Raw genomic sequence first — 142,839 nt, 5'->3', positions numbered from 1 at the left:
GGAATCTTTGGTTTGTCTGAGAATTTCTAGCACGACTTCTGATGCTCCTTGGTTGGGGTCTGAGCAGATTATTTGTTGCGATTGCAAATGTAATAAAATGGTGATCCGATAGTCCAGGATTATGAGGAAAAACATTAAGAACCACAACATTTATTCCACGGGACAAAACTAGGTCCAGAGTTTGACTGTGGCAGTGATTGGATCCGGAGACATGTTGGACAAAACCCACTGAGTCGATGATGGCTCCGAAAGCCTTTTGTAGTGGGTCTGTGGACTTTTCCATGTGAATATTAAAGTCACCAAAAATTAGAATATTATCTGCTATGACTACAAGGTCCGATAGGAATTCAGGGAACTGTATATGGCCCAGGAGGCCTGTAAACAGTAGCTATAAAAATGGTTTGAGTAGGCTGCATAGATTTCATGACTAGAATCTCAAAAGACCAAAACGTCAGGGCTTTTTGTGTAAATTGAAATTTGCTATTGTAAATGTTAGCAACACCTCCGCCTTTGCGGGATGCGCGGGGGGATATGGTCACTAGGGTAACCAGGAGGTGAGGCCTCATTTAACACAGTAAATTCATCAGGCTTAAGCCATATTTCAGTCTGGAAAATCACATCAAGATTATGATCAGTGATTAGTTAATTGACTATAACTGCCATTGAAGTGAGGGATCTAACATTAAGTAGCCCTATTTTGAGATGTGAGGTATCACAATCTCTTTCAATAATGGCAGGAATGGAGGGGGTCTTTATTCTAGTGAGATTGCTAAGGCGAACACCGCCATGTTTTTTTTTGTCCAACCTAGGTCGAGGCACAGACACGGTCTCAATGGGGGTAGCTGAGCGGACTACACTGACTGTGCTAGTGGCAGACTCCACTAAGCTGGCAGGCTGGCTAACAGCCTGCTGCCTAGCCTGCACCCTATTTTATTGTGGAGTTAGGGGAGTTAGAGCCCTGTCTATGTTCGTAGATAAGATGAGAGCACCCCTCCAGCTAGGATGGTCCTGTTTGTGAGTGAGTCCCAGAAAGAGGGCCAATTATCTACAAATTCTATCTTTTGGGAGGGGCAGAAAACAGTTTTAGCCCAGCAATTGAGTTGTGAGACTCAGTCATAGAGCTCATCACTCCCCCTAACTGGGAGAGGGCCAGAGACAATTACTCGATGCCGACATCTTTCTAGCGGATTTACACGCTGAAGCTATGTTGCGCCTGGTGACCTCTGACTGTTTCATCCTAACATCGTTGGTGCCGACGTGGATAACAATATCTCTATACTCTCTACACTCGCCAGTTTTAGCTTTAGCCAGCACCATCTTCAGATTAGCCTTGACGTCGGTAGCCCTGCCCCCTGGTAAACAGTGTATGATCGCTGGATGATTCGTTTTAAGTCTAATACTGCGGCTAATGGAGTCGCCAATGACTAGGGTTTTCAATTTGTCAGAGCTAATGGTGGGAGGCTTCGGCGTCTCAGACCCCGTAATGGGAGGAATAGAGACCAGAGAAGGCTTGGCCTCTGACTCCGACTCACTGCTTAATGGGGAGAACCGGTTGAAAGTTTCTGTCGGCTGAATGAGTGACACAGGTTGAGAATTCCTACAGCATTTCCCTCCAGAAGCCATGAGGAAGTTGTCTGGCTGCGGGGTCCATGCGAGGGATTTATACTACTTTCTGTACTTACTGGTGGCTCAGACACTGTTTCATTCTTTCCTACACTGAAATTACCCTTGCCTAACGATTGCGTCTGAAGCTGGGCTTGCAGCACAGCTATCCTCGCCGTAAAGGCGATCGTTCTCCTGTATATTATAAGTACAGCGACTGCAATTAGAAGGCATCATGTTAATGTTACTACTTCGCTTCGGCTGTTGGAGGTCCTGATGAACCATGTCCAGATAAAGTGTCGGTCATGAAAAAGTTGAATGTAAAAGCAAAGTAACGTATGGGGCTCACAATGCAAATAGTCCAGGTAGCCATTTGAAAACCTGTTCAGGAGTCTTGGGGGTAAAAACTTTTTGTCCTAGACTTAGCACTCCAGTACTGCTTGCCATGTGGTAGTAGAGAGAACAGTCTATGACTGGGGTGGCTGGGGTCTTGGACAATTTTTAGGGTCTTCCTCTGACACCGCCTGGTGTAGAGATCCTGGATGGCAGGCAGCTTAGCCCCAGTGATGTACTGGGCCGTACGCACTACCCTTTGTAGTGCCTTGCGGCCAGAGGCCAAGCAATTGCCGTACCAGGCAGTGATGCAATTCCTCTGTCAAATACGGTTACCTGCAAGGAAACACGTGCCGTCATCATTGCTTTGCAGAAAAAGGGCTTCACAGGCAAGGATATTGCTGCCAGTAAGATTGCACCTAAATCAACCCTTTATCGGATCATCAAGAACATCAAGGAGAGCGGTTCAATTGTTGTGAAGAAGGTTTCAGGGCGCCCAAGAAAGTCCAGCAAGCGCCAAGACAGTCTCCTAAAGTTGATTCAGCTGCGGGATCGGGGCACCACCAGTACAGAGCTTGCTCAGGAATGGCAGCAGGCAGGTGTGAGTGCATCTGCACGCAGTGAGGCGAAGACTTTTGGAGGATGGCCTGGTGTCAAGAAGGGCAGCAAAGAAGCCACTTCTCTCCAGGAAAAACATCAGGGACAGACTGATATTCTGCAAAAAGTTACAGGGATTGGACTGCTGAGGACTGGGGTAAAGTCATTTTCTCTGATGAATCCCCTTTCCAATTGTTTGGGGCTTCCGGAAAAAAGCTTGTCCGGAGAAGACAAGGTGAGCGCTACCATCAGTCCTGTGTCATGCCAACAGTAAAGCATCCTGAGACCATTCATGTGTGGGGTTGCTTCTCAGCCAAGGGAGTGGGCTCAATCACAATTTTGCCTAAGAACACAGCCATGAATAAAGAATGGTACCAACACATCCTCCGAGAGCAACTTCTCCCAACCATCCAGGAACAGTTTGGTGACGAACAATGCATTTTCCAGCATGATGGAGCACCTTGTCATAAGGCAAACGGGATAACTAAGTGACTCAGGGAACAAAACATCAATACATGGCCAGGAAACTCCCCAGACCTTAATCCCATTGAGAACTTGTGGTCAATCCTTAAGAGGCGGGTGAACAAACAAAAACCCACAAATTCTGACAAACTCCAAGCATTGATTATGCAACAATGGGCTGCCATCAGTCAGGATGTGGCCCAGTAGTTAATTGACAGCATGCCAGGGCGGATTGCAAAGGTCTTGAAAAAGACTCTTTGCATCAACTTCATGTAATTGTCAATAAAAGCCTTTGACTCTTATAAAATGCTTGTAATTATACTTCAGTATTCCATAGTAACATCTGACAAAAATATCTAAAGACACTGAGGCAGCAGACTTAAATAAATATTTGTGTCATTCTCAAAACTTTTGGCCATGACTGTAGTTTACAGTTGAAGTCGGAAGTTTACATACACTTAGGTTGGAGTCTTTAAAACTTGTTTTTCAACCACTCCACAGATTTCTTGTTAACAAACTATAGTTTTTTGCAAGTCGGTAAGGACATCTACTTTGTGCATGACACAATACATTTTTCCAACAATTGTTTACACTTAGAATTCACTGTATCACAATTCCAGTGGGCCAGAAGATTACATACACTAAATTGACTGTGCCTTTAAACAGCTTGGAAAATTCCAGAAATGATTTCACGGCTTTAGAAGCTTCTGATTGGCTAATTGACATAATTTGAGTCAATTAGAGGTATACCTGATGGATGTATTTCAAGGCCTACCTTCAAACTCAGTGCCTCTTTGCTTGACATCATGGGAAAATTAAAAGAAATCAGCCAAGACCTCAAAAAAGAAGGAGCAAGGAGGCCTACAAATCTGACTCAGTTACAGCAGCTCTGTCAGGAGGAATGGGCCAAAATTCACCCAATTTATTGTGGGAAGCTTGTGGAAGGCTACCCGAAACGTTTGACCCAAGTTAAACAATTTAAAGGCAATGCTACCAAATACTAATTGAGTGTATGTTAACTTCTGACCCACTGGGAATGAGATGAAAGAAATAAAACCTGAAATAAATCATTCTCTCGACTATTATTCTGACATTTCACATTCTTAAAATAAAGTGGTGATCCTAACTGACCTAAGACAGGGAATTTTTACTGTGATTAAATGTCAGGAATTGTGAAAAAAATGAGTTTAAATGTATTTGGCTAAGGTGTATGTAAACTTCAGACTTCAACTGTATATTTACAGTGTTGTAACAATGTGCACATGGTTAAAGTACCAAAGGGAAAATAAATCAACATAAATATGGGTTGTATTTACAATGGTGTTTGTTCTTCACTGGTTGCCCTTTTCTTGTGGCAACAAGTCACAACAAATCTTGCTCCTGTGATGGCACAATGTTATATTTCACCCAGTAGATGGGAGTTTATCAAAATCAGGTTTGTTTTCAAATTCTTTGTGGATCTGTGTAACCTGAGGGACATATGCATTTCTAATATGGTCATACATTTGTCAGGAGGTCAGGAAGTGCAGCTCGGTTTCCACCTCATTTTGTGGGCAGTGTGCACATAGCCTGTCATCTCTTGAGAGCCAGGTCTGCCTACAACGGTCTTTCTCAATAGCAAGGCTTTGCTCACTGAGTCTGTACATAGTCAAAGCTTTCCTTAATTTTGGGTCAGTCACAGTGGTCAGGTGTTCTTCCACTGTGTACTCTCTGTTTAGGGCCAAATAGCATTCTAGTTTGCTCAGTTTTGTGGTTAATTCTTTCCAACATGTGAAGTAATTATCTCTCTCTCACTCTCTCTCTACTCAATTCAAATTGCTTTATTTCTAATGACGTAACAATGAACATATTGCCAAAGCGTACTTTGGAAATTAAGTGATTAATTTACAGTATTAACTTCATTAAAAATAATTAACGGGACAATCAGTAAGAACAGCAATAATAACCATTCAATGGACAATAACAATGGAACAGAGGACAGGTTGGTTTGTCTGTCAGAAACCTTATTTTATGGTGTGCTGCCAACCCACAGCTCTGTACGTCCTCCCCCAACAGCACGGGTAGCCTCTTTTCATCAGAGAGTTCTTTGGAACCTTGAATAATGGCTTCAAATTTGGGGAAAGGACAGTGTCTATGTTTTTATGGTGGTTATACAGCCTTTCCTCTACAGGGAGCCAGGTTTTCCTGTGTCTACCCTTCTCAATGGCCACCTTTCTCCTCTCTCTCTCTCTCTCTCTCCCTGCATATTCTCTGGCCTCTCACTACGCTATGCAACAAAGAGCCTTTTCATCACCAATTTCCCTTCCCTTTCTCATTCCTCCATGATTACACTTTAGATTTGGTGGCCTTAAAAACACGTGAGCCCTTTTTGGAATATAGGACATGAAACAACCTCCTACTACAAAAGTAGTAAGACCTAACAAAGACCTATTAAAGTACCACAAAAGGATAGGCCTATTCTTTACATAATTCAACCCTTTCCTAGCCTCCCCCATATTCTAGCCTACATGGGTACACAACGTGCATGAGGAAGAACTAATCTGTTTGTGTATCCTACCATGATAGCATGTCTAGTGACACCATGATACATACTGTTGGCGTGGGATGAAGGCCCATTGTTTTTTTATTAGTCTCTCTGGGGGGGGGGGGGGGGGGAATTAAATTGTGGCCTTCAGTTAACTTACCCAAGAGCTGCTCTCTGAATACTAAAGCTACTGAGCACAGAACGTTGGCCAACTATTGGTCAGTCAGGCCCTGGCTAATTGGATTACAGCAAGTGCAGAATGTCTAGCAGTTGTGTACAGTACGTATGCATCAGGATTCAGGTGGCTAGACATTCACAGATACTTTAGTCAAGATATGGTTAGTGAGTTGTGGGTCCATTACTTGATAGACTCCATTCTAACGGGTCAGAGAAAGCTTGAACTGCGGAATTAGAGTTTTATTTGGCTGTTTACTGTGTCAATCTACATCCCCTCTCTCTCACCCTCTCCCTTTCTCTCCCTCCCTTCTTCTCTGGGACATTAGGGATAAGAACAGAATAGGATAGATGGGTCGTTCCACCAATTCGGTGTCTTTTGAGATGCTAACTTGGTCAACAACAACAACAAATGTTTGATTTCACCTCATTTTAACATTCTGTCATAAAGAGCATAGGTTCAACTTCCTCAAATAAAAAATGACTATAGTAAGTGCATGTGGCAAATAAAGTGAAAGAGTTGACCATAACACGGTTGACAATTTCATCTTAAAATCAGCCATAAATCCCCTTGTGACAGTGAGAATGGAAGTGGCAATTGAATGCAAGCTTCGCAAAAAAAAATGATATTGTAAAAAACATTCTAGCTTGTTCAGGTAACAGGGTTGACCTTAAAATAAGGGACAATATATTTTTTTCTCCTTAAAACAAATCACTAATAACATTAAATGAATAATCATATTCAGGGCTTTACAACGATGGTAAAACTTGGAGAAATGTTGAGGTTCAGTGGATTAAAATCTTCCAAGAAGGACATTTCAAAATCTAGAATTTTGGCACTTTAAAGTCTTGATTCATGTTAAAAATCTGATTCCTTAAATCCTCCATGTGGTCTATAAAGGGCACTTCAGTGAATATAACGGGCTTTGAAAAATTAACATTGGTGCACAATTGCTACCTAAAATATCAAAGGGACTCAAAAGCCCCTCATTTTGTGGAACGACCCAGATGAATATTTTTGAATCCTATACAGTTTCTCCCATCTCATGTAATAGAATGCAAAAAACACACAAAAAGGCTGGTTTATTTAAGACTGTCTCAGTGTGAGATATATTTTGGCTTCACGCCTCTATGCAGCAGGCTTCTTCTGTAAATCGGCTTTCTGTGGCCATGACAGTCATTAGCCTTGGCCTTGGCAGTAATCCTCTGGTTTTCTGTCTCTAATAGAAGCAGAGAAGGTTGGCCCGGCACCACTCACTGCACTGTTCCGTAGCCCACCAGGGAGGGGAGGCACAGGCAGGCTGAGCCCGTACAAGGACTGATGCATGTTATTTAGTTCTTTCTTCATTTTTTTTTTCTTATTATTTCTTTTTTTTATATACATAGTTCTGTTCTTTCTTTTCTTACACACTGCTACTGTCTTGAAACGGTGTCTCTCTAATTCTCCATGGCATTCCATGCATGTTCTGTTTGCATGCCCACCTGTCCGTCTCTCTGTCAGGCAGTCTGCTTGTCTTTTATTTGTTCACTTTCTTTTATCCAGATCACCTCTATTCCCTCTATCTCCTGGCTCTCTTTGTACCTCTCCTCTCTCTTGGCGAACTCCCTTAATCGCCTTCAGTTCAGCACCACTGTGAAAAATGTCTGCATCTGTAAATAATTATTTGTCAGACTTTGAATGCCTTCGCCCAGGTTTTGTACAACAGCTTCCAGTCGGGTACAGGACATACAGAGAAAATCACACCCGCGCGTGCACACACCTGCAGACGTAAAGGTGAAGGTGAAGATGAGAGCGAGAGATGCAATCACAAACGAAAGAGCTCTAGCCATAGAGAGAGAAGACAAGAGTTCACCTCTCGCCCTGTGTGCCTCAGACGCCCCACAGTCAAGGCCCATAATTAATCAATCAATTAAAAACCCACATGGAGCCACACTCCCGTAATCAATCAATCCCAGCCTCCACGGAGGCCCTAGTGAAGGCACACCCTCAGATCTATAAGCTTCAACCCCATGTGGACCAGGCAACTCGGAGAGAAAGGGGGCTGAGACTGAGTTGTACCACCACAGAGAGAGAGAGGGAGAGAGGGAGAGAGAGGCAGAGACAGTGAGGCTGACTATCTCACCACAGACTAGAGCAGAGGCCCCACTGGCCTCCATCAGCCCCAGTCAGAGCCTGAATATTCATGTGGAGGATTCGGGTGGCGTGGAGGTACTCAGTTATTCATTATCCCTCTGCAAAAAGAAATACACCGTGATCCCAATGCGATGGAATATTAATAGCTGCCATTAATAAAATATCCCCCCTCCTTGCTTAAAGCCTTGTCGCAAAGTTTTTGGGCAGTCTCATTTTTCCAGGACCGGGTTCTCAGGGTGGGACCCATGAAAGGGATGAAGAAGAATTGTGTTAAGGTACAACTGTAGACTAAAGTCCCCAAACCATATGCCACCATCACCAGATCCATTGGGACTGAGAAGGTACACTCATTGCTCGATTGACCAATGTGTGAAAAGGAGGAGAGGAGAAACAGAAATAGTCCTATACTCAGAGAGGATTAATGTTTAATTCTGAGCTGCCTGAAAGTATTCTGACATTTCATCATTGTTTTAAGAGCTGAATACATGGCACCCTGTCTAGGGTAAAAACTGGCCCTGGATCTATGTTCATTACCCAATAACCCCATCCCTCGCTATTGCAGTAACGAACAATAAAGTCCTTAGCTTAACCATCATATTAACGTGAATCCTTATCAATGCCCTCACTAAGACAAGCAACACTTTGACTCTAGTTTATCCATAACCAAAGCCATAACCCTAACAGTGACCCATAACCTTAACTGTAATCAATATTTTAGTTTCATCCTCATATCATACTGACCTTGACGCCAATCCCAACCCTAAGTTAAACTGGATCTTGAGGCTCTAACCTCCACAGCAATACATGCAGAAGTAGAACAGCGACGGTAGACTGCGCACGGAGGCCTGAGAGACAACAACAAAAAACATGTCCTTCGCATGGCTTCCACCCCATGGAGGGAAAGGTCAGAGAAAACAGAGTGAATAAACAAACAATGAAAAAGCACTAGCACACCACCATGTCACGGACCAGGAGTCTATTAGATCCCTGACAATACCCAGTGGGTCAGGAGTGGGGAGAGCACTGTGCCTGTGGTGAGTAAGTGAGATGGAGAGGAGCTAAAGAGAAAGGGAGATGGTGAGAGAAATCTTGAGAGAGAGAGAGAGGTCAACTAGCTGTCACCCCTGTCAAACACTTCCTGTCGGAGCCCAGACGCGGCAGGGTGGCGGCAGTAGCGGCGGCTGCTTTCGGGGGCGAGGTGACAGGTGAAGAGTGGCTAGTCTTCCTGGCGTTACAGCCTCTGTCACAACACATCCCAGAGTTCCAGGCAGAGACTACAGGACACCGCTGGGCCAGCTGGGACCTTTGGGACTCTCTGCATCTGCTGCTGTTCAGGGAGAAAAACCACAGCAGTCACAGGCCCAGGAACCACTATTCTGAGGCACAGCCTCAGGGACTACTATTCTGAGGCACAGCCTCAGGGACCTCTATTCTGAGGCACAGCCTCAGGGACCTCTATTCTGAGGCACAGCCTCAGGGACCTCTATTCTGAGGCACAGCCTCAGGGACCTCTATTCTGAGGCACAGTCTCAGGGACTACAAGGAACACTAGACATGTGGGTGTTTCTTTTTGTGATCCTTTTGGAGCACATTACTTACGTATATATATTCTGCTTGATTACTCATTTTTAAAGATTTTTAAATATAAAACGACAGGTAATTGCACTCCTGTGTATTTGGTGGTGAGTTGAGGTGAGGAGGGTTGTGTGGCTTTAACTTGGTGTCTGTGATGCAGGAGTGAGCAGCATTATTATCAGGAACAGGCCTCACCTGCCTGCAGGCAGCAGCAGTAGCTAGAGTGAGGGGTGCGACCAACTCCATCGCACTGCAGCCAACTCTGGATCAGAGGGAGAGAATGGAGGGAAAAACAGACGCAGATGGGGATTTGAAGTATAGAGAGTTGAGAGAAATGGCTCTGTGTCGGAGGAACATGAAGAAACCGTGGAGGAAAGAGCTCGAGCATGACCGTTGGAGTTCAGGAGGCCAGAGACCGATACAGACCAGCGATCTGTGACGGAGCTGGCTTTCTCAGAGCTAAGGCCGGAGCAGAGCCATGGTAATACACTAAGCAACGCCAACCGACTCATTGAAACAGGATCAGTTTCTCTGGCCCCAAGGGGGGGTCCACTGAAGGAGGAAGCATCACCACGCCTGCATCCAGTATCCCCACCTCGCTCAGGAGGTAAGAGCATAGAGAGAGATTAGGGATTGAGTCGAGCTTTGGTTGGTTTGTTGTTGTTTAAATGTTTTGCCATCAGCCAACTGAGGTTCCAGGCAGGCAGGGTATAGCTAGCTCTCAGAGGTAGTTCCAGCTCCTCTCATCCTTAACCCCCCCCCCCCCCCCCCCCCCCCCCTGGGGACTGGGAGCGGGGGAAAGCACAAGGATATCTACAAAGAATGGTCTGGAATTCCTGGGCTTATTTCCACTCAGAACATGGGCATGTAGGATATGGCAATGAGGAAGGATGGAAGAGGTTTGAGGGTTGACTTAAGAACTGGTGGTTTGGAAGACAAGAATCTGAATTGGGACCGTTGTACTAAATCAGCACTATAGAAAAAGAATGGTTATCACAACGTGCAGATTCTCTCTCTGACTTTCAGTCTCTCAGTTCCTTCCCATTCCTAGAGGACTTAATGTCCATGGACCATGCTTGCTTGCGACTTCACTTCCATTCTCTAAACTGACTGACAAAGGCTCTGAAAGCCTAAAGATTGAAACTTTTAAAAGGAGAAACCCAATTGAGTAGCACTCTCTCTCTCTGCCTATATCCCTCATTCTGTTTCTACAAAGCGCTTGAGTTGTCACCAGTCTCCCGGGCCTCTTTAATAAAACGCTACAAACTAAAAATGTCTCGCTTTTGTGTCGCCGACTGTGAATGGTTTAAAACCATAGGGATTCTGGTGTAATCCTGTAGACACAAACTTAACCCAATGTTAAGGTATTCTGCCTTATCATTCTGCAGCCAAGTGAGGGAACCTATAGAAGATAAACTAAGTAGCATGAATAAGCAATGGTAACCGAAAGAACCATAGCACATCTTGTCTTTTTCAGCGGGCAAACCTCATACATGTGGGAGTGGGAGACCCATGTTTTTCAGTGAACCCCTATTTATGACACGAATCCTAAAAATAGAGTGAAATTTGGGTTACTTCCACTGAGGAGTCCTCTCAAATATGGATGGATCAAGGGAATTAGTATGCTGTCGCATTTTAGGCTTGTTTCAAGTGAACAAGTTGTGCAGGAATTCCAGAGGAAACTCAAGCAACTTCTGACATCAGGGAAGATCTCGGATTCATGTCAACCTTGTCTCCGCAATCTGAACAATTCCAAGAACACATTTTACAGTAATTCCAAATTCTGGCTCCTGACCCCTCACATATTGAGGAATGGTCAAATACCTTTATTGGTTGAACCTCAAAATAAAAACTGAGCAAAATGCCTCTTAGTGGGTCTCAGATATACTGTTTTTTATTTTTATTATTCGTATTTATTTTTTTACCCCCTTTTTCAATCTTGTCTCATCACTGCAACTCGCCAACAGGCTCGGGAGAGGTGAAGGTAGAGTCACGTGTCCTCCGGAAACCTCTAAACCGCGCTCCTTAACACCCGCTCGCTTAACCCGGAAGCCTACTGCACCAATATGTCGGAGGAAACACCGCTCTATTGACGACTGAAGTCAGCCTGCAAATGCCCGACCCGCCACAAGGAGTCGCTAGAGTGCGATGAGCCAAGTAAAGCCCCCCCCGGCCAATACTCCCCTTACCCGGACAACGCTGAGCCAATTGTGCGCCACCCTATAGGACTCCCGGTCATGGCAAGTTGTGACACAGCTTTGGGTGGAACCTGGGTCTGTAGCCCCCCCCGCCTCAAGCAATGTGATGCAGTGCCTTAGACCGCTGCACCACTCGGGAGGCCTCCTCTTGTTGTTTTATTTTAAACGTATCTTTTAGCAGACAGCTGCCTGAGACAAGATGCTTCTTCCACTGGAGACCCTGCTCCTTTCGCTCACTCGCCGGCTTGTTGCCATGGAAAAGTCCATATATGGGGGCAGATTACAGTTCAATGAGGGAGCAGAGACTTTGGAGGGTCTGGAGGGAGGCAGCAGGTTTCCGAGGCTCCTCCTGTCAAACCGTCAATCTCTTTTGATACACGAACACGGAAAAAGAGAGAGGCGCTAGAGAGAAATAAAAAATAAAATGAGAGTAGGGAGTTACGTAAAGTGGGGGAGATGTGGAAAAGAATGACTCCGTCAAGTGATAAACAGATGTACTATCTCGATGAAGAAAAGCTAAATCAAGCTACTTTTTAAGCTCTCTGACTATGCTGGTGATCCTTCTACATTTTGGAAAACATTAAATACACTGAAGTGTACAAATTCCTCTTCTTCCCGGCCTAAGCAAGTACTTTCTGACTCTGGCATCATAACTGGGAAGAGTGTGATAAGTGATGCTTTTAATCATAATTTTATCTCAGCAGGCTTTTTATTTGAGAGAACTTGTAGTTTAATTGACCCCGGTGAGTCAATCGACTGCTTCCCTCAGCCAGCCTCTAACTGACTCGACGATTAACCCATCAACTTCTAGTGAAACTTTGTTTTCATTTCAACAATCTACTGTCTGTGATGAGCTAGATATCTTGCTTAAGATTGATGTAAAATAAAAAAATCCACTGGGGGCGATTCAGAAAGCTGATTGAGGACCGTATTACTGATTAACGTGATGTTCTGGAGCCTCTGGGGGCGGTTCAGAAAGCTGATTGAGGACCGTATTACTGATGAACGTGATGTTCTGGAGCCTCTGGGGCGATTCAGAAAGCTGATTGAGGACCGTATTACTGATTAACGTGATGTTCTGGAGCCTCTGGGGGCGGTTCAGAAAGCTGATTGAGGACCGTATTACTGATGAATGTGATGTTCTGGAGCCTCTGGGGCGATTCAGAAAGCTGATTGAGGACCGTATTACTGATGAATGTGATGTTCTGGAGCCTCTGGGGGCGGTTCAGAAAGCTGATTGAGGACCGTATTACTGATGAACGTGGTGTTCTGGAGCCTCTGGGGGCGGTTCAGAAAGCTGATTGAGGACCGTATTACTGATGAACGTGGTGTTCTGGAGCCTCTGGGGGCGGTTCAGAAAGCTGATTGAGGACCGTATTACTGATGAAGGTGTTTGGTTTTTATGACTGTGTTTTTCTTTCTGTTTGCATTTTGTATTTATATTTTAGATGTGTGTATTTTCTGTCATTTATGTCATTCAGGGCTCTGTAAAAGTAGCGCTAGGTCTCAGTATGACTCCCTGATAAAATAAAGGTTAAACAAAAATGAAAAGTGTCAGCTTGTAGTAAGGGTGGATGGGAGATGGATGTTTATTTTTTTTTTGTAGAGGTGAATGCCCTAAGTTGAATCTTGCACTTGTACATTACATTAAGTTGAGATATCAAATTAAATAAATTGTGCAGAAAAAAAGTTTGATTAATTCAATGTATTATATCATCAAGGGTGTCAGCTTTTCAGGGCAGAAATGAATGAATGACTGACATACATCAGCATTTGCCATAATCACGTGTCTTCCTGTGCTGTGCTCCGATACAGTGTATAGCACCAACAACCCTGTGGGGAGGGCTCTGTGATTAACTGTGCTGGACAGTCACTCTGGGCAGATCAAAACTGGGGCTCTTTCATACCAAACAGCCGTCCACCCAACCATCCAACAAATCAAAATGCAATTTAAAAAAGAAACAGGACAGAAAATATGATGCATCCTGTTCCTCTTTTAAGGTCATCAAATTTAGCACTTCCAATTGAGTAGTTCCCATCCCATCCCCTTCTTCCAAGAAATTGGGAAACACAAAAACACAAATTTCCACTATGAAGGTTGCCGGAAAACCAAACATAGGAAAAGTAGGAGAGATGAAAAATGCAAACAAACAGATGTGGATAAATAAGTAAATACTTACGAGCTTGAAGGTTGTCGACAGATCAGCAGGGGAAATTGTGCTGACACCTCCACCTCGTGTGATGTGAGAAGTTGATCCACTCTCTTCCATTCTCGTTTCATTGGGGGGCCTTGATGTGGCACTGTCAGGAGAGAGGCCCCCTCTCTGAGGTGCCTGACTAAAACGCCTGTCTGAAAACCAATCTCTTTTCATTTCTCTGCCTGATGCTGCTGCTGATGAGGGACTTTATTGCCTGTCTGTGACAAACACATCCAGGGCAGTGTTGAGTCAGTGTGAAGCAAACACAATTGAATGGCAGCCATTTTGTCAAATTGGATCCTATTTCCAAAGAAAACAAATAGATGCAAATAAAGGGCCAAATCCTAACTCGAGATACACAAGCTTAACTTTTCACTTGTGTCTTCCATTGACATCAATTCATGAGAAGTCAGAGTTAAGCATGTGCATCTCAAGTTAGGATCCAGCCCAAAGGCTTTAAAGTTAGGACAGAGAGTGGGTGTAAAAGGAAGGATTATTAGATTAGTATTTTTTCAAACCTATATCAGGCATTTACAGTGGCACTGTGACAGCCTAGCCTAGAACCCATCGGGATAGATCACAAGTACAGCATCTGATTTCATCCTTCTCTCATTGTTAAGTAGTAAAAAATGAATTGGTGACTTGCTGTTTCTACCACATAGCAGTCAGAACAGAGGCATTACCCATCAGAGGAAGAGGTCGAAGGGGACAGGCTGTAGAAAAAACATGGCTGACGGATGATGACATCAGAAGAGTGAGGGTGTTTATGAGCAGCATGGAGAGATGAATCCTTTCAGGACGCTGACTGCAGAGAAACAGGCAGGGTTACTGTGGAGACATTTTGGATCCTGCCCTCCCAGCCCCTCTCCCTCTACCAGGACAGCAGTCGCCGTGATTGTCATCATCCCAAGCCCTCTCTGATTACAGCACGTCTGCCTTCCCGCCCATCCGCTATCTGTCTTCTATCAAACCCTGAACAGTAACAGAGCTGTCTGACACATGCCCTCGCCACTCAGAGGAGCCAGACAGAGAAGGATTGTTTTAGGGAGGGGCAGGAGATGTCACCATCAGAGAGGGTGGAGAGAAAGAGGGTGTTAATTCATCAGAGAGGCTGGAGAGATAGAGGGTATAAATTCATCAGAGAGACTGGCGATATAGAGGGTGTTAATTCATCAGAGGCTGGAGAGATAGAGGGTGTTAATTCATCAGAGAGGCTGGATATATAGATGGTGTTAATTCATCAGAGAGGCTGGAGATATAGAGGGTATAAATTCATCAGAGAGACTGGCGATATAGAGGGTGTTAATTAATCAGAGGCTGGAGAGATAGAGGGTGTTAATTCATCAGAGAGGCTGGATATATAGATGGTGTTAATTCATCAGAGGCTGGAGATATAGAGGGTGTTAATTCATCAGAGGAGCTGGAGAGATAGAGGGTGATAATTCATCAGAGGCTGGAGATATAGAGGGTGTTAATTCATCAGAGATGCTTGAGATATAGAGGGTGTTAATTCAGCAGAGAGACTGCAGAGAAAGAGGGTGTTAATTCAGCAGAGAGACGGAAGATAGAGAGAGTGTTAATTCATCAGAAGCTGGAGAGATAGATGGTGTTAATTCATCAGAGAGGCTGGAGAGATAGAGGGTGTTAATTCATTAGAGGCTGGAGAGATAGAAGGTGTTAATTCATCAGAGGCTGGAGAGATAGAGGGTGTTAATTCATCAGAGAGGCTGGAGAGATAGATGGTGTTAATTCATCAGAGGCTGGAGAGATAGAAGGTGTTAATTCATCAGAGGCTGGAGAGATAGATGGTGTTAATTCATCAGAAGCTGGAGAGATAGATGGTGTTAATTCATCAGAGAGGCTGGAGAGATAGAGGGTGTTAATTCATTAGAGGCTGGAGAGATAGAGGGTGTTAATTCATTAGAGGCTTGAGAGATAGATGGTGTTAATTCATCAGAGAGGCTGGAGAGATAGATGGTGTTAATTCATCAGAGAGGCTGGAGAGATAGAGGGTGTTAATTCATTAGAGGCTGGAGAGATAGATGGTGTTAATTCATCAGAGAGGCTGGAGAGATAGATTGTGTTAATTCATCTGAAGGCTGTGCCTTGATTTGTCACCATCACCGACAGTATACCCTGACCTGTCCTCCAAAACTGAGGTACACTGGTATATGTTTTGAAGCAGAATAGCCCATAAATACAACAAAAATCTTCTATATGTCCTCTCACTATCTGCCTGCCCCTCTCTCTCTCTCTCTCTCTCTACTGTCTAGTATAAGTTTGAGAGCTCCCAAGTGGGGACAGGGAGGGTTAGAGGCAAGATGGAGAGAGTGTGTGATGAAAGAGCGAGGAAGAAAAGAGATGATATGAAAAATAAAATATCACATTCAACTTTCAGGGGACTCCGAAGCAGTGGCCAGCAGGCCCAATGTTCTATCTGAGAACATAACGGAGTGCAACACTGGCCTCCACGGAGTAGCAGACTCAGAGGGCAAGTTCAACAGCATGGCTAAATCCCATAAGACACTCCCGCAAAACTCCTCTCTCTTCTCTTCTCCCTGGCCAGTCCAGCCAACAGGCGAGGCTGAGCTATTGACAGAAATAAAGTGTGCATTAGAAACCAGCCACTATCTCTTCCTGGCTTTCACCGTGGTTCTTCATCTTTTTGTGAAGAAAAGGTCAGTCGGTAGCTCCCTCTTCTAAAGACTAAAGGCTGGTAGAGAATGGTATGGTGACTGACGAGAAAGGGTGAGAGAGAAGCCATTTCAGAGATGCACTGCATTCTGTGTCGAATATAACCTTAACTGGCATCGACCAATGGGAAATCAATGGGCTGACTGATGCTGTGAGTGCCATCCAAAATGCACCTATATTGTCTCTCACACAGGCCAACTAACCCGCACAGCCGTACACACAAACAAACAATACAACTGGGTGCGTTTAGTTTTATTGCTAGATTGCCACTGTTTGTTTCTCCAACTAACCCACGGGACCTGTTACTGGGAGTTGAAATGATGCTATCAAGTCTGAAGGTGAAATGTGAATGGGAAGTTCAAGAAGTTACATCTTTTGACTTCAAATGAAATCCCAAGTTCAAGAACATTGGGAAACGGCGGCACTCCGAAAAGTTTTTTAAAAAATACAAAAAGACATCCTTGCTTCATCGGAGCATCAAGAGACGTGCCAAAACCATAGTGGTTTTATATGCAGGTGCCTAGGTGAAAATTACAATTGCCCCCACCTGTGTGAGGGTGGTACATAGTGGTAATAAAACCATTAGTGAACCAACGATTGCTCAAATACATACACAGATCCACAGAATAAACTCAATAAATAACATTTAGGCATCATGAAATGCTGGCTCGCTGCATTACTTCCTATTGCACAGTAAAGCCTACAAAATAGATACCTTGCAAGCACCCTCAATCTTTCATTCATTTAATCAGCCAGTTGACCACATCCTTGATATAGCCATGTCAATGGACGAGAAAGTGGAAGAAAAGAACATGACAATAGGTTAACAGCTCACATGGATATGAATACTGCACCACATTTATAAACAGCTCAACAACGTCCCACTGTGTCACTGTGACGTCAAGGATTGGCTGAGTTTGGGTCAGCCGATAACGTCACAAATGACCTGACAGGGGCTCGTAGAGTGATGTGACTCATGTCCCTCCAACCCCCTTTCTGATGTTAACACAATCCACCCCTACGCCTCTCTAACACCCCTCCATCCCCAGGGCAGACCACACTGTCAACAGGGTCCTCCTCCACACAGGAACCGAGAGAGGGAAAAATAGTCCCTTAAAATATTACCATTATAGATACAGACATGAGGGATAGACTGAAGAGGGGGGGGGGGGGGGGGGGTGTTGGAGAGAAGAGGAGGAGCACAACCAGAAAGAGACAGGATGAGAGAGACCCCTTAATAAAGAATCATTTCTCAGATCTCCAACATGCTCTAAATGCCGGACGAATTCCACTGTGAATGAAGTTAGGCCTTAATTTAGACCCAAATTAAACCCAGAAACACTGTATGTTATAGAATTGAGCCCACCGGGGTTATCAGAGAGAGGAGTGGGAGCCCCTGTGGAACACTCTGTAATAACCTGGTGGAAAATAAAAACCTGTGCCTTTTTCCATGCACCAAATTCTCTTCCCCCCCCCCCCCCCCCTCCCACTTCAGAGTGCAGGTGGATCAGTGGAAGAACATAGCAATCGGCTATTACACGACGGAGGCAGGCAGGCAGGCAGGCCAGGGAGGCAGGCCAGAGAGTGAGAGGGGAGCAGGGGGTAAATCAAGATGCATCCCTGGGCTGATAGAGGCAGAATGGAACAGATAGAGTACATGGAGGAAGGTCTGCATCCATTATGGCTCAGAGCCACAGAGAGAGAGAGACAACAAGGAGCGCCAGGTCAGCCTGGTGGTTGGTGTTCTGCATCTTCCTCATACACTGTACGGCCGATTGAGGCCATCTGATCTGACAGAAACTAGCACCTATAGTATTTCCTTGAGAGAGGAAACAGGGACACACACTTCAGTCACACTGACATACACGGACTACACACAACAATGCTTTTAAAATAACATGTATATGTACATTTGCATTATACACACACACGCACACACACACACAGACAACAATTCAACAAGGCATCAGGAAAAGCCTGACATCATAGTTAGAGAATGTTCTGACGTGGCAGTGGCACTTCTTTCTTGTTGCTGGGAGGTAGCACTTCTCTGCTCTTGTTTTTAACCAGAGCAAAAACTGATAGCACAGCAACTGTGTGGTAAGGGCCCAGTGCAGCAGTAAAGTCACAGGACCAGTAAAGTCACAGGACCAGTAATGTCACGGGACCAGTAAAGTCACAGGGCCAGTAAAGTCACAGGACCAGTAATGTCACGGGACCAGTAAAGTCCCAGGACCAGTAAAGTCCCAGGACCAGTAAAGTCACAGGACCAGTAAAGTCACAGGACCAGAAAAAGCAACAAAACCAGTAATGTCAGAGGACCAGTAATGTCAAGGGACCAGTAAAGCCAGAGGACCAGTAATGACAGGGGACCAGTAATGTCAGGGGACCAGTAAAGTCACTGGACCAGTACTGTCAGGGGACCAGTAATGTTAGAGGACCAGTAATGTCAGGGGACCAGGAATGTCAGGGGACCACTAATGTTAGAGGACCAGTAAAGTCAGGGGACCAGTAATGTCAGGGGACCAGTAATGTCAGGGGACCAGTAATGTCAGAGGACCAGTAATTTCAGAGGACCAGTAAAGTCACAGAACCAGTAAAGTCAGGGGACCAGTAATGTCAGGGGAACAGTAATGTCAGAGGACCAGTAATGTCCGAGGACCAGTAATGTCAGAGGACCAGTAATGTCAGAAGACCAGTATTGTCAGGGGACCAGTAATGTCAGGGGACCAGTAAAGTCACAGGACCAGTAATGTCAGGGGACCAGTAAAGTCAGAGGACCATTAATGTCAGGGGACCAGTAAAATCACAGGACCAGTAAAGTCAGTGGACCAGTAAAGTCACCGGACCAGTAAAGTCAGTGGACCAGTAAAGTCACAGGTCCTGTACTGTCAGGGGACCAGTAAAGTCAGGGGACCAGTAAAGTCACAGGTCCAATAATGTCAGGGGACCAGTAAAGTCAGAGGACCAGTAAAGTCACAGGACCAGCAAAGTCAGGGGACCAGTAATGTCAGGGGACCAGGATTGTCAGAGGACCAGTAATGTTAGCGGACCAGGAAAGTCAGGGGACCAGTAATGTCAGGGGACCAGTAATGTCAGAGGACCAGTAATTTCAGAGGACCAGTAATTTCAGAGGACCAGTAAAGTAACAGAACCAGTAAAGTCAGGGGACAAGGAATGTCAGGGGAACAGTAATGTCAGAGGACCAGTAATGTCCGAGGACCAGTAATGTCAGAGGACCAGTAATGTCAGAAGACCAGTAGTGTCAGGGGACCAGTAATGTCAGAAGACCAGTAAAGTAAAAGGACCAGTAATGTCAGGGGACCAGTAATGTTAGAGGACCAGTAAAGTCACAGAACCAGTAAAGTCAGGGGACCAGTAAAGTCAGCGGACCAGTGAAGTCAGGGGACCAGTAAAGTCAGAGGACCAGTAATGTCAGAAGACCAGTGTTGTCAGGGGACCAGTAATGTCAGAAGACCAGTAAAGTCACAGAACCAGTAAAGTCAGGGGACCAGTAAAGTCAGAGGACCAGTAATGTCAGGGGACCAGTAATGTCAGAGGACCAGTAAAGTCACAGGACCAGTAATGTCAGGGGACCAGTAAAGTCAGAAGACCATTAATGTCAGGGGACCAGTAAAATCACAGGACCAGTAAAGTCAGTGGACCAGTAAAGTCACCGGACCAGTAAAGTCAGAGGACCATTAATGTCAGGGGACCAGTAAAGTCACAGGACCAGTAAAGTCACAGGACCAGTAAAGTCACAGGACCAGTAATGTCAGAGGACCAGTAATGTCAGAGGACCAGTAAAGTCAGAGGACCAGTAATGTAAGGGGACCAGTAAAGTCAGAGGACCAGTCATGTCAGAGGACCAGTAAAGTCAGAGGACCAGTAATGTCAGAGGACCAGTAAAGTCAGAGGACCAGTAATGTCAGAGGATCAGTAAAGTCAGGGGACCAGTAAAGTCAGGGGACCAGTAATGTCACAGGACCAGTAAAGTCAGAGGACCAGTAATGTCAGAGGACCAGTAAAATCACACGACCAGTAAAGTCAGAGGACCAGTAAAGTCACAGGACCAGCAAAGTCAGGGGACCAGTAATGTCAGGGGACCAGTAATGTCAGAGGACCAGTAAAGTCAGAGGACCAGTAATGTAAGGGGACCAGTAAAGTCAGAGGACCAGTCATGTCAGAGGACCAGTAAAGTCAGAGGACCAGTAATGTCAGAGGACCAGTAAAGTCAGAGGACCAGTAATGTCAGAGGATCAGTAAAGTTAGGGGACCAGTAAAGTCAGGGGACCAGTAATGTCACAGGACCAGTAAAGTCAGAGGACCAGTAATGTCAGAGGACCAGTAAAATCACACGACCAGTAAAGTCAGAGGACCAGTAAAGTCACAGTGCCAGAAAAAGCAACAGAACCAGTAATGTCAGGGGACCAGTAATGTCAAGGGACCAGTAAAGCCAGAGGACCAGTAATGACAGGGGACCAGTAATGTCAGGGGACCAGTAAAGGCACAGGACCAGTAATGTCAGGGTACCAGTAAAGTCACAGGACCAGTAATATCAGGGGACCAGTAAAATCACAGGACCAGAAAAGCCAGAGGACCAGTAATGTCAGGGGACCAGTAGAGTCAGGGGACAAGTAAAGCCACAGGACCAGCAAAGCCACATGACCAGTAATGTCAGAGGACCAGTAAAGTCACAAGACCAGTAAAGCCACAGGACCAGTAATGTCAGGGGACCAGTAAAGTCACAGGACCAGTAATGTCAGAGGACCAGTAAAGTCACAGGACCAGTAAGGTCAGGGGACCAGTAAAGTCGTAGGACCAGTAATGTCAGAGGACCAGTAATGTTAGAGGACCAGTAAAGTCACAGGACCAGTAAAGTCACAGAACCAGTAAAGTCAGATGACCAGTAAAGTCACAGGACCAGTAAAGTCACTGGACCAGTAATGTCAGAGGACCAGTAATGTCAGGGGACCAGTAATGTCAGAGGAAGAGTAATGTCAGGGGACCAGTAATGTCAGGGGACCAGGAATGTCATAGGACCAGTAATGTTAGAGGACCAGTAAAGTCACTGGACCAGTAATGTCAGGGGACCAGTAATGTTAGAGGACCAGTAATGTCAGGGGACCAGGAATGTCAGAGGACCAGTAATGTTAGAGGACCAGTAAAGTCAGGGGACCAGTGATGTCAGGGGACCAGGAATGTCAGAGGACCAGTAATGTTAGGGGATCAGTAAAGTCACTGGACCAGTACTGTCAGGGGACCAGTAATGTTAGAGGACCAGTAATGTCAGGGGACCAGGAATGTCAGAGGACCACTAATGTTAGAGGACAAGTAAAGTCAGAGGACCAGTAATGTAAGGGGACCAGTAAAGTCAGAGGACCAGTCATGTCAGAGGACCAGTAAAGTCAGAGGACCAGTAATGTCAGAGGACCAGTAAAGTCAGAGGACCAGTAATGTCAGAGGATCAGTAAAGTCAGGGGACCAGTAAAGTCAGGGGACCAGTAATGTCACAGGACCAGTAAAGTCAGAGGACCAGTAATGTCAGAGGACCAGTAAAATCACACGACCAGTAAAGTCAGAGGACCAGTAAAGTCACAGGACCAGCAAAGTCAGGGGACCAGTAATGTCAGGGGACCAGTAATGTCAGAGGACCAGTAAAGTCAGAGGACCAGTAATGTAAGGGGACCAGTAAAGTCAGAGGACCAGTCATGTCAGAGGACCAGTAAAGTCAGAGGACCAGTAATGTCAGAGGACCAGTAAAGTCAGAGGACCAGTAATGTCAGAGGATCAGTAAAGTCAGGGGACCAGTAAAGTCAGGGGACCAGTAATGTCACAGGACCAGTAAAGTCAGAGGACCAGTAATGTCAGAGGACCAGTAAAATCACACGACCAGTAAAGTCAGAGGACCAGTAAAGTCACAGGACCAGAAAAAGCAACAGAACCAGTAATGTCAGGGGACCAGTAATGTCAAGGGACCAGTAAAGCCAGAGGACCAGTAATGACAGGGGACCAGTAATGTCAGGGGACCAGTAAAGGCACAGGACCAGTAATGTCAGGGTACCAGTAAAGTCACAGGACCAGTAATATCAGGGGACCAGTAAAATCACAGGACCAGAAAAGCCAGAGGACCAGTAATGTCAGGGGACCAGTAGAGTCAGGGGACAAGTAAAGCCACAGGACCAGCAAAGCCACATGACCAGTAATGTCAGAGGACCAGTAAAGTCACAAGACCAGTAAAGCCACAGGACCAGTAATGTCAGGGGACCAGTAAAGTCACAGGACCAGTAATGTCAGAGGACCAGTAAAGTCACAGGACCAGTAAGGTCAGGGGACCAGTAAAGTCGTAGGACCAGTAATGTCAGAGGACCAGTAATGTTAGAGGACCAGTAAAGTCACAGGACCAGTAAAGTCACAGAACCAGTAAAGTCAGATGACCAGTAAAGTCACAGGACCAGTAAAGTCACTGGACCAGTAATGTCAGAGGACCAGTAATGTCAGGGGACCAGTAATGTCAGAGGAAGAGTAATGTCAGGGGACCAGTAATGTCAGGGGACCAGGAATGTCATAGGACCAGTAATGTTAGAGGACCAGTAAAGTCACTGGACCAGTAATGTCAGGGGACCAGTAATGTTAGAGGACCAGTAATGTCAGGGGACCAGGAATGTCAGAGGACCACTAATGTTAGAGGACCAGAAAAGTCAGGGGACCAGTAATGTCAGGGGACCAGTAATGTCAGGGGACCAGTAATGTCAGAGGACCAGTAATGTCAGAGGAACAGTATTGTCAGGGGACCAGTAATGTCCGAGGACCAGTAATGTCAGAGGACCAGTAATGTCAGAAGACCAGTATTGTCAGGGGACCAGTAATGTCAGGGGACCAGTAATGTCAGAGGACCAGTAATTTCAGAGGACCAGTAAAGTCACAGGACCAGTAATGTCAGGGGACCAGTAAAGTCAGAGGATCAGTTTAGTCAGGGGACCAGGAATGTCAGGGGAACAGTAATGTCAGAGGACCAGTAATGTCCGAGGACCAGTAATGTCAGAGGACCAGTAATGTCAGTGGACCAGTATTGTCAGGGGACCAGTAATGTCAGAAGACCAGTAAAGTCACAGGACCAGTAATGTCAGGGGACCAGTAATGTTAGAGGACCAGTAAAATCACAGGACCAGTAATGTCAGGGGACCAGTAAAGTCAGGGGACCAGTAAAATCACAGGGCCAGTAAAGTCAGTGGACCAGTAAAGTCACCGGACCAGTAAAGTCAGTGGACCAGTAAAGTCACAGGTTTAGTACTGTCAGAGGACCAGTGATGTCAGGGGAACAGTAAAGTCACAGGTCCAGTAAAGTCAGAGGACCATTAATGTCAGGGGACCAGTAAAATAACAGGACCAGTAAAGTCAGTGGACCAGTAAAGTCACCGGACCAGTAAAGTCAGTGGACCAGTAAAGTCACAGGACCAGTAAAGTCAGAGGACCAGTAATGTCAGAGGATCAGTAAAGTCAGGGGACCAGTAAAGTCAGGGGACCAGTAATGTCACAGGACCAGTAATGTCACAGGACCAGTAAAGTCAGAGGACCAGTAATGTCAAAGGACCAGTAAAGTCAGAGGACCATTAATGTCAGGGGACCAGTAAAATCACAGGACCAGTAAAGTCAGTGGACCAGTAAAGTCACCGGACCAGTAAAGTCAGTGGACCAGTAAAGTCACAGGTCTAGTACTGTCAGAGGACCAGTGATGTCAGGGGAACAGTAAAGTCACAGGTCCAGTAATGTCAGGGGACCAGTAAAGTCAGGGGACCAGTAAAGTCAGGGGACCAGTAATGTCACAGGACCAGTAATGTCACAGGACCAGTAAAGTCAGAGGACCAGTAATGTCACAGGACCAGTAAAGTCAGAGGACCAGTAATGTCACAGGACCAGTAAAGTCAGAGGACCAGTAATGTCAGAGGACCAGTAAAATCACACGACCAGTAAAGTCAGAGGACCAGTAAAGTCAAAGGACCAGTAATGTCAGGGGATCAGTAATGTCAGGGCCAGTAAAGTGAGAGGACCAGTAACGTCAGAGGACCAGTGAAGTCAGAGGACCAGTAAAGTCAGAGGACCAGTAAAATCACAGGACCAGTAAAGTCAGAGGACCAGTAAAGTCAGAGGACCAGTAAAGTCAGAGGACCAGTAATGTCAGAGGATCAGTAAAGTCAGGGGACCAGTAAAGTCAGGGGACCAGTAATGTCACAGGACCAGTAATGTCACAGGACCAGTAAAGTCAGAGGACCAGTAATGTCACAGGACCAGTAAAGTCAGAGGACCAGTAATGTCACAGGACCAGTAAAGTCAGAGGACCAGTAATGTCAGAGGACCAGTAAAATCACACGACCAGTAAAGTCAGAGGACCAGTAAAGTCAAAGGACCAGTAATGTCAGGGGATCAGTAATGTCAGGGCCAGTAAAGTGAGAGGACCAGTAACGTCAGAGGACCAGTGAAGTCAGAGGACCAGTAAAGTCAGAGGACCAGTCATGTCAGAGGACCAGTAAAGTCAGAGGACCAGTAATGTCAGAGGACCAGTAAAGTCAGAGGACCAGTAATGTCAGAGGATCAGTAAAGTCAGGGGACCAGTAAAGTCAGGGGACCAGTAATGTCACAGGACCAGTAATGTCACAGGACCAGTAAAGTCAGAGGACCAGTAATGTCACAGGACCAGTAAAGTCAGAGGACCAGTAATGTCACAGGACCAGTAAAGTCAGAGGACCAGTAATGTCAGAGGACCAGTAAAATCACACGACCAGTAAAGTCAGAGGACCAGTAAAGTCAAAGGACCAGTAATGTCAGGGGATCAGTAATGTCAGGGCCAGTAAAGTGAGAGGACCAGTAACGTCAGAGGACCAGTGAAGTCAGAGGACCAGTAAAGTCAGAGGACCAGTAAAATCACAGGACCAGTAAAGTCAGAGGACCAGTAAAGTCAGAGGACCAGTAAAGTCACAGGACCAGTAAAGTCACAGGACCAGTAAAGTCACAGGACCAGTAAAGTCAGAGGACCAGTAAAGTCACAAGACCAGTAAAGTCACAGGACCAGTAAAGTCACAGGACCAATAAAGTCAGAGGACCAGTAATGTCAGAGGACCAGTAAAGTCACAGGACCAGTAAAGTCACAGGACCAGTAAAGTCAGGGGACCAGTAAAGTCACAGGACCAGAAAAGTCACAGGACCAGTAATGTCACAGGACCAGTAAAGTCACAGGACCAGTAATGTCAGGGGACCAGTAAATTCAGAGGACCAGTAATTTAGAGGACCAGTAAAGTCAGGGGACCAGTATTGTCAGGGGACCAGTAATGTCAGGGGACCAGTAATGTCAGAGGACCAGTAATGTTAGAGGACCAGTAAAGTCAGGGGACCAGTAATGTCAGTGGATCAGTAATGTTAGAGGACCAGTAAAGTCACAGTACCAGTAAAGTCACAGGACCAGTAAAGTCACAGGACCAATAAAGTCAGAGGACCAGTAATGTCAGAGGACCAGTAAAGTCACAGGACCAGTAAAGTCACAGGACCAATAAAGTCAGAGGACCAGTAATGTCAGAGGACCAGTAAAGTCACAGGACCAGTAAAGTCACAGGGCCAGTAAAGTCAGAGGACCAGTAAAGTCACAGGACCAGAAAAGTCACAGGACCAGTAATGTCAGGGGACCAGTAAAATCACAGGGCCAGTAAAGTCAGTGGACCAGTAAAGTCACCGGACCAGTAAAGTCAGTGGACCAGTAAAGTCACAGGTTTAGTACTGTCAGAGGACCAGTGATGTCAGGGGACCAGTAAAGTCACAGGTCCAGTAATGTCAGGGGACCAGTAAAGTCACAGGCCCAGTAAAGTCACAGGACCAGTAAAGTCACAGGACCAGTAATGTCAGAGGACCAGTAAAGTCAGAGGACCAGTAATGTCAGGGGACCAGTAAAGTCAGAGGACCAGTCATGTCAGAGGACCAGTAAAGTCAGAGGACCAGTAATGTCAGAGGACCAGTAAAGTCAGAGGACCAGTAATGTCAGAGGATCAGTAAAGTCAGGGGACCAGTAAAGTCAGGGGACCAGTAATGTCACAGGACCAGTAATGTCACAGGACCAGTAAAGTCAGAGGACCAGTAATGTCAAAGGACCAGTAAAGTCAGAGGACCAGTAATGTCAGAGGACCAGTAATGTCAGGGGACCAGTAAAGTCAGAGGACCATTAATGTCAGGGGACCAGTAAAATCACAGGACCAGTAAAGTCAGTGGACCAGTAAAGTCACCGGACCAGTAAAGTCAGTGGACCAGTAAAGTCACAGGTCTAGTACTGTCAGAGGACCAGTGATGTCAGGGGACCAGTAAAGTCACAGGTCCAGTAATGTCAGGGGACCTGTAAAGTCACAGGACCAGTAAAGTCACAGGACCAGTAAAGTCACAGGACCAGTAATGTCAGAGGACCAGTAAAGTCAGAGGACCAGTAATGTCAGGGGACCAGTAAAGTCAGAGGACCAGTCATGTCAGAGGACCAGTAAAGTCAGAGGACCAGTAATGTCAGAGGACCAGTAAAGTCAGAGGACCAGTAATGTCAGAGGATCAGTAAAGTCAGGGGACCAGTAAAGTCAGGGGACCAGTAATGTCACAGGACCAGTAAAGTCAGAGGACCAGTAATGTCAGAGGACCAGTAAAATCACACGACCAGTAAAGTCAGAGGACCAGTAAAGTCACAGGACCAGAAAAAGCAACAGAACCAGTAATGTCAGGGGACCAGTAATGTCAAGGGACCAGTAAAGCCAGAGGACCAGTAATGACAGGGGACCAGTAATGTCAGAGGACCAGTAAAGTCAGAGGACCAGTAATGTCAGAGGACCAGTAAAGTCAGGGGACCAGTAAAGTCAGGGGACCAGTAATGTCACAGGACCAGTAATGTCACAGGACCAGTAAAGTCAGAGGACCAGTAATGTCACAGGACCAGTAAAGTCAGAGGACCAGTAATGTCAGAGGACCAGTAATGTCAGGGGACCAGTAAAGTCAGAGGACCATTAATGTCAGGGGACCAGTAAAATAACAGGACCAGTAAAGTCAGTGGACCAGTAAAGTCACCGGACCAGTAAAGTCAGTGGACCAGTAAAGTCACAGGTCTAGTACTGTCAGAGGACCAGTGATGTCAGGGGACCAGTAAAGTCACAGGTCCAGTAATGTCAGGGGACCAGTAAAGTCACAGGACCAGTAAAGTCACAGGACCAGTAAAGTCACAGGACCAGTAATGTCAGAGGACCAGTAAAGTCAGAGGACCAGTAATGTCAGGGGACCAGTAAAGTCAGAGGACCAGTCATGTCAGAGGACCAGTAAAGTCAGAGGACCAGTAATGTCAGAGGACCAGTAAAGTCAGAGGACCAGTAATGTCAGAGGATCAGTAAAGTCAGGGGACCAGTAAAGTCAGGGGACCAGTAATGTCACAGGACCAGTAATGTCACAGGACCAGTAAAGTCAGAGGACCAGTAATGTCACAGGACCAGTAAAGTCAGAGGACCAGTAATGTCACAGGACCAGTAAAGTCAGAGGACCAGTAATGTCAGAGGACCAGTAAAATCACACGACCAGTAAAGTCAGAGGACCAGTAAAGTCAAAGGACCAGTAATGTCAGGGGATCAGTAATGTCAGGGCCAGTAAAGTGAGAGGACCAGTAACGTCAGAGGACCAGTGAAGTCAGAGGACCAGTAAAGTCAGAGGACCAGTAAAGTCAGAGGACCAGTAAAGTCACAGGACCAGTAAAGTCACAGGACCAGTAAAGTCAGAGGACCAGTAAAGTCACAAGACCAGTAAAGTCACAGGACCAGTAAAGTCACAGGACCAATAAAGTCAGAGGACCAGTAATGTCAGAGGACCAGTAAAGTCACAGGACCAGTAAAGTCACAGGACCAGTAAAGTCAGGGGACCAGTAAAGTCACAGGACCAGAAAAGTCACAGGACCAGTAATGTCACAGGACCAGTAAAGTCACAGGACCAGTAATGTCAGGGGACCAGTAAATTCAGAGGACCAGTAATGTTAGAGGACCAGTAAATTCAGAGGACCAGTAATGTTAGAGGACCAGTAAAGTCAGGGGACCAGTATTGTCAGGGGACCAGTAATGTCAGGGGACCAGTAATGTCAGAGGACCAGTAATGTTAGAGGACCAGTAAAGTCAGGGGACCAGTAATGTCAGTGGATCAGTAATGTTAGAGGACCAGTAAAGTCACAGGACCAGTAAAGTCACAGGACCAGTAAAGTCACAGGACCAATAAAGTCAGAGGACCAGTAATGTCAGAGGACCAGTAAAGTCACAGGACCAGTAAAGTCACAGGACCAATAAAGTCAGAGGACCAGTAATGTCAGAGGACCAGTAAAGTCACAGGACCAGTAAAGTCACAGGGCCAGTAAAGTCAGAGGACCAGTAAAGTCACAGGACCAGAAAAGTCACAGGACCAGTAATGTCAGGGGACCAGTAAAGTCAGAGGACCAGTAATGTTAGAGGACCAGTAAAGTCAGGGGACCAGTAATGTCAGGGGACCAGTAATGTCAGGGGACCAGTAATGTCAGAGGACCAGTAATGTTAGAGGACCAATAAAGTCAGGGGACCAGTAATGTCAGGGGACCAGTAATGTTAGAGGACCAGTAAAGTCAGGGGACCAGTAATGTCAGGGGACCAGTAAAGTCAGGGGACCAGTAAAGTCACAGGACCAGTAAAGTCACAGGACCAGTAAAGTCACAGGACCAGTAAAGTCACAGGACCATTAAAGTCAGAGGACCACTCCAATCCACAACTGCAACATTCTTAAATGGAGTGTGCCATTCCCTGAGCAATGGCGACGGCAATGTCGCACTGTCATCTGAGCAGGACCAATTATCACACAGGCATTCTTAATAGCGCTATAGATTCACCTGCAGAGGATCAAGACGCCAACAGATTAAAAAGACAACGATAGGCAGTGGAAGATAAATGGCTTCCGAACGCCAGGCAATCATGCATAAATTACTAGGATGTGCTTACGTACAATAACCAGCCTCTTTTCATTTCTAAATGATCACTCACTCTGGGTGCTGTCGTGTAGGAAGGAGGGTGGAGGGGAGGAAGTGATGTGGGCAAAGAGAGGAGATGAGGAGAGGGTCGCTGCTGTCTACTCAATCACATCAGCGTCAAGGGTATTGCCCTGACGGTGTCCCACCCCGGCCCACTCCCAATTCCCCCAGCAGCCACACAAATCTCCTGACACCAGAGGACCCTGCCTACACAGCACCACCCACTGTAGCCCTCTGGGGACATCTCTCTCTCTCGATCTCTTGCCATTGGTCTGTTTGCGTTGGTGAGTCATCACAACAAATGATTATTCAGGAATTAGCCGGTCTGTGACGGTAAAAGCCAGCGTTAAGACTTGAACACATCACAGGTCAAAAGGAACACATGACCTATAAGCTTACAGTAAACATAGAGCAGCTTTCAGTTGGTGCTAAAGACCAGAGAGCGATTACAGATCAAATACCTCAAATACATGATACATGATTCTCTTCATTGTAATAAAGACTATTGTTTTAACAATTTGATTCTCTTCATTGTAATAAAGACTATTGTTTTTAACAATTTGATTCTCTTCATTGTAATAAAGACTATTGTTTTAACAATTTGATTCTCTTCATTGTGATGAGGACTATTGTTTTAACAATTTGATTCTCTTCGTTGTAATAAAGACTATTGTTTTAACAATTTGATTCACTTCATTGTAATAAAGACTATTGTTTTAACAATTTGATTCTCTTCATTGTGATAAGGACTATTGTTTTAACAATTTGATTCTCTTCATTGTGATAAGGACTATTGTTTTAACAATTTCTCCGACACAAATTATGATTATGAACACTAAATCCAAACCCTAACCATTCATTACCTAAGTACCCTTAACACCTACATTCTCTGTGCCCTCTGCAGTGACCCCAGGGTGAGTGTGTGTGGTGGTGGTGTGCCTGTGATGTTCAACCTTGTTCCCTCACTGTGCTGGTCAGTAATTATTCTGACTGGTTATTCTGGAGGGGCCATGCTGTTTGTCCACACGGCTCAGTTCTCAGGGTCATAGGTGCCATAGTGTGAAACATGCAGAGTTTAGCTTACTTCCTCTTCTGCTACTACAGGGTTATGAATGGATATTGTATTGAATTGGCAACCCTGTCTCTACTCTGCTGTAAGAATTGACAAGACCTGTAAAAGTCTGAGTGAACCTTTCTTTGACCTCGGGGACTGGTATCCCCATTCAAATAATAATAACAATTTGCTCTCAACACACCCAATCTTCCACCATCTTCCTCCTCCTGGAACAGACACACATCCTCTGAAAACATCCATTTGTTATTACGTAAGATAAATGAGTGGATCTCTATGCTTCTCCCCCCGTCTATACCCTTCTGCACCCTCACCCCATCTTCCTCCTATGACCTCTGCCCTCTGACCTGTGCTACTCTCAGTGCTACTCTCAGTGTTACTCTCTGCCATCTGACCTGTGCTACTCTCAGTGCTACTCTCTGCCATCTGTGACAGCCCGGTTGGGCAGTAGACCTGGCAGGGGCTCATCAGCCCACCCATGACCTGTACCATTGGGCCTCCCAAGGGGGCCATTTATGGCGGCTGGCTAGCATGACATGCCAAGCTGTTGAAGAATGCCAAGGCTTGGGCCAAGTATGAAAATTAGTCTCTCCCCACAGCTCCTGCTCTCCGCTTCATCAGCATCCAATAAGTTCCTCACAGGCTACTGCGATGTCTCGTTCCCCTGATACCCCTCAAAGAAACGCATGCGGGGCTAGTGTTATAGTAGTGCTATGCTATAGCCGCATCAGGGGTTTAGGACACAACATAAAACAGACATGCCTCAGTTCCCCCTCTCGCCCAATGGTACATTCACTACGGCGTCACAAACAATTAGAATCAGAAACACACACTCCCATACTCAAATAGGTACACACACACAGACACACACGTACGGAGCACACACACACGCAACACACACACACACACCTCACTGCTGAATTAATCTGAATTTAAGGAACTCATAGGACACTCCTCTGAGACTCATTAGAGAGCAGAGAATCAGGAGAAATATAGGTGAATGGGCACAAAAAAAACACACTGGTTAATATTTACCATGGCACTTCGTCACCATCATACACGGTGGGGCGAGGATTAAAATGATACTCTTTTCTTAAGTGCTGAGAGAGGAGAAAGAGAGAGAGAGAGAGAGAGAGAGAGAGAGAGAGAGAGAGAGAGAGAGAGAGAGAGAGATGGGGAGGGGGAAGGGGAGGAGGCGATAAAGTGGTCCAATAGTGAAATGCATCCTTTAAAAGCTGCTGTGATCTCCTCCCCTTTATCCAGAAGGTACATAAACGTCCTCTCACTGTCAACTACATTTATTTTCAGCAAACTTAACATGTGTAAATATTTGTATGAACATAAGATTCAACAACTGAGACATAAACTGAACAAGTTCCACAGACATGTGACTAACAGAAATGGAATAATGTGTCCCTGAACAAAGGGGGGGCAAAATCAAAAGTAACAGTCAGTATCTGGTGTGGCCACTAGCTGCATTAAGTACTGCAGTGCATCTCCTCCTCATGGACTGCACCATATTTGACAGTTATTGCTGTGAGATGATACCCCACTCTTCCACCTAGGCACCTGCAAGTTCCCGGACATTTCTGGGGGGAATGGTCCTAGCTCTCACCCTCCGATCCAACAGGTCCAAGACGTGCTCAATGGGATTGGGATCCGGGCTCTTCGCTGGCCATGGCAGAACACTGACATTCCTGTCTTGCAGGAAATCACACACAGAACGAGCAGTATGGCTGGTGGCATTGTCATGCTAGAGGGTCATGTCGGGATGAGCCTGCAGGAAGGGTACCACATGAGGGAGGCTGATGTCTTCCTTCTAACGGACAGCGCTGAGATTGCCTGCAATGACAACAAGCTCAGTCCGATGATTTTGTGACACACTGCTCCAGACCATGACAGACCCTCCACCTCCAAATCGATCCCTCTCCAGAGCACAGGCCTCGGTGTAACGCTCATTCCTTCGATGATAAACGTGAATCCGAATATCACCCCTGGTGAGACAAAACCGTGACTCATCAGTGAAGAGCACTTTTGCCAGTCCTGTCTGATCCAGCGACGGTGGGTTTATGCCCATAGGCAACGTTGTTGTCGGTGATGTCTGGTGAGGACCTGCCTTACAACAGGCCTACAAGCCCTCAGTCCAACCTCTCTCAGCCTATTGAGGACAGTCTGAGCACTGATGGAGGGATTGTGCATTCCTGGTGTAACTCGGGAAGTTGTTATTGCCATCCTGTACCTGTCCCGCAGGTGTGATGTTCGGATGTACCGATCCTGTGCAGGTGTTGTTACACGTGATTCGCCACTGCGAGGACGATCAGCTGTCCATCCTGTCTCCCTGTAGTGCTGTCTTAGGTGTCTCACAGTACGGACATTGCAATTTATTGCCCTGGCCACATCTGCAGTCCTCATGCCTCCTTGCAGCATGCCTAAGGCACTTTCACGCAGATGAGCAGGGACCCTGTGCATCTTTCTTTTGGTGTTTTTCAGAGTGAGTAGACAGGCCTCTTTAGTGTCCTAAGTTTTCATAACTGTGACTTTAATTGCCTACCTACCTACCTACTTTAATAAGCTGTTAGTGTCTTAATGACCGTTCCACAGGTGCATGTTCATTAATTGTTTATGGTTCATTGAACAAGCATGGGAAACAGTGTTAAAACCCTTTACAATGAAGATCTGTAAAGTCATTTTAATTTTTATGAGTTATCTTTGAAAGACAGGGTCCTGAAAAAGGGACTTTTCTTTTTTTGCTGAGTTTACACTTGTGGTTGTTTGTGTGCTATAACTGAAGACAAGGTCAAGAGAGATTGAGACGCTATGGAACAGTGTGTATGTTTGAGAGAGAAGGAGACATGACAACGTGGCTGGCATGACAACAGACTGGCACTGTCTCGGTCTCATCTTTGCCAGAGAGGCCCAGAGTCGGCCCAGAGTCGGCCCAGAGTCGGCCCATGCCGCTCTCCACATGTCCACATAGCACACACACACACACACACACACACACACACACACACACACACACACACACACACACACACACACACACACACACACACACACACACACACACACACACACACACACACACACACACACACTCACACACACACACACACACACATTTAAGCTCTCTCTCTCTCTCTCTCTCAATCACCAGTCTCCCTCCACCCATATTTTGAGTGCAGGGAAACAGAGTATGGAGAGATAGTTGGTTGTGCAGATGGGGTTTGTCTAGTGCATGCTGCGTAGGGCCCATGTCTTGGGGGTTGGAAAGGGCAGGCCTCGTCACTAAATAGCAGGTGGCACAGAGAGAGAGAGAAAGAGAGGAGGACAGTCACTATGCCAGAACAGCCTCAGCCTTAGGGACAGGGCAGAAAGAGCAGGGAGCTCACACACAAAAACACTCCTCTTCCTCTCAACTCAAAATACACACTTACATAGAGAGAGAGAGAGAGAGAGAGAGAGAGAGAGAGAGAGAGAGAGGCAGAGGGAGGGAGAGAGGAGACGGAGAGAGGGAGAGAGAGAGAGAGAGAGGAGAGACGGAGAGACGGAGAGAGAGAGAGAGAGAGAGAGAGAGAGAGAGAGAGAGAGAGAGAGAGGGGGAGAGAGAGAGAGAGAGGCAGAGGGAGGGAGAGAGGAGACGGAGAGAGGGAGAGCGAGAGGGAGAGAGATCATCTGGTCCTGCCACAGTCAACAAGCCTGAGCGAAAAGGAGAGCCCAAGGTCTGTCTTACTGTAGTTTAGCAGCATACGAAGGCCCAGCCAAGTCCAAGCAATAGTTAATTCATCAGGTCTGCATTCCAACTGTATCATACACAACCTCCTTCTGATGCACTGTATGGCAATGGATGACCTTGGTCCAGTCTCCAACTACACCCAGCATGGCCAAAATACCTTGCCTAAAGTCCAAGCTTGGCATAGTGTTATCAGCGGCATGGCTAACGCAAGCTAGCCTAAAGCTCGCCACAGCATGGCTAATCCAGCAGACCTGCACACCAAGCGTCTCATGGAGAAGCGGCTAAAGCCTAACCTGAGAGTCTTAAGCCTGTCCCCAGGGTAGACAATGCACCATGCTCTCCACGCACACCACCACACAGGCCTAGAATGTGCTATGCAGATGAAAGTAAAGGAAGTCAAAGGGATCTAGGGACCCATGCAGAGGACACACTGCAGTACTGTAGGCTATTTGGGAAAAAAAGAGCAATCAATTTGCACTCCTACTGTATGGATATAAATGCTCTTTTCACTCCCATCATTTTTCTTTTTCATTTTTGTCTAAGATCTCTTGGCTGGCCACACAATGCGGACACAGAGTGGAGCTCGATGTGGTAGAGGGGGATGGTGTGTGAAGGGTGGAGAGGGAATAGGAGGGGTAGAGAGAGGAGGCCCTGGTACCCTTGTTGAGAGAATGTCCAGAGGAGCTGAATCGATAAATGTGTATGGAGAACGTACGGCCTTGTTTCACACAGACAAATGACAAGGAAGTGAGAGGAGAGAAGGGGGCAACAATTCACTTTTTTATTTTTTTTATTTAACCTTTATTTAACTAGGCAAGTCAGTTAAGAACAAATTCGTATTTACAATGACGGCCAAACCCGGACGATACTGGGCCAATTGTACGCTGCCCTATGGGACACCCAATCACGGCCAGATATGATGCAGTCTGGATTGCAGTGACGCCTCTTGCACTGAAATGCAGTGGCTTTAGACCGCTGCGCCATTCGGGAGCCCTTGTTCCACACTCTGTCCACGCCCCCCCCCCCCCCCCCCCCCCCTCTCAGTCAGGCGCGCTGCAGGCACTAAAGGGCAGGGGGGATTCCGCTTCGAAAGGGTGAGCTTGTTAGTACAACATCGGAGGAGGCAGCGTCGAAAGGGACTGGTCAGTTTAGCCTTGCTTTTCACACACGCACAAAACAAAGGCCTACACACACACACACACACACACACACACACACACACACACACACACACACACACAAACACACACACACACACACACCTCTCATACATACACCTCACAAAGACACACACACACAAACACACACACACACACACACCTCTCATACATACACCATCACTCTCTCCGTTAACCCCAGGTCTCCACTTGGTTTCAGCAACGTCGATACAACTCTAGAAGTTAACGTCGTAGGCAACGCCACTTACTCTCCTGCCGTTGTCCTTCTCCCCCCGCCCTCCCTCCTACCCTCCACCCCACCCTCCCTCCTGCCCTCCACCCCTCCATCCCATACAAAGAGCCTTTCACTGCTACTAGCTTGCGAGATGGCGAGATGGAGTGGGCTGGGGGAAGGGGAGAAGAAAAGAAAACAAAAGCGATTGATATAAACGATCTGCCGGCCGCGAGAGCCCCCTGGGCAGGGGCAGAAGGAGGTCCGCTCGATACCAATTGATCGTGGGAGGCCCAGGCATTCGTCTTAATTCTGACTAATTAGGACGCAGCTGACTGAGTGGGGGGGGGGGGGGGTAGAGGGGAGAGGTGTTAACGCTGGTGGGTGGTGTGTGTTAGTGGGTGGTGGGTGGAAGGGGTTGGAGGGACCTCCCAGATAACAAAAACAAGCCCCCGTCTTTACAGAGTGTGGAACAAGTGGCGGATTAAGGAAATCAGTTTAGGAAGCAACAACCGTCGACTCATTAGTGTCGCTGCCAAGATAATTCCCCTGCATGCTTTTGCTGCTGCTACTCGCAGTGCTCCCCGACAGGCAGGAGGATAGGAGGGAGTAAATCTCTCTTTCTCTTTCGCTCTCGCATCCTTTTCTATTTTCTCTTTCCGTTCCATTGGTGTGAGAGCTGCTGATTATCTCCCACCAATAGAAGAGACCCAGGCCTTGAGGAGACAAACCGGGAGGCGGAGCGGAGGAACGTAGAGACGCTGCTTATTTCCTAGTCTCCCCTATTTCCACAGATATATATCATGGGATTTAATTGGCTGGGAAGAAAGGTTTGAACACTGGAACGATTGGAAAAAGCATGATTAATACGAGCGCTGTGGGGTAATGCCATGTGAAAAATTAACGGATGGAAGACTCCAATGTAGGGATGAGAGGAACAAAGCTGTGGACACTTGAGGCAAATTGCCTCCATGTGCAATAGCAGCCAAGAAAGGAGAGAGAGAGAAAGAAAGAGTGCGAGAGAGAGAGAGAAGGGCGGGGGGAGAGAGAGAGAGAGAGAGAGAGAGAGAGAGAGAGAGAGAGAGAGAGAGAGAGAGAGAGAGAGAGAGAGAGAGAGAGAGAGAGAGAGAGAGAAAGAAAGAGAGCTAGAGAGAGAGAGAGAGAGAAGGGCGGGGGGGAGAGAGAGAGAGAGAGAAAGAAAGAGAGCTAGAGAGAGAGAGAGAGAGAGAGAGAGAGAACGGCGGGGAGCAAGAGAGAAGGGCGGGGAGAGAAAGACAGAGAGAGAGAGAGAGAATGGGGGAGAGAGGAGAGCGAGGGAGAGAGAGGTAGAGGAGGAGAGAGAAGAGACAGAGTGAAAGAGAGAGAGTGAGAAAGAGAGAGGGGGGGAGAGATAAAGGTGGGAGTGGGGTTTAGTGCTAAAGCCCTTTTAAAGGACCGCTCTATTATGGAGCAGACAGCGGGGTAGCAGGCTGCAGAGAGGCCGGATCAGATCTCTATCTCTCTCTGTGGGTGATACAGCGCGTGTCAGGGGTAGTGTTATGGAGACAGAGGGGCATCAGAGGGACTAGCCTAGCCGTCAGCAGATCACTATCTCAACACACACACAGGCATGCACTCTAAAGCAAATTCACAGGCCACATACAGACTTACACACCTATGCCCAAGCGAGTGCACAGGCGATGGAAACACTACGGTATATTAGCCATTTAAACAAAAGAAGGGAAATATCAGTGCTAAAGTGACAGACAGGAAGCGTATCTATATCTGACAAGACAGAGCTATTGTGAAGGGAACAAAAAAGCCAGACAGACTGTAGTGGCCTGTGACTCTGTCACTCACTCATGAGGCCAGGAGGTGAGAGATACACAGGCATATCAGCCACACACCCGCACACTGTGACTCTCCTCCACCACCAGCCTCACAAGGCTGTGTTCCATTAGAAATGCATGTATTAAGAACCAAACCTGTTCTGTCTGGAGAACTTACTCACCCCAGCCAGCCTAGCCGACTATAAATAAATACATCATCGTCTCCTGCCGCCCTCCCGCCATGTCGATGGGCTCCACTCAAATCAAATTAACCAATCGAAGTGGACATGTCCCCTGAACTTTGTGTTCCTCAACTCGAGTGTGAAGTTCTAATAACTGCTGGGCCTGGGCTGTCTGCCATCGATAGATACCAGTCCATATGACAGTACGTCCTGAGGGGGTAATTAACCACAAGGAGGTGGGAGGAGAGAAACACAAGATGTTTTGCCTGATAACATTTGTCACCAGTTGGTATCGGAACTAATAAGCAGTAATTGAGACAACCGTGACCTCCGTCGTTAATGCCAAACGTTTGAAGTTAGACGACAAAACTAGGCTGTAAAACTACAAATGTAAAGGCAACAGCGGTCTAGGAGAAAGGTCTGGTAGGCAGACACACATTCACTCACCCACAGAGAGTACATAAAGCAAGACGATCTTCAAGTAAATATCAGGCCTTGCACAAAGCAAGTATTGGCTTTAAAAACGGAACACTGTAGGGGCTAAAAAAGGTTTTCCCACGGTGAGGTCAGGGTTGATGAATGTAATCGTCTTTGATAAATGCTCCACTATTAAAACTCAGAGAGAGAGATTAACTTCCCCTCACCGGAGAGCAAACCCTCCTCTCAACGGCTAAGTGCAGAGGTTGACGAGGAAGTAGTGAGGCTGTACAGACAGGTCAGCTCAGATGAAACGTCACAGACAGCACAGGTGGTGTGAGACTGCGCAGCGCTGTGTGTGTGTGACGGCCACCAGTAGTGCAGGGTTGACTGAGCCCGGGAGCAGACGTGACCGACGGGCCAGACTCAGACAGACAATGCACTGCAGCATGCACTAACACTCACCCAGTGGAACTGTAGACAGAAGCTACATCAATCCCACCTGCTTCTCTTCCAACTCCCTCTTTAACCTTGGGCTCTCCTGTTCTGTCTAGCTGGGAGAGGTTAGAGGGTGAAGGTCGAAGGGTCGTCTGGTCCCTGTATAGCCCTGGATGAAGATAGCAGCTTGTTACGAATGAAAATGGAACCATCATAGCGCATATCTTCTGTATTTGTCTAGCTTCTTCGGGAGGCGTTTCCTACTCGACCGTCTTCTCATCCACGAGGAAACATATTCAGACTCCGATTATGGAAATCTTAAGACCTTAAGGCAGATGTAGGGCCCCCCGTGGCAGAGCACAGCCGTAGGATGTGCAACACATCAGGGTAAACATTTGCACGTGTGTGCAAGCAACTGCGGAGCCGGTGAGATGTCACCGTGACCCTGTTGCCTCTGAGTCTGTTAGCTGCTGTCTTCTTGAGAAGAAAGCACGACGTAAGCAAAATGCATTTAGCAATCCACTGTGCAAAGACAATCACCGTTGTAATGAGTCGGCTTGTGTGTGTTCACGGACAAACGTGTTCGTGGTAAATCAGAGAGACATTACAGAATGTCAACAGTTTTTGTTGCGTCCGTAGACTGAACTGATGAGTGTGGCGATGTGTAGTTTTCTCCAGTCATACTCAGATGAGGGACTTGTCTGTCTATCCCTATAGGTGTTTTGTGTCCAGTGGACGACTGACGTTTTGGTCAACCTGACATTTTGTCTCTTTTGTCATTTTTGTGCAATGTGGAACTTTGGATGCATTCATCAAAGCTTCTTATACCTAAATATTGGCACTATCAGGGGCTGCACTGTAAATAAAACCGTACATGTTGCACCATATTTTGATCTCTGGCTACTGCGGGTGCTCAAACCCTCCTAACCATTAAAGTATAACAATGAGTGTGGAAAATGGTCACCCTTCACCCTTTCTGGACCATACAATGTGGGTGACATTTGCAGAAATCACTTCACCAAAACCCCCTAACCATTATATAAGCACAACCTTTCCCTTCCCACTCTCCTAGCCTGCCCTTTCAACCTACCCTCTGCCCCATTCCAAGCCAGGTCTTCAATTTAATTCCACATCTGTGGCCCGCTTGAAATATTACCCCCAGAAATGAGATCCGTGACTCTGAATACAGAGTGAGGAGCACCAGGGGAGAGACAGGGGGTACATGGCCTGATCCAGTGGCAGGGCTAAATATTTGCCCTCTTCCTCTTGGTCATCTAGGTCTAGAAATGTCCACCCAGCTTCCTCCCCCTCGACCCCCAATAGGGGTGCGGTAGGCAGGAGTTCACTTGGCACGGCCAGCGAGGCAGGCTGCCAAAGCCACGATGGACAAAAAGTTTCCTCTAACTCTGGGAGGTCATCAAAGTTCACCAACCCGTTCGGGGAGCGCCACATGCACAAAACGGGAGGGAAACGCTGTCAACTGGTCTTTGTGCGTCCCAATGACATGGAGAAAGTAGACCTCAGAACTCTAAGAGAGGTCGCCCCGGACGGCGTTCAGTTAGTGTTGCATATTCATGATCACTCTCTCTGCTCTCTCTCATGTGGTGGGTTTTTAATTGCTATAATTCAGAGTAAAGAGCTAGCTGGAGGGAACCATAGACAGACAAACAGAGAGACAGACAGACACACGTGTCCCTCCAGGGGTGATGGGGGAGGACTGCCAACAACATCAGACTCAACCTCACAACAACTATTAACAACTGCCCTCATCATCACATATTGTCCTACAGCTAAACGTTCCTGTGAACGTATCTGCTCTAGGCTACCATTTGATCTACCAAAGAGCTACTGAGCCACGGAGCAACAGGACAGGAGTGACTCAGCATCCAGCACTGCCTTTCTGTGGCCAATCCAATCAAACCTGCACAATGGCACACCTGTCCTGCAGATAAATGACGCTATTCCGCCAAAATCCTGTCTATACCATATCAAAGCACATTTTAGGATCATCACAATAACACGACTAATGTATATCATCTCAAACCAAATCCACAGGCCTATGCCACAAAGAAAGGAGTAACTTAGCCCATTGGTATGTTATTTACTAATGTTGTAAATTGGCTGTTGTTTTTACAGATTTTTTTATTGCTTTGGTGAAATTTTCACAAGTATATGGTTCATTTCCATAACTTTTATCACAAAACTCAAAACAGGCAGTTTTTTTTTTCATCAAAAAGGCAGTTGTTTCAAACTCAAGGCACAAGTACAACACACAAAATCCTACAGTCACTTTTTCACCAATCTTAATTGGTGTTTCATCTAGAAATACAGTTGAAGTCGAAAGTTTACATACACTTAGGTTGGAGACGTTAAAACTTGTTTTTCAACCACTCCACAAATTTCTTGTTAACAAACTATAGTTTTGGCAAGTCACTTAGGACATCTACTTTGTGCATATCACAACTCCAGTGGGTCAGAAGTTTACAAACACTAAGTTGACTGTGCCTTTAAACAGCTTGGAAAATTCATGGCTTTAGAAGCTTCTGATAGGCTAATTGACGTAATTTGAGTCAATTGGAGGTGTACCTGTGGATGTATTTCAAGGCCTAAGTTCAAACTCAGTGCCTCTTTGCTTGACATCATGGGAAAATCAAAAGAAAATAGCCAAGACCTCAGAAATAAAATCGTAGACCTCCACAAGTCTGGTTCATCATTGGGAGCTATTTCCAAACGCCTGAAGGTACCACGTTCATCTGTACAAACAATAGTATGCAAGTATAAACACCATGGGACCACACAGCCATCATACCGCTCAGGAAGGAGACGTGTTCTGTCTCCTAGAGATGAATGTACAGTACTTTGGTGTGAAAAGTGCAAATCAATCCCAGAACAACAGCAAATGACCTTGTGAAGATGTTAGAGGAAACAGGTACAAAAGTATCTATATCCACAGTAAAACGAGTCCTATATCAACATAACCTGAAAGGCCGCTCAGCAAGGAAGAAGCCACTGCTCCAAAACCGCCATAAAAAAGCCAGACAGACTACTGTTTGCAAATGCACATGGGGACAAAGATCGTACTTTTTTGAGAAATGTCTTCTGGTCTGATGAAACAAAAATAGAACTGTTTGGCCATAATGACCATCGTTATGTTTGGAGGAAAAAGGGGGATGCTTGCAAGCCGAAGAACACCATCCCAACCGTGAAGCACTGGGGTAGCAGCATAATGTTGTGGGGTACTTTGCTGCAGGAAGGACTGGTGCACTTCACAAAATAGATGGCATCATGAGGTAGGAAAATGATGGGAATATATTGAAGCAACATATCAAGACATCAGTCAGGAAGTTAAAGCTTGGTTCGCAAATTGGTCTTCCAGATGGACAATGACCCCAAGCATACTTTCAAAGTATTGGCATAATGGTATAAGGACAACAAAGTCAAGGTATTGGAGTGGCCATCACAAAGTCCTGACCTCAATCCTATTTAAAATTTGTGGGCAGAACTGAAAAAGCGTTTGCGAGCAAGGAGGCCTACAAACCTGACTCAGTTACACCAGCTCTGTCAGGAGGAATGGGCCAACATTCACCCAACTTATTGTGGGAAGCTTGTGGAATGCTACCTGAAACATTTGACCCAAGTTAAACAATTTCAAGGCAGTGCTACCAAATACTAATTGAGTGTATGTAAACTTCTGACCCACTGGGAATGTGATGAAAGAAATAAAAGCTGAAATAAATAATTATCTCTACCATCATTCTGACATTTCACATTCTTAAAATAAAGTGGTGATCCTAACTGACCTGAGACAGGGAATTTTTACTAGGATTAAATGTCAGGAATTGTGAAAAACAATTGGCTAAGGTGTATGTAAACTTCCGACTTCAACTGTACATGTTTCACAATGCTATACATGTTCATATAAAGTAAGTACCTTTCACAATGCAACGCCTTCCATTACTTTTGATATGATTCTCTTCTTTTTTGTTAAAATACGTTTGCTACTATGTGGCTCTTCATACTTTACCTGGATCCAGGTTCAAAATAGCCGATTTGGACACTGATAAGCGCCTAAATTGGAAAGCAGTGACTGTACAGTAACATGCTATATGTGACGTCAGAGCTCTGGCTCTACGCTTCATAGTGCTATTTTTCCCTTCTGTTTTTAAAGGAACTCAACTTACTCCTGAACGTTGTAATGGTAGAATGTACAAGGTGCAATTTCGAAATTGGGTCGCGCATCATCCGTTTTCCTCTTGTCATGTCAGTCATTGCATAGCTTAAAGAGCTATCTTTAACTTGTCATAAATGTCCATATTAACTAGTCCATGTCCACTAATGATTTTTAGCTATGTTTTAGAGCCCATAGATTTTGTTGTAATGTTCGGGTCAATGCAAAATATTAGACATGGCAAAATGTATAGAATTGCAAGAAAAATTGCTTTAAAACTGTAAAATGTTATCTGCACCCCATGACAAAATTATTTGAATTGCAGGAAATAAGGGGGGGGGGGGGACTGCTCTTAATTGATGATCACTTAAATGTTTGGTAAACCTATAGATTTGACATGAGTACTGGTTTGTCTGCTACAGATTTAGAGAACAACAACAGATAATGAAAATGTATGTCTCTAAAGTAGAAACATAAATAGTATAATATATACTTGAATGTACTACCATGATGATGACTAATGATTTTACATCACAGTAAATTTGGAAAAAAATCTGAATTGATTTATTCAATCAAAGTGAATTGGTCGCGTACACATTTTAGCATGTTACACCAGGTGCAGCAAAATGCTTGTGTTTCTAGCTCACACTTAACCCTAATTGCTCCAGAGGTGATGTACAATGGTGACCCTGGCTGTGACCCCACTCCCTGCGGGTATCTCAGGGGGAGTTGGGATATGCAAAAAACACATTTCCATTAGAGACTATGTGTAACAGGACAAATATAAGCTCCCCTCAAATTATTATTATATAGCAAATGCTTTAATCCAAAGTGGCAACAGTCAATGTATTTTGGTATGTGACCCCAGCGGGAATTGAACCCACAACTCTAGTGTCACTAATGCCATGCTCTTATGAACTGAGCCACATACAGGACCACCACAATACAGAAGTACAACACAATACAGTAATATACAATACACGATTACAATACAGGTGGAAGATGTACGATTGCTATCCTCATAAACGTGCCACCCTCCTTCAGGGCATCGGTGAGGCGTGCAATAACATCAATCCAGACCTATGTCAGGCTTGGATTCGCCATACCAAAATGTTTTTCCCCAGGTGCATAAACAATGAGGATAATTACTGCAATTTCGATGAGAACCTATGGCCAAGTGCTCAAGACAGTCTTCATGCAAACTAGTGCCTGCTAAACACGATGTTTCTGTCATTTATTGAATTTGTTATATTGTGAAATATGTCTTTAATGATCACACCTTTGATCACACGTGGGATAGAAACGATGGAAATTTGATGTTCAGTCAATTTTAAGTGCAAGTGCATTGCCTAATGTGAAAACAGCGTAATGTACTGTAATTTACAGTACTGTGGCATACCTCATTCAAATAACAATTTTCAAAAATTCCTATTGGATTAACTGGTTGTTAAGATAACTAAATTGTGTTTTGATGAAGTACTCATTATATTTCACAGTAAACTTCTATTTTGGATCAAATGGCTGTGTGGTGAAAGAAGTCTCCAAACAAAATGAACGCGCAATGAAAGGTTTTGAATGTAAGACTGGTTGCGTATCAAGTGTTACCAGATTGGTGTATTGTTCTAATAGTTTATACAATTCAACACATACTTAAGAAAATAGTACCAAAATGATAAATACTGTAGTAGGGGCTGGATTGTGCTGTCACATTGACACTGGAGCAGAGAAGATGTTGACAGGGAGGACATTGCAAATAGTGACAATAGGGCTTTTTTAGGCCGGTGGCATTGGGGGGTGGGGGAGGGGGTGAGGATAGGAGAGTGTGTGCTCGCATGAGTGCGTATGTGTGCGTGTGCTTGCCTCCGTGTGCATGCATGTCGGTGTTCGTGCGTGAGTGGGGTCTCTGTGGAGGGAGGTTGCCTGTGGAGCCAAGCATGTGGATGCCCACCCACTCAGCCGCTCGCGGCCCTCGTCACTTCGCATCAATCCACAACCCCTCGATAAAAATAGGACAGCCGTCCTTAAGCTACGTGGAACTGTGGAGAGCGGCATGGGCTGACTCTGGGCCTCTCTGGCTCAGATGAGACTGAGACAGTGCCAGTCTGTTGTCATGCCAGCCACGTTGTCATGTCTCCTTCTCTCTCAAACATACACACGGTTCCATAGCGTCTCAATCTCTCTTGACCTTGTCTTCAGTTATAGCACACAAACAACCACAAGTGTAAACTCAGCAAAAAAAGAAACGTCCCTTTTTCAGGACCCTGTCAAAGATAATTCCTAAAAATCCAAATAACTTGACAGATCTTCATTGTAAAGGGTTTAAACACTGTTTCCCATGCTTGTTCAATGAACCATAAACAATTAATGAACACGCACCTGTGGAACGGTCGTTTTTAGACGGTAGGCAATTAAGGTCACAGTTATGAAAACTTAGGACACTAAAGAGGCCTTTCTACTCCCTCTGAAAAACACCACAGAAAGATGCCCAGGGTCCCTGCTCATCTGCGTGAACATGCCTTAGGCATGCTGCAAGGAGGCATGAGGACTGCAGATGTGGACAGGGCAATAAATTGCAATGTCCGTACTGTGAGACACCTAAGACAGAGCTACAGGGAGACAAGACGGACAGCTGATCGTCCTCGCAGTGGCAGACCACGTGTAACAACACCTGCACAGGATCGGTACATCTGAACATCACACCTGCGGGACAGGTACAGGATGGCAACAACAACTGCCCGGGTTACACCAGGAACGCACAATCCCTCCATCAGTGCTCAGACTGTCCGCAATAGGCTGAGAGAGGCTGGACTGAGGGCTTGTAGGCCTGTTGTAAGGCAGGTCCTCACCAGACATTACCAACGTTGCCTATGGGCACAAACCCACCGTCGCTGGACCAGACCGGACTGGCAAAAAGGGCTCTTCACTGACGAGTCGTGGTTTTGTGGATTCACGTTTATCGTCGAAGAAATGAGCATTACACCGAGGCCTGTACTCTGGAGAGGGATCGATATGGAGGTGGAGGGTCCATCATGGTCTGGGGCGGTGTGTCACAGCATCATTGGACTGAGCTTGTTGTCATTGCAGGCAATCTCAACGCTATGCGTTATAAGGAAGACATCATCCTCCCTCATGTGGTACTCTTCCTGCAGGCTCATCCTGACATGACCCTCCAGCATGACAATGCCACCAGCCATACTGCTGGTTCTGTATGTGATTTCCTGCAAAACAGGAATGTCAGTGTTCTGCCATGGCCAGCGAAGAGTCCGGATCTCAATCCTATTGAGCATGTCTGGGACCTGTTGGATCGGAGGGTGAGGGCTAGGGCCATTCCCCCCAGAAATGTCCGGGAACTTGGAGGTGCCTAGGTGGAAGAGTGAGGTAACACCTCACAGCAAGAACTGGCAAATCTGGTGCAATCCATGAGGAGGAGCTGCACTGCAGTACTCAATGTAGCTGGTGGCCACACCAGATACTGACTGTTACTTTTGATTTTGACCCCCCCAGGTGCAGCGAAATGCTTGTGTTTCTAGCTCACACTTAACCCTAATTGCTCCAAAGGTGATGTACAATGGTGACCCTGGCTGTGACCCCACTCGCTGCGGGTATCTCAGGTGATGTTGGGATATGCAAAAAACACATTTCCATTGCAGACTGTGTGTAACAGGACAAATATAAGCTCCCTTCAAATTATATATATAGCAAATGCTTTAATCCAAAGTGGCAACAGTCAATGTATTTTGGTATGTGACCCCAGTGGGAATTGACCCCACAATGCTAGTGTCACTAATGCCATGCTGTTATGAACTGAGCCACATACAGGACAGTACTCAATGCAGCTGGTGGCCACACCAGATACTACTGACTGTTACTTTTGAATTTGATCCCCTAGGAAACCCTCCTTAATGTACAGTATTTACAGCTGGGAGGCGTTACTTGTCCCAGTATCAACAGAGAACAGTACTAGTTCTCTGAACAGTACTAGTTAACTGGGAGCAGAAACTAGTGATCAGGAAACGTTGTCCAGTCAGGGATACATTTAAATGCACAACAATCTTTCAGCATATCCAGGTGATGGTCAATCATGTGAGATGGTCAAGCATGTGAGATAAGAGATTATTTTTTTGAAAATATAAACTTTTTTTAGGCTGTAAAACTGGAGAAAATATATACTTGACTAAAAAGTCAGACTATGTCCTATACTCCCACCCAGTGGTGAAAAGTAGAGAATCACATGTTTCCACGTCACCTGAGTCAGGGCGGGGGGCTCTCGATTCTCATAGAATACCATGAGACAATCTCATAAACATTTTATTATAGGGGTGTGTTAACTACGTCCGATTGATTCACGGATATAATTTAAATTTATCAATTGGTCACATAATCTCACATGAAGATGTTTAAAGAATTCTAACGTCTACGAACGAATGAATAACATTTCAAATTTATTATGTATTTGATTAATTACCCCTCCCTAAATGCAATAATGTAAATTATTAATTATTTACTGGCAATCGCTAAAACAATGTACCAGGCAGCAACCATATTCTGCTAAAGTTTTATCTAGCAGGCGATACACGCGGAGAGTTGTAGGGTGTGGATGTGGAAGACCCCGAACGGCCAAGATGGCGGCGTCCATGGCAGATGCCGGGGAGTTTGAGAAGTGGCTGGATGATCGACTAGACTCCTTAGAAGTGGACCAGGAGGTGTATGGAGCTTATATTTTAGGAATACTTCAAGAGGAGGAGAGTGACGAAGAGAAGGAGGACGCACTGCTAGGAATTCTATCTGCGTTTTTGGTAAATATAACGGGCAGACATTCCATGCTTGCTCCGCGCTAAGTTAGTCAATAGCTGGCTAACGTGCTCAATGGTTACAAGTGGGTGTTAACTACTCTAACTAATAACTGAGTGACTACAATCGATCTGTTCCCATATAACTAACTGGTAACAACGTTAGAGACATGTGCCAATCTACCATTAGCCATATTTGGAGATGGGGATTAGGCGAATCAAACCTGAAGTTATCCACACCCTTTCTATTATTAGCCGGCTAGCCCGTTGTTGAGACTTCGGTGGAACTCTCCAGACAAACAGATGGTTCATGACATACAGCAGGGTGGCCAAGCCTCGAGAGCTACTAGGTACCGACCCGTTTGCAGGATTTAGTTGTTTTCACTAATCAGCTGGTCGTCAGGTTCAGTTGAATCAAGTTTGTTAGATCAGGGTTGGAAAAAGCCTACATGCTCCAAAAATTGGCAACATCTGAGATAGAACATTTATTCTAACTGATGATTCATTGACACCGGGTCCTTCCCATTTGTTCTCAAATGAGAAGGGGGTCGCTGCAGCTCAATATGGCGTGTGGGAGTGTGGAAAGAAGTAGTGGCCCTCTTTCAGCATTGGGGAACAATGAGTGTCACATCTATGTCTATGGGCACAAGCACTGTTCATGACACAACTGTTCACCCCTCCTTGTTGAGAGAGAATATGGAAGGTTGAATGTTTGAGAAATGTCTCAACATCCACAGTCTCAACGTCAACAGTGAAGAGGCGACTCCGGGTTCCTGGCCTTATAGGCAGAGTTGTAAAGAAAAAGCCATATCTCAGACTGGCTAATAAAAATAAAAGGTTTGAGATGGGCAAAACAATGATGGCAAAAAACATTTGAGAGTGCGCTGACCCTGATGCTAGAGGGGGTACGCAGCTGGAAGTTGAATGTTTGAAGGGGTACAGGACTATAAAACGTTTGGGAACCACTGGGCTAGTTGATCTGGACATTTCTGACAAGTTATAAATAGTTCTCTAATGTATGTAATGACTGACATGTTGAGGAAAACTGATGATGCACTACCCAATTTCAAAATTGCACCTTGTACAATCTACTATTACAACTTTCAAGAGTATGTTGTACGCCAGACTGCTGACCCCTCGCGCCCCCCATAGTTTGGGAACCACTGGGTTAGACCACTTGTTCCAATTCGGCCCGGTAGCCCATTCAATCTAGCCCGGTGGGAGGTTGGAGTAAAAAAATATTTATTTACTTTGGGTTAAACACTCCTGGCCACTCTTGAATGTCTAAAACTAGAAATGATGTATAAATTACAATGGACATTTTCAAATAAATGCTATTTTTTGTATAGGCTGCTATTCTACTTGAAATAAAATCAGTGGAGGGAATGCTCATGTTAGCTACCACCGTTCACACAACCGTGATACAGCTGCCCAGTCGGAAGCACTTTAGGTCGGCAGGCTGGTCGATACAACACCTGTACACTGGTCACCGGCTCATCGACTCGTCATGCAGCCCAATCAGCAACGCAAAATGGTCTTGAGTGGCAACATCTGCCCAATTAAATGATTCACTTTCCATACACCCACTCCTTTCAACACACCCACTCATCCATACTAAAGTTGCCATATTGGGCTGCATCTAACCATACTTGTCTCAAGGTAGTGATGTTCAAATTCACTAACTAAATGCATCTCCATACTCCATACACTGTCTTCCATGCACAGGAGGATGAGAAACTTGAAGATGTCTGCAAAGAGATCATTAGTCAGTGGGCTGAGAGCTGTGCCCGGTCGGCAACCAAAAACAAGGAGGATGGTATGAACATAAATCAAAAGCTAGAAACTTAAAAGACAGAACATTGTTCTAGCTGTACTTTCAGACATGAGCTAATAGCCGGAGCAGCCGTTGTATGAATTATGTGTTGAATTTCCTCTCTCTCTCTCTGTCTTTAGCTGAGGTACTGGCCATTGCCAATCTGATAGAGAAGCAGGCACAGATTGTGGTGAAACAGAAGGAAGTATCTCAGGAGTCCAGGAAGAGGAAAGAAGCTAAAGAAGCAGTCCTGGCTCAATATGCCAATATCACCGATGATGAGGAATATCCTTGGCTCAATATATTTCAACTATTGTGTACCCCTACAGTTATGCTTTGCCCCTTGTTAAACCTATACAGCTCTAAAGGTCTTAAGTGTTTATTTCTGTAATGTATAATGCAATCACTCCCAAAATGTTCATTTTTATGTGACTGCAGTGAGGAGCACTATTTTTCAAGTTTCCTTGACATCAACACTGAAGCTGAAGAGGAGGAGCAGGCTTTCCCCCCCAGTGGTGATAAATGTATCCTGTCTACGCCTCTTATTGCTCCTCCGATAACTCCTATTGAGGAAAAATGTACTTACTCTGATATGTGGTTGTCCCACCTAGCTATCTTAAGATGAATGCACTAACTGTCTCACTCTGGATAAGGGTGTCTGCTAAGTGACTAAAATGGAATGCAAATGTATTGTTCACTGCATTAAGTAACATTTAACCAGTACTATATTTTTAAAAGACCACTTATGGCACCGTCACAGCTTCTTAACCCAGGTAATAGTACATTTTGGTCTGTATTTGTAAAGCGCCTCGGAATAAGAGTGCTGATCCCGGATCGGTGTTGCCTGTTAAATCTTGATTAAATGTATAGGGGAAACCTGATCCTAGATCAGCACTCCTACTATGATACGCTTTATGAATAGGGGCGCTGGTTTTGCTGTGAAACTCCTTTACTGGTCTCCTCAGCCCTGTTTAAGAACACCAACGTGGAGGAGGTTCTAAGCAGGAAGAAGCAGCAGAGGGACCAGGCTAAGGAAGATTCGCATAAGAAGAAAGAGACGGACAAGATGCAGCGCGAGAAGGATAAACTAGCCAGGCAGGACAGGAAGGACAAGGAGAAGAAACGCACACAGAAAGGGGAACGCAAAAGATGAGAAAAACAAATGACACTTTGGGACATTGTCACATGAAATGCTTTGTTACTGGACAAAAAAAATGAAATCAACATCTATTTTTACCTATCCCTTATTACCACCCATACGATTGTAACATGACGCTGTAACAACTTGTCTGGACATGAATTATTTTAACCAATTACCGTTTTAGTTTTCTATAGATTTCAATCATCAAGCTTTATCTAAAGCTGGGAAGCGGTCCATCTATCTACAATGTGTTCTTTCTCCTCAACTGTGATGAATAAAGTAAATCAGTGACTCTATGAAAAGCCAACTTTAATAGTCTATCTCTACTTGCTATGATCAACCTGCACAAGCGATGTTTCGGTATCATTGCTGTCCCTGCCTCCTTTTCAATATGCCTCTACTAATGGGGAGACTGCCGGAAAATTAATAGTCATTCAATAGATGTAGCATGCAAGCCTTCACTCTAAAACTGTTTGCCCCGTTTAAGTAATAATTTTCCAAGATAAATGTTTTTAAATGGCATTCAAATGTTCTGCAATTACTATAGGGGATATTGTAGTAAAAGGAATGGGAAGTGCCCTATGGGATCTTAACTCACTCAGATTGAGGAACTGCTAGTATGTGCCAATGTGTTGCAAATGCTTTTCCTCTTTGGAGACGGATTCTCTCAAGGCTCACACTCAAATCATTGTCATATTAAATACATTCAGTTTGGCACCCCGGTCTTCATGTACTGTCTATGCACTCTCTTGTATGAGAATCAGAACAATGTGGAGGTTGATACTGTATACCTCGATTATATCATATACAATGTTTGCAGAATGGCAATGGGGTTCATTTTTAACATCTTTTTTGAATAAATAAATGCCATTTTAAAGAGCTTTATTGTTTTTTGAATGAATAAAACAGAAACAATTATCGTGAAACATACAATTTCAAACAGGAACATTAAAAATCCAGGGGTTTGAACACGTTTGCCACCTGTCTTACGAGTGTGTATTATGTCATTGATAGTATGTGTTCATCAAACTTCAGTCTGATGTTTTTGAAATGAGCTGTAATGCAGCGTGATTAACATTCAGAGAACTCAATTCAAAATAAGAATAACATAAAGAGTTCATTAACATCAATGCATGAGCAGTCCAAATTCCTAACCTACTGAGAGTAGGTAGGTTACAATACACTGACTAGAGTATGTTGCATTTCAGGTAAACTGAGGAAGCACAAGGCTTCAAGTTGACGATTGATTGGTATGTTAACATGGAATATGACAGAAAATTGGTTCCCATTGCCATATCTACTCAATTTAGGAGGCAATGATCACTTATCCACAATTATTGGTTGTTAAGAAGCATATTAGAGAACTGAATGTCAAATCACATTCGAATAAATAAGTAAAAAAATCAGGAAAACATTCAAATGAATGCCATGTTTTAATAATTATAAATAGTGTCTTTAAATTATATTTGGGCTTTCCAAGATTCCCATTATTTTCGATGACCCTAATCGCAAAATGTAATTTTTGAAGATAAATTATGCCCAAGAGCAACTGTCAAACAAATTGTATTAACATTTGTGGCCACTAAGGTAAATTAAACTCATTTTCCTTGCAATGATTGCAAGAACCCTAGCTCTAAGGTAGGTGACAATACTGTTGAATGTAATACTGTACAGTTATCACCACCACGCAGATAAAAAATATCTGATCAGACTCTGCTCTCTCTCATGTTCCTAATAGAAGCTTGTTAACAGGGATTTACTGGGGCTGAAGGGATTATGGGGATTCTCAATTCAACAGCATAATAGAATTGTACTGCAATTTAAAATAAATGCACCCCCGGTTATCACATTACATTGTTCTGAACAACCTGCTTTAGGATAAATTTGAAATAAGACTGATAATCTCAGAAAATAATACATTTCCTCTACTTGCTCAAACTGAGGCTACATGCAAGAATTCCTTCTATTCTGTCTAATGCGATCAAAATTTAATCTGGCCTAATGCTCCTCACTGGTCTTGCTCTCAGCAACATCTATAGCATGAACGTGAGTGTCACGTGAACCATAGGGTGGCTCAGTGGCATCAGAACTGGATAAGTGTTCTTCCTGGGCTGGTCTCCTCAGAGGTGCTCTGCTCATCCAGCTTGTCCGTGTTGGACTTGGGTAGGGTCATCTGTAGGGCACACCACAGGGCAGTGCGGGACTTCCTTGTGGTCAAAGACAGATCCCTCAGTGCTGTAGCAAGTAGCAGTATATCTAGCAGGAATACAGGCAAAAAAATAAGACAGCAGTTGTGTAAAGTAATTCAGTAAAAATACTTTAAAGTACTACTTAAGTAGTTTTTTGGGGTATCTGTACATTACTATTTATATTTTTGACAACTTCTACTTTTACTTCACTACATTCCTAAAAAAAGTGTACTTTTTACTCCATACATTTTCCCTGACACCCAAAAGTACTTGTTACATTTTGAATGCTTAGCAGGACAGGAAAATTGTCTAATTCACACAGAAAACATCCCTGGTCATCCCTACTGCCTCTGATCTGGAGGACTCACTAAACACATGCTTTGTTCCTAAATGATGTCTGAGTGTTGGAGCATGCCCCTGGCTATCTATTTAAATATAAGGAATTTGAAAGGATTTATACTTTTACTTTTGATACTTAAGTATATTTGAGCAATTACATTTACTTTTGATTCTTAAGTATATTTAAAACCCAATAGTTTTATACTTTTACTCAAGTAGGATTTTACTGGGTGACTTTCACTTTTACTTGAGTCATTTTCTATTAAGGTATCTTTACTTTTACTCAAGTATGACAATTGAGTACTTTTTCAACCACTGGTTTTTAGGCCTCATCATCAGAGCTGACAAATGCTGCTCATCCATAACACGGAAAGGCAAATGTAGAAGATAAGCTCTGTTATTTGCTCTTTCAAGGAAATAAAATATAAAAGGCTCTACAGAATAAAAAAATGGCAGCCATATTTCCAGAACAAATCTAAAACAACATTGGAAGACAAGCACAGACAAATGCTTGGGGATTCAGTTGTTCAGAACTAGCTGTGGCTCATTAATGACTTAGTGTTGAGTTACCTCTGTCCTCTCTGAAATGTGCGCTGGCCTGTCTCTGACGGTTTGAAGTGTTGACAAATTCCTCATTGCGTCTGGCCTGGGTAATGTAAATAGCCTCGAGGTGTCTGTCCAGCGCTGAACAAATATTGGCATGGAGGGGGAAGCTACGCAGAAGCTCCATTTTACCCAGAAGGCTCACCACCTATGATATAAGAGGAAAATCAATTCCATCAATATTTCTTCCAATGTATTTTGAAACACTTGCAGAACTTGATGGGTGTTCATCTAGCCTACAGCAACTGGTATTCATGTATTGGTCTTAATCAACTCTTTTATCAACACTCATGCCAACTTTCATGGAATTAGCCATCATCTAATCCTAAAATTCCAAAGTGGACATTTAACCCCTAGAGTCGATTCACGCACCGTGCGTCAATCTAAGTAACATAATTTAAAGAAAAATCCCCATTAAAATCTGTCAGTTTAACCTAGAGATACAGTATCTGCATTGGATGAGTCTCTATCCACCACATCTGCCAATGTCGCACTTCCACATCTGCGTTTGGGCTAGAAACTAATGCTGCCCCAAGTGTCATGGGACTCGTCTGTAGGTAACTGGTAGTGTTTTTAAAAAGTTGATGGAAATATGAAGGTAGTTTTGTGCCTACCCAAAAAAGGGGTTGAATATGTGTAAAAAAAATATAGATATTTCCTGAGCTTTCTTGTATCTCCTAGATATAGGACAAACACTTAAAAACCTTGTTTCTTATGATTTATTTTTGACTGTCTTTTTTGCCAATTACAGTGCATTCGGGAAGTATTCAGACCCCTTAACTTTTTCCACATTTTGTTACGCCTTATTCTAAAATGGATTAAATCGCTTTTTTTCCCCTTATCAATCTACACAATACTCCATAGTGATAAAGCATGAAATGGATTTTAGAAATGTTTACAAATTAAAAAAAAAAAAAAGTTTAAATATAACATTTACATAAGTATTCAAACCCTTTACTCAGTCCTTGTTGAAGCACCTTTGGCAGTGATTACAGCCGTGTGTCTTCTTGGGTATGACTCTACAAGCTTGGCACACTTGTATTTGGGGAGTTCTCTGCAGATCCACTCAAGCTCTGTCAGTTTGGATGGGGAGTGTTGCTGCACAACTATTTTCAGGTCTCTCCAGAGATGTTCGATCGGGTTCAAGTCTGGGCTCTGGCTGTGCCACTCAAGGACATTCAGAGACTTCTCCCGAAGCCACTCCTGTGTTGTCTTGGCTGTGTGCTTAGGGTCATTGTCCTGTTGGAAGGTGAACCTTCGCCCCAGTCTGAGGTCCTGAGCACTCTGGAGCAAGTTTTCATCAAGGATCTCTCTATTTTGGTACCCTTCCCCAGATCTGTGCCTCGACACAAGGGTCTGAATACTTATGTAAATAAAGTATTCAACTTTTTTTTTTTTTTATACATTTTCAAACATTTCCAAAAACCTGTTTCCTCTTTGTCATTATGGGTTATTGTGTATAGATTGATAAGGGACATTTTTCCCCAATCAATTTTAATAAGCCTGTAACGTAACAAAATGTGGAAAAAGTCAATGGATCTGAATACTTTCCGAATGACCTGTATGAATGTGTTATTCAATGTGTTTCTATAGTAGTAAAGACCAAATTAAATACTTTATCAAATCTTTCACACTATATATTTTGATACATAAAGGGGTACTAACATTCTAAATCAAATAGCTAAATGATCCTTCTTAGAACAATTCCATTTGTCAGCTTAGAATCCCCCCCCAGCTTAGACTTATCAGAATGAATATTTCTCACCGTGGCTTGTTCTCGGATCTGGTCCACGATGAGACGGTCCACTCTGGAAGGGTTAGGTGGGATTTTGGGGAGGGCACTGCTGGTCACCACAGAAATCCGTTTTCCAGGATAACTCATGGTAAGGACATCTTCTGTCTAAAACACATCATATAAAAAAACACTTAACTCCAACCAGTCGAACTATACATTTTAATCCTAGTTCGGGAGACATTCTTACCAAGTATTGTAATGCGGCATAATCAGATAAATAATAAGGATTTCAAGATGATCACAAGAAACAAAAAACATTCCCACTAAATGAACCACTCATTTTTATTGCTCACCTTCTTCCTCTCCTTCTCCAGGACTCTACACTGCTCATAGCACTCCTCCAGGTGGAAGTGGAGCTGGATCATGGGTCCTCCCCGGTTCCTTATTATCCTCGGGGAGCAGAGGCCTCCCATCATCCCTGGGTAGGGGTTCTCTCCGCTGGAGACCATCATGTCATTGAGGTAAGGGTTGAAAGCTGCAAAATCCCCGTCTGGCAGCAGGTCACACAGGTCCATGGGGGGGATGGAACCGCCGTAGGGGAAGGAGGATCTGGAGTTGAAGCTGGCAGAGTTCAGAGACATGTGGCAGGAGTTCTGTCTGGGGTCATTCACAGCCTGACACATGCAAGGCAGAAAGGCTGGGTTCTTTCCTGCGTTGACGGTGTCGTTTCCTCCACCGAATCTCTGAGAGCCATACATGCTGCCGAGTAGGTCGAGGTAAGGGTTCTGCAGGAGCCCCTGCTTTTTGTCCCCGTCTCCTGTCATGTGAGTGCTGGTCTGGGGCCTTGTCTTCCCATCCAAGCGCTGAGTGGAGGAACAGCCATCAGCCACCAGTCCAGCCATGTGCATCCTGCTCTTGTCCAGCTGCATCTCAAAGTCACTGTCGCTGGCTCCCCTCCTCAGCCCGCCCATGCCCATCCCGACCTGGTTCTGTCCTTCCCTGCTGCTGTGGAGGTTGGGCCCATCCCCCTGACTGTAGTCCTGGATGCACGGTGGTGGTCCTCTCTGCATCTGGTGGGAGTGCTGAGGTACAAACTCAGGCACAGAGTGGGACAGCATCTTGGACGGCCGAGAGGATAAACAGTTTCCCCTTGGCTGCTGATGCTGCTGCTTGAGTTTGTTCTGCAACTGGTTCTGCTGGCTATAATGGTTAGAGTACTGGTTCAGACTCAGGCCCGTAGAGAGGGGGTTGCTTCCTTTCTGGACAGCCATCTTGTTTTGGTGAGAAATTGTAGGATTAAAAGACGCTGAGAATGATTTTGGTTGTTGGAAATACTCAACGTGTTGTGGACCAAATCCAGATAAGTCTTTGGAATCAAAGTCACTCTGTAGCAGCTCTTTGCTCTTCATTCCTCCATCAGTCTCCCTCTGCATGGCTCCATACTCCCCTCCTAGTTCCTTCATAAACTGCATGGCTTGAGTGCTTTGCCCAGGCATCCTGGTGTTGGAGAAGTTCCTCTGTTCGGCCATGATGTTGTCATACTGCATCTGCACACTCTGCCGTTTCTGGGGCTCCCTACCACATGCGTTGTCCTGCTCACCCACCATCAGGGCCTGGATGTTGCTGGCCAGCTTGTTGACCTCTTGCATGGTGTACTGCTTGGTCCTTCTGGGCTTGGCGCTGATCTGGCCTGGGAACTCTCCATAGTAGTGGTCAAAGCACTGGCTGTTTATCTTGCTCTGGGGGCAGAAGGAGGGTGCAAAGGCATCCATGTGGTCAGAAAGAGCGTTCCCAGACCCACAGAACCCTCCAACCTTCTCAGCTGTGTTGTACTTGTGTTTACTCGGCCTTGTGTTTGAACGGTAGGCGTTCCCCACGTTGGGCAGTGGTAGCCCCGGCGGCTTCGGCAGGTCTTGGGTCTGTAGAGAGTATCTAGTGTCCATATCTCCATTGCAGGAAGAGAGGAGCCACTGCTGGTCACTGGTATCAAAGCCGTTGAAACGCTGGTAGAACTCTTCGGAACCTTGGTTCATTGGCTGCCCTTGTGCTTTACTGAAAGACTCAGGGTAAACATGGTTCGGCAGAAAGTTGGACTGCACTTTGGACTCTGACTGGAAGTACTGCTGGCAATCGTCGCTCATTGACTTGGGAGACCAGACAGATTTCAGTTGGGATAATGTCCTAAAAGGAGAGTTGAGAAGTTAAATACAGTTTTTTAAACACAATTGAAAGTCTCAAAGTCATTACTGGCAAACGTTGCGGTTTCCATTTCCAATTCCCATGAATTTGCCTCCCAATACAATGAAATGAGCTCATATCACTGAAGACAAACAATACCCTCCTAATGAATAACTTACTCTTCAGTATAGTAACTGTCCATTTGATCAGCCTCCTCCAAGATATTTGACACCAGCCCATAGAGATCAGCTTCACTTCCACAGTCATTTCCATCTGGGAGATTCCTCGGAGATTTAAAACATAAGCATTTCAAAAGACGTGAAAGAGAAGACCATTTACATGTCAAATGGAGTGGGACATACAGTATAAAGTCCAGTGGTTATTAGAAGTTCAACTGAATTTCAAATGGACGGTGTGTTCATGAACACCTTGTGTCTTCAAATCACCTCTACGATTTCAGTACAATTAATTAGAATAAACAAAAATGCAACGTGCAACAATTTCAAAGATTTTACTGAGCTACAGTTCATATAAGGAAATCAGTCCACTTAAATACATTCCTTAGGCCCTAATCTATGGATTTCACATGACTGGGAATACAGATATGCATCTGTTGGTCACAGATACTGTACCATAAAAAAAGTAGGGTAGTGGATCAGAAAACCAGGCTGTATCTGGTGTGACCACCATTTGCCTCATGCAGTGCGACACATCTTCTTCACATAGAGTTGATCAGGCTGTTGATTGTGACCTGGGGAATGTTGTGACCTGTGGAATGTTACTCTTCAATGGATCCAGAGAATCCCAAACATGCTCAATGGGTGACATGTCTGGTGAGTATGCAGGCCATGGAAGAACTGGGACATTTTCAACTTCCTGGAATTGTGTACAGATCCTTGCAATATGGGGCCGTGCATTATCACGCTGAAACCTGAGGTGATGGCGTCGAATGAATGGCACAAAAAAGGATTTTGTCACGGTATCTCTTTGCATTCAAATTGCCATTGATAAAATACAATTGTGTTTGTTGTCTGTAGCTTATGCCTGCCCATACCATAACCCAGTGTTGTAAAGTCCTTAAGTAAAAATACTTTAAAGTACTACTTAAGTCATTTTTTGGGGTATCTGTACTTTAATGTTAATATTTTTGACTACTTTTACTTTTACTTCAATACATTTCTAAAGAAATTGTTGTACTTTTAACTTTCCCTGACACCCAAAAGTACTTACATTTTGAATGCTTAGCAGGACAGAACATGGTCAAATTCACACACTTATCAAGAGGACATCCCTGGTCATCTCTACTACCTCTGATCTGGCGGACTCACTAAACACAAATACTTTGTTTGTAAATGATGTCAGAGTGTTGGAGTGCGCTCCTGGCTATCTGTAAATAAATAAAAAACATGACAATTGTGCCTACTGGTTTGCTTAATATAAGTAATTAGAAAAGATTCATACTTCTACTTTTGATACTTAAATACATTTACTTTTGATACTTAAGTATACTTACAACCAAATACTTTTAGACTTTTACTCAAGTAGTATTTTACTGGGTGACTTTCAATTTTACTTGAGTCATTTTCTATTAAGGTATCTTTACTTTTACTGAAGTATGACAATTGGGTACTTTTTCCACCACTGCCATAACCCCATCGCCACCATGGGGCACTCTGTTCACAACATTGACATCAGCAAACCGCTCGCCCACACAACGCCATACCCGTGGTCTGCGGTTGTGAGGCCAGTTGGAGTTACTGCCAAATTCTCTAAAACGACAGAGTATGGTACAGAAATTAACATTAAATTATCTGGCAACAGCTCGGGTGGACATTCCTGCAGTCAGCACACTAATTGCATGCTCCCTCAAAACTTGAGACACCTGTGCCATTGTGTTTCTCCTGGCAAAGGAGAAATGCTCACTAAAAGGGATATAAACAAATTTGAGGCCGAAATTTGAGAGACATAAGCTTTTTGTGCATATGGACAATTTCTAGGGTCTTTTATTTCAGCTGATGAAACATGGAACCAACACTTTACATGTTGCGTTTATATTTTTGTTCAGTATAAATTAAGACTTGGTCTTCCTTTTCCCAATACATTCTTCAGACTGTCAATGATAAATACTGGTATGACAAAACACAGTATGGACCAGGTCAGTATACAATTCTGAGAGTTGCATTAGAAATAGTTAGTTTAGTTACCTGCTTTTAACATTGTTCTGGGTGCAATTAATGAGTTGGTATGGATCATCCTGTGCAGACCAGGGTGTGTAGGACATGGTAGGTTCTTCTGACAGTGAGAAATTGGGTAATGGGATGTAAGGCTGCAATAGCCTTTCGATGTCCGCAGTTCCACAGGTCTGCGAGACAATAAAAAAGGAAATTCATGAACCCTAGTGAAAAGAGAGATAGCATTCTGATTCCGTTTTGCCTACAATAGACAATTCATACCTAAGACTTACAAAACACTAGCTACTTATTATAAACCATTAATAAACACACCACTTTAATTATTTATCATCTATAGCGTACATTGTAATGAACTGCTAACAAGAAAAGTAAAAAAACACTTCTTTTGAATGTCTCACCTGATGCTTATTTGAGGAAAAGAATGAGTCTGAACCTGATGATGCACTCTGGAATCGATCAAACGCCATTCTCACTCCTCTTGAACTTGCACTTATTCTATTATTCACTGCATTATTAAACTAAACATTACAAAGATATTCATACAAACATTCAACAGAACAATACAGTTTCATTGACTAGCTATCTTGATTATTAGATATACAACTAGCAGGGTAATAACATATATTTTTGCACATGGCTACCTCGGCCCAAGTCAAATTATTATTATTATTATTATTAGTTAAATGTACGTTAACTAGCAACAGTAGCGAACGTTAACTAGCTAAGTTAGTTACAAAGATAGAAAGAAGGATGCTCAGCAGGTGTCTAGCTAGCTAAGCTAGCTAAACCCGAAACACCCAAAACAAACAACTTTTATGAGTTCAATCGACAACCTATTCTGAATGACACAGTAATAACAGACAGTTTCACTTTTGTCCTAAATTAGCGTTTGTGTCCCTTGTCTCCCTCAGTCACACAGTTTATGTCTAACTTAACTAAATGTAGCTAGTCAACTGGGCTAGCTAAGCTAGCTTACCTCCATAAATTCACTTGTAAACAACGTTTCATGTAGGAAATTTCCCCAGGTGAAATGTTCACGATTTAAAAATCTAACTTTTCAACAACAAAAAATATGTATTAAATCAAACGGACTTTAAACAATGACAGGGGAAATCACTAGTACACTGCGGCTAGCTACAGAAGTACTGATCTCGAGCTTGCCAGTTTCTCTTCTCGCTTTTGTAAAGTAGCGTCACGAGCAAGACCTTCAGCGGACATCTCACTCAAGACCTTCAGCGGACATCTCACTCAAGACATTCAGCGGACATCTCACTCAAGACCTTCAGCGGACATCTCACTCAAGACCTTCAGCGGACATCTCACTCAAGACCTTCAGCGGACACCTCACTCAAGATTCTTCACAACAACCCCCCGCGAATAACATGCTCTTATTTTATCAATGAGCTTTTTCACCCAATGGGTTCCAATAGGGATTGTACACATAAAGGGCATAGCAACCAATAATTTTCATAAAATTAAAATATGGGGGAATCCTATTTTACTATCAATGAGGGACTATATCATGAGGCTTTTTCATGCATAGTGAAGGATTTTTGTTAAACATGTATTGCTCTTCTTGAATCATTTTCGTGGAACTTTTTTAAAAATAAGTAAACGTGTTACATCATAGTAAAGTATACAATCCTGTGTTACATTAAATACTAATAACTAAGTCATAGCAAAAATAGTGCTTAGTCATGTCCAGCGCCTCAATTTATTCAACCAAATATGAATAAACTTCCCTTGTACAAGTCGTTGGAGACTGGATGAAATACCACAGAGTCCCATCACAGCAGCAAGATTTGTGACCTGTTGCCAGGAACAAACACCATTGTAAATACAACCCATATTTATGCTTATTTATGTTCCCTTTTGTACTTTAACCATTTCTACATCGTTACAACATAATATGACATCTGTAATGTCTTTATTCTTTTGGAACTTCTGTGAGTGGAATGTTTACTGTTCATATTTATTGTTTATTTCACTTTTGTATATTATCTACCTCACTTGCTTTGGCATGTTTCCCATGCCATTAAAGCCTCTTGAATTGAATTGACTGGACATCTTTGGTTACAATTGTTGCAAATGCATTGTCCTACAATACCCACAAGATGTCGCTATGTCTATAGTTTTTTTTGCATTGGCCAGATAGATAGATAGATAGATAGATAGATAGATAGATAGATAGATAGATAGATAGATAGATAGATAGATAGATAGATAGATAGATAGATAGATAGATAGATAGATAGATAGATAGATAGATAGATAGATAGATAGATAGATAGATAGATAGATAGATAGATAGATAGATATGCCACAAGAAAAGGGCAACCAGTGAAGAACAAACACCATTGTAAATACAACCCATATTTGTGCTTATTTATTTTCCCTTGTGTTCTTTAACCATTTGTACATTGTTACATATATGTATATATATGTATAATGTATAATATGACATTTGTAATGTCTTTATTGTTTTGAAATTTCTGTATGTGTAATGTTTACTGTTAATTTTCATTGTTTATTTCACTTTTGTATATTATCTACCTCACTTGCTTTGTCAATGTTAACACGTTTCCCATGCCAATAAAGCCCCTTGAATTGAATAGATAGATAGATAGATAGATAGAGAGAGAGAGAGATAGAGAGAGAGAGAGAGAGAGAGAGAGAGAGAGAGAGAGACCACCTAAAAGGAAGTGATTCCCAAACCTTCCACAACAAAGCCATCACCTACAGAGAGATGAACCTGGAGAAGAGTCCCCTAAGCAAGCTGGTCCTGGGGCTCTGTTCACAAACACAAACACACCCTACAGAGCCCCAGGACAGCAGCACAATTAGACCCAACCAAATCATGAGAAAACAAAAAGATAATTACTTGACACATTGGAAAGAATTAACAAAAAAACAGAGCAAACTAGAATGCTATTTGGCCCTACACATAGAGTACACAGCGGCAGAATACCTGACCACTGTGACTGACCCAAAATTAAGGAAAGCTTTGACTATGTACAGACTCAGTGAGCATAGCCTTGCTATTGAGAAAGGCCGCCGTAGGCAGACATGGCTCTCAAGAGAAGACAGGCTATGTGCTCACTGCCCACAAAATGAGGTGGAAACTGAGCTGCACTTCCTAACCTCCTGCCCAATGTATGACCATATTAGAGAGACATATTTCCCTCAGATTACACAGATCCACAAAGAATTCGAAAACAAATCAAATTTTGAAAAACTCCCATATCTACTGGGTGAAATTCCACAGTGTGCCATCACAGCAGCAAGATTTGTGACCTGTTGCCACGAGAAAAGGGCAACCAGTGAAGAACACACACCATTGTAAATACAACCCATGCTTATTTATTTTATCTTGTGTCCTTTACCATTTGTACAATGTTAAAACACTGTATATATATAATATGACATTTGTAATGTCTTTATTGTTTTGAAACTTCTGTATGTGTAATGTTTACTGTTAATTTTTATTGTTTATTTCACTTTATATATTCACTTCATATATTATCTACCTCACTTGCTTTGGCAATGTTAACTCATGTTTCCCATGACAATAAAGCTCTTGAATTGAATTGAATTGAATTGAGAGAGAGAGAGAGAGAGAGAGAGAGAGAGAGAGAGAGAGAGAGATAGATACATAGATAGATAGATAGATAGAGAGAGAGAGAGAGAGAGAGAGAGAGAGAGAGAGAGAGAGAGAGAGATAGATAGATAGATAGATAGATAGATAGATAGATAGATAGATAGATAGATAGATAGATAGATAGATAGATAGATAGATAGATAGATAGATAGACCGACAGACCGACAGACAGACAGACAGACATTGCTTCAATTCAGCCACAAGAGCATTAGTGAGGTCAGGCACTGATGTTGGGCGATTAGGCCTGGCTCGCTATCGGCATTCCAATTCATCCCAAAGGTGTTCGATGCGGTTGAGGTCAGGGATATGTGCAGGCCAGTCAAGTTCTTCCACACTGATCTTGACAAACAATTTCTGTGTGGACCTCGTTTTGTGCACAGGGGCATTGTCATGCTGAAACAGGAAAGGGCCTTCCCCAAACTGTTGCCTCAAAGTTGGAAGCACAGAATCTCGAGAATGACAATGTATGCTGTAGCGTTAAGATTCCCCTGCCTGAACCATGAAAAACAACCCTGGACCATTATTCCTCCTCCACCAAACTTTACTGTTGACACTGTGCATTGTGGAAGGTAGTGTTCTCCTGGCATCCGCCAAATCCAGATTCATCCGTCGAACTGCCAGATGGTTAACCGTGCTTCATCACTCCAGAGAACACAGGTTGTAGCAACCTCATGATGGGTACAGGAAAATTAGAGTATCATGTAGCAACCTCATGATGGGTACAGGGAAATTAGAGTATCATGTAGCAACCTCATGATGGGTACAGGGAAATTAGAGTATCATGTAGCAACCTCAAGATGGGTACAGGGAAATTAGAGTATCATGTAGCAACCTAAATCTATCGATGTTACATTGAACTGGGTGAATGGAATATGAATGGCAGTTAACCAATATGCTGTAATAGAAATAAGGCCATGTCCATTAAAAAAAAAACGCCCTCCCTCCTCTTAAACGTCACCAACCGCCACTGCCCTTCATAGAATGGTGAGGATGGCCCAGCACATCACTGGGGGTGAGCTCAGAGCCATCCAGGACATACAGTGCCTTGCGAAAGTATTCGGCCCCCTTGAACTTTGCGACCTTTTGCCACATTTCAGGCTTCAAACATAAAGATATAAAACTGTATTTTTTTGTGAAGAATCAACAATAAGTGGGACACAATCATGAAGTGGAACGACATTTATTGGATATTTCAAACTTTTTTAACAAATCAAAAACTGAAAAATTGGGCGTGCAAAATTATTCAGACCCTTTACTTTCAGTGCAGCAAACTCTCTCCAGAAGTTCAGTGAGGATCTCTGAATGATCCAATGTTGACCTAAATGACTAATGATGATAAATACACTCCACCTGTGTATAATCAAGTCTCCGTATAAATGCACCTGCACTGTGATAGTCTCAGAGGTCCGTTAAAAGCGCAGAGAGCATCATGAAGAACAAGGAACACACCAGGCAGGTCCGAGATACTGTTGTGAAGAAGTTTAAAGCCGGATTTGGATACAAAAAGATTTCCCAAGCTTTAAACATCCCAAGGAGCACTGTGCAAGTGATAATATTGAAATGGAAGGAGTATCAGACCACTGCAAATCTACCAAGACCTGGCCGTCCCTCTAAACTTTCAGCTCATACAAGGAGAAGACTGATCAGAGATGCAGCCAAGAGGCCCATGATCACTCTGGATGAACTGCAGAGATCTACAGCTGAGGTGGGAGACTCTGTCCATAGGACAACAATCAGTCGTATATTGCACAAATCTGGCCTTTATGGAAGAGTGGCAAGAAGAAAGCCATTTCTTAAAGATATCCATAAAAAGTGTCGTTTAAAGTTTGCCACAAGCCACCTGGGAGACACACCAAACATGTGGAAGAAGGTCAGATGAAACCAAAATTGAACTTTTTGGCAACAATGCAAAACGTTATGTTTGGCGTAAAAGCAACACAGCTCATCACCCTGAACACACCATCCCCACTGTCAAACATGGTGGTGGCAGCATCATGGTTTGGGCCTGCTTTTCTTCAGCAGGGACAGGGAAGATGGTTAAAATTGATGGGAAGATGGATGGAGCCAAATACAGGACCATTCTGGAAGAAAACCTGATGGAGTCTGCAAAAGACCTGAGACTGGGACGGAGATTTGTTTTCCAACAAGACAATGATCCAAAACATAAAGCAAAATCTACAATGGAATGGTTCAAAAATAAACATATCCAGGTGTTAGAATGGCCAAGTCAAAGTCCAGACCTGAATCCAATCGAGAATCTGTGGAAAGAACTGAAAACTGCTGTTCACAAATGCTCTCCATCCAACCTCACTGAGCTCGAGCTGTTTTGCAAGGAGGAATGGGAAAAAATGTCAGTCTCGCGATGTGCAAAACTGATAGAGACATACCCCAATCGACTTACAGCTGTAATCGCAGCAAAAGGTGGCGCTACAAAGTATTAATTTAAGGGGGCTGAATAATTTTGCACGCCCAATTTTTCAGTTTTTGATTTGTTAAAAAAGTTTGAAATATCCAATAAATGTCGTTCCACTTCATGATTGTGTCCCACTTGTTGTTGATTCTTCACAAAAAAATACAGTTTAATATCTTTATGTTTGAAGCCTGAAATGTGGCAAAAGGTCGCAAAGTTCAAGGGGGCCGAATACTTTCGCAAGGCACTGTACATGCTAGGGGGTGTCTGAGAAAGACCCAGCCAACCGAGACATGAACTCTTCTCTATGCTTCCGTCCAGCAGGCAGTACAGGTGCATCAAAGCTCAAACCAACTAACTCCCACTGACGAAAAAAGATTGCAGTTATACACTGTTGTATAACTGTAGTTAGAATGCAGAATAACTGCAGTATGCTGCAAATACTGCGTCCAATATAACGCAATTGTTTTTACTGCAGGCATTTTGCAGTGTAACTGCAGTTACAGTGCAATCACTGCGTCCAGAATACCACAGTCGACTGCAGTTACTGCACTTTTACTGCAATTTCAAAACCACTCTCTTTTTTTGGTAAGGGCCTAAGCAGCTTCTATCCCCTGGCCATACATGGCTAACTATTACTTCTCTCCCTCTCCCACAGACTATCCACACTGACTCTAGGCCCATCCACAGGTCTCTACCCACTCTGACACACACACCTTCACTGTCACTTTTACACACACACACACACACACACACACACACACACACACACACACACACACACACACCCTCACAGCCGCACTGCTGCTAAATTATTATTAATTTGATGTATTACTTCCATTATGCTGCAGTTCATTGTTCATTGATTATTGATTGCATCCCCATTAATATCGTCCAATTGGTCACTATTAATCCTGATTACGTGTTGATATTACCATTAGTATATTACCATAGTATTTAAATATTCCTGCTACCAGTCACTTTTCAGCTCAGTTTACACTGCTATGTTGTTTATTGTTATTAACATTATTACTATTTATCCAGCTACCAATCACTTTTGCCTCATCTATGCCTGCCTGCGTGTACATATCTACTACCTCAGCTCCTCGAGTATCCCTGCTCACTGTAAATTTGGTACTGACACTGTTTTCCTTTTTCTTCCTTTCTTATCTCTTATTTTTCATGACAAATAACATTTGAAACCTAATTCATATATAGATAGATACATACATAGATATCTGCACATCTTGGCGTTGTGAGCGAGGCTACACTACAGTATGGTTCATTCAGGGGATGCATACTGTACTGAAGTTACTCAAACTCTCCCAAGTTGATACTGCTCTGCAATTCCATTGGCCAGCAAAACACTGGGAAGGGGTGGGAATCTGTTTCTAGAGCCCCCTTATCCCCATCCCTCCTCCTCCCGACTTTACTTTCAAACCAACCACAGAAAGTTGCAGTGGGGGACTTGAAACTGTCTGATTGGGCCATGCAAGTTGCACAAAGGAAAAGTCAAGCAGCCTCTTGTAGGCGAACAAACAGCAACAGTTATTCGCTCACCGGGACTACTGCAGAAATTGTATCAATTATTCCGTTATTTATTGCCAAAATACCGATGTTTACAGAATATAAAAAGTATCTGTAAATGGCATGACTTTATCAGGTTAAATTGAGGATATTTTTTTATTGATCAGCTCACAATGAAAATGGATTTTCAAACGAGTTGTGTGACTTTTTTCGCACTGATCATGCCGTCAATGATGGTATCAGCGCAAGGGGATAATGGCATTGCTTTCCCGGACCACGGATTTTGCCAGCCTATTTCAATCCCACTATGCACGGACATCGCCTACAATCAAACTATCATGCCCAATCTGGTGGGACATTACAATCAAGAGGACGCAGGACTGGAGGTGCACCAGTTTTACCCCTTGGTAAAGGTACAGTGCTCGCCGGAACTTAAATTCTTCCTATGTTCAATGTATGCGCCTGTTTGTACAGTTTTGGAAAAGGCCATTCCACCCTGTCGCTCAATTTGCGAGAGGGCAAAGCACGGCTGCGAGGCGCTCATGAATAAATTCGGGTTCCAGTGGCCAGAACGCCTCCGGTGCGAGAATTTCCCCGTGCTTGGAGACGGGCACATTTGCGTGGGTCAGAATGAATCTACTGCCACTGCCCCGCCCGTACACATGCCAGTCCCTGGAACCCCTGGCGTCCATGTCTACTCCACATCAGACAGGCCTTTCCGCTGTCCATCTGTGCTCAAAGTCCCCACTTATCTGAATTATTCGTTTCTGGGGGAGCTGGATTGCGGAGCACCGTGTGAACACTCCAGGAGCAGTGGAGGCTACATGTTCTTCAATGACAAAGAGATTTATTTTGCACGCATATGGATCCTCATCTGGTCGTCTCTGTGCTGTGCCTCCACCCTATTCACCGTCACCACCTACCTAGTGGACATGCAGCGCTTCAAGTACCCGGAGAGGCCCATCATCTTCCTCTCTGGGTGCTACACCATGGTCTCCATAGCCTATATCGCTGGCTACTTCCTGGGGGACAAGGTGGTGTGCAATGACAGCTTCACCCCAGACGGATATAAGACCATAGTCCAGGGGACCAAGAAGGAGGGCTGCACCATCCTCTTCATGATGCTGTATTTCTTCAGCATGGCCAGCTCCATCTGGTGGGTCATCCTCTCCCTCACCTGGTTCCTGGCAGCTGGGATGAAGTGGGGGCACGAGGCTATTGAGGCCAACTCCCAGTACTTCCACCTGGCAGCCTGGGCTGTGCCCGCCGTGAAGACCATCAGCATCCTGGCCATGGGGCAGATCGAGGGGGACGTGCTCAGTGGGGTGTGCTTTGTGGGCCTCAACAGCCTGAACCCCATACGGGGCTTTGTCCTGGCCCCCCTCTTCATCTACCTCTTCATCGGTACCTCCTTCCTCCTGGCCGGCTTCGTGTCCCTGTTCCGCATCCGCACCATCATGAAGCACGACGGCACCAAGACGGAGAAGCTGGAGCGCCTGATGGTGCGCATCGGGGTGTTCAGCGTGCTCTACACCGTCCCCGCCACCATCGTCATCGCCTGCTTCTTCTACGAGCAGGCCTTCCGCCACCACTGGGAGAGAAGCTGGGTCAGCCGTAACTGTAAAGGCTTAGCCATCCCCTGCCCCATGCAGTACACCCCCCGCATGGCCCCTGACTTCACCGTCTACATGATCAAGTACCTGATGACGCTCATAGTGGGCATCACCTCTGGGTTCTGGATCTGGTCTGGCAAGACACTCCACTCCTGGCGCAAGTTCTATACCAGACTTTCAAATGGTAGGCATGGAGAGACCACTGTCTAGGGAGGGAGGCCAAAACATGGGACTTGTTTTTGGACATTCATTTGGATGTTTTATAGTGTGTTTTTCTCCCTCCTATTTGTTTACTCACTGTCAGAGACACAGTGGTACTTTTATACATTGATCATCAGATACTGTCAGTATTTTTATGGAACGTTGACACAATTTGTAAGAAGTCAAATATTGCATGACAAAATCAAGCTTTTTGGGGGGGGGGGGGGGGGGGGGGTCTTGACCAAAGAACAAACTGTTGCTCACCTGAAGAAAGGCCAAAACCTCAGAATGAACAAACAACAAAGGTGTTCAGTGGATGCCATGTGCTGAAGTGCTCTCTCTCCTCCCCCACTCTGTTCCTACTCCTTTTTTTAAAAGTTACCAGCCATAAAAACTCTCCAGTGTGATTGAGAATCCAGCTGGGAATACAGTGAGCGGGGGAAGGAAGGAGGCCTGAAAGGACAGGCGGCCATTTTAAGAACGTGTGAGATGTAATTAACTGCAACTGTAAATAGGAATTGTAAAATATAAAATTATATATTTGTATTTAAAGAAAGGACATGTTTTGTTTTGTCTTCCGACAGCCGTAGTGCCTGGTTAACTCTAGCACCCCTTCTGAAAGGAGCCATAGACACACTGTCTCTTAGTGCTGTTTTCACTGGCAGAATGACACATACACATTTGAAGTTTCTCCTGTCAAACCCAGATCTGTAATCATTTTCCTTCTGATCTATCAGATCAGGGAAGCTGGGTTGTAGTAAAGGCAGTCTTTGGCTGTGCACATTTTCCCTAGCTTAGCCCTTCTCCTTCCTCTCGTCTCCCCCCACCAATTAAATCCCTTGGAGCTGAGCTGAGCAGCAAGAGAAGCTGGGTGGTAGGGGTGAAGACAAGCCTGCAAGGACACTGGTCATGTCTCCAGGGGGGGGGGAAGCTAGCCCTAATTGTCAGTACTATACTCCATTATCAAAAAGTCACACCAAAAAGATCCACTTCTGGAGACAGTGTTGCTCAAACTGTTCAAATAATTATCTAGGAAAACAAAAAAATATTTTGACAAAACAGAATCAAAGAAGAATGTGGTATTTTAATGTTGTGGCGTGAAAAGTGGTGTGAATCTGTCAACCACAAATGTATCTCACATGAATTGCTGGGAGGGAAGGGGATGGGAAGGTGACGACAAAATAAAAGACACATGATTTGATTTTTTTTTTGTATTGTTGTGTGTGTGTGTGTGTGTGTGTCCTGTGTTGTCTTGACTAGCAGGATTATTTTCTTGATCTTGTCCATTTCGTTTGTCTTTTGAATTGAAAAGGGATTTCGTTACCACGACATTACGTCTCAGGATGTGCTAATATCATAGTTATAGTATGGAAATGTTAACACTACAAATATGGTCACTGTCTGAAAGTGAGGGTTTGTCGATGAGGGTTGGAAAAGGGGGTCCCTGTTACCATATTGTTCTGTACTACAGCACAAACTATCCGGTGTCATTTCGAGAGCCACCGTTATTTCTTATAACTGAGTGGTAACATGTTAATGCACAAAGATGTCAGTGAAGTTACAAAATGGTGGTCTCTGCCCAACTTCACCAGGTTCATCATCAATTCCCAGTTCCCTAATTAAATGACCATAAAAAAGGGATTTCTACATCATGTTATAAAGTTATTGTTCAACACAAATGTGATGGGGTTGAAACCTGTATGTCTTGTGGCCTGGCTGTGGTTGGAGGGGGCTTAGCTGTAGCTCGGTGTACGTACCAGGTTCAAACTAACAATGCCCCCTTTGGAAACAATCCAAATGCTGGGCATTATAAACATCACTGTGCCTCTTTTGAAGAGGGGGATCACATTTGGGCTCTAATGTATGTCCTGAGGCCACGCAGTTTTACGGGCCGGACCCAATACAATGGCCTCCTTCACTCCAAAGTCGTTCAGCTACGATGATGAGGTGCTGTAAGAAGCCCTACTTTTAACGTGCCCTCGTGTGCACAACGCGTGGCTGTATGTATGCGAGCCTTGTCTGTCGGTAGACTTGCCCGTCTGTCCGCATCTCTCTCTCTCAGCTATCTCTCTCTTGCTCTCTCATGATGTGTGGCTAAAATAGGCCTCTACTCAAGAGAAGTCTCCATCACGCTGCCCTCGCCAATGTGTTGACAGTTGAGTCATACCTCAACATCTGTTAGCTCTCAGACTGTGTGGCGACTGCCACGAGGATGCATTACCCTGACGCGGCTCGCCAAGGTACAGGGGGTGAGGTAACGCTGGATACCTGGAATGACATACCCTTAGATGGAATATTAGCTACTATGCCAATAAGAACTTGAGTATGCTACTTTGTGTGTGTATATTTCTTTGCGAACATGGCATTCGTCTCTGCATGCGAGTGAAACGAAGGGAAATAATGGTGCTTGGCTTCACAGAGTACTTTATCGTTCAAGAACCTTTTTAAAGTAAACACAATATTGATCTGGAATCCCCCGAGTGATGCATGGCTGAAACTGAACCTCATCTGTGGTGATGTAATGAAATAAATGTAGTGCAGGCTGGAGAAAGGGGATACTCCCTGGATCCCCAACACCTCCAGCACGGAGGCTATGAGGAATACTTCCAAAGCATACTGTAAGCATACAGTGCCTTCAGGAAGTATTCACACCCCTCGACTTTTTCCACATTGTATGGTGTTACAGCCTGAATTTTAAAAATCGAATTGAAATTTTGGGTCACACAATTTTGGGTTACACACAATACCCCATAATGTCAAAGTGAAAATATGTTTTTAGAAATGTTTACAAATGTATTAAAAATGTAAAGCTGTAATGTCTTCAGTCAATAAGTATTCAACCCTTTTGTTATGGCAAGACTAAATAAGTTCAGGAGTAAAAATATGCTTAACAAGTCACATAATAAGTTGCATGGACTCACTGTGTGCAATAATAGTGTTTAACATGATTTTTAAATGACTACCCCATTTCTGTACCCCACACAAACAATAATCTGTAAGGTCCCTCAGTCGAGCAGTGAATTTCAAGCACGGATTCAACCACAAAGACCAGGGATGGTGTGGCAAAGAAATTAACTTTTTGTTCTGAAAACAAAGCTTTATGTTTGGGGAAAATCGAACATATCACTGAGTACCACTCTTCATATTTTCAAGCATGGTGGTGGCTGCATCATGTTATGGGTATGCTTGTCATCAAAAAGGACTGTGGAGTTTTTTTAATGATAAAAATAAATGTAATAGAGCTAAGAACAGGCAAAATCCTAGAGGGTAACTTCACCTTTCAGCAGGACAATTACCTAAAACAAGGCCAAATATACACTGGAGTTGCTTACCAAGACGACATTGAATGTTCCGGAGTGGCCTTGTTACAATTTTGACTTAAATCATCTTGAAAATCTATGACAATACGTGAAAATAGCTGTCTAGCAATGATCAACAACCAACTTGACAGAGCTTGAAGAATTTCTTAAAGAATAATGGGCAAATATTGTACAATCCAGGTGTGCAAAGCCCTTAGAGACTTACCCAGAAAGACTCACAGCTGTATTCGCTGCCAAAGGTGATTCTAACATGTATTGACTCAGGGGGTGGAATACTTATCTAAATCAATACATAGTGTTTTATTTTCCATTAATTAATTAAATATATTTTTCATTCCACTTTGACATTATAGAGTATTTTGTTAAGATTAGTTGACAACTAAATCCATTTGATTCCCACTTTGTAACAACAAAATGTGGAAAAGGTCACGAGGTGTGAATACTCTGAATAGCTCCTGCATGTAAGAAAGGGATAGAATTGGATTACCAATTTCTCACCTAATCTACAACAAGAAATCTACAGAGGTAGACTTGACGATATGCAGGGCTTGAACAGTTTGTACTCGCTGAAGTCTGTCTTGTAAGAGAAAGAAGGGGCAGTGTATGGCATGGTACAGTCTAAGTACCAGGGTTGTAACAACTGACAAGTACAGTATGTGTGATTTAGGACAGCAAAAGAGACCATGCCTTGTTGGGGGGAAAAATAGATAAATCTACCTGTCCCACTTATGTTCTGCTCCTCCACACCTCTTTGTGCCTCAGCCCTAGCTCCTCCTGTCTTTCTCCTCCCTGCCCCCCTTCACTCAGATGAATGGGGGGAATGCAGTGAGTCAGTGGAGCAGTGCAGAGGCCTTGGCCCAGTGACAGTCTCCTGTGAGCTGCCTCACTTCAAAAGGGCCGCTGAAACCCGACTAGCTCCTTGTAAACAGGGCTGCCTGGCCTGAAGGCACCGCTTCCTGCGCTTAACTCAACTTAATGGCTGGCTTGTTTGGCTTTTCGCTGAAGCAGAGAGAGAGAGAGACGAATGAGGAGAGAGAGAAAAGAGAAGGGGGGAGGTGGGCGAGGTGGGGTGGTGGCAGGTAGAGTCTAAGATTGTTACAAGGGGTGGGCGGAGAGGGGGATTGGAAGGTATTTTGAAAAATTCACTTGAATAGGGGTGTTTTTCTTCTTTCTCTCGAGGTAAAAAAAGAAGGGAATATATTGTAAATCTGTGGAGAAAAAATATATATATTTTCGGAACCTGAAAATGAAACAGATGCCCAGATTCCCTTTTCAGAATGTTTGAGTTTTGCCAGCAAAGCCCTGTTCACTTGATATTCTCAGTCAGGAAAGGGAGACTGCAGACCTTTACATGGTTTATACCTGATAGCTATTGCACATTTGTCCTTTTGTCCTATATGTAGAGGTATGATGACTATCACCCTGTACACAGGTCTCACATTTATTACATAGAGACACATCTATCAAGCTAAATGTATTACAGGAGGGGGAAAGTTATTACCTATATAGACCAGATATTGTCTGTTTTCTGCGTGTTATTGACCAAGTCTCTTCTAGGTGGTCTCAGCTAAGCTTGTCTATGCTGTGGATTAGCTCTCTCTCTTTGTTGGTCTGAGATCTGCCATGCTGCCATATGCTCTCCTCGAGGGCAAGAAGGGACAAGCAGCGGATTGGGCAGAAAGAGAGAAAGAATGCTCTTCCAGAGAATGTTAATAATGGGATCTCGCATCCCCCTGATTGAAAGAAGCCCTCAAGATTCTGTTAACAAAGATGGATCATGTTGTTGGTCTGAAAAAAAAAGAAGAGACAAATAAGGGGAGTGAAAAAAGTTGCTCTCTGTGAAAAGTTAGCATGAAAAAAAGAATTTTTTTTTTTTTTTAAAGACCTAGACTTAGGTCTGTTACTCATCAAGTCTTGCTCTGATCTCAGAGAGGAGTATCATGCTCTGAGCGCTTATGCTCAGTTAGTTATAGTCAGACATTAGCCCTGCTAAATGAGGGCAGTTTAGATTTTCCAGCGCTCCCTCCATATCTCTGGATCTCATTTCCCCCTTGAAATCAAAACAGGAAGTCCAATATGTTCCCTCTCCTCCTATTCCCTGCATGGATTGCTTCCTGAGGCCACCGTATAGATCTGGGGGAGGGAGAAATCAGAGAGTTGTCAGGAGAAAGGGAGGTTAAAATGTGCATTCTCAGTTTCTATGTTACAGAGGCACTCCTCTTCAATATAGTGGTAACCTGCTCGGTCACAGTGCTTCTCTTCAACATTATGAGTGTTTTTAATGTCCTGTCCTGGTTTTATCAGTAGGCTGTGAGAGTCTTTGTGGACATAGTTGTAGATTTATTTGTTGAAAAGTTCATAGATACCTTGGCTGGACACTATCAGGGGAAAAGATACACAGAAAATGAAGGGAATGGATATCTGGAAAGCCTACTCTCAACTCCTCAACTTTGGATGATCTTACCAACTGGCCACTCAGTCCATGTCCTGTTCTGGGGCTCAGAGGATTTGTAAGTTAACTACAGCAGTAGGGAACGGAACAGAAGCAGACAATAACTGTGGTGGCAGAGCCTCTGTTACAGCCGGCCTCACTTCCTCCACCCCCTCCTTGGCTCACTCTCACACACACCATTTGTCTGGGGTTTTATGACCCACAGAGTACACACAGGCCATTCAGAGGTGGCTTCAGTGAGATAGAAGGGTGGGGCCCAGGCTAGGCAGGCACACACACACACACACACACACACACACACACACACACACACACACACACACACACACACACACACACACACACACACACACAGTGTGAATACAGAGTATTTTAAAGGGGCTAACTATTTCTCTGTGCGTGCTTGGAGTAAACTACTCAGGTCCCATGCCCTGTCGTAGAAAACCTGAGGGTGTGTGGTAAAGAGATTCTGGGTGAGTGTGGTAGAGAGAGAGAGGGAGTCTGGGGGTGTGGGGTAGAGAGAGAGAGGGAGCCTGGGGGTGTGTGGTAGAGAGAGAGAGGGAGTCTGGGGGTGTGTGGTAGAGAGAGAGAGGGAGTCTGTGGGTGTTTGGTAGAGAGAGAGAGAGTCTGGGTGTGTGTGGTAGAGAGGGCCAAGAGAGAGGGAGTCTGGGGGTGCGTGGTAAAGCGAGAGGGGGAGTCTGGGGGTGTGTGGTAGAGAGAGCGAGAGAGTCTGGGTGTGTGTGGTAGAGAGGGTCAAGAGAGAGGGAGTCTGGGGGTGTGTGGTAGAGAGAGAGAGAGTCTGGGGGTGTGTGGTAGAGAGAGCGAGAGAGTCTGGGTGTGTGTGGTAGAGAGGGTCAAGAGAGAGGGAGTCTGGGGGTGTGTGGTAGAGAGAGAGAGAGTCTGGGTGTGTGTGGTAGAGAGGGTCGAGAGAGAGGGAGCGCCCCTGAGCTGCTCCAGCTGTTGCCCAGAGTGGTTCTGACAGCTGCGTTACGGATATTTTGGGAGCCTGGAGTTCGCCTGGGATAATAATGGGCTTGATTTGGAGGAGAGAGGGGGGTTGATACATAGCCAGACACCACACTGTGTACACAACCATACCACTCCTCGGGCCATGGCACGAGTATAGGTTAACAATCTGGTGATGAGAATACAAACAGAGCAATGGGGGAATTCTTCTAGTCAATGTCATCATCTTCTATTGTGTTCGTGCAAATGACTTCTATAATAAGAAACTCCAGCAACTTTTGTGCTCCAGGCAGTACATGAAACAGACGAATACAACTCTAATCCAACCTGTATACGACCCAGCCAGTTCTGTTTGACTTGGTTTCCAGCTATTGTTGTCCTGACTCCCGTGGCACAGAGCCCTTGCTAAGACAAACACAAACACCGGTGGTCAGTTAGGTTGAAGGATTGGGGTGAAAGCACTTACTGTCCCACCTCAGTGCACAGGAAGCCCCCTGTCTGACATAGCTGTGTTCACTCGTTAGAGCTCGCTGCCTGGCCTTCTGAATCCGCCCCTGTCTGTATAGTAGCTGTGTGGTACAGCACAGAGAGCTGCTATGGCAACTCAACTGACCTACAGACCTGAAGCTGAGAGAGGGCGGGGTTCACGGTCTAGAATATACTGTATCTCCACGCCTGATGTTAAGATTAAGTGGTTAGTTAGCGTGTAGGTTCAGGCTTAGGGTTCTACAATATAAGAAACTAGCGGCACTAGCCTTAGGGTTCCAAAACATATGAAATGGAGCAAAGAGAAGACATGTTTTTTTAGAATATATCCAAATAATTAAATTTGAAAACATAGAAATGTGACATTGTAGTTAAATATCACAATTATAACGCTCATGTCATCTAATCACAATGCTTCCTTGGCATCTCAACTTAGTTTACCTAAGTTGTATACATCTGAAATGAAAGATACAGTATGTTCTATCCGTTCTATTTCTACAGTTCCTCTCCTCTGTGGTTCTGCAGGCTCTGGAACCCTTCAGGCTCCAGGTGATGACTCATTTCTTCGGCTCCTTTATGGCGAGCGTCGATCCCCTTTTTAATGGGAGCCTTCTTAACTGCTCTTTCAGAGGAATTTACAACCCTGGCCCTCACCGCTCGCTCACTCACTTGGCCCACGAGAGGGGAGGCAGGAGAAGGAGGGGAGCACACTGGCGCATTGTCCTGACACAGCCAGGAGTGGAAATGTACCACCAGAAGCAAGGTGGTGGGACTGGCGGCAGGGCATGTGTTCCTGTGCATGTGATTGCGTGCCTGTATGTGTAAGTGAGTGAATGAGTGAGTGGATAAAGGAGAAGGGCTGGAGCTCTGTAGGTTCTCTCTGTAATTTCTCCCTCCCTGTGCAGCGTAATCACTTCCATCTGAGCCCTGCCCAAAGAGAGAGAGAGAGAGAGAAATGGTGGAGGCGCCTCGTCAAGGAGGTGCGAGTTAAACACACACACACCCATATCATATGCACACACTCATAAATAACCCATATTCTAGCAGACACACAACACCCACTAATATACACATTCATTCTACATATTCTCATTCCAAAAACACTCAGCATAAGAGTTACTAACAGTAGAAGAGTCACTTTCTACAAAGCTTTTCGGAAAAGCAACAACCCCCTAACGTCATGTCCAGTCTCGCACCACTCATCAGATCCTTCTGGGACATTACTACATTTGCTCCTACTAGCCCTCAAAACCAGTCATATCAGAAAAAGACATTTTATCTCGTTGAAAACTTTAGCCCACACTATCATATCAGTACAAATTGATTGAGCAACTCTTAGCATTGTGTGGTTATGGTAAGGGCATAAGACCGCATTTTCTAATTTCCTTCCTTCAATCCTGAGGTTTCTTCCTCTTTTGGTTGGGGGTGGTTCCATCTGTCCTGCTGCACATGTTGAGCTGTATGTTGGAAGGCCTTGGGGAGAGACAGACAGACTCTCCAGACCAGACGTTCATGGTCAAACGTGCAGCGTAACTAATAATAATCTCACAAAAAAAACAACCCGGGCCCTTCTGCACAGCAAACCCTCTGCCAAGCGGACCTCTCAGATAGATCTCCGCTGTACCGCTGACCACAGGGACAACTAAAGTAGGCCAATCCTAGTGCCGAATGAGGTCTTCTTATCAGTTCTGTGTCGTCCTTCACCATCCTTCAGACCAGAGGCTGAATGAGAAGATGAAAAATAAAAGGTGAAAGGAGAGATGCAGTGTGATCTTATCAGACAGACAGACAGACAGACAGACAGACAGACAGACAGACAGACAGACAGACAGACAGACAGACAGACAGACAGACAGGCAGACAGACAGACAGACAGAGAGAGAGAGAGAGAGAACATTCCTGAAGCGACTGCAGGCTACATATGGGCAGTGAATAGAGGCCCCGAAGGCTTGCATTTAGTGGTGTCTGCTGCCTGCCAGTGCTGCTGGTTTGAACATTTCCTCTGAATCACCAGAAAAAGTATCCTAAATTACACCATGCCCCCCTTGGCACACATTGCAGTATTAAACATTCCGATGAGAAGAGGAGAGGAGGTTGCTGGCCTGGGTGTTGGCTGAATTAGGGATTTACAACACAATCCTCAATAACAGAAGACTTGCTGGGAGCCCATCCAATTTGGGGATGTTGAGTACTACTACTGACCTAGTTACTGACATTACAGGGGCCGGGGGCCGGGCCAGGTAGAGCAGCAGGCAGGCCCCACAGCAGACAGACAGCAGTCTCCATCGAAGCCAGCCAGAGGCCCTGTCAGCCTGTTTCACTGTAGGCCAGGGGGACCAGCCTTCAGCCCAGCCCCCCGCCATCGGTCAAGCGTCTGGCTGACGTGTTACATTTTTCCCGGTGCCTCGGATACACTTGGATCCACTAACAGGCCGGGTGGGGTGCAGTAAGAGTGCTCGTAAAGCACTGGGCATAAAATTAAGGTGGGGGGGGGTGCTTGGATGGAGAGCGATGGAGGTGGTGGAGCTGTAGCCTCCCAGCTGTCTGAAGAAACTCGAATTAGCACCACCACACCCTTATCGCTTGGAGGTGACAGGAGCAAATGTTCCTAGTGAACCACCCAGGAACAACCGCCTAAATAACATGGGAGAATGACTGTGTGACAGGTGACCGTCTCACCTCCTGGCCCAAATGGCCTGGTGAAACATGGCAGACACAGAATGCAGACATTCAAAACGACAACAAAAACAAATCAACTCAACAATGTGTGAATTCAAGCTGCACTGTTATTCCTACACCCTTGCCTCCACCACCATAAAAAATCTGAACATTCCAGAAAAAACAACAACAACAAAACAACCAATCACTGACAACAATTCAATATTTGGAAAGACAATAGGCTGCACAGGATCTAAACTGCATTATGATGAGAGTCACAGCATTCTCCCCCGATTTACAATAGAATAGTATGGGCATTGTCTTGACCGAAGCCGTTCCCTCCTTCCTTAATCTAAATTCTCATACACCTCTCTCTTCTTGACATCCCGAAAGAGCTTAATTCCCACGATGCATCCCACTAACTGATAAAAAAATTATAATAACACAGTAAGTACAAGGATGCAACATGTGACCTAAGTAGGACACCTGATATGTTGTTTTACCTCTATGAGACACAGTATGATGCAGGCGGCACCCAGCCACACCAGGTTCCTCTTCAGGGACTCTTTGAACACCTGCACAAAGCCCTGGAGGGACCACACACACACACACACACACACACACACACACACACACACACACACAGTTTTGTGAAACCTCCCTTCCTGTGACTAAATGAGCTGTTAATGAACTGTCTGTCCTCCGGGGGCCACAGTGTCTACAGTCAGTCACTCAGAGAACCAGCTGATATAAATTGACCGTGTTTAACTTTATCCCCTCAAGCCCCTGCTCGTCTTACTTGCTGGATTGCTGACCTCCAGGATCTGAGCTAAGCATGACTAAAAGCGTGTTATTATAGGTTTTAGTGAAAAGACTCAGGGCATTTTAGATAAAGCCTCATTACTCTTTAGGGCCCTTAAAACCTCTCATCATTGTCACAGCAATTCCCATGTAGGGAATCATGATCACCTTTCTGTTAACCTCATCTAAGGCCTTTGTAACCCCCTCGCCCTTCCCTGTGCTGGTTAACATTGACCCTCTGGTAGATGTTGTCTGTGGTGACGACATTCACACAGGCCACAGAATCCGCATGGCAACAGGAGTGTGGCACAAAACTAATATTCTCATGAGAGCCCTGCAGGAGCCAGTCAGTGTAGTTCTCTGCACCACAACAACGGAACTGAAACACACGTAAACAAACTTTGATAGTGTATCTCACAGAGGCCATTCCCCTGGTAAGGAGTGAATAGCACGCTACTCACTGCATGTTGTAGGTCATCGATGGCAACCTTATCCCTGGGGCTGTGCTGCATGATCGCCTCGTTAACTTTCAGGGTGATCCTTCTCTCCACCTGCAGAGGGTGCAGAGGACACAAAAAGCATTTTCACCCTTGTCAATCAAGCAATACTAGTTGAATTCCCTGGAAAACATACAGTCTGCAGTAGATTGAGACAGCTGGGCAAAGAGTCATATTTACCTGGTTTCTGAAGACATAGAAAAGAATCCCAGACACTATCTGCAGACTGAGGATCAGCATTAGGAAGTGTGTGAACTACAGAGTACAAACAACCAAGATGTTACTCTCCAAAAGCAAAAGGCAAATGTGGCAGACAGGTTATGATTTAGTATGTGAAGATGGAACACGGCATATTGACTGTTCTCCAAAACATAAAGCCCCATATCTCACTTTGCACCAATCCAAGGATCTGCACCAATCCAAGGAGCAGACGGCTGTCAGACCACGCCCCAATGCTACCCAGGAAGGCCAGCAGGGAGACTATGATGCCCACCACTATGAGGAGGATGGAGGTGTGAGACAGGCCCTGGGATATGTGGGTGAAAGACTCCATTTCTGTGTAGGTTGGCCCCGACCAGGTCCAGGGCCAGCCAGACACCTGGTGGAACATTAACACATGCCATATAAATCACAGGTTAGTCAAACAACTGTAGTTTTCTCAATATAACCTTTAAACCTTTTTAATGGTTCACTCTAGAGCAATTGGAGTAAGCCAGGCACATATGAGTCAGCGGTCTAAATACCAGAGCACCTGCCCAAATTTGTTTTATGAAAGTGTCCAGGACAGGTAGTGGTGTATATTTGTGCGTGTAAGAGGTTAATTTTTTAAAACATTTATTTAACGAGGCAAGTCAGTTAAGAACAAATTATTATTTTGGCCTAGTGGATTAACTGCCTGTTCAGGGGCAGAACAACAGAACACCTTGTCAGCTCTGGGATTTGAACTTGCAAACTTCCGGTTACTAGTCCAACACGCTAACCACTAGGCTACCCTGCCGCCCCAGATTAGAGTGTTTAGGAGGATAAAGAAGAACTTAACCATTCTTCAGAAATATTTTCTTCCAAACTGAAAAGTATACAGGAATTTTGAAGTCCACGTTCGATATTTCTAATTTTATAGTCACTTCTCGATATTTGTACAACTTTGCCTATACCTATATATTTTTCTGTACTATATCAGTTCGGCTAGGTACACGGGAACATTTTGGACTTCTTTGAATCGTTTTGACCAATATGCAGATCTAACTCTCCTGAAATTTGTACAAACACCTGGAATTCTTGAATAGGCGGCTCAATTAACACAGCATTTCTATAGCTCCAAATGTCTATATTACTTGTCAGAGCGAGAGAGACGCAAAATAAGTTATCAGCAACACGATTTGGATCAAGCAAGTGGACTGTATCAGCTAGGCCTATCCTTGAAATGATCCGGTTGACATCACTACAATGAACTGTAAAACATACTGGATATGATGGGGGTAGTTTCATGAGTTCACCCAGTTGTTGGGATACTGTAACCCTGTTACATGTCAGAGAGAGCTGAGTCTCGAGATGTTGATCTAATTGAATTGAATAGAAATAGAAGCAAACGGGAGCTGGGAAGGGTATTCAGGGTTCCCCTCGCTCTCGTTTTTTCTCGGACTGTTATTTATGACGGACTTGTTTTTGTCAACGGTCCAACACTCGGACTGTCGAAACAAACAGTTTAGACCGGGTAAAGTTGACCCTAGACGTTGATCTTGGGCCAGTTTCGCATTTCCCCTACTAATGATTAATGTTAGGACTGGGGAAGGGGGAGCTGTTGATCCTACACCAGCCACGTACTGAGCGATGCAAAGAGCTTTTAAACAGTTTCACCCGGCAGTAAGTAAATCTGACTAAAACGGCAGAAAATAGCCGTACGAGATGCGGTGCGTCATTGTTGCTACTTGGGTCACAGTTGTTGCGCGTCATATTCCACACACACGGAGCAGTACTATTGGTTACATTTACACTTCGAAATTCCATCCTTTGTCCATTTGGTACATGGTGGAATTCGGGATCAGAGGCCCTGCCACCTCTGGTGCCTGAGGCTTGGCTCTTTTTCCATCTCTGGCCTATGGCCTATTGAGGATCATGCTCTTTTAAGAGGTTGGTTAAATCTATTTATTGTTTAACAATAATCTCCCTTGTTCCACAATAACATATTCGTTTACCATCTCCAAACATGTCTTCAAAGTATTATTTTGGTAAATTCAGGAATTTGTTTGGTAGTGGTATTGGGTTATGTGAGATTTTAATAAATGAGACCCCCCCCCCCCTCTTGTTTTACACCCATCTGACTGGATCCACCACCACTGTCTGGGTTACCAACTCAGTTCTTGATGCCTTCTTGCTTCATACCTATTCTCCAAGGGCACCACCTGAAGCCTTCCAGTTTAATATAGGCCTATCACTTTTTTAGTCCAGCCCTGAGAGGCAGGTGCAGCGTGACTTTTATTCTGCCAAGCAGTCATATCATCAAACAATGGAGGAAGACTGGAGCTGGAAAGAGGCAAGTCAAGTCACATACACCTGTAGGGCATGATAAATCACAAAGCTATGTAATAAGGATACAGTCACCATGATGTTTTCTACGTAATATCTCAATACCTTATTCTGGTATGGTTCTTACATTTACTTCTATCACCCATCTCCCTCGGCTATATTGATATATCAATGTTGTGTTTGGGTACATTTGACCAGTTGTGGAAAAGTACTCAATTGTCATACTTGTGTAAAAGTAAAGATAAACTTAATAGAAAATGACTCAAGTAAAAGTGAAAGTCACCCAGTAAAATACTACTTGAGTAAAAGTCTAAAAGTATTTGGTTTTAAATATACTTAAGTGTCAAAAGTAAATGTAATTGCTCAAATATACTTAAGTATCAAAAGTAAAAGTATACATCGCTTCAAATTCCTTATAGTAAGCAAACCAGACGGCACCATTTTTGTTTTTAATTTTTTTAATTTACGGACAGCAAGGCGCACTCTCCAACACTCAGACATCATTTACAAACCAAGCATGTGTTTAATGAGTTCAGAAGCATTAGGGATGACCAGGCATGTTCTCTTGATAAGTGTGTGAATTAGACCATTTTCCTGTCCTGCTAAGCATTCAAAATGTAACGAGTACTTTAAGGTTTTAGGGAAAATGTATGGAGTAAAAAGCACATTATTTTCTTTAGGAATGTAGAGAAGTAAAAGTTGTCAAAAATATAAAGTACATTTACCTCAAAAAATGACATAGTATGTTCAAGTATTTTTACTTCAGTACTTTACACCACTGAGGTTTACTTTGCTAGTGACATTTATTGAAGGGGTTTGTTCTCTCAGGAGACCCAGAAGAAGGTGTCAAGGTTCCTAGTGAAGCTGAGGCTGAAGAATCCTTTGCAGATTACTGATAACAGGTACAGTTCGGAGTCAGAGCGAGCTAACGCTGAAGTTCGCCAGGGGGCAGTCATGCAGTCTTCAGTAGAGGGCAAAGCTCTCCGCAGCGCGCAAGGAATTATCCATAATAACTCACCTCAGCACTCCCCACCCACTGGCACTGATAAGAGTTGCAGAGGGGCAGAGGGATCTACATCCCCAGATAACATTGACAGCGACAGGAAGAAGATCAAGTTCCCACTCCTCTTCACCAAGACAGCCGTGGCTGGGACCACCACCAACCCCCTTCTCACTGAGAATGACCGGCCCAGCGGGAAGCTTTCTGCCAAGGCAGAAAAGGCCCATAAGACTGTGATGGTGGCCGGTATCCCAGAGGAGATTGGTGTTGGAGCTAAGGTCATGCAGAAGACCTTACCGGCCATATCCAAGTTCAGCTGGTCACGGCCCAGTCCAAGTGAAGAAGATGACAAAGTCCAGGGCAAAGTCGAAGACTTCCGCAAGACCAAACTAGGTGAACAGAAAGAAGATAACGTCCCGCCAATAGCCAAAGAACCCCGGAGAAAAGGGTCCTCCCATGGAGCAGAGCAAGGTAGAGGCAGGGACTATAGCAGGAGGAAGGCGCCCCTCTCCTACAACATACAGCACAGACTCAACCAAGCCATGACAGATTCAGACAGACTCAAAGCTAGAGAGATCACCAAGAGAAGCGGAACCATCCCCTGCGAGAATCTCCAGCAAAGGCCCAACCGACAGAAGCCAGAGTTGGAGCGATTCAAACCCAGGGATATCACCAAGAAGAGGGCCATCATTCCATGTGATGAGCTGCAGCAAAGGCCCCATCAGCCAATGCCAAAGCCAGATAAAGCTGCCCTGGTTAAACTCCCAGCGATTCCACGGTGGACGGGCTCCATCTCATATGAGGAGTACCAGAAGCTGAACCAGAAGATGCCAGACAACACCATCAACACAGAGGACCTGGAGGAGTTCTTAAACTCACTGTCAGTACCTGCCCTCTGCTCCATACTTACCATTCATACCTATTCTGTTCCCCACAAATGTCACCGTTATCCCCTAACACCACTATCTGCTTGTGCCTGTTTGCCTGTAGGGGCATTACTCATATTGAAGACCTGGCAACTACGGTGCCTGACGATCCCCTGATCGATGCCCAGTCTGATGGTAAGTAGCATGCATACTGTTAGCCTGTCTTATATTGTCAACTAATATTACCTACCAATACAAACATTTTTTGTAATGAATTAATTGACGATCTTCTATTGTACATGCATTTTGAAGTTATGTTATGATCTTCTGTTGAATCTGACAATTAATCTTAATGGTTGTACAGTCGTCTCAAATAAAACTGTGAAGGACCTCGGCGTTACTCTGGACCCTGATCTCTCTTTTGAAGAACATATCAAGACCATTTCAAGGACAGCTTTTTTCCATCTACGTAACATTGCAAAAATCAGAAACTTTCTGTCCAAAAATGATGCAGAAAAATTAATCCATGCTTTTGTCACTTCTAGGTTAGACTACTGCAATGCTCTACTTTCCGGCTACCCGGATAAAGCACTAAATAAACTTCAGTTAGTGCTAAATACGGCTGCTAGAATCCTGACTAGAACCAAAAAAATTGATCATATTACTCCAGTGCTAGCCTCTCTACACTGGCTTCCTGTCAAAGCAAGGGCTGATTTCAAGGTTTTACTGCTAACCTACAAAGCATTACATGGGCTTGCTCCTACCTATCTCTCTGATTTGGTCCTGCCGTACATACCTACACGTACGCTACGGTCACAAGACGCAGGCCTCCTAATTGTCCCTAGAATTTCTAAGCAAACAGCTGGAGGCAGGGCTTTCTCCTATAGAGCTCCATTTTTATGGAACGGTCTGCCTACCCATGTCAGAGACGCAAACTCGGTCTCAACCTTTAAGTCTCTACTGAAGACTCATCTCTTCAGTGGGTCATATGATTGAGTGTAGTCTGGCCCAGGAGTGGGAGGGTGAACGGAAAGGCTCTGGAGCAACGAACCGCCCTTGCTGTCTCTGCCTGGCCGGTTCCCCTCTTTCCACTGGGATTCTCTGCCTCTAACCCTATTACAGGGGCTGGGTCACTGGCTTACTGGGGCTCTCTCATGCTGTCCCTGGAGGGGGTGCGTCACCTGAGTGGGTTGAGTCACTGATGTGGTCCCCCCCCCCCTTGGGTTGTGCCGTGGCGGAGGTCTTTGTGGGCTATACTCAGCCTTGTCTCAGGATGGTAAGTTGGTGGTTGAAGATATCCCTCTAGTGGTGTGGGGGCTGTGCTTTGGCAAAGTGGGTGGGGTTATATCCTTCCTGTTTGGCCCTGTCTGGGGGTGTCCTCGGAGTGGGCCACAGTGTCTCCTGACCCCTCCTGTCTCAGCCTCCAGTATTTATGCTGCAGTAGTAGTTTATGTGTCGGGGGGCTAGGGTCAGTTTGTTATATCTGGAGTACTTCTCCTGTCCTATTCGGTGTCCTGTGTGAATCTAGGTGTGCGTTCTCTAATTCTCTCCTTCTCTAATTCTCTCCTTCTCTCTTTCTCTCTCTCGGAGGACCTGAGCCCTAGGACCATGCCCCAGGACTACCTGACATGATGACTCCTTGCTGTCCCCAGTCCACCTGGCTGTGCTGCTGCTCCAGTTTCAACTGTTCTGCCTTAATATTATTCGACCATGCTGGTCATTTATGAACATTTGAACATCTTGGCCATGTTCTGTTATAATCTCCACCCGGCACAGCCAGAAGAGGACTGGCCATCCCACATATGCTCTCTCTAATTCTCTCTTTCTTTCTCTCTCTCGGAGGACCTGAGCCCTAGGACCATGCCCCAGGAATACCTGACATGATGACTCCTTGCTGTCCCCAGTCCACCTGACTGTGCTGCTGCTCCAGTTTCAACTGTTCTGCCTTATTATTATTCGACCATGCTGGTCATTTATGAACATTTGAACATCTTGACCATGTTTTGTTATAATCTCCACCCGGCACTGCCAGAAGAGGACTGGCCACCCCACATAGCCTGGTTCCTCTCTAGGTTTCTTCCTAGGTTTTGGCCTTTCTAGGGAGTTTTTCCTAGCCACCGTGCTTCTACACCTGCATTGCTTGCTGTTTGGGGTTTTAGGCTGGGTTTCTGTACAGCACTTTGAGATATCAGCTGATGTACGAAGGGCTATATAAATAAATTTGATTTGATTTGATTTGATTTTGATTTATGTTATGGGCAACAATCATATCTATTGTCTTTTCTGCCCCATGTAGCCTTCAAAGAAGTCTTTGAGCAGTTTGCAAAGAACAGCGATGGCTCTCTCAACGAGGAGGGCCTGGCGTCCACGCTGGACAGAGTGGGTATCAGTATCAGCCCAAAGGAGGTGAAGAAAGCCCTGCAGAAGGCTGACTACGACGGTATGTTTCTGCCTCAGTATCTGGAATTACCCCAAAATATAATAACGTGCTTTCCATCACAAACATGTTAGAACAGAATACATACAAATTGTTTGTGTCCCAAAATGACCCCCTGTTCCCTATATAGGGCGTGACATTTGTACCCATATAGGGCTCTGGTCAAAAGTAGTGCAAAAAAGTATAGATTGCCATTTGGGGTGCAGCCATACACATTCCCTTAGTTGACAGGCTGGCTGTTTTTGTTTCTTGGCTTCAGAGGACGGAGAGGTGGGGTTTCAAGATTTCCTGCATGTGATGGCGGACAGCCAGCGCTTCTCCAAGTGCTTGAAAGGTGAAGATCCCCAACTAATTTATTTTATTTGACCTTTATTTAACTAGGCAAGTCAGTTAAGAACAAATTCTTATTTTCAATGACGGCCTAGGAACAGTGGGTTAACTGCCTGTTCAGGGGCAGAACGACAGATTTGTACCTTGTCAGCTCGGGGATTTGAACTTGCAACCTTTTGGTTACTAGTCCAACTCTCTAACCACTAGGCTTCCCTGCCGCCCCGACTAAGATGTTGCCTTCACTAAACTTATCTGGATTCACATGTAAATATGAACATACGACTCACAGAGCTGCCATAGCGCTTGTGAGACTGTATTAAGATGGTGCTTACTGTCCTCTCTCTCACTCCTTTCTGAGCTGAAGGAGCGGACCCATCCCAGTCTGTTGAGGTGTGTGAGACAGTGTTTTACAAGGCCCTGACCAGGATGCTGGCTGCTGGTATCCTGTCCAGTGGTACTACAACGGAGATCGTACAGTAAGCCATTCTAAGTCATGCTACTTTCTTCTCGTGTATGAATAGCCGGCCGACATCATGTGAAGCTACACATGAGTGTGTACTAACTGGATGTCGTCAAAGATTATGTAGGGTTAACAAGACATTTTCAGGGATAAAACAAAGAAACAACTTTTCATTGCAGTGTCTTATGAATTTTCAGTAAACGTTATCTGTTTACACAGAAATAATACATTCTTGTGGTCAGCTGTGTCAGCCATATTTGACTGTCCCCTACCTCTGACCAGGTACTACCATAAAAAGACTCTGAGGCTGATCCGGCGGGCCGTGCGACCAGACAGGGAGGACGGGGACCATGTTCTCACCTACTACACCAAGGGAGCTCATCTCATAGGCCTGAAGAGTAAGCAGCTCCTCAAGTACATCCAGCCAGTGGGTGAGCGAACACATGATAACACCCAGCACATACAGTACTCCTTTCTCCCTCATCCCTATATTCATATTGAACTGCTTCAGCTTTCATACTCTCCTAGTCAAATTTATATTGATTGGCAGAGGAGTGATGAGGGACTGTTGTTGTTTTGATGTGCAGAGACAATTGCCCAGAGCCAGAAGGTGAAGGATAGCCCGTACTTGAGGTGTCCCAGCCTGAACGTGGCCTACACCTCCTGGGACCCCTGGCGCATGACCCTGAACCCTGCGCAGAGGGCCAAAATGGGCCGCGTGAAGTCTGTCAAGACCTGGAAGACCGCTGAGATCGAGGATCGCATCAGACAAGTAATTTTCGAAAACATATGGAATTATGTGAGGAAATATAGAAAGGCAGCGAAAATATGTTTGCTAATCTTCTTGTATTTGTACCAGCTGTCAATCAAGCACCCCGGGATGGAGAAAATGGAGATGATCACGCCTGTGAAGATGAAGGTGAACATGTCCATGAAGGAGAGGGACCACCTCACTTACAATGAGATCTACCAGATAAAGCAGATGGTAAGACGGGATTTGAACTGTATGTATGACAATATTGATGCAGTCGGTCCCACATTGAAGCTCTCTCTGTCTCCGTCTGTCCAGTCCAAGTCAAGTCTGAAGGAGTACCTGAAGGACCTGACCCAGCTGAAGCGCAGGGACATGTGGAACTCCTGGGGCTCCCTTCAGTGTTACTGCGCCCTCCACAGCCGAAAGGACTTCCCCAAAACCTTCACCACCTACTCCTGGTCCTGGAGCGGATGTCGCAACATGATGGAGACTGGAGACCTGGACGCTCCCTGTAGGTCCGCCCTACGCCCCCATGTAGCCAACCACTGGAGCCCATCGCCAGGAAGCGGCGTGCCTCGTCCAATCAGGGAGGCTAAAAAGAGAAGACCCTGGCGGCAACCCCGTTGACAGGAAGAGCTGTACACTGTAGAAAAGAGGAATAACACCAATAGCAATCATAACAATACTGATACGATCAATTACTTTAACCACAAAGATCCCAGCCACCCCCACTTCCTCTGACCACAGTCTCCACTCCCCCACCCCTCCTGATCCCAGTCTTCGACCAGAGCGGCTGTAGTTATGAGTGCAACAACCCCCCATGTTATGTGTACAAACAGGACCGGCCCCCTAGCTGATCTGTTGCTCTGGGCCTAACTTACATTAGCCCGCCCCTGAGGCCCCATGAGAGGGGGTGGGGGGGGGGGGGGTGGAGGAGAGAACATGCAGTGTCTCCCTGCTCAGCAGAAATAAACCCATCATCCCTGAAAAAAATAGCAGAATGAGTCAAACGAGTGTCACTGGTTTGTTTGAAAACTGCACCGTGCAAAAGTGAGGAGGAGGGATAGGTAGGGAGGGATCTGGGGTCGATCTGCATGAAACCATGAAGGGAACCTAAAGAGTGTTATGGAAAGGGGGAAGTGGCAGTGCTTTATATGTTAAATAGAGCTAAATATATAAATAAATATATGTTGCCTGGATGATGTGTCCAAACAGTTATTTCCAATAACTCCCACATCAAAGAGCCACTTCTCCACTCTAGACAACCCATATTAACATCAGTCTATGAATAAATCTAAGGGTCCTACAAGGCCAAGGCATGGAGCCTAGGAGGAGAGCCAGGACTACTCATCCCCTTGGCCTGCTCCAACTGGCTGGGTTACACTATAGTCTGCCGATTAAGTCCCTGACTGGACCAGGTCCTGATAGGGTCCTCAACCCTGATATCAGGCCCAATTGAGGAAGGGATCAGCACCGGTCTGATCCATTCATTATGAACAGTCTCAGTCTGATGTTAACCAGACATGCCTGAGCACACACACACACACACACAAACACAGCGTACGTTAGCCCTCCGCCTGGCTCCCATTAAGAAGATGACAGGTAATAAAATAAACCACAGTGAAACAGGGAGCTCTGTTGTTAAAGCTGTTGTGCTTGCATGTGTCTGTGCATTTGGCGACAGTGAAACTGTTTACTCAGACTACGAGTACTTGGCCTGATGGCCCCTGTCATCCTGTAAACCAGATGCTTGAGCAGTTTCCTTCTCCTCTCTCGTGTTTACTGTATGCTGAGACCAGAGAAGCGCTATTATGGCAAACACAACAGTTTGGGCTCAATATTTTCTCAGCTAATTGGATAGTAGGACAATGGTCCTGTCTGGGAATCTCACCATCTTTTTCTCCAAACAAATCGATCATTGTTTGGAAATGTTAAACTAGGTAAGGCTGGCCTGTGTCTGTTTCTCTGGATGCCATGGGGAAAGAGAGAGGGCCCCCCTAGTGCCTTTGACTGGTTCCTAAAGGATTATTGTTGTTTGACTGAGACCGCCTCTCCAGATGGTTTACCACAAGGTGGTGCCAGTGTATCAGCCCTTATTGTCTGGTTCAGTCGCTTCACTTCCTCAGATCAGCTCGTTGACTTGATAATGACTTGAATTTGTCTCCGTCTTGTGATAAAGAAGACATATATTTGATGGTCTAATGAATCTACCCTTTAGTATAGTAGTTTATTACTGTTGATGTGAAGTTATAATATAAGTCATAATATACTGTAGTGGTCTTTAAAATGTTACGCTTCAAATTCCTGATGTCAGATCTGTCAATATCATGTCTGTAACATGATCGTAATGTTGTCAATGATGTTCACACCGGGCTTTTGGCTTCTGAAACCACTTCCTTATCCTCACCAGATGTTATTTCCACAGAGGAAACTTCTATTGATGTGTTGTTCACTAAATCAGAGGTGAAGTCCAAGCAACAGCAGCATTGTGCCGGGCTTCCGCCTATTCATCGGTCCTCTCTCAGCTTTCATTATTACATTCTGTATCTCCGATCTTTAGTATTAGTCTGTTTCTCTCATTCTCAGTTCTCTCTCTGTACCTATTTAGCGAGATCATTCTCTTTCAGTGGGTGTTCCATGACTTAGTAAATGGCGACGACGTATATCAGGTACACATTTCCAAAAATGTGAAAATGGCATGAAGGCCATTACCAGATTCTTAAACCTTCAGCTGCCGATCTGGCTTCTGTCTTTAGAGACGTTCCTTTCAAAGTAACTGAAAGCAGCTCCAGCTGCATGTTTATCTCCAGACACATCTAGATGATGTTTAGACAAAAGAGTCACACTCAGCCACCCCAGGGGAGATATAAAGGCCCTTTAGACATATCACTGGAACCGTACATTTAGATAGAGTGAACGTTAAGACCCCGCATGCCAGCTGGGTGAGAGAGAGTAGGCCTCACTAAGGACAGACACAACAAATGTAAACCGTTTCAAAGTCATTAAGTCAATTGGTGTCATTGGTGCTGTAAAGTTTAGATTGTCTGTATGGATGCGGCTCCCTCCCATAAATTACCCAGGAGCCTCTCTGTCCTGTCTGTCGTTAGAGGCTCCCGCTGATGAATGAAGAATTATCACCCTCTTTCCTCGTAACGAGCTGCTTCCAGCATGACTTGCCAAATGTTTCCCCAACTCTGTACTGTATACTGTCCGTCTGTCAACACCGCTCTGATTCAAACTCCTGTGCAGGCTTTTGTTTGGAAGACAAATTTGGTTAGGGAGTACAAATTGTTTTTTTTTGTTTCCTGCATAATAGGGCCTATATGAATGGTCCTGTGTATTAGCAAAATTGAGCACTTCTCGCTCTAGCGTCTATTTCGGATGCCAAATTAGATGTGTGCACGGTCTACTCCGTGTGTGCGTGTGTGTGTGTGTGTGTGTGTGTTGTAGCTGTGTTGTTGGACGAGGTAATAGGTTTAGGCATGAGGTTATCTTATGGATTTATCAAAGAGCCCCTATTACCTGGTTGACTCACACTCTGGAATCTGCCTGCAATCTGGACTCAGGGATAGACGTTACATAGTAAATGAAAATCCGGGACCCTCAAATGAATATGATATGTTACATTTGGTATGGTACGTATTCATTTGTGGATGTCCATCATCCATTTCGTATTGCATGTTACGAATTACATACAATTCATAATATATGTTACGGATTACAATTTGTGTGATGTGTTACGAATTGCAATTTGTATGATATGCTATGAATTGCAATTTGTACAATATGTTCAGAATTTGCCATACGTATATGTTATGAATTCCAATTGGTTGTGGCTAACGTTAGCTAGGTGGGTAGGTGGCTTACGCTAATGTTAGCTAGGCTAGGGTTAAGGTTAGGAGTTATGTTAAGGGTTAGCTAACATGCTAAGTAGTTGCAAAGTAGCTAAAATACTAATGTCCGTGATGAGATTCAAACACGCAACCTTTGGGTTACTAGGCGTCAGCGGTGTATACCAATCCATCCACCCCTATCAACCACCCTCCTTTCGTTTTTGCCTTAAGTAACCTTCCGTCTTATTTAGCCACACCAAACGTAACAAATCATACTAATTCTAGTGTCCCGGATATTCATTTACTATGTTACATCTAGTCTATTAGACCAGCCTGGGAATCTTTAGTGTCCTTCTAGTCAAGCGACAAAGCTTCATCCTCAAGTTGTCTTGTGAAATAAAACGACAGACTGCCTTATCTATGAGGACTGAGGACACAGTGTTGAGTAATGCCATTCATATTCATCTGGTAAAAGTCTTAAGTCTAAATCCTAGTGGATCCCACTAGAAGGAATTCTAGGGAATCTACCTGCCTGTACACATGGTCTGTTTTTATTACATCACTGTCATTCTAGTAGAAATGTGATGGTTAACAGAGTAGTTTAGCATGCACCTCCTAGCAGCACACCTAGACACATGCAGACCATCCATAGTCTGCTTTATTTCAATTACTGAACCAAGGGGTTGCACGCGGTGTAATTCCAATTTGTCTTAGGTTGTCAAAGTGTAATCTAGCAAAAATGTACTTATATCACAACATGGTAGCTAAACAACACCACCTCACAATGTTTCTCTCTCTCTAATGCATTTGCTTTGATAATTCTTATCCCAGATTCTACAGAAACCCAAACAGCCCATCTCATCACAGACCTTGAACATGGCAGTCGTTCTGTGTGGTTAATGATGTGGAATTTGGGAGGGCTGGAGCAGGGATGGAAAGTGAGGGGAGCAGAGTGATATTGAGTGAATGATCTACTACAGTATCACTGCATAATGGTACCTGAAATCAGGGCAGTGAAACACAAATGCTCTGTGTGTGAGAGGGATGCAGAGGCATTAAGCTAGGTATTAATAAGTAACTCTATCCGTAAAGGTATCAACAGTTCAGTGAACAGTTTCAAGAACTACGATAGGCAAACGTCTAGTGTATTTGTTGGTGCCAGTGCAGTACACTGCGTCACAAGACTGGAGCACAAGACTTACTGTCGCCGGGTTGACATATTGTGCTGTAGTGTACTGGCTTACTGTGCTGTGTGAGAGAACTGACTAGACCTACATAGGTCATACTACTATTACCAGGGATGCTCATAGTAATCGTGTGTACAGTAAATGTACCGTAAGGCTTCTTCTCTACTGAGCCTGAGGGAAGGGAACGCAGAGCTGCTGGTTGCTGCAGCAGCAGCCACTCGTTCTACGGTCTGTGTTACCATGGACACGGCTCACTGTGGAAAGATCTCTAGTGGCTGTCTCTCTCTGGGATTTATGTTAACTGTTATGGGGGCTTGGCTGTTGTGTTCAATGCTCTCACCCACCGGTGTGAAATGATACACACAGTACGTAACAGAGATGTCACACACATCCAAAGTTCAGTCTCTACACTGATAAGTGAACACTCAAACAGTAAGACAGGTGAATGTGAACAAATCAAACACTTGACAAAGCAACCTTTGGCTGTGTTTGTGCATGGATAAGCTCTCTCTTTCTGTATAAGTGTGTGTGTGTGTGTGTTTCTATTAGCTGTGGGGTTAGTGAGCATAGGGGGTGGGTGGGTGTGAGAAGGGGACAGAGATACACAGACACACTGATAGGGACAAAGTGAAAGGGAGAAAGAGAGAGCGAGGGGCATGAGGGAGGAGACTAACTATGACTGAACTATGAGTTGGCTGTGAGCATGAGAGAGCAACAGTGACCGAGATAGGGAGAGGATGTTTGATAAGCGGCTTGGGAAATGACTGTTTAAGTTTGTGCGTTGAATGCAGAGACATTGTGGAGCCGGACATGAGCAGTGACAGCAGCTCCAAGAAGCGCTATGTATCAACCCTCAGGATGTACATCGGCCCCACCAACACTTCCCCTGGGCAGGGAAAAAACATCCTGGCAGCCAGTATCACTTCTGCTACTGCCACTAGGACTGGGATAGACACAGCCTCTAGTACAGGTAAGAGTGTGTGTGTGTGTGTGTGTGTGTGTGTGTGTGTGTGTGTGTGTGTGTGTGTGTGTGTGTGTGTGTGTGTGTGTGTGTGTGTGTGTGTGTGTGTGTGTGTGTGTGTGTGTGTGTGTGTGTGTGCGTAATGTCTGTCAGTGTGTAGTGGTGTAGTATGTGGCAGTGATGGAGGGGTCTAGGAGTGTTGGCACTATTGGCATTGTTTTCTAGTTGTTCAGGTCAACATTGTAATAGACAAGTTAGAACAGACATTTATCCCAGTGGCTGCATAGCTGAGTGAACCCTAACCACACACCATGACAAAGCACTTCGCTTTCATTTACAGACAGTATATTTGCTTGTTTTACATGACAATGATAGTTATTGCTTTGGTTTCTGCTTGCCAGTTTGATATTGTAGATAACATGTTGTATTGTGTTTGGACTCTGTACTTCTTGACCACTGGCTTTTGTTTTGGCGTCGTTTATAGTTACCGTGTAAAACGTCCGCTGCCATCCTCCTAACAAAACACTTCAACGTGTATGTATCGAGATTTATTGTGTGTACTTCCTCGTACGTGCACCATCAAAGCGCACAGCATGTACAGCATTTCATGTATTTCCAGATTGCCCTAATTAGCATTGGCTTCATGCCCATTTACCAGAGAAGTGAAGGGTGCAGGAATCTACATGTCCAGTGGTTGTTTGTGAGTGCACTTAAAAGGCCATGTGGTTCTTGTTTTGAACAGCCTGAGGAAGGGGTTTGGAGAAAATAACATTAGTCCCCCCGCCCTCAGCCTCCTTTGTACATGTTTTGTGACTGTGTTTCTCTCAGAGTGCAGTATCCTAAACACCTGTAGTGTAGGATGACATTACTGTGACAGTTCCATCCGCACTGGAAAGTTAAAGAGGCGTGTAAAAGCAGAGCAAACATTTTTACTTTACATTCATGAATCACGTGATAATCACAGCTAAATCAGTTCTAGAAGGCAGAAGGAGTTTGGAGGATCTGGAAGAGCTCACCAAATGGTCCAGAATGGAGTTCAAGCCTGAAAAAAGGGAAGTGTCCAGGAACGGTACCGATTCAAGATTGGAGAGGAGACCATCCCCACAGTCAGGATGGGTATGGTCCAGGGGAAGTGCTAAAGTTCTCTGGTCTAGAGTTACCAAGGTGGTCCACCTCGAGCCTGGGGAAGTGGGAAGAGCCTGGGGAAGTGGGAAGAGCCTGGGGAAGTGGGAAGAGCCTGGGGAAGTGGGAAGAGCCTGGGGAAGTGGGAAGAGCCTGGGGAAGTGGGAAGAGCCTGGGGAAGTGGTACAGGGCTGAGCTCAATGACAGAGAGTGTGAAGGAGATGCTCTTGCAAGCTGACACGTGGATGACATCTCTGAAGAAGAGCGGCCTGCCAGGAAAGTTTAAGGGATGTGGCTACCAACACAGAGTACTTCCCAGACTCCTCTGGCCACTGCTTGCCTATGAGGTACCTCTTTCAACAGTGGAGGCACCAGAGGAAAATTAACAACTTCCTCGGGAGATGGCTGGCGGTCCCAAGAAGCTACTCCTTCATCTGCCTGTACAGCACAGACAGCAAGCTGCAGCTGCCAATAAAGCATTTTTTTTTGTAGAGGAGCACAAGGCAACAAAAGCACGTTAGGCTATGATGCTATGGGACTGCAAGGATGAGAGGGTTTGCCAGGCAGAGATCGAGGTCAGGAAAAAACAGGGCAGCTGGACATGCTGGAAGAGCGTGCAAGAGAGGGCACTCACCTGGCAAGACATCTGGAACATGGAAGTTTCTGCTTTTCTCTGTGTATGATGTGTTGCCCACACCAACAAACCTCCACACATGGGGGTTGGCAGAGAGCCCCAGCTGCACACTATGTGGATGACCAGCCAACCTGGAGCACGTGTCCTCTTGACAAACAGCTCTGACCAATGGAAAGTTCAGGTGTCAGCATTACCAAATACTGACTTGGGACTGGCCGCGGGACTGGAGCAAGCAGGGAGAAAGCCCAAACATCTCACCTAGGCCCCCTTTTTCATCCACTTCCTCAGGCCAGGAGAAAGCGCAGCAAAGGGAACAAGGACCAAAGGGATCCTTTTCACAGTAGGTGACTGGGAGATGTCGGCCAAGAGAAGATAGCCAGCACAAGCCTCAGACCAGATATCGTTCTCTGGTCTAGAGGACCAAGCAGGTGGTCCTCATCGAGCTCACAGTGCCCTGGGAGGAGAGGATAGAGGAGGCACATGAGTGGAAGCTCGAGAAATACCATGAGGTATTCTTGAGTCAGCAGAATGGATGGAGAGCCTGGAATCTGTCAGTTGAGGTCGGCTGCAGGAGCTTCGCAGGCCAATCACTCTAGAGAACCCAGGGGGTGCTCAGCATTGACGGAGTGGCAAGGGAGAAGCTAGTGGCTGACGTCAGCAAGCAGACAGTGTCATCCTGTTGCATCTGGCTGAAGATTAATGCCAGGGATCAATGTTAAGATGCAAATAAAGATAGAAGTTTATTGTTGTCAATAAATATGTATTGTTGCATAACAAACAGATTTACAATTCAGAGATGTGAGATGTTTTAGTGCCAAGATGTTGGCTGTGTGCTACTGTGCTCTTTATACTAATTTGGTGATCTGGTGGAGAAACAGAGGAAGTGTCTCAGTGTTTCTGCTGCAGATGTTTTGGTTCAGGCTTATTTTCCCAATATACATGTGTGGGTTTGGGCTATTTGTGTCTGTGTTGTAGACAATATAGTAGGTGTCACGGTATGCTGGAGTCTTTCCTGTAACAGGGAGAGCTGATAAATACTCTGCTAGAAGAGAGATGTGGTTAGCACATTTAGAGCAGAGGAAGAACAGAAATACAAAAGCAGCGATAAGGAAACGTGGTCAGTAATGCAAGATGACAGGCCAGGCTGAACACCCCGCTGTTAGTGCCGGTAGGCTGACCAAAAGTGTTTTAGCAGTTGTTTTCCCCCAGGGTGAGAAAACAGAGTGGCCAAATTCCACCCAAAGTAGTAGTTCTACCGGTATCCAAGTGCTACAGTACATGTACAAATTACCTCGACTAACCTGCACCTCCGCACATTGACTCGGTACCGGTACCCCTTGTATATAGCCTCGCTATTGTTACTTTTTATAATTTTTTACTTTAGTTTGTTTGGTAAATATTTTCTTAACTCTTCTTGAACTACATTGTTGGTTAAGGGCTTGTAAATAAGCATTTCACGGTAAGGTCTACACTTGTTGTATTCGGCGCATGTGACAAATAAAGTTGGATTTGAGTGTTGATTGATTGATTAACTTCAGAGCACATGCACAAAGACGTTATATGTACGTGTGGTTGTTTCACATGCCAAAGCCACACAGCTATAGGAGCCTGCGTATAAGGCTGTCATAGAACAGATGGCCTGCTGTATGAATTTCAAATGTCTTATGATACTCTCTGTCCCCTGACCCCTGACCCCCGTCCCACTCACCCCCTGTTACCCTGTCTCTCACCCCACCTGCACCATCTCATCCAGGGAGCAGCTGCCCCACACCTACCCCTCTCAGAGGTCTGGATCCACCCCTGTTCACAGAGCCATTGGAGGACTGCTCGGCGGATGAAGGAAGTGACATCACACTCCGAGGGGTTATCACAGGAAGTCAGCCAATCAGTGTGTCCTGGCTGCACAATGGTGAGCTGAGGACTGGCCTTATTCTCCATGTCTTGCACAGTTTGGCTCTATGCCATTTAGAATTCAGCATTATGTCCTGGCTGCACAATGGTGAGCTGAGGACAGGCCTTATTCTCCATGTCCTGCACAGTTTGGCTCTATGCCATTTAGAATTCAACACTATGAATTTGAATAGAAAATGTCTTCATTAAAATCAATTTCCACTATGACATTTTATATCCATTGCCAAATGGACTTGAACGCCCAAACAACAAGGTAAATAAAAAGCACATTTGTGTCACTCTGCTGCCTATGTTGAAAATTAGTACTACCTTGTGATGTTTTTTAGTTCTTTATATATCACCACGTTAGAAGGATAAGAAACTGCTTTCAAGTGATACTGCTCACGCTCCTCCGTTAACGCCTTAATTCAATTTTCATTTCAGGGTAGTGGGTGTTCACCCTCCCACACACTCAGTTTTTCTCCCTTTATGCCGGTCTCTCTCTTTCACATTCACACTCTCTGAGACACACACACACACTGAAGCTGAGGACCAGTGTCAGTGGCCTGAGCTCTGAGAGAGTTTCATGTGGCTGTATATGGGTGTTCCCGTGGGCAGGTGAGGCAGTGTTTTTTGGGGAGCCCCTCTTCGATGGCAGTGAGACGAGGCTGGTGGTGAGGGAATGCCTACCTGAGGACGCGGGCGCCTACACCTGTGTGGCAGAGAACCGAGCGGGCAAGACCTCCAGCAGCGCAGCTGTGTGTGTGAGAGGTAAGACGACACACACACACAATGCTGAAGTGAGCTCAGATCACTGGTGTACCACACACAGGTCAGCGAAACTTTAGTATGTCACTTGCTCAGATGATACAGCCTGTGGCTTTATTTTGCATGAACACCAACAACACAAAAGGGTTAACTGCACTCCAGTAAAAGTTTAGATTCTGATTGTTGTGGGGTTTTTTTCTTCTTTTGTCCCTTCTGTTACGGGATACGAAACTGAAATTGTCCCCTGATGGAAACAATGCAGACTTCGAGACTATCTGCGGAGTCCTGAACGCAACTTCACACACTTCCCCTCCCCTCAACAACAGCATTATGGAGAACAGAGGCTCAAAGTTACTACTGTCATCCAACAATGACAGTGTGTTCAGACAACCCAGCTCCCCAAGAAGCTCTAACACCCCGAGCCCAGGAGGACCCCGAAAAGGTAGAACATGAACTCATTATAGACTATCTCTTATACCCTGAGTGTACAAAACATTAGGAACACCTTCCTAAAATTGAGTTGCACCCCCTTTTGCTCTCAGAACTGCCTCAGTTTGTTGGAGCATGGACTCTATAAGGTTTTGAAAGCGTTCCACAGAAATGCTGGCCCGTGTTGACTCAAATGCGTCCAACAGTTGTGTCAAGTTAACTGGTGGAGCATTCTTGATACACCCGGGAAACTGTTGAGCGTGAAAAACCCAGCAGTGTTGCAGTTCTTGACACATTCAAACTGGTGCACCTACTACCATACCCTGTTCAAAGGCACTCAAATATTTTGTCTTGACCAGTCACCCTCTGAATGGCACACACACACAATCCATGTCTCAAGGCTTAAAAATCCTTCTTTAACCTGTCTCCTCCCCTTCATCTACACTGATTGAAGTGGATTTAGCACGTGGCATCAATAAGGGATCATAGCTTTCACCGGGATTCACCTGGTTAGTCTGTCATGAAAAGAGCAGGTGTTTTTAATGTTTTGGACACTCAGTGTATATCTATTTCATATTGTATACAACTCTTTAAAGCAGGCAAGGTTATTTCTGCAAAAATGATTTACTTTTGGCTCATTTCCAAAGACATTAATATGTTTTCTGTCCAGCACACTATGGGTTATTATGGACACCTGGTTATTTTCTCGTCATTCAGATGAACCACATCACTCATATTTGGTATTAATCACTTCAACCAATCAAGGCTTAGTTCAACAACGGGAGTGTCTGCATGGACGTCTCATCCTGCTGACTGCCTTTGTACCGTGTCCCTTGTTCTGTATATGAATGCTGCTTTGTTCTGCACTCTGTCCAGCACCATGTATGGGAAGACACAGTCCACAGTAGCATAGCTAAACCTAGAGACAGGTGGGTGTGTCCAAATACCCATACTAGCGTACTACAAAGTAAAACTGCATAGTCATTTTGGCGTTTCAACTAGTAGGCAGGTAGCCTAGTGGTTAGCGTGTTGGACTAGTAACCGAAAGGTTGCAAGATCAAATCCCAGAGCTGACAAGGAACAACTCTGTCATTCTGCCCCTGAACAAGGCAGTTAACCCACTGTTCCTAGGCTGTCATTGAAAATAAGAATTTGTTCTTAACTGACTTGCCAGGGTAAAATAAATAAAAACATGAACTTGTCTTTTCCAACTCATGTGTTTGACAACAACTGATAATCAGATAACTTGATCTGCTGTACCAAAATGAACGAATGACAAGAGTCAACGCAATCGCGCATTAGATGATGAAATTTCACATACTATAAAACATAATTTTTTTGCATACTATTTAGTACTCTGGTTTTCAGACCATTTTGTCAACAGAAACTGTAATTGTTAATTTGCTACGTGAGGCTTATATGATCAAATAGAAGTTTTGCAATTGTTACGAATGCTCTGATAAGTGGACACGTGTCATTTTCGGCATCTTACCCCAAAAATACTTTATATTGGAGTTGTTCCTGTTGTCATAGAGATAAAGGACTCATCATGGATATAACCCGTTTTAGCATGGATGTTGCCATTGAGGGCTTCCACCATTTTAAACTAGTCAACCAGGTGGAGATTCCAATGAGTTGGGAGCAATCAGCCAATGATGAAGGAAATTGACTACTTTAAAATGGAGAAGCCCATGCTGTCACAGACACTATAATGGCACAGATAAAAATATGAGCCCTCTATTTATCTCTATGGCCTGGTGTTCACACACCCTCTCATTGGCTAGAATGGTCTGACCTGATCTTGCTTGCCTTCCATATTTGAGGACATGTATTTCCATTGTTAGAGCTTTCACTTGAATATCTTGTCAATATAATAGACCATCTTTGTTTATGGTCCAGAGAGAGCTTAGCCACGCCCTCCCACACCCCTATCACTAACTACCTGCACCTGTGATCTCATCTCACCTCCGTTCCACCAGTCTCCACAGAAGTCACGCCAAAGAAGAGAGCCAGCTCGGGGACAGGTAAGATACACACTAGTCTTTCTCTCTCCCTTCCTCTGTGAACAAGCCAAGAGCTGCATCCGTCTCTCTTTCAATGCATTTATTCTGTATATCATGTCCAGTTGTTGTCCTTGCTTTCATCTATTGTGTTAATATCAACCCACCGCTTTTGAATCATATTGTCGTCCAGCCTCAGATACTAGAGCTACACATTTAGTTTGACCCTTTGTACTCTTCTGTATTGCCAGTGTGTATTGTGCTGCTGTGGTGAGGGACTTTGCTCTGGTCTGGGTAAGGCTAGAGTGTTATTGTGTATGAACTGGGTAAGGTTCATACACAAAGTTCACACGGGCCACCAGTTGCCCATCCCTGACTTAATTGCATACTTTTGTGTAGGTAACTTGTAACTTTGTCATTAGATTTAGGTTTACATCGTTCTGTGGATAACCCAGAATCTGATTTGTCATACATTAAATTATGCTGGCTGTCCAGTCTTATCAGTTGCCTCTAATCTGTGTGTAAGAAAGAGGAAAGTTGTTTACAATTAGGCCAGTAAATGAATAATTGTATTCAATTTGAAATGGAGTGATTTTTAAAATAGGGCTGTTTGTTAGGCTAGACGGGCATCAGTTGAATGCATTCCATGGGAGGTTTTGTGACGTCAGTCCCTCTCGTCTCAAAGAGAAAGTGCTTTAATACACTCACGCCAATTAGAACAGAAGTGCAGCTTTATCACAGTGGTTTTAGTCAAATGTACCATACCGATTTGACTACTGACCAGAAAGAGGCCGTGTCCACAAAGCCCTTTGGGTATTTGCTCTTAAAATGAATTCTCTTCTGTAATATAATGTCAGGGTTATAAGGAAGTCATCTGTCCCTGGTTATAAATGATATCTAACCATTTCTATCTTCAGCATACTGGATGACAGTATTGGCATTTCATTTACATTGAAAATGAATGTTTGGTCTGTATGCTTTACCATGTTATGTACTTGTGTGTGTGTGTGTGGACGTTTTGTAGTTTAACTTGTTGGATCCTCATGGTTTCATAAGGACTGCTCCTGCTTGTGTGGTATGTCATCTGTGTTTGGTCATGAAAACCTCCCTGCAGACCCGCACACTTAAACCCATACACACAAACACAACATCCGTACAAACAAACAACCAGAACCACTCATACACACACCATAACACTTACATGTACAAGAACGCACACAGTTCTCACACGCAGTTAATAATGTTTTGTAAACAAATAATTATTGTGGACTCTAGTCAAAACTGGGTTTACCCTGTCTTTCACAGCCTCGTTGCAGTTTAAGGATCCCCCATCCCACATTGAGGCACGGCTAGGAGAGACAGCCCGTCTGACGTGTGTGTTCTGTGGAAGTCCCCCTGTGGTGTCCTGCTGGATACGAAATAAAGAACCGGTACCAATATTATTTTCTGAAGAGTAAACAAGTATCACTAGCCTTCTTTTCAAAGCCTTCTGAGCGTGTGAGTGTACAGTTTGTCTTTTTGCCTCTCTCTTTCTCTCTCTCTCTGTCTCTGTCTCTCTGTGTGTGTAGGTTGTAGATGGGTCTGAGTTGTGGGTAGAGAGCAGTGATCAGAGCAGTACGTTGGTGATAGCAGAGCCAGGACCTGAGCACTCAGGACGCTACACCATTGTAGTACGAGACCGCAAGAGCTCGGCGCAGCACACCCTCGCTCTTTCTGTCATAGGTAAATAACACTTGCAAAATATTTCTGTGTTTTTGTGCTGAACCTGTTTGTAACCTGTGCCGTGTCTTCCTGGTCCCAGAGCGGCCCCAGTCCCCAGCCTCCAGCCCTGTGGTGTCTCTCCTCTCTGTCTCTCCTCTCTGTTTGGTCCTGTCGTGGTCTGGGCCCTGCTACGACGGAGGCAGTGCTGTCCTGGGCTACGTGGTGGAGGTGAGGAGGAAAGGCCCCGCTGAGTCTGGGGGCTGGAGTGAGCTCACAGCCCATTGCAAGAGTACTTCTTACAAGGTGCGCGCCGGGCTTGAGCCTCAGGGGGAGTACTGCTTCCGGGTGAGGGCCTACAACGTGGTGGGGGTGAGCGAGCCCAGTGAGGAGTCTCAGCTTATCAAGATGGAGCAGATAGGTGAGCCATGTCGGTGTCTAGTTGATTGGTTCCAGCAGGAGTCGTATACTGTGAACTTCATCATGTGTGGCTCAGTTGGGAGAGCATGGCGCTTGCAATGCCAGGGTTGTGGGATCGATTCCCGCGGGGGACCAGTACAAAAAAATGTATCCACTCACTACTACTGTAAGTCGTTCTGGATAAGAGTGATTGCTAACTTACTCAAATGTAAAATGTTAATCGAGTTTGTTTGTTACATGGACTTCATGCCAGCTGCAGAGAGGAACACACTTCAACAAGACTTCAACTCAATCTGTTTCCTATAGATTTGTATCAATAGCGTGCATCGTATCGGATGACTGACAGCTCACATGTCTGTCTCTGTGTGTGTGATCTGTAGCTGAGCCACAAGAGGAGGAGTCTCCTCGGACATATGAGGACGTCACCATCGACTCCACCCACAAGGTCACTGATCACTACAATGTACTGGAGAAACTGGGAGTGTGAGTATCTCCCATGAAGCATAACACAAAACACACACATGCCTGTGTATAATGCAGTGTAGATAACAAAATGAGTTCAACTCACTGCCACCAGATCAGCAGGTTTAGCGATAACCTCTCTTATCCTCTGGTAGGTTGACATGAACAAAGATGTCTGTTCATCTAGACAAGGGACACTCACTATCTCGTTTCATGCCAGCTCTTGTTCACAAATGTTTTTCAAGTGGGAAAAAAATGTTTTTCCCTCCCCTCTGAAATGTCAAAGACATGACTGATCTAGCCTTGACAAAAAACACTTGTTGGTTCAGTGTTTAGTCAACAGAGAGGGGAATATTGCGTCACAGAGGAGAGAGAAGTGTTCAAACAGCAACCCTGATCATCTCCGTTTAGTCAGAATAAGAGATGTGGTTTAATTTTCTGACCCACTCACTCTACCATATCTTTTATACGTGTAAGTATCTCTACTGACACCTAGCTCTCCCTCCTCTGAACTCGTACAGTATGAAGGCAGAGAGTTGTCTAAGTGATTTAGTCGTTAGGACCATAGAATATAATATTTGAATTCTAGCACTGTAGTTAGAACACTGAGTTTTTCCTGACCATGAAGTCCCTAGTGAAACCCCCAGAGTTTTTCTTGGTCAGGTCTCATGGTCAGGTATAACTTGGAGACAGCAATCCTTCCTTTACATTCCTGGTCAGATCTCTATCTCAGATCTCCAGATGGAGAAAGTTGTTCTGGAGCCATGATTAAACAGACTGTTTGGCACCGATTACCATTGCATTATTGTCCATGGGGTTCGCAGCTCTGTGTGTCTATGTACTGTATGTCTATAGCAGGGGTGGGCAAAGTACAGATCCATCCCACGAGGCCATTCAATCCGGCCTGCGGGAGGTTTGAGAATTTATACATTTTTGGGGGAAATTCTGATTATTATAGGTAAAAAAAAAAAAACACTCCAGGCAACTCTTGAACATCTATAACTAGATATAAAGTTTGTAGAAATGATAATGGACCGATATAACTGCCCTTTTTCTGGCCCACAAATTTATTTTGACAAACAAATCGGTCCCCCAAAAAATCTGCGGGGCCCTTTGTTTAATTTTTAAATCCAGATGTTTGCCCGCCCCCCTACACGCATTAATGTAATCATAGACTGATTCTGATTTGTATGGACAAAAGTGTCTCATCAATCCATTGCATGGATGGCAATATTAATGCAAAGCAACTCTATTCGCTCTGTTTATGTGTAAAGCAGTTAAACTACTCAGTTGGCCATACTTATTCTTCCGCTGCCACCTGTAGGGCCAAAACTGTAAAAGCTACCAACACCAGAACAACTTTAAAATGTGCAGGCTGACCCTCTTGCAGTGTGCTTGGGAAAAAACTTTTTGATACCACTTATACTTTTCAGCTCCATAGGCTTGAACCATTTAAAACTACCAACACCAAAACAACTAACATTTGCAGTGGTACTGTTGGTAAAAAATAAAACTGTTTTGATATTACATATACGTTTCACACTACCACACTATTTGCATGAATCCCAATGGATTTCAGGGGTCATAGACTTGAATGGGAAAAATGACTACTAGTCCTCCACCGTTTTTAAGCTAGAAACGCCATTGAAAGTTTAAAACGTGCAGACCGGTCTGGAGTAGGTTGCTTGTATACTGACCACAACCTCGCAACTACTGACCACAACGACTGACCACCGCTACAAACCCCACCCTGACGTTGACATGTGCAGACTGGCTCAATATAGATCCCTTCAACACAACTTGTTGCTATCATTCCTACTTCACAAACTATAAAGCTGGTTGTATTTCAATGGCGGAATGCAGGCTTCGACATTAACTGAAATCGGTGCCACAACTTTTAAGACAAAACATGTTGAGAGCTTAAAAACACTTTATATGGCTTATGATGAATACTGTAGTGCTCCCTCTACCCTACTATACCAGCCCACAATAACCCATTATAGTAACTCCACACCTACAGCCAATCTAAAATTGGTCACCATCACTAACCTGTAGCCTATGAAAAACATATTACTACCATTATTACTACAGCCGCCACTACCACATCTTTCATTCCTGTGAAAAACGCCTAAAGAGGAGCAAGCAAACCACACTTTCTAGTTAATGATGTCGATCCCCTGTGACACTCCGCAGGGGGAAATTTGGCCAGGTGTTCAAACTGACTCACAAGGAGACGGGTCGTGTGTGTGCCGGAAAGTTCTACAAGGGCCGGCGGGCCAAGGAGAGGGAGGCGGCCCGTAAAGAGATAGAGCTGATGAACTACCTGCACCACCCCAAACTGGTCCAGTGTCTGGGGGCCTATGATCTCAAGCCAGAGATGGTCATGGTCATGGAGTTGTAAGTATAGAATCTAGACAACAACCATTGACCACAATACATGGCAGTGGAGGCCATGGAGCCCTGTAGAAGTAAATGCATGAGGTCCCCTGTCACTGATGTGAATTGAGTTGAATTTAATCCAATTGAAAATACAACCATTATTGACCCTGTGATTGTTTGTGTGCAGCATTGCCGGAGGTGAGCTGTTTGAGCGTATAGTGGACGACAGCTTTGTGCACACAGAGCCGGCCAGTGTGCACTACATGCAGCAGATCGTGGAGGGGATGGGCTACATGCACCAGCAGAACATCATCCACCTGGACCTGAAGCCTGAAAACATAGTGTGTGTTGACCACACTGGCACGCGCATCAAGATCATTGACTTTGGCCTGGCCAGCAAGCTGGGTGAGTGTGGGGCTGGCTGGGGGACAGAGCCCTATACAGAGCCCTATGAATGGTGCTGCAGGTTTTGGAAGCATTGTTGGTTTGCATTGCAACACCTGGAAAATGAATGTCTGCCTCTGTGTTCACTGTGATATATGGTTGTGTCTTAAATGGTACCCTATTACCTATATAGGGAATAACTTTTGATCAGGGCCCATAGGGCTGTGTTTAAAAAGGCCCTGGTCAAAATTAGTGCACTATGTTGGGAATAGGGTGTCATTTGGGATTCATACTCATTACCCTGAGGTGTTGTCTCTCCTCCAGACCCCTCCACTCCCCTGAAGGTGATGCACGGGACACCAGAGTTTGTGGCTCCAGAGGTGATTGGTTATGAGCCTGTTAGCTTAGCTACAGACATGTGGAGCATTGGAGTCATCTGCTACATATTGTGAGTACTTAGGGAATTTTCTGTTTAATTCATTCTCAATTAGACATTCTTCTCTGCCTACAGCAGGGCTTGACAAAAATTGAGTTTTTCTGCCACCTAGTGGCCATACATTGCTATTGTTCATATATCAAGTTCAAATGTTTGCGTCTGCATAAGTGCGTGTGTCTGTGTGCGTGTGTGTTCAGACTGAGTGGCGAGTCTCCCTTCCAGGGTAACAGTGAGGCAGAGACCCTGGCCTTGGTGACTGGTGCTCAGTGGGAGTTTGACGAGGAGAGCTTCGAAGAGATCACTGACCAGGCCAAAGACTTCATCAGCTCCCTGCTCAACAAGGAACCAAGGTCTGGGACAACACCATATTCCATATACCTGTACCAATATATAGTCTCAGAGCTAGGCTCATCCATAGACAGTCACTCAGTCTCCCCTCTAACCCTCCCCATCTGTCCTCTAACCCTCTCTCTGTTCCCAACCAGGCGCAGGATATCCTGTGACGAGGCTCTGGTCCACTCCTGGATAGCTGAGCCCATCTCGGCAGACCCCAGCACCACCAAGTGTCTCTCCAAGGAGAAGATGAAGAGGTACCTCGCCAAGCAGAAGTGGAAGGTAGGTAGTGGGTTCCCCACCAAGATGACACTTTGTATTTTACTTTTCAGTTCTTTCATTCTTCCATCATCCCCCAGTTGGTGTGTGAAACTGACTGAAGCCTCTCTGTGTATCTCCTGTAGAAAACAGGGAAAGCCCTGCTGGCGCTGAAGAGGATGGCTCTCCTGTCTAAAGCCGATGGGCCTGGCTCTCCCACCACCCCTGCAGAAGGTGAGACCTCCCTCCAGACTTCCAAAACCTGCCATACCCAATACAAACCATGGCAGTTTCTCATAACCCTACCATTCCCCCCACACACACACACACACACACACACACAGTTTTATAATTGGAAAGTGATACAAATTGAGGCAACGGTATGCTTTAGGACCATGCGGACCCACTTCTAAAACCAAAGTTGGGCCCCTAGTGACATATGACCCTGTTAGCCCGGTCAACCAGATGAGCACTACGCAGACCATTGGTTGACCTGTCCTCAGTCTGGCTGACCAGGCTATGACTCTGTTGTGAGCCTTGACCCTGTGTCTGACCCCTGACAGACAGCCCCCTGAGTCCTGAGGCAGAGCAGGCCTTGCAGTCTCTAGAGGTCAAACTCCAGGGGGTGCCCCAGTTCTCCCTGACCCCAACGGACCAGACTGTCTCCCAGGGCTCCACCGCCCGCCTCTCCTGTCACCTCACAGGTACCTACCTATACACTGCATTCCACTACAAACGGCTTCCATCTCAATCGCTTTATTAGACATGTTTGGTTGACCGGATTACACGTTCAGCTGGGGCTTGTAAGGATTTTAAAGGCTTTGTTTGAAAGTTGGACATGGATGAAGAGCCATCATGCCTTACTAAGTCCCTTGCTCAAGGACACACCTCTGCATCCTGCGGTGTAATACACACTAAGCTTTTTAGTTCAAGGGTGTAACTACATTCCATGTCTGAGCTCTTGTCATTGGATGTTTCCTCTCTCTCTCACTCCTCCTTTCAGGGTATCCTGACCCAGAAGTGGTGTGGTTGAGGGGGGAGGGGCCTCTGGAGGAGTCATCCCGGGTGCAGATAGAGTATGAAGAGGATGGGCTCTGCACCCTGGTCCTGTCCCAGGTCGGGCCAGAGGACTCGGATGTTTACACCTGTCGGGCCACCAACGACCAGGGGAAGGCACTGTGTTCAGCCAAACTCATAGTAAAGGAATAGGTTTGTTCAGAACTGTGAATATATATTGAAACACAAACAAGCAAATGTGCAGAAATTCAGACGCCCATGTTTGTGAAGTGTCTTTCAATCGTTCCAGAAAATGGTGTGTAGCGCTTGAACCACTAACTCGGTACATTACGGCTCTGGTGAAACAACTCTTTGATTTCTGATTGAAAACCTCTTAAGTCCTGCTAGTTATTTTGGACATGGGTATGAAAATGGTAATCCTGTGAATTAAGACTACTATTAAGACACTGGCTCTATTGACAGTAAATGAATCTTTTTGCACCAGGTATGATTGTTAAACATTTGCCAGATGTAAGTTTAATGTGATGTATTGTAACTGCTATGAATTTGGAATCATGTCTTTTTCCCAGTGAACCGTTACTGTACAAACATTTTATAGTTGCCTCGAAGACCAATGGCTTTTAAATTTTTACAGTTATGTCCACCAGATGACAGCATCTTCTTTTGACAAAGAGTTTGTCTTGTGGTGGAACAGCAGCCTTGTGGAAAGTGTGACAATAAAAGACAGGAAGCATAATTCCACAGCATTGTAACCCCACTGTGTTACAGATGACTATGTTGTGTCTACTAACTTAACTGGATTCAGATTCTTTGAAACTTTAAAGGCGATTTCCAATTGAGGTGGTTTGCTGTAAATGCAGTTGCCACTGACATTGCCTTTTTAAATGTCAATCGGGCTACAACGTGGAACTTCTGCGATACGGATTGAATACAACCCTTATATAAAGTAATTTCAACAATTTAGCTGTGTTGAAATGTGTTCCATGTTTACACGGGGAAGAGCAGGAATCCGCTGAAGGTGTTGTAGTACATGGTGTTGTCATAGACCAGCCTGTTATCCTGTAACTCAACATGGACATGATCTCCCACCTCCAGAGGAATGCCCACTGAGTTGCTGCCACTGTCATGGGCATCGGTTCCTACAGTGTCCCAGACAGACACCAGCCTCTGGCCATTCTTGGTCAAGCACACCACAGAATTAGGAGGGGTGTTCAGGTTGTTCATCATCGTGAAACAGAAGTAGTAAATTCCTTTGACAGTGGCAGTGAAGATACCTGTAGGGACATAGCATTTACTAAACACAACACATGATGCAACACACACACACAGAGAATATCTAGTACCCGTGGCAGGGTTGTAGGTTTGAGAAGACCTTGTACTGCAGGGGCATGGGAGCGGTGAGAGGTCCAGTGTCCCCTGTGCCTGTCTCCCGGAGAGAGATACAGGATGGATGAGATTATCTATCTTGAACTGTCAGTTGTATTAATGTCGTCAAAGATCAGAGGCTGTTAGAAAGTTAAATATAGGATAATCCCTGTAATAGAGGCAATGGGGGGATAGGAGGTTGGTGACATGTGAAAAGCGCCATATTACCTCCAGTTAGTCTCTTCAGCTCCTCCACTTCATTCGCACTGTTTTTTAACCGGCTCTCCATGAGTCTTGTTATCCCCCATAGTTCCCAGTTTCTCCCCCAAGGCTCCTAGTTTCTCTCCAATAGAGATCAGTTCTTTCATCAGAGAACCAGTGTCAGATGGGAAGCATGCTTTCTGGTCCTTGTGGTCTCCCTGACCCTGTCAAACAGACAGCATAGTGCCAGCAAAAAGACTGCAATACCCTTCATTCTCAAAGCCTTCTGAAACCTTTCCTGCAGCATCGTTCTGTATTGTTTCTCAGCCCAGTCTTCCTCTGTATATTGTGCACTTGTCAAATATTGCACAAGATGCTGGAAACTTTGAGGTGGTTAACAGAGGGAAAATACAGACTTGCGCAAAAAGACAAATGAAAAGTAGTCTGTCCTCGTGCTCCTAGACCTTAGTGCTGCTTTTGATACCGTCGATCACATTCTTTTGGAGAGCTGGGAAACCGAAATTGGTCTACACGGACAAGTTCTGGCCTGGTTTAGATCTTATCTGTCGGAAAGATATCAGTTTGTGTCTTGATGGTTTGTCCTCTGACAAATCAACTGTAAATGTCAGTGTTCCTCAAGGTTCTGTTTTAGGACCACTGTTTTCACTATATATTTTACCTCTTGGGGATGTCATTCGAAAACATATGTTAACTTTCACTGCTATGCGGATGACACACAGCTCTACATTTTGATGAAACATGGTGAAGCCCCAAAATTGCCCTCGCTGGAAGCCTGTGCTTCAGACATAGTGGGGCAAAAAAGTATTTAGCTTAAAAAGACGAGGCCTGTAATTTTCATCATAGGTACACTTCAACTATGACAGACAAAATTAGAGAAAAAAATCCAGAAAATCTCACTGTAGGAATTTTAATGAATTTATTTGCAAATTATGGTGGAAAATAAGTATTTGGTCACCTACAAATAAGCAAGATTTCTGTCTCTCACAGACCTGTAACTTCTTTAAGAGGCTCCTCTGTCCTCCACTCGTTACCTGTATTAATGGCACCTGTTTGAACTTATCAGTATAAAAGACCTGTCCACAACCCCATAGAAAATCTTGGAGTTGAAAGTCCGTGTTGCCCAGCAACAGCCCCAAAACATCACTGCTCTCGAGGAGATCTGCATGGAGGAATGGGCCAAAATACCAGCAAGTGTGAAAACCTTGAAGACTTACAGAAAATATTTGACCTTTACATTTATATACCCTTTGTTGGCAATGACATTGAGAAACTTTTGTTATTGACCAAATACTTAATTAGCAAATAAATTCATTAATTTATTTACTTTCTCCTATAGAGCTCAATTTTTATGGAATGGTCTGCCTACCCATGTGAGAGACGCAGACTGTCTCAACCTTTAAGTCTTTATTGAAGACTCATCTCTTCAGTAGGTCCTATGATTGAGTGTAGTCTGGCCCAGGAGTGTGAAGGTGAACGGAAAGGCACTGGCGCAACGAACTGCCCTTGCTGTCTCTGCCTGGCCGGTTCCCCTCTCTCTACTGGGATTATCCCTATTACAGGGGCTGAGTCACTGGGGGGGGGACCACATCAGCAAATAGCCTAAAAGTGTCAGGTCAGTTTACAATCAGTCTTCAGGGTTTTTCTGTTCCTTCCTGGCTCTTACGCAACTAATTCTCAAGTCATGTGCCTTCCTGGAACGGTCCTGATGGAACAGAACATTGGTAGACAGTAGGAAAACAGGTTACTACAGGACAACTTTCTCTTAATGGAGCCGAGTTCTCTTGGCTGTTGAAACAATACTTTCTACTCATCTGTAATCCTACCAACTTTAACCTAGCTCCATCTTGACGATTACAGTAATCAACAATAAACAGAAGACACGCAGTTGACAACATACAAAATAAATGCATGAGGCACAGAGTATCAAAATACGAGCTTTTTAATTTCAGTCACACACCAAAAAAGTTGTATTAGTGTCGGAAGAAAAAGCTGACCGCTCAGATGTTTTTGAACACCGCAAAGGAGTCACTTCATCTTCTGTAACGCATATAAGAAGGTCCCTTTCAAACATGAACATTTAACATCCACTTCCATCCCAAATAAAAATAGGATGTACAGTCAAGTAAATTAAAGTTTCTGTAATGCAAATAAATAGGTGCTTTTGTGTACATAACAAAATCCAAAAGAGAAGACCCAGTCTCTTGCATAAGGCATTCCATGTTGAAATTGAGTGGTGAGGAGTTTCAGGTGGTGAGGGTTTTCAGGTGGTGGTGGTGGTAGGAGGGAGTGGGACTTAGTCCATGTGTCGGTGAGTGAGGGGCCAGGTAGGGTGTCTTCTCATGCTGCTCGCCTCCTTGTTGGCACCTCCTGGAGGGGACCGCGGTGGCCCCCATATAGTTTGGCTGCCCGCGACTCAAAGGCATTCACCATCTGCTTCACCACCTCGTCAAAGAACAGGGTGGCCAGCTGGGAGTGCAGCAGGGACCTGAACTCGAAGGATATCTGAAGAGAGAAGGGGAGAACATAAGTACACTCAAACACCATAACCATGCTGCTGACCCAAGTCTACATATCCATCTGAGGAGTATTGTTCCCTTTGAGGACAGTGCTCATATCCAAACGAGGGACCACCATCTGTATTCCTGATTTAAATGGCTGGCTGACAGACACACAATGAACTCATTCCATACTATTCATTATTCCTGCCAAAAGGCCTTTCTTAAATGAGGCCGTCCAAAAAGACAGTCTGTCCTCCCATCTCCCAAATCCCTCACCCCATTTCCACTACAGGTAACCTGTCCCAATACCTGGGTCATGAGGTAGAGAGGGAGAGATATCGCTATGACCTCTCTGGCCAGATATATGAAGAGACTAGGAACACTAACAACTGTACTGGATATAAATAAAACCCTAAATGCCTTTACTCAACTACTTCCTCGAAAAAAAAGTATCTTTATAGGTTGAGAGAAATGCAAGGCCTGGTGTAAAACTAGCCCCCTGGCAGGCAATTTGAGCTCAAGCCCTAAAGTTCATTAGTAATCACTCATGTTCGCGTGAGTAGACCGACGTAACTTTCAGAAATGTTACCACTAAGACGACGTGTACTTCAGTGGGCTATTATCTAACCTCGCTGACTTTTAGTCTCAGGCTGACACCAAATGAAAGTGAACTGTTCTGGTGGACAAAATGGTGGTACTCACGTGGAAGTCGATGTTGCAGGAGTCTGGTTGGTCCTCGGCCGCAGGGGCAAACCTCCATATCGTCTCCAGGTGGCTGAAGAGGGATCCGTCTGTACACACGGCCTGTGTGACAACATGCACACTCATCATTACACACGGCTCTTGTCCAGGACATGGCCGACAAAGCCTCTAATCCTTGCTCTATGGGCGTAGGAGCACAATGTTAGCAGCTAGGTGATAAAAAAACGACTTAGTATTTATCCCCTAGGAGGATCTAATAAATGTATTAGAGACGATTTAACTCATTAATCCAGACCCATAGTACATTTGAATCCCCTCAGGTTAGAGTACTGAAACACCCCTTGACTGTTTCCACATTTTGTTGTGTTACAGCCTGAATTGAAAATTAATTACATTGGGATTGTGTCACTGGCCAACATACAATACCCCATAATGTCAAAGTAGAATTACGTTTTTAGAAATGTGTACAAATGTATAAAAACGTAAAGCTTTAATGTCTTGAGTTAATAAGTATTCAACCCCTTTGTTACAGCAAGCCTAAATAAGTTCAGGAGTAAAACGGTTGCTAAACAAGTCACATAAGTTGCATGGACTCACTGTGTGCCATAATGTTTAAGGGAACCTTTTGGATTGATAAGCAGACATTGAATGTCCCTTTGAGCATGGTTTTGTTATCAATTACATTTGGGATGGCGTATCAATACACCCAGTCACTACAAAGATACAGGTGTCCTTCCTAACTCAGTTGCCAGAGAGGAAGAAAACTGCTCAGGGATTTCACCATGAGTCTAATGGCTGTGATAGGAGAAAACAGACAATGGATCAACAACAGTGTAGTTACTCCACAATATTAACATCATTGACAGAGTAAAAATAAGGAAGCCTGTACAAAATAAAATATTCCAAAACTTGCATCCTGTTTGCAATTAAGGCACTAAAGTAAAACTGCAAAAAGTGGCAAAGAAATCAATTTTATGTCCTGAATACAAAGTGTGTTGGATTTGCCCCAAAACATAACACGTCACTGTACCACTCCATATTTTCAAGCATGGTGGTGGCTGCATTATGTTATGAGTATGCTTGTCATTGGCATGGACTAGTGAGTTTTAGGATAAAAATAAACAGAATAGAGCTAAGCACAGACAAAATCCTAGAGGAAAACCTGGTTCAGTCTGCTTCCCAACAGACACGGGGAAAAAAAGAAAAAAATCTAAATTCAGCATGACAATAGCATAAAACGCAAGGCCAAAGAAGACAGTGAATATTCCTGAGCATCAAAGTTACAGTTTGACTTAAATAGTCTTGAAAATCTATGGCAAAACTTGGAAATGGCTGTCTAGCAATGATCAACAACCAACTTGACAGAGCTTGAAGAATTAAAAAAAGAATGTGCAAATATTGTACAATCCAGGTGTGCAAAGCGCTTAGATTTACCCAGAAAGACTCACAGCTGTAATCACTGCCAAAAACAATTCTAACATATATATATATATATATTTTAAGTCAACATTTCTGTATTTAATAAATTAGCTAAAATATAATGTTTTCACTTTGTTATTATGGGATATTCTGTGTAGATGGGTAAGAATTATTATTTTTATCCGTTTTGAATTCAGGGTGTAACAAAATGTGGAATAAGTCAAGGGGTATGAATACTTTCTGAAGGCACTCTAAATAGGGCACAATTTCCATACAGGATGTCTACCCTCTCCGTGCTATAAACCATGTTGTACAATGTTATCGGGGCTTACCCTGACTTGGTGGTTTGGGACAACCGTGACTTCCGAGGTGTAACGCTCCACGATGGGAGGGAACCCAATCTCCAGCTGGGCCCGGACATCCCCGTTCTTTCCCTTCACGACCCGGGACTTCTTACACCAAGGGACAAAGTGCTGGTACTGGTCCACACTGGCCACCACACTGTACATCTGCTCTGGAGTGTACCTGGATGGGGAAGGAGAGGGGGATCCATCAAGAAGATGCTCAAAGGACTACCCATGTACACTTCAAAAATACTAAGTCAGGAGTAAACATTGGACTGTGATATAGGAAAGATACAATATGCTCCGGTCTATTTCAAGCCAACCACATGTTAACTGAAGTGTATTGAAGTTGAGAATAGGAAAGTGGGGCTTTTAGAGTCACCTCTGGTCAACAGGGGCTGACAAGACAGAGGGGCAGAGAGGAGTTGTGGGTGTGTGATGAAGTCTCACCCTAGTGTGCGGCTCTCAGAGTACTCCATCCTGCGGGCAGTGATGGAGGCAGCCAGGTTAATGAAGCTGCGGAAGGGTGTGGTTCGGAGGAGGGGGGAGGATAGCGGAAGGGCGGCACGCCATGCTGACAGGACCCCACAGCTGCCCAGGTGTCTGGGAGGAGGAGAAGAGGGAGAAAATGTGTTAATCTTTGGTAAAGCACACTGGTGTTAAAAAAGTAATCACAGAAGGTGACTAAACCGGTTTGATAGTCAATCTTTACAAACTCCAGAATAAAAAAAATAACAGTTTTAAAGTATCATAACAAAGACGATCTAAATGATTGTCCCAGTTTGGTGAAAATAGCCTGGTTGTGTGCTTAAATCCCAGACTTAAAAACAATGAGATCAGATCAAACCCTTTCAAAAAGCTCTATAGCTTCCACTATGTAGTAGGCCTACCTACTGAACTCAGACGAATTTGACGGATAAAGTAAAACACCTGAGGGTTATGAACAGAGCATGTTGACTGCACCTTGTGTAGGAGCCTAGAAGACCTGCCAGAGGGACCTCCTTCCTCTCGCAGTCCTGTGACTCAACATTTCAATACAACATCTCACATTGCTTCAAAAATGAAACCCCCAGCTTCTAGCCAAATTGATAGGCTTTCCTACATAATCACCTAGGCCAGTCCTTCCTGAACTTTTTCACCCCATAGCCACGGGAAGATGTTTGCGGTGGTGGCGTAAGCTGCAGATGGCTGTATCGCACCCCTAATACAGGAGTAGTAAAAGGCCTAAATATATTTTAAGGGGGCCCTACTTCCCACGGGTATGCATGCCCCCCTTTCATCATGAGGGAACATTTCCTGCCCCCCACAATTCTAGCCTTCAAATTTGTATTCTAAACATAATACAGAGGAATGATTGATTCTGCTGGTCAGAGTCCGGGAGACAGGTAGGCTGCCTCTTACTGGGGAGAGAAAGACATTTGAGCCTACTGCCTGACATTCAGAGAAACAGACATGTTCTAATTATGTAGCCTAATGTACGCCAATATAGGATAAACCGTTATCAAGCGCGAGATGTGCATCTTGTCACTTCGCAATATAAACTTTCTCCATTTGGATTTTTTTTTCTCCATAATTCTTAACATGTTCAATTGTACTGCACTATTATTTGTTCCAAATTAGCTCAGGATTTTACCAACCTTAATTGTAACCGGACATCTAGCTAACTTCTCTACATTTTTTTGGTTTTGTTTCTTATTTTGTTAGTTTATCATCTACCTCTCTGCTGCCCACCTGCAAACCCTAGGAAGAGCGTCTCAGATTTAAAACATTATTTTATGTACATTTAATTTTAATTTTATTGCCGTTATAGTCAACCATTGTGAAAAATAAATAAGCTACAGTTGGTGAATGATCAAAATAGCCTACACGTCGCCGGTTTTTGCAAACTTGCTGGAGGATCGCTCACCGGCATTTTTACACTTACCTGATACTTGCTCTGTTGGGATTTCCTCGTACAACTTTTGAAGAGTGTACTTCAGACATCTCAACCAGTGCCCGGAAAAGAAGAGGGGTGGTTTTGATGGCCATGCTCTAGGTTTGTGGGAATGCAAATTCTCAAAAGTTTGAAGAGAAGCGTTCGTTTACTCCCTGCGTAGCCCGGCTTTGTTCAAGGTCTGCTATAAAATCATGTGTCACTCCGGTTGCATAAAATGGACCAATAATGTTTGACCAGGGGCGGGGGGGGGGGGGGGACTCTCAATCCAGTTGCACGAACTCTCAATCCAGTTGTCGACTGCGCGATGAGTTTTCGATATCGCTCATTTGCACTTCACGTCAATGATATCATGTCACCGTGTGGGACTGTGGGTCAATTAACCTTGACGGAGTGGGCGCCCTGAGTCTAGTTTGTGAGGGTCTTCCACTCAGAAGTACGAGATGGGGAGGGGGGACGAGGGCAGGTTGACCTCAGGTCTCCCCACTGGAAGCCCGAGGTAGGGGGAGCAGGGGAATCTATCAAATAGCGCGCCTCTAACTAGCGCGTCACACTAGGAAATGCAACCAAATAAACCACAATTCATTAATAGTACTGTGAATATATAGTTCCACAGACATATTGTTGCATTTTTTTTCTGGTTTGTGTGAAATCTTTAAGAATAATATAAAACCAGTCTGCACACCACCAAGGTGAACTGGTTTAGTCTTGACTCTTGGTTGACAGTGTTGGAGGATGGGAAATGTATTGATGCTCCAGTGCAAATCAACAACAATTTGCTTATATTTGTCTTTGTTATTTCTTTTTGTTATTAGTCTTATTTTTGTATATATTTTTATATTTATATAGTTTTAAATGATATTATTTATTTGTGTTGTTCCAAATGTCTGAATAAAAATTACAGTTAGTGCAGAATGGTGCTGAAGGGGGAGGGGGGTTCGCCCAGGGAGCCATACAAACTAGAACCTTCACTGGGCTGGACATAAGTAAAAGTGGCTGTGCCAACATTTTCCAGTAATAATACAGTACAAATTCCCCCCCAACATATTTAAGTGAAAATGTGTACAATCACATTACATAATTTAACACACAACACAGGATAAATGTGACCAGGAAACATCACAAATTTCCCTTGACAGACGAGCACGTTATTATTGCAAAGTAGTCCGCGCAAGTGCACAACTGCGTAACTACACAACCGCTTACAACATAATGAAATATACAACGTGTCCATCTCCTACATATTCAGAGAGAGAGAAGAGGAGGAGAGAAGAATGGGAAGGAAGGAAGAATAGAAAGCCCTGAAGGTGTTTTCATTCAGCCCTTTTGAGCACCATTTTTACCATTTGAAAACAGCCACACACAATACAATACAAAGCCTATAGGGTTACACCTTGAACTGTATGGCAGGTATGAAATGACTAGCTCACTTGAATCAGCAAACATAAACTTGGCCTACCAAGGCAGGCATGAAAACATGAAATCATCATACATGGCCTAATATCGGGTATGAATTGTCACAACCTGATCTGTTTCACCTGGCCTTGTGCTTGTCTCCACCCCCTCCCTGACCCTGAGCCTGCCTGCCGTCCTGTACCTTTACCTCCTCTGGATTACTGACTCCTGACTGCTCTTGACCTGTCTTTTGCCTGCCCCTGTTGGATTAGTAAACTGTTGTTTATTCGACGTTGTCTGCATCTGGGTCTTACCTTCAAACCTGATAGTACGAACTGGACATGACTGATCCAGCAGACCTGGACCAGCTGTGCAACACCATCTCCTCCCAAGGAGCCACCATCGGTAGGCACGAAGAATTGCTTCGTGGTCTTATGGAGGAGGTTCAAACGTTGGCTGAACGTCATGACCGGGCATTGGACATTTTGCTGCCGCAATTCCGCTGGTTGTCTGGGAGGCAGCCTACCACAGTGGTAACCCCACAGCCCCTCTGTAACTCAGCTGTTAGCAGCGCCATCTCATCAGTCACTCGAAACGCTTCAATGGAGAGTCGAGCACCTGTCTGGCGTTTCTAGCTCAATGTTCCCTCATCTGTGAGCTTCGGCCCTCCTTCCCCTCGGATCGCTCCAAGATAGCCTACCTCATCAACCTGATGTCAGGGAGGGCTCTCATCTGTGCTACTGCTGTATGGAAACAACAGCCGGCCATATGCGTTAGCGTGGAGGGGTTCGTGGGAGAGGTGAAGAAGGTTTTTGATGCCCCGTTCTCTGGGAGGGAAGCTGCACGTAAACTAATCCAGCTTCAGCAGGACTCCCGCAGTGTGGCCGACTATGCGGTGGATTTCCGCACGTTGGCAGCAGCGAGTGCTTGGAACCAGGACGCGCTGTTCGATATGATCCTATACGGCGTCTCGGAGGAGTTACCTACGGATCTCGATTCCCTTATCGCTTTGACCATCCGAATGGCCAGGCAATTACGGGAATGACGGAAGGAGAGGAAATTCGATGAAGCTCGCTCGTCCAGGGATTCCACCTTGCCTCAGAGTCATCCCGGCAGTCCCCGACGATCCCTTTGCCGAGAGTCACCAAAGACTGCTGAGTCACCGCTTCCCAAGTCTATGCAATTAGGCAGAGCTGGGCTGTTATCAGCGGAATGTTAACACAGGATCAACACAAAGAGTTGTCTGTATTGCGGGACGCTGGGTCATTTTGTGGCCTCTTGTCCTTTAAAAGACCAGGCTCACCAGTAGGAGCGAGTACTCTGGTGGGTCAAATGGGAAACTTTTCTGCTTCCCTTGCTCGCACCCCTTTTCAGGCCATTCTGCTGTGGGAAATCCAGTCTAAATCTATCCGGGTCCTCATTGACTCTGGGGCCGATGAGAGATTTTTGGACGCTACCCTGTCTTCCAAGCTGAACATCCCCACTCAGCCCCTCTCCATTCCCATGGATGTTAGAGCTCTGGATGGGTGCTCTATAGGCTGGGTCACTCATAATACCACTCCCATAAACCTACTGGTGTCAGGGAATCACAGCGAGACTATTCAATTTCTGCTTAAGTCTCCTCAGATTCCCGTGGTTTTTGGATTCTCCTGGCTCCAGCGACACAATCCCCTCATCATCTGGTCTACGGGTGCCATCATGGGCCTGAGTCCGTTCTGCCACGCCCATTGTCTGAAGTCAGTGCAGCATGCCCCGTGACGACTTCCTGTGGGCTCGGAAGGTGCCCGGACCTCTCCACCATCCCCGCGGAATACCAGGACCTCCGGGAGGTGTTCAGCAAAGCCTGGGCCACGTCGCTTCCGCCGCACCGACCCTATGACTGCGGGGTTGACCTTCTCCCTAGCACCACGTCACCCCAGGTATGTCTGTACTCTCTGTCGGTACCGGAGACTAAGGCTATGGAGACCTACATTGGGGACTCCCTATCTGCTGAATTTATCCATCCCTCTTCCTCTCCCGCAGGCGCAGGGTTCTTCTTCGTGGAGAAAAAGGACAAGACTCTGCGCCCGTGCATTGACTACCAGGGACTCAATGACATTACGGTTAAGAACCGTTACCCGCCACCACTCATTTCCTCGTCCTTTGAGCTGCTCCAGTTGGCCACTGTGTTTTACAAGCTGGATCTACGGAACGCCTACCACTTGGTGCGGACACGAGAGGAGGATGAGTGGAAGACTGCCTTCAAGATGGCCAGCCGCCACTACGAGTGTCTGGCCATGCCCTTAGGCCTCACCAACGCCCCTCCTGTGTTCCAGGCTCTGGTAAATTATGTTCTCCGCGACCTATTGAACCAGTTCGTCTTCGTCTACATTGATGACATCCTCGTCTTCTCCTAGAGAAGAGAGATGCGAGATGTGCCCTGCTGTTTACCCGGTTCAACTTTTCCCTCTTACCGGCTGGGGTTCAAGAACGTGAAGCTGGTCTCGCTGCTATAGCCCCACGGTTACCACACTGGAGCCCGAGACAATCCTTCCCACCTCATGATGGCAATCAGCTGGGGTACAGGGAAACAGGAGGCGCAGCGGTCGCAGCCAAACCCTTGGGGGGGCCCAGATAACCGGATGTTTGTGCCTGATGCTGTCTGCTCCGTAGTCCTGGAGTGGGCCCATTCCTCCAGGCTTGCCTGCCTGCTCCCATCGGACCCTGACCTTCGTGCGACAATGCTTTTGGTGGCCTATCATGGTTCCGGATGTCACCGCGTTTGTCGTGGTCTGCGCTCAGAACAAGACTCCTCGACAAGCTCCGGCTGGCCTTCTGCGACCACTGCCTGGCCTACCAAGTCAGGCATGAAAACATTAGGCTAAATCATAAATAAACAGTATTCAGGTTGACCTTTCTTGTGTTTCACGTTTTACAGCATAAGGCGTAGATGCCTAGGCTTGGTGTTGAAAATTGAGATTATTTAATCATACTGTAGTCCAAAGAGTCCTTTCAAAGGACAACAGAGCAGTCAGCATGCAAGATACGGCCTGGAGTGGAGAAGAGTCTCTCAACACTTCATGAAGTCATAGGAAGGGTGATGATGACCCTGAGTAGTCTATTGAAGTTAGGGGAAAATGTCAGGGCTGCAGCTATCCAAAACTTAAATAAGGAATTGTAATTCCTGACCTCCCCACAATCCAGCATCCTCAACAGAGATATGACAGTGATTACATGGGGTCAGCAGTGATTATTTCAGTGCATAAGTCCTATACCCTATCAGGCAGGCCACTGCTGCTTTCAATAGTCCATACTGATCCTCCTGGAACCAGGTGTGCAGCTCAGTCAGACCATTTAGAATTTGTTGATCATATTTCGATATGAATTTATAAAAATCCCTATCCTTGGCTTTTTGAAAAGTTTACATAACTTATGAATAGCTAGCTCTAGAATTTCAGGGGGGGGGTACCATATTTCAGGGGGGGGTACCATATTTCAGGGGGGGGTACCATATGCCTCTGCCCAGACAGGCCCTGCCTTGGCTTTGCCTATGGTCTATGAGGGGGGGGGGGTACCATATGAGGGGGGGGGGTACCATATTTCAAGGGGGGGGGGGTACCATATGCCTCTGCCCAGACAGGCCCTGCCTTGGCTTTGCCTATGGTCTCTGCGCTCCGCCCCCAATTGAATGGTCAAATTCCAATGCAGTGTCCTCAACACTGTCACAGTGTTGCTCTTGTGGAGATTCAAAGTCCAAACCCACCATGCATGATGTGGGTGGGTGGGTGGGTGTTTCGTGGCGGAGGGGATGACTGAGACAAGATGACGACCTGTCTGGTTATGATGCAAACCTGAACTTTAGTACGCTGTCTGGTACGCTATCTCCAACTGTGGGTTCAAACAAACTCAGGGCAACTTGCAAATGATAGCAGGTTGACATGGGTCACATGACATGACCTACTGTACTGCAGGCTAGAAAAAAACATCCATATTGGTATTACCAAATTCAAAGGCCATAGGCCTATGTGCTATAAGTGGCATTCAGAATAACATTGCTTTAATCCACTGTTTGATAAAAATAATTGTGGCTATGCTGTGTGTTGACCTCCCGCATTAATTCAAGTCCTATTGCTCAGGCTACTATGGTAGGTTAGGTCAGAGGCCATAGCTCGCTCTGTGCTGTAATTGTATGTTAGGTCAGAGGCCATAGCTCGCTCTGTGCTGTAATGGTAGGTTAGGTCAGAGGCCATAGCTCGCTCTGTGCTGTAATTGTATGTTAGGTCAGAGGCCATAACTTACTCTGTGCTGTAATGGTAGGTTAGGTCAGAGGCCATAGCTCGCTCTGTGCTGTAATTGTATGTTAGGTCAGAGGCCATAGCTCGCTCTGTGCTGTAATTGTATGTTAGGTCAGAGGCCATAGCTCGCTCTGTGCTGTAATGGTAGGTTAGGTCAGAGGCCATAGCTCGCTCTGTGCTGTAATGGTAGGTTAGGTCAGAGGCCATAGCTCGCTCTGTGCTGTAATTGTAGGTTAGGTCAGAGGCCATAGTTCGCTTTGTGCTGTAATGGTAGGTTAGGTCAGAGGCCATAACTTGCTCTGTGCTGTAATGGTAGGTTCTTAGACTAGCGTTTGGCTCTTGGGTGTTAGAACCTCACACTGTATTTTACATAACCCTCAGAGCGTAAAATAAGACCTAGTTACAATTTTGTTTCTGGTGTCCTTTGACAGCTCTTTGGTCTTGGCCATAGTGGAGTTTGGAGTGTGACTGTTTGAGGTTGTGGACAGGTGTCTTTTATACTGATAACAAGTTCAAACAGGTGCCATTAATACAGGTAACGAGTGGAGGACAGAGGAGCCTCTTAAAGAAGAAGTTAAAGGTCTGTGAGAGCCAGAAATCTTGCTTGTTTGTAGGTGACCAAATACTTATTTTCCACCATAATTTGCAAATAAATTCATAAGAAATCCTACAATATGATTTTCTGGATTTTCTTTCTCATTTTGTCTGTCATAGTTGAAGTGTACCTATGATGAAAATTACAGGCCTCTCTCGTCTTTTTAAGTGGAAGAACTTGCACAATTGGTGGCTGACTAAATACTTTTTTGCCCCACTGTATATATGACCTTCACAAAGGAGACAAAACAAACCACCACTTACAGGGACGTCTTTACGCTTTAGAGACATCATCATCAGTCACCTGGCTGTTAAATAATTGTCACAACTACGTATGTTTTATGTTTAGTTGTGACAATTATTGAACTTTAAAGGCTTACCCCTCATTCAAATCAGGAACTGTATCAACAATCCAACACGATGGATAGGATTACAGTATATGTCACCTGGTGGACAAAATAAAGAACATCTGTTGACTCATGTTGGATTGTGTGAGAAACACTTCAGTAATATTTACAGTAAATCAGTGGATAACGTAGATTACAACACATGAACAGGTTAAACAGGGATGTTGATGAGGAGCTTGTATGTGGTCTCTTGGAGGTTGAAATCTCCTCCTCCAAACTGAAATACTCTTCATCAGATTTCACGAGTCACAACATAGACCTTAACCAGAACCACAGAGACTGAAATGGACCTCCTTAGGAACAGAACATATGTGTGTGCGTGTGTGTGCGCACAGACGTTCATATGCTTTGTTTGTGTTCAACTGTTTGTCACTTTGTAGCAATGTTTGGAGAGGAAAGACTGAGAACCTCTTCTGTTTTTCCTCTGGGTTAGAGGTATTTCAAACATATCCATGAAACAGGTCACAGAGCGAGAAAATCACATGAGGGAGAAAGTCTGTACATAGTTCAATGTCAGAACGTTGTGAGCTGGCAGGGAAAACATACTGTGTTGGGGAGTAGTGAACTACATTTAGTTCAACTAGTTCAAATTACATTTTGCAGTAGCTTGGTGGTACTTGAATTGAATTCAAATATTGGTAGTGTTATTGACTGTTTTTTACCATGTGGTGGTGTAGCAACTGTAACTACTGTAAACTACACACTACTTCTTCTGCAAAAATACAATTATATATGGGTTCAGTAGGCAAGAATTTCCTTTGTTTTTCAACATCAGACCTGTCTAATTCTCACTTGAAACATAGTTTTGTGTAAAATACACAAAATTAGACATTCTGTTGTGACTCCAGAGTGATCTGCTCTTGCAATTTGTCATCTATGACATTTAGATATGATAATTTTTCGCAAAGTAGTTTGGATGCAGTGAACTACTTTTTCACAGTAACTTTTGTTAAGTAAAATATATATTTTTTAAGGGTGGCTTAACTTCTTCCAGTGTGAAGTAATTGTTTGCTCAACACTACTAATGATTGACACAAACAATGAAATACAAGAACAGTTTCTCTCATACAGTGTCACGACTTCCGCCGAAGTTGGTCCCTCTCCTTGTTTGGGCGGCGTTCGGCGGTCGACGTCACCGGTCTTCTAGCCATCGCCGATCCACCTTTCATTTTCCATTTGTTTTGTCTTGTCTTCTTGTCTTCCCAAAGTTTCAATTCCATCATTACATGTTGTGTATTTAACCCTCTGTTCCCCCCATGTCCTTGTCCGGAATTGTTTATTGTAGTGCTTGTGCACGTTATGCTGGTGTGTAACAGGTTTAGTTTACCCATTAATTTATTGTTCTGTTTACGGTGGTTTTATTTATTAAACTGCGCCGTTGTAAATTCGATTTTGCTCTCCTGCGCCTGACTTCTCTGCCGCCAGTATGCACCCTCTACATACAGACAGAACATGATAAATGCCTTGCTTGTCAAACCAATCATTGTCTTGGAATGAAAGCTCTCCCTGACATCTGCCTGACATCTCACTCTTCCCCAAGATAATCATCAATAGAAAAAATTATGCTCAAAGGGAATATTCTGCAAGCGAAATGTTGGTATGTTTTGACGAGTGCCAGACAGACAGGGCCTGATAATCTGATCTGAGTCCTTGAGTCAAGGCCTGGCAGGCGACTGGGGGTATAGTCTATCACAGCTGGAGTAGGGCTGGTTGAACTTAACACACACACACACATGGGGGCACACATGGAGGGCACACACAGGCATGCGGGCACACACACGTTTGTTAGATAGTGACCCAAGAAGTAAATTGTTGGGTCGAATAATACCCATGACAGTTTCATATCCCTGCCATGCCCTTGAGAATTTTATCACACCCATGAAACACCAGTCAGCAACAGAGGCTTGTGGGACGGCAAAGTACCAGCAATGTGCACCATAATAAAAGATATGAACCCAAACACAAATACAGTATAAGTGCAAAATATTATTATATCTATTTTTTTATTTAAACATCTAATCATGTATTCGGAGGTTAAAAAAAAAACAAGAAAAACAAATTTAATTCCAAAACGCTATATATCCATTTTCAGAAATGTTGGTAAATTAGCTTTTATTGTTTAAAGCAATTATTAAACAGATTGGTGTGATTTTCACTATCTAATAATGTCATTGGGTTGCTCAATGACAGACATGAATTTGTTTAAAATCTATCTAATAATTTCATTTCAGAGAGCAGGGATTCTTGAAAGTCGGGACAAAAACTTAATTTTTAAAGTTGAAAAGGGGAATTTTGTTTCAATATTTGATCTTAAAAATGACATTTAGTGGAATTCTATTGGGGAAAATATGTGTTTTTGTAATTTTACAAACATTTTAAATTATATTAATTTCCATGTCGGCTCTCTGGCCGGAAATGCACAAAAGATCACAATTTCAAACTCCACCAAAACTCCACCAGCCAGTGAAAGTGCAGGGTGCCAAATTCAAACAACAGAAATCTCATAATTAAAATTCCTCAAACATACAAGTATTATCCACCACTTGTTGTTAGTGTCCGATTTCAAAAAGGCTTTACGACGAAAGCATACCATGCGATTATGTTAGGTCAGCGCCAAGTCACAGAAAAACACAGCCATTTTTCCAGCCATTTTTCCAGCCAAAGAGAGGAGTCACAAAAAGCAGAAATAGAGATAAAATAAATTACTAACCTTTGATGATCTTCATCAGATGACACTCATAGGACTTCATGTTACACAATACATGTATGTTTTGTTCGATAAAGTTCATATTTATATCCAAAAATGTCAGTTTACATTGGCGCGTTATGTTCAGTAATGTTTTGCAGAGAGCCACATGAATTTACAGAAATACTCATCATAAATGTTGATGAAAATACAAGTGTTATACATGGAATTAAAGATATACTTCTCCTTAATGCAACCGCTGTGTCAGATTTCAAAAAAGATTTACGGAAAAAGCACACCATGCAATAATCTGAGTACAGCGCTAAGAGCCCAAAACAAGCCATACAGATACCCGTCATGTTGTGGAGTCAATAGAAGTCCGAAATAGCATTATAAATATTCACTTACCTTTGATGATCTTCATCGGAATGCACTCCCAGGAATCGCAGTTCCACAATAAATGTTTGTTTTGTTCGATAAAGTCCATCATTTATGTCCAAATACCACCTTTATATTCACACGTTTAGTTCACAAATCCAAATTCAAGAGGCGCAGGCACTTAGTCCAGATGAAAAGTCAAAAAAGTGATATTACAGTTCGTAGAAACATGTCAAACGATGTATAGAATCAATCTTTAGGATGTTTTTAACATAAATCTTCAATAATATTCCAACCGGACAATTCCTTTGTCTTTAGAAAAGAAAAGGAACGCAGCTAACTCTCACGGGCGCGCGCCTGACTGAGCTCATGGTATTCTGACAGACACCTGACTCAAACAGCTCTTATTCTCTCCCCCTTTACAGTAGAAGCCTGTAACAAGGTTCTAAAGACTGTTGACATCTGATGGGAGCCTTAGGAAGTGCAATCGGACCAAATTTGACACTGTATATTGGATAGGGAAAGACTTGAAAACCTACAAACCTCAGATTTCCCACTTCCTGGTTGGATTTTTTCTCAGGTTTTTGCTTGCCATATGAGTTCTGTTATACTCACAGACATCATTCAAACAGTTTTATAAACTTCAGAGTGTTTTCTATCCACATCAACTAATAATATGCATAACTTAGCTTCTGGGCCTGAGTAGCAGGCAGTTTACTCTGGGCACCTTATTCATCCAAGCTACTCAATACTGTGAGACAACCACACATCACAGTCAAATATACAGGATACAATAATTTCATTCCATGCTAAACAAAGGATATATAGAGTATTGCAAAAACATACGCATTTTCATACACATACACTAAAATCTAAGAACAGTAACATCTTGGACACACATGAAGGTACCCATTAGCAATCATTTCTGATGAAAAACATTGGCGGATATAGAGTTTTAGAAATAAACTCTTCAAATGTATCAAAACTTGTGACATAATAGCAAAGCCTCCACCTGGAAGTTGGTGGTTGAACATTGTGTGTAAAGAAGATGATTTTGGCCAACCATGTTGTTTGCTGAAATGATGTGCTTGTGTGTGGCTCCCAATGCAAATCATGTGTATAACCTATGTACAGCCAAAAGCTTGGTCACACCTACTCATTCAAGGGTTTTTCTTTATTTGTACTATTTTCTACATTGTAGAAGAATAGTGAAGATATCACCACTATGTAATAACACATATGGAATCATGTAGTAAACAAAAAAAGTGTTAAACAAATCAAAATATATTTTATATTTGAGATTCTTCAAATACCCACCCTTTGCCTTGATGGCAGCTTTCTCTCAACCAGCTTCATGGGGTAGTCTCAATTCTCAATTTCTCTCAATTCTCTCAACCAGCTTCATGGGGTAGTCACCTGGAATGCACTTCAATTAACAGGTGTGCCTTGTTAAAAGTTAATTTGTTGAATTTCTTTCCTTCTTACTGCGTTTGAGCCAATCAGTTGTGTTGTGACAAGGTAGGGGTGGTATACAGAAGGTTAGCCCTATTTGGTAAAAGACCAAGTCCATGTTATGGCAAGAACAGCTCAAATAAGCAAAAATAAACGACAATCCATCATTACTTTAAGACATGAAGGTCAGTTAATGTGGAAAATTTCAAGAACTTTGAAAGTTTCTTCAAGTGCAATCGCAAAAACCATCAAGCACTATTATGAAACTGTCTCTCATGAGGAATCAGGCCATCATTGTCAAATTGCTGCAAAAAAAATCCCTGCTAAAGGACATCAATAATAAGAAGATACTTGCTTGGGCCAAGAAACATGAGCAATGGACATTAGACTGGTTGAAATCTGTCCTTTGGTCTGATGAGTCCAAATTTGAGATTTTTGGTTCCAACCTCCGTGTCTTTGTGAGACACAGAGTAGCTGAACGGATGATCTCCGCATGTGTGATTCCCACCGTGAAGCATGGAGGAGGAGGTGTGATTGTGTGACGGTGCTTTGCTGGTGACACTGTCAGTGATTTTTTTAGAATTCAAGGCACACTTAACCAGCATGGCTACCACAGCATTCTGCAATGATACACTATCCCATCTGGTTTGTGCTTAGTGGGACTATCATTTATTTTTCAACAGAACTATGACCCAAAACATACCTCCAGGCTGTGTAAGGGCTATTTGACCAAGTTGAATGATGGAGTACTGCATCAAATGACCTGGCCTCCTCAATCAACCGATCTCAACCTAATTGAGATGGTTTGGGATGAGTTGGACTGCAGAGTGAAGGAAAATCAGCCAACAAGTGCTCAGCATATGTGGGAACACCTTCAAGACTGTTGGAAAAACATTCCTCATGAAGCTGGTTGAGAGAATGCCAAGAGTGTGCAAAGCTGTCATCAAGGCAAAGGGTGGCTACTTTGAAGAATCTCAAATATAAAATATATTTTGATTTGTTTAAGACCTTTTTGGTTACTACATGATTCCATATGTGTTATTTCATAGTTTTGACGTCTTCACTATAATTATACAATGTAGAAAATAGTAAAAATAAAGAAAAACCCTTGAATGGATAGGTGTTCTAAAAATGTTGACTGGTACTGTATGTATAAAGTAAAGGGTTATATTATATTCTATAGTTTGATGGCTATTTTTGTTCCCCTTTCCCATTGGTTGAGAAGATGATCTTGCTCATATTTCTGATGTACTGGGACCCGTCCAGCGCTGAGATCTTAGGGCTGCTGAGCGGAATGAGGGCATTGTTGGTGTAGTATCTGAATGCAGGGTTCGATGACTGGATGGCATCCAGAAATACCTGTATTGAGAGGGGTCCAGCTATTAAATCTACTCATCAGTACTACTTACACTTCCATAGAAAATCTATAAATATCTAGTATCATATACATACGTGTGTACATTCAGTATGCACTGGAGACAGGGAGGAGCACCTTTATCAGATCAGCTAAATAACTAATAGATGTCAAGTAAGCAGTACCTGTACCTTCACAATATCCTCTGTGTCCTGAGCTGCGTTCTGGATCACCATCCCACAGTGTTGCAGGTACGTGCCATAGAGGCTGCGTGTGTGGGCGTCGACCTGCTGCAGCGAAGAGTCCCCTGGCTCTGCCCTCTGCAGGTTGTCCAGGAAATCCGTGTTGACAGGGCCGCACTCAATAAGACTCACACTGCACGACGGTGGATGGAGTCAATCAGTACCAACACAGATGCAGTGCACATCTAAAATGAAACACTGACAAAGGCATACATGAGCTGAGGACCTCTGTCTGGACTCACTGGATGTTGAAGTGCTGCAGGAGAATGGCCAGACTCTCACAGGCGCCCTCTACTGCGAACTTACTGGCACAGTACACCTCATTAAAGGGGAGTCCTACAATACAATAATCACAGATATGTGATTATCATGGCAATAAATACTAAACAAACCCCCAAATCTGACCTCAGAGCAGTGTCTACGGGTAATTTCATCCCATTCCCCCTCCTGTCACCCCAGCCCTGCTCTCTCTCTCTCACCCTGTAGCCCACCGATGCTGCCAGTGACCAGGACGCGTCCATGGCCCTGGGCCTTCATCCCTGGTAGGAAGGCCTGGATGGTGCTGATGGTGCCCAGGAGGTTGACCTCCAGGATCCGCCTCATGGTGGCCAGGGACTGGGACTCCAGCGGCCCCATCAACCCCACATCAGCATTACACACTACCAACATGAATACCACAGACAAACAGAAAACCAGAGCACATGACATCCTGTATGCTGTACACATGTAAAGAAATTGTCGTTGATGTAAAAATGTGAAGGACATCTGTTCTTCTGTTTCGCACACACAACCACACACACACACACGATATAACACTATTGCTGTAAGTCATGACTCTGGTCATACCCAGAATGTTCACCCTCTTCTCCCTGACCCTGTCCCTGGCATCCAGAATGGACTGCTGGTCAGTGATGTCCATCTGGAGGATGTCCAGGGTGTCCTTGTGCAGGCCTTTCACACAGTCCAGCAGACGCTCCTTCTTGGCAAGATTCCTCATGGTGGCATAGACTAAACAGAGTTGATATCAGTGGTCAAGGACATCAGAGATTTCCCCATCAGAGATTTACCATTAAACATGTACGAAACAAAACGGATGAAATACAGAGCTTGACATTGACATTATGTTGTCACCATAGTTTCCAAAACTAGAATTTTCTGTAATTACATTGTGATGCAGATAAACCAACCAAAACATGTTTTCTAATATGTGGATGCCATGTGGTAAACAGGCATAATACCCAGAGAGAGCTTACTGCTTCAAATCCCTCATGCAACAAACACGCCACGTATTGTACCCATACTGTTTATTGCATGATCTTATGGCACTGAACAAAATAAACACTTTCTGTACAGTGATGTCCTTGCACGTCTGTCACTGCTTACCTTTGTACATTTTCGCTGGATCCGAGGCCAGCCGGACGGCCAGACTGAGGCCTATCCCCGAGGAGCATCCTGTGATCAGCACCACTGTCTGCTCCATTGGGCTGCTGTGTCCACACGTCCTCTGGGTCTGCTAGCTAATGGAGAGATGAGGTCTGAGGGAAGGAGACCAGGAGATACACGGAGCAGCTCAGTAGGGCTTGATGAGGGGTGTGAGGTGAGATGGTATGGGAAGAGATCCAGTTTGTGTTGTTTACTGATGCTCAAAGTCATGTTTTCACTGTCATCCCTATCACAAGGTCCCTAGAATGTAAACATGCTCTCATTTCCCAGCCCAGGATGAAGTTTTGCTAGGCCAGGTGTTCCCACGAGGTCTGTCTGTGGCCATCAACCCATGACCCGAGCCCTTTCACTCCCTATTTGGTTCAAAACATTTTCTAAGACCTAAACCTCACCTGGAGTTGTGGAGCATTGAGCAAGTTGAGGAAGCTAAACTCCTAGGTATAACATTGGATGGTCACTTATCATGATCAAGTCATACTGACAAAGTTGTTGTGAGGATGGGGAGGGTTATGTCTCTTATAAAAATATGTTCTGCGTTTTTGACACAAAAATCAACTGTACTAGTTGTCCAGGCTCTGGTCTTGTACCATCTTGATTACTGTCGGGTAATATGGTCAAGTGCAGCAAAGAAAGACCTAGCAAAGCTGCAGCTGGCTCAAAACAGAAGGGTTGACGAGAGATTAACTGCTTCTCTTCTAGTTTTTATGAGAAATATTACTGTGATGAAAATTCCTGATTGCCTGCATAATCAAATAACATTCAGCTCAGACAACCATACATACCCCACAAGACATAACAACAGGGGTCTCTTCACAGTCCCCAAGTCCAAAATGAATTCACGGCAACGCACAGTTTTATACAGCACCATGATCGCATGGATCTCCCTTCCATCTCCAATTACTCAAGCAAACAACAAAATCACCTTTAAAAAACAGATTAAACAACATCTCTCAGAACGGCAGGGACTGTGAGTGCACACACAGACACACTCTAACACACACACTATTTTTTTGTTGTATTGTTTGTATTATTTTTATTGTTGTATGGTGTGTGTATATAGTTGTATTTAAAATGTGTGTGTCTATCCTTGTCTATCAGTCTATCAGTGTTTTGCTGCTTGTCATGTTTTGTCCTCAGTGTCAGCCAAACTATCACATGATTTGAAGAAAAAAAACTGCCAAACCTGAGGACAATTATCTGGAACAATAAAGAAACCTACAGCAGTTAGTTACTTTAACCAGGAGATGGAAGCACTGTCATTATCAATGTGCGCAGCACAGGAGCCCTAGCCAGTTGGCCCTCTGGTCAGTATCGGGTCACACTCAAACCCACGCTGACCACACATTCTCCTAGAATACACAGTGGACCACTAACACTCCACCTAAAACAATAATGTTGAGAACAGCCAGTGAAGAACACAAGAGGATCTTGGATAAAAGGAAGAATAGAGACATTTTGGAGTATAATTAGTCTCTCGTTGGCTATACTGGCCAACTGACACCCACAAATACCAGCTGAAATGACTACATAGCCAGTAATGTAAAGCCTGTAAACCCCTGGTTGGATAGTTATAGAGCTTGTAGTGAGTGTCATGTGGATGCTCTTTGTTTTGGAAAGCTGCAGTCTAGTGCTAGACTGAAACATTGTTTCATATCCATCCTAAGAACTGTGCCATTTTAAGTCCAGACCTCTAGCCAGAGGAACTAAGTTATAGTACAAATGTTAAAATATAGGCCTATGCATTATCTTGCTGGAATAGATCGCCAGAGGCCAGTGCTATAACCTTGACATTTGACTTCTGAGAACTTATGCAGCAGGTTAGGAGAATTAGGTTAAGTTTAGGAAAAGGGTTAGGGTTAGTTCGGAAAAATTGAAAGTATGCATCTTAGAAATAGTTTTCACATACAAACATTATATGTCTGAACTCAAATAGGCTTCCAAATAATAACATGGTGTGGTAGAACATTTATTTTTATTGGAGAATTTCTGCATGGCTCCAGAGAGGCGCAGTGGTCTACGGCACTGCAGCTCAGTGCTTGAGGCGTCACTACAGACCCTGGTTTGATCCCGGGCTGTATCACAACTGGCCCAGCGACGTCTGGGTTAGGGGAGGGGTTAGCCGGGGTAGGCCGTCATTGTAAAAAAAGAACTGACTTGCTAGCGGCCATGGCTGAATTCAAACTTGAGTTGGTTTTGGGGTGTGGTTTGATGTGGGTGTCGCTTGTGTGTGTTCGCAGGTGGGAAGAGTTAGCCAAATTATTTCACCAATTAACTTCAGCTGGCTGGTGTGCGACTTGTGGCAAAATTGGTTTCCCTTTGGATAGCCTGTCTCCGGGGTTTGTTAGGGACCGTCAATAAATTGCACAATGTAAATGGACAATATTTTCATGTTGCACACCTTTTAGTCTTTCTATTAAATGCTTTTAATATTTGTATATGAATTTCTACAATTTACAGTTGGTTTGAGATTTTTAAGTAATTGAAATTTGTTATTGGAATTTTTTAACCATATTGTCCCATGTACATTGTGTAATTTACTGATGGTCTCTAACTAGCCCCATTGGGATGTCCAAAGTTAACCCAAATTTACCACAGGCATTACGATTGGATCGCATGCAGTTGCACTCCGAATTGATGATTACTTATGTGCTGCCAACTGTGGCATGTGGGTGGGTTTGAAAAAACCCAACCTTCATGTGCATTGTGCACAGTCAGGAACACAAGTCTCACAAAACTCAGTTTTGGATAAGACTGGTGTAGGTTGTGGGTTCTTTCAGTGGTGGATGGATGACTCTCTATGTGGATACAAATAGGATGGAGACTGATTACTCTTTTGTAGATTTAATCATCAACTGACCATTGTTACAGCCACTGAGGTTTAAAAAACATTGCAGACATTGGATGAATATAAAATGTAATGTCGGCTGCGGGTAATGAAAAAAATCTGTTTCAGTGACAATTTAAATAATTCAGTGGATGTTTAGTGCACAAATGTGATGACTAAAGTGTCTTATTAGGAACTTCTCTATGTGTCGTCTATGGAAATTGTCTTTCTGGGCCGGGTGTCAGTTAAACTGCAATACCGAAAAAAGACTGTAGGAGCAGTCAACTGTGCTTCTAGAACCAGAAACCTGGCACCTTGCTTACAGCCTGAACTGCCCAATGTCCTGTTCTCTTTTCAACAAGTAACAAACATCTGACCAATCAGAATATAACAAAGTAGGGGACAGGTAGAAAATCTATCATTCCAATTCCAAACAACTGATTCACCAAATTTTAAAACTAACAACAGTGGCTTAGAAAATATTTATCATAAAATAATCCTACACTGACTTTATGATCCTATTTACACATTGTAGATAATTTTGACAATAGAATACATGTTTCTGACTCATATCAATGCCACATATAGGCTGTTTTCTAAGCGAGAAGTTGTTTTTTAGTGCAGTTGTTCTTTAATCATTTAGAGTATTCGCAATAATCGTAGGCTTAGTATTTTTATCTACTATGTGCCTGCGCCCGGTCACCTGACATTTGAGTTTGTCCTACATTTGCATTTGGAGTCAGAAGGGCATGGGAAAAGGTGATAAAGGTCAGTATTAAATATGGTATTCAGATCAGTGGCGCCTGGCCCAGTAATAATTTAACGTAAGTGCACCATTATAATTCAATGCAAATAAACCAGGGGCTCAATCCATCACGCAAATATTCGCATGGTGGTGACGGTGACCTCATCCCCAATGGCCGTCTCCAGTCAACTCCTCTGGGTAAAAGAGAAATGGGGTTTGTTCATCTGCCAAGACAGACAAGTCTGTCCAGACAGCCCTTGATTTCCTCTGATATAGATCTCTTCCCCCCACGGCCATCCCAAATTCCAGGGCGCTCACAAGCCCACGCTCGACCACTGTCAGCAGCCCTCCCTAAAGTCACAAGTGGCCGTAGATTAAAACGCATTCATTTTTAGCGCAAACATTTGCTGATTGGATCTGCGTGCCAAGTGCATTAATCTCCCCCTGTCAGAAATGTGTACAGTACAGGCCATGTCTCCAGAGATGGGTAGTATTTCTGTTGCATGTATTTGAAATATGTATTTCAATTACTTCTAAATATTTTGTCATTTGTATTACACTGGGCTGAACTACACTCCAATGTATTTTGTAACAAGATATTTTCAAGAGCTGTAATTTGTATTTTCAAAGTACCAAATACTTTTCTTTACAATTTGTTTTTATAGTGGTTCACCATTTTGTGGCCCCTTTCACCCGGCATTGGCATCAGAAATGTGATGACACTTTGGTTTGATAAGAGCATCTGCTAAATTAACTAAATATAAATGTGTATGTAAAAATTGACAATTGCAAAGCATGCTGAGTATTATTCTAATGAGCTTAGCCCTGAAACAAGGTTTTGTCTAGAAGGGATACCGTTTTTGTCAACATTGACTTTTCGTACCAGGTTTAGGAGAATTTACGCAGCAGGTTAGGAGAATTAGGTTAAACTGTGTCCCATCTAGACATGACCCTGAAACAAGGCCAATAATAATACCCAGTGTCCAGAGTGACTTATAGACAGTGCATTCACCTAATGTAGATAAACAACACATATCACCGTCGTAGCAAGGAACAGTTACTGAGAATGTTGTTAGTGTTCAGGCTACTTGCAAATGTAGTTCTGTGTTTTATAATACAAAATATGTGTATTTTAAATACATTTCAAAATACAAGTATTTTGTAGTTTATTTTGATACATTGATCTTTATGGTATTTTGTCATTTTTGCCCATCCCTGTTTGTCTGCCAGCAACAAGAGTGCCCCAGTGATACATAGTGATATTATTAGGCTGCTATGCTGTTCTGTGCATGCTTTGAGGTATAGAGTGAGTCCTAAGGTATGTAGGCCTCATAGATGCATCAGGTCATGCATAGTGTGTAGTGTGTGTTTAGAAAGACCTCCCATGGAGTGCTTGCATAGTGGTGTTTGTGTCCCCGAGGGCAAACGCACAATGTGATTTGCCCTCGACACTGTCACAGGCTTTCTCCTCACCTTCACGAGAGAAGCCTGGTAGCCGAGACTAGGTTTGCCCAATGTTCAGTATTGTCTGTCTCTGTCTGTGTGTATTATGTCTGTGTGTCCTACCATAGACGTTATAAATACTCACTAGGTGGTGATAAAGCCTCAGTTTCCAGTACAGTATTAATTGTCTTTCACTGGATAGACCTACCTGGTTGTCCCATTTTCAAGAATGACATTTTTTTTAATGATTATGATCTGTGTTTGTGGCTGGCTGATTGAAGATTAGATTGCACTGTGTCATTTGTAAGGATTTGCTTTCCATATAATCAGATGATGCTGTTTGTATTGTGCAATGGGGTGCACCATTAGGCCTATGTGACTCCCGAGAAGTTCATGTATTAAAGATGTGCTTTGATATGGTAATAGTGACCACATACACCACTAGGTATTTTCCTATTTTTCCTTTACAAGGTTGTGCCCTCTCTTTCTTTCTCTACGGAGAGCTGAATTCCTCTTGACCAGCCCATGGTCCCTGGCTGCATGTTTATACAATGGCCTGATTGTGATTGAGTGCATAGCAACCCAAAAGTGATAGGGATTTAACTTGTTAGGATACAAATGTCTTGCTACTGGCGTAGGGGAAGTGACATTGACTGTGTACAGTGTGTTGTCTGTGGAACATGTTAGGGTGCATGTGATTTGACAGTAGCATTGGTGAATACAGCATCTCTTTACATACCGCATGTCCTGATTTTGTGACCCTGAGGGAACCAGTGGGGGAATCTTCATCTGCTGCCCTCATCACATCCCCTGGTGCGGTGCCTGTGTTTTCTCACACACTTTCGGCCAATTAGCTTGTCCCCATGTGTTTCTCTCAGTAGAAATGTGAGTGAGTGAATTTGGAGGATGTTATGGAGATGTACAATAAATGTCCATCTGGCACACTGTGGAAAGAGTCCCTGTCATTGGTCTATGAGCAGTATGGAGATGGGGCTAAGCCACAGAGAGTTTGGCTAATCAAACGAAGCTAAACGCATTGAATGCATAAACGAAAGAGAAAAGTCTACATTTGAAGACAGCAGCACACGCTCAATAGGATGTCCCATGGGAGAAAGATGAGCAGAAGTGAAACAACTGCAGACGTGTTGTGGTGACTGAGCTTGAACTGAAATGTCAAGTTACCCATACCTTTATAGATAGCAGTGAGAGTCTGATTCTCATCTGCACTCTCACAGTGAGAGGTTCCTTAAGGTGAGACTGAACATTCTTGCACTGCAACTAATTCGAAGTGTGAGGAAGTCCTCATGCTATATCGATTCTCATTGCATCATCTCTCATCCCAATCCTTTATATCTTTAAGGTCCACATACCTTCACAGTATAAGGCTTTACATGCTGCACTGTTATATCAATACGACTTTTATAACACTCTTATAACATACAGTCTTCCCTGCTAACTTTACCAACGGCCCAACCCTCTTGCTTACATGCGTAAAACCAAAACCTGCTCTGCTGTCATCAACAGCATGTTCCTCCTTTCTCAGCTCATTGTGGCTGTTTGTCTTGTCTGGGATTGGCTGATAGGGGCCGTGCAGGTGGCTTTGTGTCACCTGGGTAGTGTGAGAGGAAGGAGATAGGGGCTTGTTTAGTAAGGGTTTCACATGGCGATAATGCCTCTGCTTGATTCCACTGTGATCGTGTGATAGGATGATTATATCCACAACTAAATCTCTTTCCTAAACAATGAAGATGCTGGTGGCACCACTGACCATAAACAATTTTTAAAAAGTGTTAAATTCTTTTGCTACTGAAGCTAACTGTGTGATAGTAAAAAATAAATGACAAATATATTTTATTGCAACATGCACTGTATAGGTGCAGTGAAATGTGTTGTTTTACAGAGTCAGCCATGGTAGTACAGCACCTCTGGAGCAAATTAGGGTTAAGTGCCTCACTTAAGGGTACATTGACAGATTTTTCACCTTTCGTATTGAATATTAAAACCAGCAACCTTTCGGTTACTGGCCGAACATTCTAACTGACATTGATTTTCCTCTGATTGTGACAAGGTAATAGGCACAGTATGGCACAGTACAGACAATGAATGGAAGGTCCAGACATTACTTTTTGAGTTTCGATAAACATATACAATCTATATCAGTGTGAAGATTTTAGAATTAAGAATTCATCCCGTATGATGCAATTTGCATCATGTGATGCTGCGTTTTGCATCATATGGGTATGATTTCTGTATTTTGAAAATGACATATCTTGAACCTGATTGCTGACAAGCAAAACACACTGGGACAATGTCAACAATGGACTATTGAAACAAATATCAAAATATAGTTTTGGGGTGGACTTTTCCATTAACGGTTGCTAATTTTTGTAATAAGAAAATGACCTCAGGTTTGTCTCATCCGGTTGAGACGTTATCCTCTAGTGATGTTTACTGAAACTGACAGACAGAGGAGGGCATGCAGGTTACCTTTTGTCTCTGGTATCGTAAATAAAGTTATCTGACCATGCTGGACCAGCATACACACATAAAAAAATGTTCTTTACTGCTGTGATGTTTGTGAAGACCCATCCTGTTCTTTCCCTCTCTATCATGTTTTCCTTTTATGGCATTAACTTCTTGCGACTAGCAATCCCGGATCCGGGAGCGTAATCATAGCCTCAAATTAATTAGCATAACGCAGCGAACATAAATACCCCTAGAAACTTTTCCTATTCATGAAAATCGCAGATGAAATATATTCTAACACAAGCTTAGCCTTTTGTTAATCACACTGTCATCTGAGATTTTCAAAATATGCGTTACAGCCAACGCTAGACAAGCATTTGTGTAAGTTTATCATGGCATAATGCTATGCTAGGCTCTGCTGGCAGCAGGCAACATTTTCACGAAAATAAGAAAAGCAACCAAATTAAATCATTTACCTTTGAAAAACTTCGGACGTTTTCACTCAGGAGACTCCCAGTTAGATAGCAAATGTTCCTTTTTTCCAAAATATTATTTTTGTAGGCGAAATAGCTCCCGTTTGATCATCATGCTTGGCTGAGAAATCGACCGGAAAATGCTACCACTACAACTTCGAACTTTTTTCAAAATTAGCTTCATAATATCTATATGCTACACTGTTAAAAAGTTACTGTAATTGAACGGTACACTACAGGCTACTGGTTGCAGTGAAAGTAAGGTAAACAACATGTTACAGAATGTATACAGCTGAATGAAGGTGTTATTGCTGTAAAAGGATAGTATGCTGCTGATTACTTGAGACTATACATATCTTGGGATTTGAACTCGCAACAGCCCCAAAACATCACTGCTCTAGAGGAGATCTGCCTTGCGGAATGGGCCAAAATACCAGCAACAGTGTGTGAAAACCTTGTGAAGACTTACAGAAAACGTTTGACCTCTGTCATTGCCAACAAAGGGTATATAACAAAATATTGTTATTGACCAAATACTTATTTTCCACCATAATTTGCAAATAAATTCATTAAAAATCCTACAATGTGATTTTCTGGATTTTTTTTCTCATTTTGTCTATCATAGTTGAAGTGTACCTATGATGAAAATTACAGGCCTCTCGCATCTTTTTAAGTGGGAGAACTTGCACAAATGGTGGCTGACTAAATACTTTTTTGCCCCACTGTGAACAGGATTAAATAGATTAATACTAACGGAAATCAATAATCAATGGACAGCAGTGTACTGAAGTAATACATCTAATCAATAATACTTTAGCAGCAGTGTATGTTGTGTCTCAGTGGATGGTGCATTTCAGCAGTGCCACCAGGTACATTTTTATTACCAAGAACATATATCCACACACTCTCAAAATTAGGGTATGGTTAGGGTACAGTGTAGTTCCCTGGGGTACAAAAAAGGTCAAAGGGAAACAAAGTACCCTCAAAGGTACACATAGGAACTCACATGATACTGGTTGGTTCCTTTTAGGGTACGGTACATGTGCAGATAATCTAGTATAACGGTCAATTTTTCTCCCCAATATTTTGAATATAAGGTACAATCATCACTGTGATTTGAAATGTACGTGGGGCCAATGTACTGGTTTGGTTCATTAGCATATTTGTGGGCATGGTTTAATATATCTGGAACTGTGCCAACCGTCAATGGAAGTGTTATACCAGTTTAAGTGGTTGATGGTTATACTGTCAGAGGTTGAGCACCTTATTTGTTTGTTTTTTTATTGACACTGGCTGTTCTGCAATTGTTGTAAGATCATGTGACATTAAAGAGCTGCACTGTTAAGTGGTTGTTAACAAGTGCCTTTCACAGTAACTTAATGGAAGACAGTAGCCTGGAAGTTGCTGTACATTTTGCGTTACTGAACTGGCAACCAGCTGTCAGTAAGTTATTATAAAATAATTCACTGTAAATTAATAGCCAGTTACTGATAGTAACTCACTGGCAACTAACTACTGGTAACATACTAGCAGAGGTGGGACCAAGTCACTATTATTTGAGTCACAAGCAAGTTGCGAATCACAAAGTCCGAGTCTCAAGTCGACTCCCAAGTAGAATGAGTCGAGTCTCGAGTCAAGTCCAAGTCGTGCATTCTAAGAGCAAGTCGAGTCAAGTTTTTTCAAGTCATGTCTCAAGTCAAGTAAAATAAAAATGGATACATGCAAACAACTTGTTTGACTACAAAGCTGTGTTTATTTATTGAGGGACCTTGTAGCAGGCATAAGGGCATGAAACCAGCAGAAAGCACGGAAGGTTTACTGATGACCCAATGTTGAAAGTGTCATATCATAAAAAATATACAAGTAGATTTAACAAATATACACCAATCGAATCTGTCAAACAGGAGCTCAAACAAGTACACACTGTATACGCACAATGTTGTGCAGAGCGTTCCATTTGGCTGCTGGGGGAAGAAGACCTCCAGCGCCAATAAAACCATTGACAATATGTGCTGTTTTCAAAGGATTGTTAAGAAACTGTTATAGAAATGCTATTTGGTTTTAATATCATCTCTCAAAGAGCATAGTCAGAACTATACATTTCCAGTTATGAAGCAAATAACTGCATGCTTGTCATGATCAGTAAACATCAATTGATCATGTAATTTCAGATATGTAAGGGTAGCATATCCATTTGGCATGTTGCTAGCTAAGCAAACAACGCGTGTCATTTAGTTATATTTAACTGGCTTGACATCAGCAAGTCCTCGTCTTGGTAAAGTTGTCAGTCAGACTTATGTCATCACCACTATAGATGGCAAGCAAATCAAACAATATTGTGATATAGTTTGTCCCCTGAAAGTTAACTTGTTAACTAGCCATATTGACGTGATTCGTTATTAGCTAGCTAGCCAATTTGATGTGGTACATCAATCAATGTAGCCTATCATGTCTGTCAGCACTCTTAAAACAATATTGAAAAGGGGACGTTAGCTAACTTTGCTAGGTAGGCCTACATTGGTTGGAGAAAAAAGCACATTAGGTCTACTTACCACTATGTGTAGCCAACTGAACAAAGTGTTTACCGTTAGCTTGCAAAGTTAACATTATCAACTAACAGTACATTGGTACATAGCAGTACTGCTCTCCCTTGTAAGGTAAACAACAACAAGTCATTTTACAACAATAACACCTTAATTCAACTGTAAAAATACAGTATTTTTACTGCTACCCAGTTGGTAACTTATTGTCAAATTACAGGTCATTTTTAACAGTGTGTGTCATAAGTACACCTGATGTATCGTATAAGTATAACGGTGAACCTGTAATACATTTTTACCTGGAACCAGAGGGTTCTTCATGAGAGGGTTCTAAAATGGAACTCAAAAGTCTTACAGAGACAAATCAAAGGGTTCTACGTGGCACCCAAAAGGGTTCCCCCAGGATGTCTATTGGTTTTCATCTTTTAACAAATGTATCACACCCACAGATCCAGTGGTGTAGCAGGAAATTCCGTGAGGTTGACCCCAAAATAATCTGAATTTTGCTGGTCTGCAAAACCACACCCATCATGAACATATTTCCCAGCATGCTCTGTTGCAGTTTGATTTTAGAAAAGTTTTCAATATCTGTGTTTTTGCAAGTATATTGATGGATTTATTAATCAATTAATGTATCTTACGCTACACAAAGATAAATAACTGTAACGATTCTCTTCTTGTGAAGTAGAGGCGGACCAAAGCGCAGCGTGGTGGTTGTTCATTGTAATTTATTGACGACACTAT

The 142,839-nt window shown here is 44.2% G+C and overlaps 9 protein-coding genes across 11 annotated transcripts; 4 read left to right on the top strand and 5 right to left on the bottom strand.

The window, feature by feature from the left end:
- Positions 1–46,964: 46,964 nt before the first annotated feature.
- On the top strand, positions 46,965–51,366 carry LOC110486270 (coiled-coil domain-containing protein 43). Its single transcript, XM_021557729.3, has 5 exons — positions 46,965–47,539; positions 49,259–49,349; positions 49,487–49,631; positions 49,824–49,870; positions 50,312–51,366. The coding sequence occupies exons 1-5, from the start codon at positions 47,366–47,368 to the stop codon at positions 50,497–50,499; spliced, it is 645 nt and encodes a 214-aa protein (XP_021413404.1). The 5' UTR covers positions 46,965–47,365; the 3' UTR covers positions 50,500–51,366.
- Positions 51,354–60,705, bottom strand: LOC110485168 (meiosis-specific coiled-coil domain-containing protein MEIOC). Its single transcript, XM_021556233.3, has 8 exons — positions 60,700–60,705; positions 60,122–60,241; positions 59,736–59,893; positions 57,711–57,815; positions 55,707–57,534; positions 55,384–55,518; positions 53,586–53,766; positions 51,354–52,743 (listed from the first exon to the last, which is right to left on the bottom strand). The coding sequence occupies exons 1-8, from the start codon at positions 60,703–60,705 to the stop codon at positions 52,571–52,573; spliced, it is 2,706 nt and encodes a 901-aa protein (XP_021411908.3). The 3' UTR covers positions 51,354–52,570.
- A 6,234-nt stretch (positions 60,706–66,939) lies between these two features.
- LOC110485166 (frizzled-2) lies at positions 66,940–70,333 on the top strand. The gene has a single exon (XM_036940968.2). It carries the CDS (start codon positions 67,492–67,494, stop codon positions 69,139–69,141), a length of 1,650 nt encoding a protein of 549 aa, XP_036796863.1. The 5' UTR covers positions 66,940–67,491; the 3' UTR covers positions 69,142–70,333.
- A 9,663-nt stretch (positions 70,334–79,996) lies between these two features.
- On the bottom strand, positions 79,997–82,265 carry LOC110485165 (CD63 antigen-like). The gene is made up of 5 exons (XM_021556229.2): positions 82,215–82,265; positions 80,728–80,910; positions 80,493–80,567; positions 80,277–80,366; positions 79,997–80,194 (listed from the first exon to the last, which is right to left on the bottom strand). Exons 1-5 carry the CDS (start codon positions 82,263–82,265, stop codon positions 79,997–79,999), a joined length of 597 nt encoding a protein of 198 aa, XP_021411904.2.
- On the top strand, positions 81,727–89,678 carry LOC110486268 (uncharacterized). Of its 2 annotated transcripts, XM_021557726.3 has the most exons (11): positions 81,727–82,442; positions 82,670–82,845; positions 83,667–84,718; positions 84,829–84,899; positions 87,001–87,144; positions 87,401–87,475; positions 87,830–87,947; positions 88,214–88,362; positions 88,519–88,703; positions 88,791–88,916; positions 89,001–89,678. In XM_021557726.3, the coding sequence occupies exons 2-11, from the start codon at positions 82,819–82,821 to the stop codon at positions 89,310–89,312; spliced, it is 2,259 nt and encodes a 752-aa protein (XP_021413401.3). In that variant the 5' UTR covers positions 81,727–82,442; positions 82,670–82,818; the 3' UTR covers positions 89,313–89,678. The 2 variants fall into 2 exon arrangements, with proteins under 2 accessions (XP_021413401.3, XP_090052459.1); XM_090196333.1 differs by lacking the exons at positions 87,001–87,144; positions 87,401–87,475; positions 87,830–87,947; ... (2 more) ...; positions 88,791–88,916; positions 89,001–89,678 and adding an exon at positions 86,295–86,939.
- Positions 89,679–92,542: 2,864 nt separating this feature from the next.
- LOC110486267 (myosin light chain kinase, smooth muscle) lies at positions 92,543–109,648 on the top strand. Of its 2 annotated transcripts, none has more exons than XM_021557724.3 (17): positions 92,543–94,675; positions 98,176–98,331; positions 98,931–99,083; positions 99,343–99,522; positions 101,489–101,533; positions 102,815–102,939; positions 103,078–103,231; positions 103,311–103,628; positions 104,008–104,110; positions 106,283–106,486; positions 106,656–106,873; positions 107,177–107,300; positions 107,486–107,638; positions 107,774–107,903; positions 108,026–108,113; positions 108,443–108,583; positions 108,883–109,648. In XM_021557724.3, the coding sequence occupies exons 1-17, from the start codon at positions 94,516–94,518 to the stop codon at positions 109,086–109,088; spliced, it is 2,658 nt and encodes an 885-aa protein (XP_021413399.3). In that variant the 5' UTR covers positions 92,543–94,515; the 3' UTR covers positions 109,089–109,648. The 2 variants fall into 2 exon arrangements, with proteins under 2 accessions (XP_021413399.3, XP_090052458.1); XM_090196332.1 differs by having other exon boundaries at positions 98,176–98,421.
- Positions 109,649–109,883: 235 nt separating this feature from the next.
- Positions 109,884–110,550, bottom strand: LOC149978903 (complement C1q-like protein 4). The gene is made up of 2 exons (XM_090194349.1): positions 110,490–110,550; positions 109,884–110,170 (listed from the first exon to the last, which is right to left on the bottom strand). The coding sequence occupies exons 1-2, from the start codon at positions 110,548–110,550 to the stop codon at positions 109,884–109,886; spliced, it is 348 nt and encodes a 115-aa protein (XP_090050475.1).
- A 1,854-nt stretch (positions 110,551–112,404) lies between these two features.
- Positions 112,405–117,921, bottom strand: LOC110486266 (coenzyme Q-binding protein COQ10 homolog, mitochondrial). Its single transcript, XM_036940966.2, has 5 exons — positions 117,371–117,921; positions 115,897–116,049; positions 115,435–115,627; positions 113,684–113,785; positions 112,405–112,985 (listed from the first exon to the last, which is right to left on the bottom strand). Exons 1-5 carry the CDS (start codon positions 117,472–117,474, stop codon positions 112,821–112,823), a joined length of 717 nt encoding a protein of 238 aa, XP_036796861.2. The 5' UTR covers positions 117,475–117,921; the 3' UTR covers positions 112,405–112,820.
- Positions 117,922–127,872: 9,951 nt separating this feature from the next.
- Positions 127,873–131,754, bottom strand: LOC110487538 (estradiol 17-beta-dehydrogenase 1-like). Its single transcript, XM_021559452.3, has 6 exons — positions 131,545–131,754; positions 131,008–131,169; positions 130,641–130,820; positions 130,404–130,497; positions 130,111–130,294; positions 127,873–129,924 (listed from the first exon to the last, which is right to left on the bottom strand). The coding sequence occupies exons 1-6, from the start codon at positions 131,639–131,641 to the stop codon at positions 129,757–129,759; spliced, it is 885 nt and encodes a 294-aa protein (XP_021415127.3). The 5' UTR covers positions 131,642–131,754; the 3' UTR covers positions 127,873–129,756.
- Between the last annotated feature and the right edge of the window lie 11,085 nt (positions 131,755–142,839).

The sequence above is a fragment of the Oncorhynchus mykiss genome, chromosome 13, assembly GCF_057628025.1.
Source record: "Oncorhynchus mykiss isolate SJ-2025 chromosome 13, ASM5762802v1, whole genome shotgun sequence".
NCBI classification, from domain to species: Eukaryota; Metazoa; Chordata; class Actinopteri; order Salmoniformes; family Salmonidae; genus Oncorhynchus; species Oncorhynchus mykiss.
This window is presented reverse-complemented; position numbering and strand designations above follow the sequence as displayed.

Bases quoted from the DNA above. Each gene is read 5' to 3' on its own strand.
- LOC110486266 (XM_036940966.2), bottom strand. From the start codon at position 117,474: ATGGCCATCAAAACCACCCCTCTTCTTTTCCGGGCACTGGTTGAGATG. The intron at 116,050-117,370 runs GTAAGTGTAAAA...TCCTCCTCCCAG, and splicing joins CCCAACAGAGCAAGTATCAG to ACACCTGGGCAGCTGTGGGG. The intron at 113,786-115,434 runs GTAAGCCCCGAT...GTTGTCACACAG, and splicing joins TCCCAAACCACCAAGTCAGG to GCCGTGTGTACAGACGGATC.
- LOC110486268 (XM_021557726.3), top strand. From the start codon at position 82,819: ATGGAGGAAGACTGGAGCTGGAAAGAG. The intron at 82,846-83,666 runs GCAAGTCAAGTC...TTGTTCTCTCAG, and splicing joins AAGACTGGAGCTGGAAAGAG to GAGACCCAGAAGAAGGTGTC. The intron at 88,917-89,000 runs GTAAGACGGGAT...CCGTCTGTCCAG, and splicing joins TCTACCAGATAAAGCAGATG to TCCAAGTCAAGTCTGAAGGA.
- LOC110485168 (XM_021556233.3), bottom strand. The intron at 55,519-55,706 runs GTGAGCAATAAA...GATGTGTTTTAG, and splicing joins TGGAGAAGGAGAGGAAGAAG to ACAGAAGATGTCCTTACCAT. The intron at 52,744-53,585 runs GTAACTCAACAC...TATTCCTGCTAG, and splicing joins ACATTTCAGAGAGGACAGAG to ATATACTGCTACTTGCTACA.
- LOC110485165 (XM_021556229.2), bottom strand. From the start codon at position 82,265: ATGACGCGCAACAACTGTGACCCAAGTAGCAACAATGACGCACCGCAT. The intron at 80,911-82,214 runs GTACGGCTATTT...ATGTTCCACCAG, and splicing joins ACAATGACGCACCGCATCTC to GTGTCTGGCTGGCCCTGGAC. The intron at 80,568-80,727 runs GTGCAGATCCTT...TGTACTCTGTAG, and splicing joins GCCGTCTGCTCCTTGGATTG to TTCACACACTTCCTAATGCT.
- LOC110487538 (XM_021559452.3), bottom strand. From the start codon at position 131,641: ATGGAGCAGACAGTGGTGCTGATCACAGGATGCTCCTCGGGGATAGGC. The intron at 131,170-131,544 runs GTAAGCAGTGAC...AACTCTGTTTAG, and splicing joins TCCAGCGAAAATGTACAAAG to TCTATGCCACCATGAGGAAT. The intron at 130,295-130,403 runs GTGAGTCCAGAC...ACCGTCGTGCAG, and splicing joins CTGCAGCACTTCAACATCCA to TGTGAGTCTTATTGAGTGCG.
- LOC110486267 (XM_090196332.1), top strand. From the start codon at position 94,516: ATGAGCAGTGACAGCAGCTCCAAGAAGCGCTATGTATCAACCCTCAGG. The intron at 104,111-106,282 runs GTGAGTATCTCC...GACACTCCGCAG, and splicing joins GTACTGGAGAAACTGGGAGT to GGGGAAATTTGGCCAGGTGT. The intron at 106,487-106,655 runs GTAAGTATAGAA...GTTTGTGTGCAG, and splicing joins ATGGTCATGGTCATGGAGTT to CATTGCCGGAGGTGAGCTGT.
- LOC149978903 (XM_090194349.1), bottom strand. From the start codon at position 110,550: ATGGAGAGCCGGTTAAAAAACAGTGCGAATGAAGTGGAGGAGCTGAAG. The intron at 110,171-110,489 runs GTAATATGGCGC...ATGTCCCTACAG, and splicing joins GCTGAAGAGACTAACTGGAG to GTATCTTCACTGCCACTGTC.
- LOC110485166 (XM_036940968.2), top strand. From the start codon at position 67,492: ATGAAAATGGATTTTCAAACGAGTTGTGTGACTTTTTTCGCACTGATC.
- LOC110486270 (XM_021557729.3), top strand. From the start codon at position 47,366: ATGGCGGCGTCCATGGCAGATGCCGGGGAGTTTGAGAAGTGGCTGGAT. The intron at 49,350-49,486 runs GTATGAACATAA...CTCTGTCTTTAG, and splicing joins AACCAAAAACAAGGAGGATG to CTGAGGTACTGGCCATTGCC. The intron at 49,632-49,823 runs ATATCCTTGGCT...TGACATCAACAC, and splicing joins AATATCACCGATGATGAGGA to TGAAGCTGAAGAGGAGGAGC.